Below are 144,179 nucleotides of genomic sequence, written 5' to 3' on the forward strand. Positions count from 1 at the left end.
TCTTTAGAAAGGGGAAGAATTGAGCTGGTCAATGGTAGTTAAGAGGACAACAGTAACAAAGTCTTCTCCAAGAGGAGACAGCTGGTCTCCGTTAGTTATAGAAAGCCTCCCTGCGTGTGCATTAAGCTTGTGAATGAAGAGAAGGTTGAGGGCTCACATCAGAGAACACGCTGAAGCAGAGCAAGTCTCTCAGTCAGAGAGCCCCTCCCTGCAGGTCCCCCTGGGCTTCTGCAAGTAGAACTTATGGAGTGGACTAGCCGCGGGCTGAGAAAGGCCAGCTAAGCCCCTCACCATTTGCAATTTTCAAGTATGTGTGGGGGTGAGGGTGGGGGTGGGGTATGCTGCCGCCGCGGTGGGTGCTGTGTTTCCTCTAATTGCATAATACTACACCATTCCCTGTGTGTAGTGGCTGTTCTATATATATACACAGGGAGGCAACATATGGCTCACCCTACCCCCACCTGTCAAAACTGTGACTATATCACTTCTGACGACCAGAAGCAAGCTGCTAGGCCGAGCCAGTATTCTAAAGGCTGAGGAGGTAATTCAGAGCCATGAAAGGCGGCACCATATGCTTTGGGGTTGCCAGCTGCTTATGTGCATGGGGAAGGGTTTCGTGCCTGTCTGCGAAAGCCAGGATGCACTCACTCTCTTCGCTGCAGTATGCACTGGCGCGGAGCGGGGAATTTGGGGTGCCACTTTTTCTCCTTCTGGAGGGGAAATTTGTTGGGGGCCACGATTCTCCAAGAGGGGACTCAAAAAAAAAAATCAGTCTCATCTAAAACTTGCCCTTGATAACGTCAGGCCTGGCCCAATAGTATTTCTTTAGAAAACATGTTTGTTTTGGTGGTTGTTTTTTTGGTTTCGTTTTTATTGGATAAAGATTAAGAAAGCGCCATCTCGGAGAGAAGTGAAGCAAACCCGCCCGGCGGCGCGCAGCCCCGGCCCGGTCCGCGACGCTGGGGGCGGGCGGCCGCTCTACCTGGAGGCGCTGGTCTCTGCCAGCCGGTTGTTCATGATGCCCAGCGCGCCCACGCCGCCCGAGAAGCCGTTCTGTCGCGTGTTGACGCACACGCTGCGCGGGTAGCCGTTGGCCGTCTCGGACAGCTGCTTCTGCAGCAGCGCCAGCGACACCTTGTTGGACGCCGTGAGGTCGCGCATAGAGATGAGCTCGCCCGACAGGCGGCGGCCCTCGGCATCGCTGTCGCGAGTCGCGGGGTCGGCACCCAGCGCGGCCAGGCGACGGCGCAGCCGGGAGCCCGGGGTGATGGCGTTGCGCCGGGCTAGGGGCGCGCCGGGAGCCGGGCAGCAGCGCGTGCAGCAGCGGCAGCTCAGCTTGCGCAGCATCCAGTTGAGCACCTGCTTGATGAGGATGGAGATGACGTTGAAGAGCGAGTAGATGCAGCACACGCCGAGCAGGATGAAGAGGAAGTTGCCCAGGCGGTAGAGCCCCTGGTTCCGGTAGGCGGCGTGTTGGCTGCTCACCAGGTCCCCGAAGCCGATGGTGCTGAAGGTGACGAAGCAGAAGTAGAGCGAGTCCACGTAGTCCCAGCCTTCCACGCTGGTGTACATGGCCGAGGCGCAACAGGCCAGCAGCACGGCGAACAGGCCCAGGATGAGCAGCACGTGGTACACCGAGGGCTTCCAGCCCGCCAGGCTGTCGGCCTCCGACAGCGCCGAGCCGCGGCGGAAGGTGGCGGGCAGCAGGCCACTGCGGCGCAGCTGGCGCTCCCGGCAGGCGCGCATGATGAAGGCCAGCAGCGAGATGATGCGCTCTAGAAAGAGGTTGAAGAACAAGATGGTCCCCGCGCAGCCGAACAGTCCGTAGGCGATGAGGAAGGCCTTCCCGCCCACTGTGGCTGGTGTTGTCATGCCGAAACCTGCGGAGATAACAGCCAGGGTTAGAGAGGGCTGGTGGTCGCATGTGGTGTGGCAGGCGAATGCAGATGCGGAATTAACTCATTTGCTGACCGACTTAAGTCAGGTGGGGGCGGGACAGTACTTAGACGGTTCCCTCTTTTGGTGGCTCTTGATCATGATGAATTCCAACAAGATGGAGTTCTGCCCTATGCCTTAGGGGTATTTAAACTACTCAGGTAGAGCGGATATGCACTGGACGAGACCAATAGGATGCACTGAGCAGCACCAGGTGCGCAGATGCAAACCTCTGAGCTGCCCACAAACCAGTGAATGACACCTGTTCCCCTAACTGAATTTCCTCTGGACTCTGTCGGCAGACAGGCTTGTTGGGCTGGGCTTCCAACATCTTGTAATTAGGATTGTTTACTCTGAGCCCAGTGAGAGAGAATTGCCTGTTAGCTCTGGTTCACTTACGAAGCCCACACAAGGATCATTTGGGGACCAGTTCCCCTCCTGCCTTTAGAGTGCAAACCTGGACATCTGTCACTGGACTTCAGGTCCCCCTCCAGGACCACCATGTTTGGTCTAGCTGGGCCCTGTGGTGCCAGTATGTGGTTAGAGTTTTGTCCTGGAAGGTCTCTCCCATGCTCGGAAAGCTGCTTAGTGCTTTGAATCCTTTAATAAGGAGGTAACCTGTCCACTTGTTGAAAGCCAGGCCCTGAAGGGTTTGTTAATGGACTCCCACAGAAAGCAGGCTGCCACGGGGTGCGGGTGGGGAGAAAGCTATCGTGACTTTCTTAGTGCTTAGAGTCTGAGCTGTCTGAGCATCATTAGACATCTCCGCATCCACGGGAGCAGACCTTCAGAGGCACACCACTCCCTTCACACCCAACAGAAAAGGACAACCCGTGCACGCTGCTGTGCAGCAGGCCCAGCTCTAGGAAGAAGTCAAGGATACTTTGTCCCATTTGGCTTATTATCTCCTTAACTATTCCAGAGAGCATACACCTACCACTTGAAGAGCACATTCCTTAGGCTTAGATGCTAATCACGTTCTTGATTCCCTGGAGGAAGTGCCCAAGTTGCCTGTTCATCTTATGCTTACTGACTGGAGTTCAGGGAAAATCGTATGATATTGCTCATTGAGAAAGATGGTTTATTCTTTGCGTTCCACATTTGGCCACAAAAGAATTTTAAAAGAAGCAAGTAACAGTGACATAACAAAGAAAATGTTAGTGGTTTGCCCAGAAATTTGTAAGAAGGACTTTACAATACTCTAAAGCCAAACTCAAGTCCCTGGGCTCAGGAAGAAATCGACACTGTTTGTGGATTGGAGTATGTGGGGGGGGGGGGGGGTTAGAGAGCAGGCATGATGATGAACGCTTGTAATCCCAGCATTTAGGAGGTAGAGGCAGGAGGACTAGAAGTTCAAAATCATCTTTGGCTACATAGTAAGATGGAAGCCAGCCTAGGATATAGGAGACCCTGTCTCACAAAGCAAACAAATTTAGAAAGTCCTAGACTGGAGGCTGGAGAAGCACATACTGCTTTTGCAGCAATTCCTATCTGAGTACCTGTAGTCCCTAAATGGGGGAGCAGCCCCTCCTTCTAAGCTGCAGCCTATGGCTGCTGTAAGATGCCCCCATCGGAGCTTCTACCATGGTGGCACCTGTTAAAATGGAGGCTCCTGTAAAATGGCAGCACCATGACACCTCCTTAGTCTGCAGACATCACAGGAGCTGTCCATGCTCCTTTCATGACTCAGCCTAGGACCTTCGTGAAATACCACGGCAGGAGCTGCCCCACAGAAGCTGTCCACAGTGGCAGCACCTCCTCTCCAGCCTCCCTAGCAGCTCCACAGAGATGGTGCCTCAGCTAAAGCAGGCTGCATCCGGGAAGGACTTCCCACTCTCATCCATGGGCCCAATGCAGGGAAAAAGAAGGTGTGGGGGGGTGGGGGGCCATCAATCCCTGAGCAGAGAACCCACCAATCCCTGAGCAAGAGAGCTCACCAATCCCTGAGCAGGAGAACCCATCAATCCCTGAGCAAGAGAACCTATCAATCGCTGAGCAGGAGAACCCACCAATCCCCAGCAGGAAAACCCACCAATCCCCGAGCAGGAGAACCCACCAATCCCCGAGCAGGAGAACCCATCAATCCCTGAGCAGGAGAACCCACCAATCCCCAGCAGGAGAACCCACCAATCCCTGAGCAGGAGAACCCATCTGTTGGGAGCCGCCCCCACATTCGCCGTCACAAGATGGCGCTGACATCCTGTGTTCTAAGTGGTAAACAAATAATCTGCGCATGAGCCAAGGGTATTTTATGACTACTTGTACTCTACCTTTCCCGTGAACGTCAGCTCGGCCATGGGCTGCAGCCAATCAGGGAGTGATGCGTCCTAGGAAATATAACTCTCCTAAAGAGGGAAGGGGTTTCGGTTTTCATTATTGAAGGGGCTTTCGTTTTTGGGGCTGGGCGCTGGGCGCTTGCCCTCCTGGCTCCCAAAGATGTAAGCAATAAAGTTTTGCCGCAGAAGATTTTGGTTTGTTGCGTCTTTCCTGGCCGGGCGTGAGAACGCGTCTAATAACAATTGGTGCCGAATTCCGGGACGAGAAAAAACTCGGGACGAGAGTTTACCATCACTGGCGCAAGGAAGATCCCTCATTCCAGAACCAGAACTGCGGGTCGCGGTAATAAAGGTTCCCGTAAAGCAGACTGTTAAGAAGGATTCAACTGTATGAATTCAGAACTTTTCAGCTGGGGAACGAGAGTACCAGTGAGTACAGCTTTACGAGGTAAGTCTGATCTTGAACTTTCTAAGGAAATTCAAGACAGTCTATCAGAAGTAAAGTGGAAAATGTTTGGCCTTGAATTTTTTCTAATGTTAGGAGCCCTTTTGTTCCTTTTCACATGTTATCAGGTGATTAAGATAGGGCTGAAAATTCTGGATGAAATTCAGGGCAATCTATCAGAAGTAAAGCGGGGAGAGAGAGTAGGAGCAAAGAGAAAATATGGTACACAAAATAAGTATACAGGCCTTTCCAAGGGTCTTGAACCCGAGGAAAAGTTTAGGTCAGGTAAGAATACCTGGGGAGAGATTAGAAGGAAGGAAAAGAAAAAAGAAAAGAAAAAAGATCGATTAGCGGAGGTCTCTAGGAGATACTCGTCACTAGATGAGCTCAGGAAGCCAGCTCTTAGTAGTTCTGAAGCAGATGAAGAATTCTCCTCTGAGGAAACAGACTGGGAGGAAGAAGCAGCCCATTACCAGCCAGCTAATTGGTCAAGAAAAAAGCCAAAAGCGGCTGGCGAAAGCCAGCGTACTGTTCAACCTCCCGGCAGTCGGTTTCAAGGTCCGCCCTATGCGGAGCCCCCGCCCTGCGTAGTGCGTCAGCAATGCGCAGAGAGATGCGCAGAGAGGCAATGCGCAGAGAGATGCGCAGAGAGGCAGTGCGCAGAGAGATGCGCAGAGAGGCAGTGCGCAGAGAGATGCGCAGAGAGGCAGTGCGCAGAGAGGCAGTGCGCAGACTCATTCATTCCCAGAGAGGAACAAAGGAAAATACAACAGGCATTTCCAGTCTTTGAAGGAGCCGAGGGTGGGCGTGTCCACGCTCCGGTAGAATACTTACAAATTAAAGAAATTGCCGAGTCGGTCCGTAAATACGGAACCAATGCTAATTTTACCTTGGTGCAGTTAGACAGGCTTGCCGGCATGGCACTAACTCCTGCCGACTGGCAAACGGTTGTAAAAGCCGCTCTCCCTAGTATGGGCAAATATATGGAATGGAGAGCGCTTTGGCACGAAGCTGCACAAGCGCAGGCCCGAGCAAACGCAGCTGCTTTGACTCCAGAGCAGAGAGATTGGACTTTTGACTTGTTAACGGGTCAGGGAGCTTATTCTGCTGATCAGACAAACTACCATTGGGGAGCTTATGCCCAGATTTCTTCCACGGCTATTAGGGCCTGGAAGGCGCTCTCCCGAGCAGGTGAAACCACTGGTCAGTTAACAAAGATAATCCAGGGACCTCAGGAATCCTTCTCAGATTTTGTGGCCAGAATGACAGAGGCAGCAGAGCGTATTTTTGGAGAGTCAGAGCAAGCTGCGCCTCTGATAGAACAGCTAATCTATGAGCAAGCCACAAAGGAGTGCCGAGCGGCCATAGCCCCAAGAAAGAACAAAGGCTTACAAGACTGGCTCAGGGTCTGTCGAGAGCTTGGGGGACCTCTCAGCAATGCAGGTTTAGCGGCTGCCATCCTTCAATCCCAAAACCGCTCCATGGGCAGAAATGATCAGAGGACATGTTTTAACTGCGGAAAGCCTGGGCATTTTAAGAAAGATTGCAGAGCTCCAGATAAACAGGGAGGGACTCTCACTCTTTGCTCTAAGTGTGGCAAGGGTTATCATAGAGCTGACCAGTGTCGCTCTGTGAGGGATATAAAGGGCAGAGTCCTTCCCCCACCTGATAGTCAATCAGCTTATGTGCCAAAAAACGGGTCATCGGGCCCTCGGTCCCAGGGCCCTCAAAGATATGGGAACCGGTTTGTCAGGACCCAGGAAGCAGTCAGAGAGGCGACCCAGGAAGACCCACAAGGGTGGACCTGCGTGCCGCCTCCGACTTCCTATTAATGCCTCAAATGAGTATTCAGCCGGTGCCAGTGGAGCCTATACCATCCTTGCCCCTGGGAACCATGGGCCTTATTCTCGGCCGGGGTTCACTCACCTTGCAGGGCTTAGTAGTCCACCCTGGAGTTATGGATTGTCAACATTCCCCTGAAATACAGGTCCTGTGCTCAAGCCCTAAAGGCGTTTTTTCTATTAGTAAAGGAGATAGGATAGCTCAGCTGCTGCTCCTCCCTGATAATACCAGGGAAAAATCTGCAGGACCTGAGATAAAGAAAATGGGCTCCTCAGGAAATGATTCTGCCTATTTGGTTGTACAAGAAAAGAAGCCCGTGACATTGTTACTCAATGTCAAAGCTGCTGTGAGTTCTTGCCAGTTCCTCATGTGGGAATTAACCCACGCGGTATTCGACCTCTACAGGTCTGGCAAATGGATGTTACACATGTTTCTTCCTTTGGAAAACTTCAATATCTCCATGTGTCCATTGACACATGTTCTGGCATCATGTTTGCTTCTCCGTTAACCGGAGAAAAAGCCTCACATGTGATTCAACATTGCCTTGAGGCATGGAGTGCTTGGGGGAAACCCAGACTCCTTAAGACTGATAATGGACCAGCTTATACGTCTCAAAAATTCCAACAGTTCTGCCGTCAGATGGACGTGACCCACCTGACTGGACTTCCATACAACCCTCAAGGACAGGGTATTGTTGAGCGTGCGCATCGCACCCTCAAAACCTATCTTATAAAACAGAAGAGGGGAACTTTTGAGGAGACTGTACCCCGAGCACCAAGAGTGTCTGTGTCTTTGGCACTCTTTACACTCAATTTTTTAAATATTGATGCTCATGGCCATACTGCGGCTGAACGTCATTGTACAGAGCCAGATAGGCCCAATGAGATGGTTAAATGGAAAAATGTCCTTGATAATAAATGGTATGGCCCGGATCCTATTTTGATAAGATCCAGGGGAGCTATCTGTGTTTTCCCACAGAATGAAGACAACCCATTTTGGATACCAGAAAGACTCACCCGAAAAATCCAGACTGACCAAGGGAATACTAATGTCCCTCGTCTTGGTGATGTCCAGGGCGTCAATAATAAAGAGAGAGCAGCGTTGGGGGATAATGTCGACATTTCCACTCCCAATGACGGTGATGTATAATGCTCAAGTATTCTCCTGCTTTTTTACCACTAACTGGGAACTGGGTTTGGCCTTGATTCAGACAGCCTTGGCTCTGTCTGGACAGGTCCAGACGACTGACACCATTAACACTTTGTCAGCCTCAGTGACTACAGTCATAGATGAACAGGCCTCAGCTAATGTCAAGATACAGAGAGGTCTCATGCTGGTTAATCAACTCATAGATCTTGTCCAGATACAACTAGATGTATTATGACAAATAACTCAGCTGGGATGTGAACAAAAGTTTCCGGGATTGTGTGTTATTTCCATTCAGTATGTTAAATTTACTAGGGCAGCTAATTTGTCAAAAAGTCTTTTTCAGTATATGTTACAGAATTGGACGGCTGAATTTGAACAGATCCCTTCGGGAATTGAGACTTCAGGTCAACTCCACGCGCTTGGACCTGTCCCTGACCAAAGGATTACCCAATTGGATCTCCTCAGCATTTTCTTTCTTTAAAAAATGGGTGGGATTAATATTATTTGGAGATACACTTTGCTGTGGATTAGTGTTGCTTCTTTGATTGGTCTGTAAGCTTAAGGCCTAAACTAGGAGAGACAAGGTGGTTATTGCCCAGGCGCTTGCAGCTCTAGAACATGGTGCTCCCCCTGATATATGGTTATCTATGCTTAGGCAATAGGTCGCTGGCCACTCAGCTCTTATATCCCATGAGGCTAGTCTCATTGCACGGGATAGAGTGAGTGTGCTTCAGCAGCCCGAGAGAGTTGCACGGCTAAGCACTGCAATGGAAAGGCTCTGCGGCATATATGAGCCTATTCTAGGGAGATACGTCATCTTTCATGAAGGTTCAGTGTCCTAGTTCCCTTCCCCCAGGAAAAACGACACGGGAGCAGGTCAGGGTTGCTCTGGGTAAAAGCCTGTGAGCCTAAGAGCTAATCCTGTACATGGCTCCTTTACCTACACACTGGGGATTTGACCTCTATCTCCACTCTCATTAGTTGGGTGGCCTATTTGCTCTTATTAAAAGGAAAGGGGGAGATGTTGGGAGCCGCCCCCACATTCGCCGTCACAAGATGGCGCTGACATCCTGTGTTCTAAGTGGTAAACAAATAATCTGCGCATGAGCCAAGGGTATTTTATGACTACTTGTACTCTACCTTTCCCGTGAACGTCAGCTCGGCCATGGGCTGCAGCCAATCAGGGAGTGATGCGTCCTAGGAAATATAACTCTCCTAAAGAGGGAAGGGGTTTCGGTTTTCATTATTGAAGGGGCTTTCGTTTTTGGGGCTGGGCGCTGGGCGCTTGCCCTCCTGGCTCCCAAAGATGTAAGCAATAAAGTTTTGCCGCAGAAGATTTTGGTTTGTTGCGTCTTTCCTGGCCGGGCGTGAGAACGCGTCTAATAACACCCATCAATCCCCGAGCAGGAGAACCCACCAATCCCCCAGCAGGAGAACCCACCAACCCCTGAGCAGGAGAACCCACCAATCCCTGAGCAGGAGAACCCACCAATCCCCGAGCAGGAGAACCCACCAATCCCTGAGCAGGAGAACCCACCAATCCCTGAGCAGGAAAACCCACCAATCCCTGAGCAGGAGAACCCACCAATCCCTGAGCAGGAGAACCCACCAATCCCTGAGCAGGAGAACCCACCAATCCGCAGCAGGAAAACCCACCAATCCCCGAGCAGGAGAACCCACCAATCCCTGAGCAGGAGAACCCACCAATCCCTGAGCAGGAGAACCCACCAATCCCTGAGCAGGAGAACCCACCAATCCCTGAGCAGGAGAACCCACCAATCCCCGAGCAGGAGAACCCACCAATCCCCGAGCAGGAGAACCCACCAATCCCCGAGCAGGAGAACCCACCAATCCCTGAGCAGGAGAACCCACCAATCCCTGAGCAGGAGAACCCACCAATCCCTGAGCAGGAGAACCCACCAATCCCCGAGCAGGAGAACCCACCAATCCCCGAGCAGGAGAACCCACCAATCCCTGAGCAGGAGAACCCACCAATCCCTGAGCAGGAGAACCCACCAATCCCTGAGCAGGAGAACCCACCAATCCCCGAGCAGGAGAACCCACCAATCCCTGAGCAGGAGAACCCACCAATCCCTGAGCAGGAGAACCCACTAACCCTTGAAGCCACCAATCCCTGAGCTCCCCAAGCTCAGGACTTGAACTTTAACTAATCCTCAATCTGGAAATCTCTGCCCTAAAAAGCCCAACCCCTAAAAAATCCTATATAAGCTCTGCCCTTTGTCCACTCCAGGGGCACCCCTGGATTTGTCCCTCTACATCCTGGACCCTTCAATAAATCTCTCTTATGAGATTTGCTGCCTTGTGTGACTCGTTCATCGGAAGAAGCCAAGAAGCACTGAAGAGAAGGAAGGAATTGAAGTGGAGCTGAAGCTCCTTAGAGCCTCCTCCCTGGGGGCTGCAGGGTCTCTGCTGAGGAGGCTTCTCAGGGCTGTGTGCGTCCTGTGCTCTCCTGTCTTAGGATGCCCTTCCACTGGGACACTGTCCCACCTAAAAGCTGTTTGGATCCTGGCCTTCTGAGTCCCGGGATACTCTTCCATTGGAGCAGAAACACTTAGAGCACCCACGTCAGGGTCAGGGGGCTTACAACCACCTGTGACTCTGGCTTCAGGAGGAGTTAAAACCTCTGGCATTCAAAGTCTTGGGCGACTGTACTCAAATGCCTACCACTCATATAAGCCAGTCCAGCAACACACCTAGACCATGGTATTCTCATTACAAGGTATTCTCACACACTGAGAAAAAGAGCATGAGCCATAGATATTTACAATATTGTGAACAAAAGAGGCTGTATGCAAAAGGAAATAGCCTACTTTAGTAATATATATATATATATATATATATATATATATATATATAAAGGGATGCCTGCTTTGCCGATCAAATTATAAGAGTTGGGGTTTTCTTGGGGAGAGGGTGCAGAAGAAGATAGGGATTTACATGCAGGGGTCCTCAAAATGGCACCCAAATGCTAGCTGTGTCAGATGTGTTAAACTGTGAATAGTCTGTGCTTTCTCACACTCCTGTGTTAAAAAAATATTCTTGAGCTTTAGTGTGTTACAAGTGGAAGACTTGAACCTCCTTTTGTTTAAGTTACTATTTAACTTGAGGACTGTTTTTCTAGAGTTTAGGAGATACTTTATTTTATTTTGTCACAGCTGGAGATGACAGCCAATGGGACAAGGCTGGCCAGTGCTCTACCACTGAGCTCCATGCCCACCTAAGAGACCCTGATTCTGTCCCCTCCCTCGCCCCTTGCTGTGCTGGTGAGCGAGGATAGGCAGCGAGAGCCTGGCCTGCAGCTTGTTCGAAAATAGACTGCTACCTCCACTTGTCATAGCACACTGCTCCTGCTTAAGCGGGGAAACAAACCAGGGGGGGAAGAGGAATTCCTTTGTTAAACTGCTAAAGAAATGGAAAATCTTAAGCCAGGAAAACTGAGCTTAGTCTTGTTAAGAGAATGCTGAATTGGATTTTTCTGTTCTTTCTGTCTTTCAGCTAAAGTTTCAAAACTGAGAAATAATTCCTCATTCTTCCTCTTTGCGGGGGGTGGGGGGGGTGGGGGGGGTGGGGGTGGGAGGTGGGGGGGGATGGGTGGGGCGAGGGTGGGGGATGGGGGGGTGGGGGGGGTGGGGGATGGGTGGGGTGTGGGGCGGGGATTCTGCTGCTGCTGCTGCTGGTGGTGTTGCTGCTGTTGGTGGTGGTATGGCTCTTTGCAAGAGGGTCTCATGTAGCCTAGGATGGCTTTAGATTTACTGTGTTTACTGGCTAGTTTTGTGTCAACTTGACACAGCTGGAGTTATCACAGAGAAAGGAGCTTCAGTCGAGGAAATGCCTCCATGAGATCCAACTGTACGGCATTTTCTCAATTAGTGATCAAGGGGGAAAGGCCCCTTGTGGGTGGGACCATCTCTGGGCTGGTGGTCTTGGGTTCTATAAGAGAGCAGGCTGAGCAAGCCAGGGGAAGCAAGCCAGTAAAGAACATCCCTCCATGGCCTCTGCATCAGCTCCTGCTTTCTGACCTGCTTGAGTTCCAGTCCTGACTTCCTTTGGTGATGAACAGCAGTGTGGAAGTGTAAGCTGAATAAACCCTTTCCTCTCCAACTTGCTTCTTGGTCATGATGTTTGTGCAGGAATAGAAACCCTGACTAAGACACTGTGTAAACAACTTGGACTCTAGATCCCTTATTCTATCTCTGCTGGGATCATAGGTGTGCGACCCCAAGACAGCAAGACCGATCCATGCTGGGCTGATTAAATAGGTAAAAACAAGTTTAAGGACTAGGACGCCCTCACCCACCCCCTGCACACCTCCAGGTATCTGAGGTCTAGAGATTATCCTGGATATTGATGGGAGACAGATTTGAGGTACTCACTGTGTGCAGGTGCCTTCCGCTACCCCTAGGGGTTATGAGGAGCTGTCAAGAGAACCCTGGACTTCAGATGACAAACAGGCTGCTGTCTTCCTAGCTGGGTGTGTACTTCCTCCTGTCTGGTTGTGGGCTGGGGCTGCAGGAATTCTTATGGATGTTGGAGTGGATTGACAGTGTCCTCAGGGTTTGAGGCTGTGTTGGAATCCTGAATATCCCCTAAATTCCTGTTAGTCAAAGGCTTGATCCCTGGGCACTATTAGGAGGTTGTGGAACCTTTGGATGCGTCTTCAAACCAGGCATGTCCTTGCAAGCGCGTTATGGAACCCTTTTTCGCTCCGTTTTGTTCTTTGGCCATGAGTATTGTCTGGTTGGTTGGTTCTAGGAATTGAACCCAGGCCTCTAAGAAAGGGCATGCCTGGTCAGTGCAGCCCCACCAGCAAGAGCCAAAAGAGGATGTTAAGAGCCTAGTGACATAAGACAAGATTTCAGTGCTACCGTGGCTAAGCTTTGGCGGGAGGTGAATAAGAAGGTCAGACTCGGTACCTGAGGATGATTTCTCAGTCTCAGAACTGGTACTCAAAGGCCAACCAAAAGGGAAGGCTACAGGGAACACTGGCGTCTGTGGAAGATGCTCTCTGTGTGGGTCCATTCAACAAACCAGTTCCACTACATTTGCTCTGCCACACTGTGCCAGCCCAGTGTGTGCCAGCTCACAGTGTGTCTACAGCCTATAAAGAGGCAGGCCCCACGCCTCAGAGGAAACCCCAAGTTACAGGGAAGCAGTTGCCAGGGCCCCCCGTCCGGGGAGAGGGGAGGCATGGAGAAGAATATCAGCCCTAAGTGTCACGACTCTGTTGCTAGGAGTCTTTGTCGCTCTCCTGCATTGTGGCTACCGCCTTCACCTGGACATGCAGAGGTGCCACCGCTCTTCCTCTGTTCACAGATGACACAAACTGGTCATTTAGGTAAGACCTGACCCAGGGCTTGGGCACAGCATACGAGATGTCTGTTGCTTCTGGATAATCACAAGCAGGTTACTTATCTCTCCTTTGGGGTCTCCATAGGCCAACCTTGCTCCATATGACCAAGGCTGTCTCTCTTCCATCCTCCAGTGTGGGGCAGATACCTAACCCCCACCCCCGACCCCTATCCCATGTCCTGGCTTCCACTGAGAACAACCCCCCCCCGGGTTTAGCACTTGGATTTAGGGTATGGATCTGACTTCTGTTTTGGATAGCCAAACCTCCCAAGGGCCCCAGCGAGATGACCAAGACCAGATAAGTGGCTTTTAATACCCGCATACTTGTGCATAGCCGGTTCCTCTTGTTGCTACATATAGCAGGGCCGGAACCTACACTGGAGTCTTCTGTGGCCCTCGCTCAGTTTGTACTCAGCACAACTACTTGGGAGGGCAATGACTGTAACCCTGGAATGACACTCTCTGCTGTACATAGGTGACAGCAGGTTTGGAGGGCCACTGGCTAATCACTGGACAGTCAGTGAGCATCTCTTTTCTTGTCTTGTTCACTAGGTTCATTTCTCTCCCTTACTTTCTTATAAGCCATAGTTAGTTCAGCTCAGTAGACAGGGCCAGGAATGACCCATTCTCTTCCCCATTAACACTCAGGGCTCTGGGCACTGGGAGAGGCTGAGGAGATAGCTGAGATATTGCTTCCTCGGTAGAGTAGCAGTGCCCTCAAACCCAGGCAGCTCACGTGCATCCAGACTGAGTCTGGAGGACCTCAAAGCCCCCTGGCACAGAGTCTCTCCCCGACCTGTCATGCCCTGAAGAGGTGAGCCAGTCCCTGGGTTCACACCAGGCCCGCTGTGTTGTTGATGTCACACGATTTGCCATCCCAGTCTGCAAGAGCAGGCACCCAGGACTTCAGCATGTCACTCTGATGGAACTGCGAGGCTGCCACCCTCACAGATGCCATCCTGCTGACAGGGTCTCTGAGTTTAGTTTGAGAAGCCTGGGATTAAGACAGGGCAGGCACTGCTAATGGGCATCATGTACCCCTGGGTGACAGTCTCTGTGTGACACACCAGACACTGACACTCTCTTCCTATCCAGCCACTCTGTGAAGAGGTGAAACTACCCTCACCCCTGCCCCTGCCTGAAACACAGGCAAGGAAGTTAATGTGGAAGTACAGGTGCTCGCTGGACCCACGTGTCAGAGGCTGTACTGCCCTGGGGCCTGTGCCTTGGCACTGGGCAGGCCATGGGAAACCTGGCCCTTTACCCTCTGGGACCTTCTGCCGGTAGGTGCTGTACTGTTGACTCTAGGGTAAGGGGTCTAATTTATAGTTCAACCTGGCAGTCTCTTGAGACTAAAAATGCCGCTAGGCATTTCTCCAGGGTGATTTAACTAACCATCAGGGTATTACAAGCAGCTGCTTGTACGATTACAGTGCAGATTCCAGGACGCGGCCCATTCCAGGGGGTTGATCAGTGCATGTTAACAAGTATCTATCTCCATATGAATCTGCTATACAACAGCTGAAGTCATTATGATGCTAAATTTAAGTTAAATATGGCAGTAGGTATCTTGGAGGATTTCTTAACTGGACTCTGTCCAGCTGTAGATAGTTAATTAGAATTTCCATTGCAGGCATAATTTTATCAAAAGGCAGTTCCCTATGTGAATTAGAACTGGAATTGTAGGACTTGCATTTTTATTTGCTAGTCTCACCTGTTTGGATGACACTTCCCTAGGAAGCCTTTCTGAACAATACCAACCCATTTGACACAGTTTTGAGACAATCTTGCTCCGTGACCCAGACTTGCCTCAAACTTTCTGCAATTCCCCTGTTTCAGGGCTGGGATTACAGGCATGCATCACCATACCCTGATAAATTTGAATTGCTTAAAATCAATTTTAATTCAATAATCAAGAATTCCAGGTACTCAAGAATTCCAGGACTCATGAAGGATGGGCTCAGCTGAGTCTCTTTGTCTGGAAGCAGAAGAGAAGGAGATGTGGGCTGAGCTGTGAAGTGGGGGGCTGCACCTTGGATGGAACACAGCATGGCTCTATAAGAGAGGAGAGGAGCTGGAGGAATTGGCTCAGTGGTCAAGAACACGGGTTGCTCTTCCAGAGGACCCAGGTTATATTCCCAGTAACCACATGGCAGCTCACAATTATATAACGTGTCTAACTCTAGAGGATCTGGAGTTCGATACATTATACATGCAGATACAGAGCACCAACGTGCACAAAATAAAAATAAATAAACTCAAGGAAAAGGAGAGAGGAAAGAGGTTCTCAGCCATGCTCCATGGATGTTGAGAAAGACAGGATCAGAGACTTCCCAGGCCACAAGCCGCAGACCTGGCACTTCAGGACTGTAACTTGTCAGCCTGCTCTATGTTGCTCTCCAGGGTGGACAACCAGCTAGCTTGGTAAGCCTGAACCATTTGAGAGAGGGAGGGCTAAGGAGGGCTGAGGAAGGTTACTGACAGAAGAGCTCACAGAAGGCAAAGGACTCCAGGCATCAACTGAGCCCTCACAACCCCAGGCACTGTGCCAAGGGCTACCTGCATAGCAGTCTACTTAATCCGTGCCTTAACACCAGGGCACGCACCAGGTGTCCTTGACTTTAACTCACAGCCTTTCTCAACGGCAACATTTTAACATGTCTCAAACTGTCATGCACCCACCAGGTGTCCTTGACTTTAACCCACAGCCTTTCCCAACAGTTACATTTTAGCATGTCTCAAACTGTCATGCACCTTACAAGCAATGGCAGTTACTTAGCAGTATTTTAAATTCCTCCTGATACATACATGGTTGACAGTATCCACACTGAATAGTGCCTTTGATTGGATGGACTGTGGTGGGAATTGCTATCATACCCATGTGTGAGACTCATAAATGGGATCCACCTAGCAGATAAAGATGCTGAAGTTAGTAACTGGCTCAAGATCACGGTATAAGTGATGATGTTCGCAGATGGAAGAACTTGGGATAAGACAAGGGAAGAGAGGTCACATGAGAGAGTTTGGAAGTTAAAAAAGGCTGTGCCCAGAGTGGCAGTGCTTGGATCTAAGGACACAGCAGCATCCCCTACAGACTACCCCAGCCTCCAGGTGCATCCACAGTAGCGCCTCCTGAAGGAAGTGCCCCTGCTGGAGTGACTGGGGAAGCCCAGTGGGTGAAGGGGGTGTTTGTGCTCAGTTTTGAAGACTGGAATTTCAAGAGTGTAGTAGCCAAACTCCAGGATTGAGAACGGCATGCCATTCCCATCAGCTGTACACAGGGTCTGGGGCACACGTAGGTTCAGCCTTCTGGTGCCTGCGTGCGGCTGTTGGAGTATGCGAATCTGTGGGGAAAAGAAAAGGAGAGTGCTGGGAGAGGCTTCTATTCACCTCGTAGCTTTGCATGAACAAATGCAACCCAGCTCTGCATTCTAGGAATGAAAAAGTCTGGAAGTCTCAAAGAAAGTCAGGAAGTCACCATTCCCAAGGCTTGGACCTTTCAGGGACTGCAGAGGGCAGGAGCTGTGGTAGCTGGTGTTTTGTTCCCTCTACAAGTGAGGCCACATGGACAAAACACTTCTCTGTATCCTCTGATTTTTCCTCCAAGAAACCCAGTGCCAATCTTTCATTGTGGTTATGAGCACAGAAGGAGGACGGGGTCTCCACAGGGGCTAGGGAGTGATAGAAGGACCTTGTGAGAAACACCTTAGGCCAGACATGGCCCCTCCATCACAGCTTAAGTGCTTCAGGGCAGATATGTGAGAAAAGTGCACTTTAAAACATTACACAGGAATCTGGGCACTGGAAACAAGCCCAGCCTGGCTTCGTCAGGGACACATCTCTTCCCTTCACTGAGCCTCAGCTTCACCTCTGGGCTCTCTGATGGTAGGAGGTCCATGTAGGGGTAAGCACCAGCTTTGTCAAGTCCCAAAGATAGGTAGAGAGATGATAGGTAGATAGATGATAGATAGATGATAGATAGATAGATAGATAGATAGATAGATGATAGGTAGATGATAGATAAGTAGATGATAGGTAGATAGATGATAGATAGATGATAGGTAGATGATAGATAGATAGATAGATAGATAGATAGATAGATAGATGATAGGTAGATAGATAGATGATGGATAGATAGATGATAGGTAGATGATAGATAGATAATAGGTAGATAGATACATAGATACATAGATAGATGATAGGTAGATGATAGATAGATGATAGGTAGATAGATACATAGATACATAGATGATAGGTAGATGATAGATGATAGGTAGATACATAGATAGATAGATGATAGATAGATGATAGATAAGTAGATGATAGGTAGATAGATGATAGGTAGATGATAGATAGATAAATAGATAGATAGATAGATAGATAGATAGATAGATAGATAGATAGATAGATAGATGATAGATAGGTAGATAGATGATGGATAGATAGATGATAGGTAGATGACAGATGATGGATAGATAGATGATAGGTAGATGACAGATAATAGGTAGATAGGTAGATAGATACATAGATACATAGATACATAGATAGATGATAGATAGATAGATAGATAGATAGATAGATAGATGATAGGTCGATGATAGGTAGATGATAGATAGATAGATAGACAGACAGACAGACAGACAGACAGACAGACAGACAGGTAGATGTTGGTGGGAAAGCTGAGACTGAGACCTTGTGTTCCATGTTAGTTGCTGCTTGTGCTTGGGCCAATTTGAAAAGCAGGGATGTCTGACTTAGGCCTCGCCTGTGAGTGCAGGGGTGGGTGTCTGTCTCACTCCAGTGTCTGGTGACTGGATACAGAGGCAGGAGCCAGCCAGCCACAGGACAAAAGTACTGCCTCCCATCATCCTAGGCAGGCTTGCCTGGCCTGCCTTTTGGGACCCGGGAGATGATGTTCTTTGTTTAATGGCAGGGAGGCTGAGGGCTGGGGAGCCTCAGGGGCCAGGGAAGCTGAGAAATGGGACTGAATTCCATGGGGCAGGTCAGTGTTTTCTCTCTGACGGTGATGAAGATGTCATGCAAGACCTTGTACATGTACACACACACAGCGAGCTCCTTACCTCTGAGCCACAGTCCAGCCTCTAGCTAGGCCAGCGCTTTTCAACATGAGAAAGGTTTTGTTAAGCTGTGAGCAAAAAGCAGTTCCCTGGAGCTCTGTGTCCTGGCATAGATTTCCTGCTGGGGCTGCTCTCAACCCCCACTCTGTGCCTCGTCTCTGGGATTAAACTCTTCTCTCCTCACCAGAAATCATTCAACAAACTGAGTTATTAAAAGCCGGGTAACTACTCCTGCCTCCGAGTAGCTCCGCTCCACAACCTCTCCTGGGGAGCCGCTGTCAAATGCAGGCCCTCTGGAGCTCGCAGGGAAGATGACTCATTTACATAGAGTCAGGCTCTATCCTGCACCCACCCCAGCTCTGTCCCTGTCTCGGTGATGACTAATCCCCTTCAAAGATGAGATCAGCACCCCTCCTGCACCCCCATCCAAGGAGCAGAACCCCAGCCTCAGCCCAAGACTTTGGGCAGAGACAGAACCTAAAACCAGACAAGGCCTTGGCTGAGGCAGAAGTGTGGCCAACAAGAACACAGGGTTAGGAGCAGCTGGCTGCAGAATTGTTCTACTGCCTGTTAAGCCCCGCTCCTTGATCACCCCACTTCAGAGAACTCTTATGGTGCTCCAGGGATGACCAGGAAGAGTCTGGCTGACCCTCAGAGAGAGAAAGAGAAGGGATGGGAGAAGGCAGCCCCTAAATACCATGGTTCTAGAAGGGAAAGAAGTCTGTTTGCTGGGGAAGATTCAACTCCCTTTAGCCAGGCCCTTATATACATCTCCATGTATAGCTTCCTCCTGCCCTCCTGTGTAGCCTCAGGCTGCCTTGGGGGCCTCTGTGTCCAGGCTGAAGAGACATGGTACTTACAGAGAGAGGGGACAGAGCCCCTAAAAGCTAGCTGCCAGGTTCTGGGGATGCCTCGGTGACCTACAGAGATGCACAGTCTTGGTCTTTTTTGATTATGGTGTTCTACATCTGCCAGCAACCCCCCACCCCTCCACAGATGGTGAATTGTTGAATTGTTCATAGTAGACAAGAAGGCACAAGGAAAATAGACCCACTGCTACATCCAGAGAAGTACCCAGGAGGGTCCACAGAGAATCCCTGTCTACCCTGCTAACCTGCTGACATGCCCCATCTAGGGGCTGGCAGACAAGTCCATCAAAGCAACTACCATATCAGCTCAGAGCCTCCCTGAGAGTCCGGCAGGGGTCAGCAAGGGTGGGATTACCATGGCTAAGCTGATGACATAGGGTGGGCTGGTTCTAAGTGCAAACTCTGCTCTCAGCCGCTGTAGCAGGAAAGCCAATGACCATGTGTGGTAGAGGAAGTAAGTGGAACCTTGGAGTGAATGAAACCTTTGGAGCCCCAGGCCTAGCACCCCATTAGTGCTTTCGGAGGTGCAATCCAGAGCCATTACACAGGCTTGGGGAAGGGCCGAGTAGGAAAGAACATAGAACACAGGGCACAGTTTGTGAACCCAAAGCCTTTCCACTGTCTTCTCGAACTCCACCCTGCCCTGCCCCCCAGCCCACAAGTAAAAGGATGAAGCTGTGGTCTTGCTTCAGTACACATACCTGACCATCCCACACCGAGGTTTGCTGTGATCAGGATGCTACCCTAGCTCTGTGGAATAAGTTTGGGGATGGGGGCTGAGGTGGTTTGAATAGGAATGGTCCCCCCCGTAGGCTTATAGATTTGGATGCTTGGTCACTAGGAGATTGGTGCTATTAGGAGGCATGGCCTCGTTGGAGTGCATGTGGCCTCACAGGAGGAAGTGTGTCCCTCAGGATGGGCTTGAGGTTTCAAATCCTCAAGCCAGGCCCAGTGTGACTCTCTCTTCCTGCTTGCTGTCTGCTGAAATGTAAAACTCCAGCACCGGATCTGCCTGCACGCCTTCAGGCTTCCTTCCATGACGATAATGGACTGAACCTCTGAACACGTATGTGAGCCAGCCCCAGTTAAATGTTTTCCTTTATGGGAGTTGCTGTGGTCATGATGTCTCTTCACAACCACAGGACATTGACAAAGATGGGGTGTGGGGGGGAACTGTCAATGACCTTGGTGAAGGTCATAGAATAACGCACTGGACAAGGCCTTCCATGGCCTTGCTCCTCCTCCTCGGCTGACCAGCCTTGTCCTCTCCCAGTGACCACAGAGATGGCCTGGGAACACTGCCACATTCTGCACACCACCTCACCTCACGTAGGTTTTCTGGAAGCACAGCTTGGCGGTGTCACCCGTGCTCTGGCTGCCTGAGCGCCGACTGTTTTCCATAACTAGCCGTGATGTGTTTCCTGCACCCTTCACCTTGCAAATCGGCTCGTCACCAGATGGCACGTTTTGAAATTTTTATTACATTATTTTTTTCTATCTATTGGGGGGGGTGGGTTACACACATATCATGGCCTGAGTGTGGAGGTCAGAAGACAAATTGTATGAGTCAATGCTCTCCTGTATGAGTCGATTCGTGTGGGTCTTGGGAATTGAACTCAGATCCTAAGACTTGGCAGCAATGTCTTTATCCTCAGAGCCACCTCGCTGGCCTACTGCGCAGCTCTTTCTGCTCCTCAGGTACTTACTCCCATGATGCCTGGGACTGTTGCGTGGTCAACCATTGTCCTGAAGTCTTGTTTAGCCCTTTGGTTTTTTTTTTCCATCCTGTCTGGCCAGCGAGGATACACAATTTCCAGGCTTCTTCCCACCCTAAGGGAATAGTTTTGACATTATTCCTGGAACTGACTCTGTCAGTTACCAGCAGATACTGTTCCAGGATCGCGGCTTCTGTGTTGGATGGAGTTGCATTCCTTTAACGAGTTTCTAAAATGTTTCTTGGGCTCTGGGCTGAACTGCTTCTATGTGCAATGTGTCTTTGATATATGAAGTTAGGGAAGGAGAACAACTGTGATCAATAACACTGACAAACTGCCAAAGGCACCAGGAAAGCCCCTGTTGAACAAACTGGCTTTGCAGGCACACTGTGACAAGGGCTCACTGCACATCATGGATGTGAGAGGGCTGATTCTGTGATCTGGGCTGGACTTTGAGGATGACGGGAGGCAGCAGGCTTTACTCTGGATTGGATGCTGCCAAGGAGTCAAGCAAGCTTATGATGGGTACCCTGATCATTCTTAGCGGGCAGATGGGAGCCACAGAGCACTGCCACTCGTTCCAAATAGCCAGACAGAGAATGCTTGGTTGCCCTTGTGGTCTGGTGGATGTTCCTCCTGTGGCCTGTGTTAGGACTTGGTTACAGGGCTTTGTTCTTTGCTCTCTCTCTGTTATGGTGGTTGAGCGAGATCCTCTGATGTGGGAGTTCTGTTGAGTCTCAGGGCAGCATAGCCCTTCTGTGAGCACCAGGCTAGCGTCTGGCTTTGGGGAGCTGCACTCGTCTATCACCAACTGGTTTTGTCCTCACTGCCCCACGGCAACATCCAGTGGGCCGCCATTCACTATGTTTGTAGCAGAGCTTCTCTCAGCGTCTGCTTTAGTTGGTGTATGTGCACGTGTGTGCACATAAGCACTCTTTTCCTCGGGGGAGCATATCTCTGGGTACTGAGAATATGATTTTCATTTTAGGTTTCTTCTGTATGCTTCCATAAATATTTCACATTTCTGGTTACAGATGGGGGTCGTTCTTGCTTTTGTCCTTTTGCAGTGTTGGGGACTGAACCTACAATCTTGCATGTGCTAGGCTATATGCCCATCTCTAGTAGAGTACTACTGGAGAGACCTAAGGTCCTGCCTGGTGACAGTGAAGGTGTTGCCTATGGAAATGACCTCAAAGGAGATGCTACTGGAAGCCAGGAAGCTCTGAGAGAAGGGAGAGGGGCTTCTTGGAGGAGGTGCCCCTGGGTCTGAGTAGATGCCCAGCAAGCAGAGAAGGCACTGAGGGTTCAGGTTTGCTGTAGGTGAGGCCTCCTAGGAGCACATATGGTACAAGAACGATGGTGCCTGAGGACCTCAGCATTGAAAGGGAGGAAGCTATGAAGGAATTGTCGCCATTTACCAAACACTTCCTAAGGGCCTGCCTGGAGTTTGCCAGGCACTGTGCCAGGACCGTGAGAGTCATCGGTGAGCCAAATGGCTCACTGCTCTGTGACACTTACTGCTAAGTTTGGAAGATGGATGGCAAACCACAAGCACTACACAGGTATGCTACCAGCGTGATGGAGCTGAGTGCTATAGAACAGACAACAGGCAGAGGGAGTGGGATGCCGAGGCAAGGGAGGAGAAGGCAGTCTCAGTGCTGAGTTGGGTGGGAGCAGCATCTGGATGACAGTGTCCCGGGGCCATCAGCTGCTCGAGCAGAGGCACTGAGGCAAAAGACCTCAGAGAGAGGAAGAGGCCCGAAGAGATCACCTGAAAATCCCCAACACACGCCCAGGTGACACAGATACCTAAGAAGATGGGAAGGCCTGGCCCTCTCATTGGCTGGAGTAAGAGAGAGAGAGAGCCAGATCCACTAATGACTTTATGGAAGGAGAATGACATCCAGGAGACCCTAAGCAGTGGAGGCACTGAACACGTTAGGTGACATGTTTTTTCTTTCAGAAATTCATTCAATTTAAAAGAATAGCCATCTCTGTGTGTGTGTGTGTGTGTGTGTGTGTGTGTGTGTGCGTGTGCATGTGTTTGAGAGTGTGTGCAACTGTGCTTATGTGTGCACACACACATGTATATGGACATATGCATGTATGGGAAGAGGAGACCCAGACAGGGCAACAGTCAGGAGGCGCTGAACGAACCAACTCAGGCCACAAATGGGAGAGAACAAACTTAGACTCTAATGGAGGTAGACTGTAAATGGAGAAACAAGTTAACATGGTGTTGTCCCAGCACTTGGGAATTGGGAGTCCAAAGCCATCCTCTGCTACGTGACACAAAACCTAATCAGAACAACCCAAATAAAACTAAAAGCTAGAATAAAGCCAAGCAACAAAAAAGCAAGACGAAAGCCTCAGAACGCTCTCAGGATTGGCAGCTGGGAACCAGCCTGCTCTAGGCATGAGAGGAGAGAGAAGGGGGCTCTGAGCACCTCCTGGGGATCTGAGGGCACCCACACACCCAGGAGTACCACTTTGCCCCAGAGAAGCAGAGCAATTGACTCATATACTGGGACACGGTGGCCAAACCATAGGCCCTGGAATCAGGTGTTTGGGTCCGCTCAGTTACCATGCCTCACTGGGACCTTCAGCAAGCCGTATGCTATACCTCCATTTCCTTGTCTATCAGACACAGACAGGTTGGAAGAATCAAACAAATAGTCCATGTACTTAGCAGAATACTTAGTGGGCAGTAGACATTAATAAATATGATTTATTGGCTTGTCAGTGAGGTTGGGTTCCTGCACAGGGCAAAGTGGGGAGGGCCAGGCCACACTGGACAGGTCTCTAGCTTGTCCAAGATACAATAGGTGAGAGGGTGCCATTTTTTTTTCCTAGCTCACCAATGCACTCATCTATCCCTAGCTTTCATAATGTTATAATGTACCTACTATGTGCTGGCCATGAAGTCAGACTGCTGTCCAAGGGCTGGGATGAGAGGAAGACTAGCTTCCAACTTTGGGTCCCAGGAGAGCCCAGTGATAGACAAAAAGTCCCTCTGGTGAGAATTCCAAATGCTATCTCTTTAAAAAAAAAACATATTTACTTTTATTATTTGTAAATTATATGTTTATGTGTCTCTGTGATATATGTACAAGTGGAGGTGCCTATAGAAACCAGAAGTGGGTATCAGATCCCCTAGAGCTTAAGGAAGGTGCTGGGAATCAAACTCAGGTCCTCTGCAAGAATAGGACCCTCCTCTAACCGCTGAGCCGTCTCTCCAGCCATTGCAGACACCGTCTCTGTGTTCATAGGTGTGATGGGTTAGTTTTGACTATCAACTCAACACAAGGTAGAATTATTTGGGAAAAGAGTCTCATTAGGTTGGCCCAAGGGCACGCCTGTGTCTTGATTGTGTTAATTAATGTGCGAATGCACATCCCACTGTGGGAGGTACTATTCCCTAGATTCAGGACCCTGGACTGTTGAGAGGGGTTAAGCAAAAATAAGCATGCATCACATGAATGTGGATGTAGCTAGCTGCTTCAAGTTTTTGTCTTGACTTTCCTACAGTGAACTGTATCCTGATATTGTAAGCCAAAAATAAACCCTTTTTTTAAAAAGTTGCTATTGTTAGGGTATTTTATCACATAAAACTAATACAGGTGGATAGAAAATATACTAGAAAGGAGACTGTAGGCTACAGAAATGCCTTCCCTATGGTTTAATGCTAGCTCTTCTGCCTTTATGAAGGGATAGTAGAGGCACCCACTTCAAAGCCATTTCTATCTTCTGCAAAACCAGAGGAGGAACACTGCTGTCTGTGTCCCACATTTAAGTATCCATGAGATTCCTTGTTCAGTGCCCGAAGCATTGGTTCCCGTGATGCTGGCTTGCTTTCATCCTTTTAAGGAGTCCTGTAGCTGGTCTTTCCCATCCTTTATCTTCCTCCATCTCACCCCTATCACTAGACAGGAGAGAAAGAAGGATAGAGGGGGAGAGAGAGGTAGCGATCCCTGAGTCTAATTTCTTTCCCTTTATTTCTTCTTTGAGCACGGCTACTAACAAACCACAACCAACGCCCACCCCCACCCCACAAGGGACAACCAACCACCAAACCTGCCTCTTGGGGGCTTTAGCAATTGTTCCCAGGATTCCGAACATCACACAATTGCAGAAACTGTAGTGGCAAAACCCACACCTCTGCTAGAGCATGAGGCAAATCATAGTCAGCTGCTTCCGACTGTCAGCCTGCATCCTACACTTTGGAGTCAAACAAAAGTACATTCTTATAATATTTCTGTAGAACCCAAAATTCCAAAATTGTCACTACATTTCCACCCTCCTGCTTTAAGCCTTTAATTGTGCCATGCGTACCAGGAAATTATAAACAGGGACGTTTCCAATAAAATAAGCACTTTTTGGGGTAGTGGCCAAGGTTTTCAGGAGACCTCTCCAGCTCTTTCTGCTGGAGCAGCTTTGCCTTTGATGTAGGCAAACAGAAGCAGCTGAGCAACACTGTCACCTGCTTTAAATCGCACCTCTCTCTTTAAATAGGCCATAATTTTAATTTCTCCTTAAAAATTTTCATCTATAATTCCTGAGTACACCATGAATCCCCAGGAAGTCAATCTACTCCTTTCCAAGGTCATCCCTACTGTCCCTGAGGGCATAGGACCATAAGCTCCGGTAACTATTTTATAACCCTGAGTTTTAAGGAAGGGGCAAGATGTTTATCTGTGACCACGCCCAGAGCCTGCAGAAGTTGCATTAAATCTCCAATGCCGGATGAAGCTCCATCAGGCTGCATGTTAAGATGAAAACATATTCTTATAGTATTTCTGTGTTTTTAAAATATACCAAAATTCCAAAAATTATCACTACAGAGTCCTGGACTCCTTGTTGCCCAAGACCATCCCATCCCCACAGCAGAGCAGTGTGGAGGGATTGCTGCCGTGCTGGGTTTCAAACTTGAACCTCTCACCTTTTATTATTGTTGATTATTATTATTATTATCATTTCTGAGCTTCCTTAATCATCCTCTGCCTAATTCTTTTCCTCCAATGATGGGCAGCCAGGATGCGCTCACAGGCTTCTGAGGCCCATGTCAGGCTGGACTGGACCCACTTCTTTTGCCGGGGTCCCAGCACTTTGTATGTGGCTGTATTGGTAGATAGCTCCTCTGAGATAAAAAAGGCAGCGTGTGATTCTGTGTGAGGAAGCAGTGAGGACCTGGAGACACACAAAGGGACAACCACAGGGAGGCACAGAGAACCGCAAGAGGCTTACAGAGACACCAGATCCTTGACCTCAGTGTTGGCCAATGGCACTGTGAGAAGCTGGTGCATTCCAGGAGATCTGCCTGCCCGCGATGTCACAGAGCCAAACCAGATCCACGTGGGCTGGCAGCTTGGCTGGCTGCAGGAGCCCACATGGCCAACCCTGGCCACTGTTTCCAGCAGCAGTAGAGGCAGCAGGGAGTCCAGGATGCAAAGCTTCATTCCAGAGCCTTGGTCAGGAGGCTGTGTTTATATTTATCCCACTAACTGCAGGGGGTGTTTATACCCAGAGAAATAGCCTCCCCCTGAGAGATGGGTCATCTGCTTCTGACTCTTCTGGGTTGTCACCACTGGCTCATCTCCCTCCTGCAGGTGGATGGAGACTGCTCAGACCAAGGACAGATGCCATTGCATGCAAGTCCAGTTTTTGTGCCTTTCAGGTTCATTATAAATCTCAGGAATCAATAGTCAGGATTCTTAATAAACAGATTCTCAATAAACAGGGCAACATTTTTGCTTTGAAAAAAAAAAGAAATCATTCTAGGTGCTGGCACGATGACAGCGCAGAAAAAGCGCTTGCCGCCAAATCTGAGTCCCAGAACCTTCATGGCGGAAAGAGGGAACGGACTTCTGAGACTGTCCCCTGGTCCCATGGGCCCTCTATAGCAGGCACACACACATACAATAAATAAATAAATGTAAAAAAAGAATTAGTCTAAGGCCAATAAGGTGGCGTTGCAGGTCCAGGTGCTTGCTGACAAACCTGATGACCCAAATTCAACCCCCAGGACCCAGAAAGCGAAAGGAAAGAACCAACCTCAAGCAAGTTGTCCTTTGCCCACTGCGCATGCACTGTCTTTTAAGTCCCCCACCCCCAGACACATACACAAAATAATTTAAAAAAAAATGTAAGAAACTGATACAATAAAAATGTTTAAAAATTAGTGAGGTATGACAACACATGTCCGTAATCCCAACATCCAGGAGGCTGAGGCAGGAGGACTGCTTTGGATTTGAGGCCTGCTTGGACTACAGAATGAAACCCCATCTAAAGTAATAAAGAGGGTGAGCAAGATGGCTCAGAGGGTAAAGGTGCTTGCTGCCAAATCTGATGGCCTGAGTTCAATTCCCAGCACCCACCCAGTGGAAGAGAGGGAAGGTCCTGCAATTTGTTCTCTGGCCTCCACACACAGGCTGTGTGGGGTACATCTGGGTGTGTGCACATACACAGCCACACAGGACAACGCAATAAACACCTGCCAATCGAACTTCTTTATATCTCGATAAACTGTAAAATGCCTTCAGCATTTACCACCTTCAGTTCTTCTGTTTTGACACAGTAACCCATGTATTCCAGACAGAGTTTCTCTGTATAGCCCTGGCTGTCCTGCAACTCACTCTGTAGACCAGGCTGGCCTCGAACTCAGAAATCCGCCTGCCTCTGCCTCCCAAGTGCTGGGATTAAAGGCGTGTGCCACCACTGCCTGGCAAATTTGATTTATTTATTTTTTATGTATGTGAGTACACTGTCACTCTCTTCAGACGCACCAGAAGAGAACATCAGATCTCATTACAGATGGTTGTGAGCTACCATGTGGTTGCTGGGAATTGAACTCAGGACCTTTAGAAGAACAGTCAGTGCTCTTAACCACTGAGCCATCTCTCCAACCCCCACCTACCCACCCCTACCCCAGACTGGCCTTGAACTCTTGATGTTCCTGCCTCCATCTCCTAAGGGATGAGATGACAGTCATGGGTCATAATGTCGGCCACATCCCTACTCTTTGGTTGCTTCTCTGAGGCCAACGTCTCCTAAGAGGGTTCTAGAACCCACGTCTTTTTCTGGTGTCTTGTAGCCAGGATGAGTTTTCAGAGGCCTACAGGGTTGCACACACCAGCTCACGGTGACCATACAAGTCCAGCATGGATGGCATGAGAGAGAGAACCAGTGTCAAGAGAGGGTACCCAGGCTGCTCTGCCTTTCAGCACTGCCAGTTCCTGTCAGTCACAAGTAAGAGCAGGCTGCAAAAACATGCAGGTTTCTCCACCAGCTGACGGAAAGCTGCTTTCACTTCTGAATGAATAAAGGTATGTGGCTTAGTGGGAAGAGAGCCTGCCTTTGAGCATGCACGAAGTCCTGGGTTCAATGGCCAGAACTCCATAGACTAGGTATGGTAGCACAGGCCTATCATGCCACCGCTGGAGAGCTGGAGGAACAAGACCAGGAATTCGAGGTCTTCCTTGGCTACATAGAAAGTTCAGGGTCAGCTTGGACTGCCAAAGACTCAAGTCCCCCCACAAAAGACAACAAAATACACCCACTGAGTCCATTCATAGCTTGGCATGTGACTATAATCCTTTAAAAGGAATAAATTGAGGTAGAAGTTTAAAAAAAAACTAATTATTCTTATTTTATGTGTATGAATGTTTTGCCTGCATATTATAATCTGTACACTATTTGTGTGCAATGCCCCAAGAGGCCACAAGAGGGCATCAACCCCCCACGCCCACCCCTAGATAGAAGTTACAGGTTGTTAGACACCAAATGAATCCTGGGAACTAAACCTGGGTCTCCTACTCTTAACGGCTGAGCCATCTCTCCGATGCTTGAAGCATCTATGTAAACAGCTGCTAGGGTCCTATCCCCAGGACTACCACCTACCACCATTGACTACCACTGGCCACCACTGACCACAACTGACCACCAAAGATCACCACTGACCACCACCGACCACCAAAGACCACCACTGACCACCGACCACCACCGTCCACCACCGACCACCACCGTCCACCACCAACCACCACCGACCACCACCATCCACCACTGGCTATCACTGGCCACCACTGGCCACCACTATCCACCACTATCCACCACCTGCCACCACCGACCACCACTGACCACCACTGACCACCATCATCCACCACTTGCCACCACCGACCACCACCATCCACCATTGACCACCACCTGCCACCACCGGCTACCACTGACCACCACTGTCCACCACCAGCCACCACTGACCACTACTGACCACCACTGACCACCACTGTCCACCACCAGCCACCACTGACCACTACTGACCACCACTGACCACCACCTGCCACCACCAGCCACCACCGGCCACCACTGACCACTACCATCAGCACAAGAGCAGGTGACAGCTACACTTTTTTAAACCTGAGTCATTGGCCTGTGACACTTTCCTCACTGAAGCTTGAGTGGCCTTTGCAAATTTAGATTTTAATACATTTATTTCTCACATGTACCTAAGCAGGCCATGCTGTTGCCCTGTCTTTGGATGTACAGTCCGAAGTTCAGGTGACTGTGTGAGAGGTTGGTAGGAGTCGGGTCAGAACTCCATCAGGGACCCCAGTGGGGCTGAACCTCTCTCTAGGTCTCTGGTAATGTCACTTTGGGGATCTCAGAGCAAAAATCTGAAAGTGAGGGAGTCTCTGCGAGGCTGCTGGGACTTCTGCTCTGAGGCTGGACACTGCAGAAGGTGACAGGGTATGGGCTCCAAGCATGTGCTCTGTTGGGTCTTTGTTAAACAGAGGTTGAACTATGGATAGTCACAAGACCCCGTAGCTGCCATGGTATGATCCCTTGGGAGCTGGGCACAGAGTGGGACATCCTCCACTCCTACTGTGTCTGATTCTGAGGTCTGGAAAGGGGCATTTAATATTTGCAAAGTGAAGTGTCAGCAACCTGGCTTCAGTTCTTATAGCAATCCCTGTGATTGGCAGGAGGGTAGAGGTTCTTCCGAGGAGCCAGTTCACCAACAAGGGAGCAGGGATCTCCAGATGTGGTGCAGAAGCCCCAGGCCTGCTCTACCCCACCCAATGAAAGGCCAGGGACATTCTAGAAACGCACCCCACTCTCACCTCTCCTGTGTGTGTTTGTCTATGTGTATCTGTGTTCGTGTGTGGTTGTGTGCATGCAGGTATACATACGTGCATGTATGGTGGCCAGAGGCGTCTCAGGGCAGAGCTGCACCAAAGAAGTTCTGCCTTCAGCGTCCTCTGCATCGTCTTGGCCTGGGTCACCCTCCCTCACTGAGCTGACAACCTCCTGGCACCTCAGCCACTGAGCTCTGAACAACCTAGAGATGATGTGGGAAAGCCTTTTCTCCTCAGCGCTTCCCTCCTAGGCCCGAGGATGGCTGCACCATGCCTCCAGCATTCTTATTCAGATGCACAGGCCCTGTGTACTTTCCTCCTGTCCGGGAAGCTCAGACTGCAAAGGCTATAATTTTCCGGGACTTGTTGTAGGTGCCCTTTGTTGGCAGACGTGGGCTGGGGATGAGCACTCTGTAATTTTCCAGCCTTCTAAATGGGCCCTCTGGAGCTAACACATACCATGTACCAAACATAACCCACCCTCTCTCCCACCCCCAGACAACCCAATTACTCACTCTCCTCACTAGGGTCCTCCTGGGAGGGGCCACGAGCTAGGCCTTCTGGGAGATGCATGTACTTCGGACAAACCGGGTACATCCTCTCTAAGGAATACTATGTATCTACTAAAAAGGATGTGTAAAAAAAATACATGAAAAACAAAATACCCCAATTTTTATCAAGAGGGGAAGACTCAGAGGTCAATCTCTAGAATTGTTATAGTGGTAGAAATAGGAAATATTCCGCCCTTTCTTCTATTTCCCTCCCTCCCTCCCTCCCTCCCTCCCTCCCTCCCTCCCTCCCTCCCTCCCTCCCTCCCTCCCTTCTTTCTTTTTTGGTTTTTCGAGGCAGGGTTTCTCTGTGTAGCCCTGCCTGTCCTGGAACTCACTCTGTAGACCAGGCTGGCCTTGAACTCAGAAATCCACCTGCCTCTGCTTCCCAAGTTCTGGGATTAAAAGCGTGCACCACCACTGCCCAGCCCTTTCTTCTATTTCTTTTTGGCTTCTTTAAAGGAAGGTTATTGCCTTTTTTTTTTAATGTGTGTGTCTGTGGGCATGTGTGTGCAATGAGTGGAAACCAGAGACACTCTTGGGAGTTCTCTTCTTCCACCGTGTGGGATGGGGAGAACAACCTCAGATTTCAGGGTAGGCAGTTACCCACGCCTGCCAGCTCATTCTTTTTGTTTTAGCTTATGGTTCTTGAGACAGGGTCTAACCCTGTAACCCTGTCTGGTCTGAAACCCACTCTGTAGACCAGGCTGGCCTCAGACTCACCTCCGCCTCTGCCTCCCAAGTGCTAGGATTAAAAGCATTCGCCAACCTAGAACTTGAACCCTGCAGTCTCAGCTCTAGCTGAACTCCAGGCCTGTGTTCACAGTGTTTCCTCTCGCCCTTGCCTATCCACACCACACCAGAGTGCCACTCTGCAGAGCTGGCCTCGATGGGTAGGCGTCCTTACCCTCCTCTTTGGTTTGACTTCTGCCTGAGACTACAGGGTTAGTGGTGGCTGTCTGAGATCTGGAATGGCTGGGGACATGCCAACCTTTCCCTGGGGTAAAGCCACTATCAGAAAAGGCAGGACACAGGTTCTCGTCTTTCCCTCCCTCAATCATTGGCAAGTAGCTTTATGCCTCTACATCTGTCATTCAGAGAGTACCAATTTTGTGGGGGTGGGGTGGGCCAGGCTTGGTATCAGTAACACCTGGGTTAGATGCTCGGCTCTGTTAGGAACTGGCTCCTCCATCCCAGAAAGTCATGTGATCTATCTTTAAACTTTTTATTTTAGATTTATTTTATTCTATGTGTGCTAATGTCTTGCCTGCACACCATGTGCGTGCCCAGTGCTTGCAGAGGCCAAAAGAGGGCATTGGATGCTAGAACTGGGGTTGTAGAGAGTTGTGAGCTGGCACACGGCTGAGGGGACCAAACCTGGGTCTTCTGCAAGGACCCAGCAAGTTCTAACGGTCGAGCCATCTCCATCCCACGTAACCTATCTCTCTCTCTTTTCTCTCTCTCTCAGTTTCCTTGTTTGCAGATAATGGTATACGTTGCACCCACTGCCACAGGATGAAGATGAGGGTGTAAAGAGTGATGTGTGCAGCTGCTTCATGCTGTGCAAACACCTTCAGAGGCTGACTGCTTGTGCAGATGGACAGGTACAGAACACGTCCAGAATCTCAAAGACGGAGGCTAAGAATGGAGCACAGAGGTCATAGGTTAGAACTGCTCGACTAAACTTCCATTGAACTCTTGTTTTCTTTGGGCAAATAGTTTGCTCAGGGCTGAGGCCAACAGGTAACATGTAGGAGCTCCCTTGGAAAGGAGACACCCAGCACTGTCACCCAGGTACAGAGACAGCTGTGTTACAACAAAAGGCCCTCTTCTGAGGAGTCTATCATGGGGTCCTGGACCCTGGTGGTTTAGCTTGGAGTACTGGGCCCTGGTGGTCTAGCATGGGGTACTGAACCCTGGTGGTTTAGCATGGGGTCCTGGGTCTTGGTGGTCTAACATGGGGTCCTGGGCTCGGGGGATCTAGCATGGGGTCCTGGGCCTTGTGGTCTAGCCTGGGGTCCTAGTAGTTTAGCCTGGGGTCCTGGGCCCTGGTGGTCTAGCATAGGGTCCTGGGCTCTGGTGGTCTAACATGGGATCCCGGGCCCTCATGGTCTAGCCTGGGGTCCTAGTAGTTTAGCCTGGGGTCCTGGGCCCTGGTGGTCTAGCCTGGGGTCCTGGGTCCTGGTGGTCTAACATGGGGTCCTAGTAGTTTAGCCTGGGGTCCTGGGCCCTGGTGGTTTAACATGGGGTCCTGGGCCCTCATGGTCTAGCCTGGGGTCCTAATGGTTTAGCCTGGGGTCCTGGACCCTGTTCGTCTAGCATGGAGTCCTGAGCCCTAGTAGTCTAGTAGGAGTCCTGGGTCTTGGTGGTCTAACATGGGGTCCTGGGCCCTGGAAGTTGTGTATTTACTCAGCACTACACTTACATTTCTTCTATTTCTCCTGTACACTTGAGCTCTTTGTTAGAAAACTGGACTTGCTCTTAAGGAAGGATGCTCTTACACATGCAGCTGAATTCATCCAGGGGACTCCTGAGGCTAGCATGTATCTTGCTATTAATTAATAGATTCTTGAAATATACATGTGGTAACTTCTACTGGTGCTGGGAACAGCCTCCTCAGGGGCTCTGTCTTCACAGGCAGATCCTCTGATCCTCTGAACACCTGCATTTATCTCTTCCCTGTCTCTAAGACCACGTGGAAATGCCCGATCTCAAGTTCGTATCCCAGGAGCCAGTGTGTGCAGCTCTGACTTCTTCCCTCTGATGTTCCCAAGTTTTCCCTGCTGAGCACTGTATTGAGATGACATTTGGAGCTGCCCTCTAGCCTTTGGCCCTAAGCCTGATCCAGCCTTCCCTATCTCTGTAAACAGCTGAGCTGTTTGCTGTCATTGCTTGTTTGTTTTTTAATCGTATATGAATGTTTCTCCTGCATGTATGTAAGTACGCCACATGCATGTAGAAGTGGGCTGGAGTTTGAACCCAGGGCTTTCACGCATGCTAAGTAAGCTTGGATAGATCTCCACAGCCACCCCTGTGGTTTTCTTCTTGTAGCACGTGTCACCATCCAACGCTCATGAGTTTGTTGGCCGATTGCCTATATTCTGTAACTAGAATGTCAAAGTGGGGATCTGTCTGTGTGTCCGTTGCTGTGCCCCGGGATTTAAGGCTGTACACGCAGTGGACACCCAACAAATGCTTGTTGAGTAAACAGATAAATGGAACCATGTTTTCTGGACACTGAGCTGGAACACAAGGTCTGATAAATGTGGAGAATGAAGACGGTGATCAGTGTGACACCCCCAGTCCTGCTTCCACATCACAAGATTTCCTGAGCTCTCTACTTCTAGGCACTTTAACCCTTAAAAGGCTTTGGTGCCAGCTTGAGTGCAGTCTATTGGTTTAAGGCACAGTTGTAGTGACAGGCTGCCCTGTGCTTAGGGCCAAAGGCTGGAGGGCAGCTCTGAATGTCATCTCAGTACAGTGCCTAGCAGGGAAAACATGGAAACACGGCAGGAAGCAGAGTTGGAGATGCAGCAGGCCCTGTGTTCCCTCCCCTCCCCCCTCTTAGCCCTGGATAGAATTCATCAGAGTAACCATCTTGGAGTAAGCATCTGGGGTGCCCTTCAGCCATAAACAGCCATAAAAGAGCAGTAAGGTTTTATGGAAAAACATTAAAAAGAAAGAAAGGCAGCAGGGCTTTAGCCGTGGGTAAAGGAGAGGGTAAGGACAAAGACTCCGTGAATTAAGGTCATCACTATATGCTGCTTCTGCTACAACACAGCCCAAGTGCCTTTCTCTCTGAAGGACACAGGAGGCTGCTCTGCTGAGCCCACTTTGGAGGAGAGCTCCCTCCTCTAAAGGCTTCTCTTGGTACACTGTGGAGAGTTTCAGGCCCTTAATCCCTTGTCCTCAGTCTTCATACATGGTCTTTTTTGACCCCCAAGATGTATTTTATTCTCCTGTCTGTCTGTCTGACTGCCTGTCTCTCTATCCTCTGCTCTCCCCCTCCCCCTCTCCCCCTCTCCCCCTCTCCCCCTCTCTCCCTCTTCTCTTCTCTTCTCTTCTCTTCTCTTCTCTTCTCTTCTCTCTCCCCCTCCCCCTCCCCCTCCCCTCCCCCTCCCCCTCCCCCTCCTCCCTCTCCCTCTCCCTCTCCCTCTCCCTCTCCCTCTCCCTCTCCCTCTCCCTCTCCCTCTTCTCTTCTCTTCTCTTCTCTTCTCTTCTCTTCTCTTCTCTTCTCTTCTCTTCTCTTCTCTTCTCTCTCCCCCTCCCCCTCTCCCCCTCTCCCCCTCCCCCCTTTCCTTCTCCCCCTCCCCCTCCCCCTCCCCTCCCCTCCCCTCCCCTCCCCTCCCCTCCCCTCCTCTCCTCTCCTCTCCTCTCCTCTCCTCTCCTCTCCTCTCCTCTCCTCTCCTCTCCTCTCCTCTCCTCTCCTCTTCTCTCTCTCTCTCTCTCTCTCTCTCTCTCTCTCTCTCTCCTGTGTATCTGATGGTGGGTATGTACACATGAGTACAGGTACCTCTGGTGACCGAAAGAGCCATCACTTGGAGCTGAAGTTGCAAGTTGCAGGTAGCTGTAACCTGCTCAATGTGGGTGCTGGGAATTGAAATCCTCTATGGCCACTTTCCAGAGGTCCACCAACCTCTAGCTCCTATTCCTGGATCTTTTTACCTAGTTTCCTCCTAGGCTGCTACATCGCATCCCCTCAGTCTATTTTTTGAAGGCTCTCTCTCTCTCTCTCTCTCTCTCTCTCTCTCTCTCAACTCTGGGTTAGGGCCTCCCCACAAGGTCATTGGGAAAAGGCTGTGTGTAGCTTCTACATTCCATCTGCCAAATCCCACTAAGTGTCCATTCAAACTGTAGGTACAAAACAGAACACCATGAGCCACTCAGAACTTAAAAACAATTCACAATGGCAACAGTGTTGGAGGAGTGTGGGATCACACAGTGGGCCAGAGCTAAATATACAGACCGAGTACATGCCACTCAAAGTAGGTGCTACTGTTAGAGACACAGAGCTTTTGATCAGGGGAGAGGACAGCTGGCAGTGGGTGACTGAAATGTTGGTAAACAGCTAAGACAAGTGATTTCACAATTACTTGGCTGTTTCTAGGCAGTCTAGATGCTGCTGGTTTAAGCTAACTAGATTGCCTGACTGTGTGGCAATGATACTCTTCCACAGCACTTGGGAATTTATAACGGCTCCTGCTCCAAGTCTACACATTCTGTCTGGCCCTCAGGGTCTGCCATTAAGAGAATGGCAGGTCATTATTTAACATGCTCGGGGCAGCTAGGTCCTGCCCTTGTCCTCGCTGTTTTCCAGCCTACCCACCCTGTCAGACATAGTGGAAAAAACAAAGGATCTGGGGTTGGCTTCTTGGCCACGATGTGACCTCAGCCTGATCACGTATTCAGACGAGCATAGCCCATCTTAGAGGAATTGTTAACACAAAGCCAAGGCATCAATGTTCACTGTCTTGTACTCTCTCCCACACACCATGAGAAACCAGGTCTGTGGGCACTCTCAGTTTATAGATTTGATAAAACGGGAACTGAATGTAGTAGCATAGGCTGTGATTCCAGCACTTAGGAGGAGAAGGTGGGAGGGTCAGACATTAAAGGTTCCCTTTGGTTATCTCAGTGAGTTCAAGGCTGGTCTGGGATACATGAGACCCTCTCTCAAAAGAAAAGAGACATGCAAGGAGAAGGGGGTTCACTTGTAAAGTTGAGGGGTTCAGAGAGAAGGTGAGGAGGGATAAGAGAATAAAGAGTAAGAAGGGACGATTAAAGCCCATTGCATACATACATGAAATAAACAGTGCCCACCCCCAAAAGTCCTTTTGCTGTTTACTTATTTGTCCTGCAAACTCCAGGCAGTGGAAATATGAGAGATGAGGTCCCTGCTCTCATACACAGAGATGGGCAGGGAAATGACTAGGATTTCTGAAAAGAACTCATGTGCTTAGGGCAGCCAGGAACCAAGTGCGAGGGGTCTCAGGGGCCAGGAAGGTTCCATGAGGGTGACATTTTTAGCTCCAGACAACAGAAGTTCTGCACCTGTGACTCACAGGGCAGTGTGTGCCCTGTGAGTAAGAAATAGATGTGAGTAAGATTAAGAAAGTAACTGCTAATGTCCTGAGGTCTAAGATGTTCAACATGGTTTCAGTATAGGAGCAGAAGAGGAAGCAATACCAGGCTCCTGCAGGTTATAAGGAAGAAGATAATTTTCGGGCAGTGTAAATTTATTGGAGGGTTTCAGGCGATAGCATGCATTGACCTGATCTACGGTTTTAAAGATCTTTGGTAAATTGGCTCACGGTGGCTGAGATGTAATCTCAGCACTTGGCAGGTGGATGTAGGGGAATTAGGAGTTCAAAGGTAACATTGACTACATGTGGAGTTATAGGCCAGCCTGGGCTACCCGAGCCTCCTCTCCTCTCCCTTTTAAAGATAATCGTCGGTTTTGGAAAACGGAGTGTCAAGAAGCAGAGGGGAAGCAAGAAGGTAAGATGGGTTGGGACTCTGGCAGCATTCCCGGGGAGACAGTGCAGAGGGTTGGGGGACTAAGAACTACGGTGAGGGAGACGAGAAGTGACGGTCACGGTGAGCCTTACAGGTCAAGCCGGCAAGGTTAGATAATGCATTAGACATGGAAGGTTATGAAGAAAGACTTGGGAGAGCTCTGTGGTGCTGGTGACATTTATGGAGGCGAGGACTAAGGAAGGATGAGCCGAGGCAAGAATCAATTCTGTCCTTTGGCATAGCTTTGCTTGCTGTTTTATTGTTGTTCTTGTTTGTTTTGTTTTATTATTATTTGTTGAGACAGGGTTTCTCCGTGTAGCTCTGGCTGTCTTGGAGCTTCCTCTGTGGACCAGGCTGGCCTAGAATTCACAGAGATCCACCAGCCTCTGCCTCCCCAGAGCTGAGATTAAAGGCATGTGCCGCCATGCACTGAAGTGGAAACGTAAGGGATCTTTGGAAAGTCAGTTGTGTTAGATGTTTTGCTGGAGCAAACATGGCATACAGCTGAAGGAACATTTCATTGAAGTGGACACAGGAGAGAGGATGTTCTGCTAAAGCAAACACGTGAAAGGACACGTGATGAAGGATTCTTTGTTAACAACATGCAAGTATTGGTCTGCCTTACATTTCATAGTTGAGCTGCATTTGTCAGGACTCCATAGAGAGAAACTCACTAAGAATCTTCTGGTGGTGTGCTGCAGTTTCTTACCATGTCCACGGACTCCAGTTGATTGACAGAGTGATGTCAACTGAGACAGAGTCCATAGAGTTTTGCTAAATCAGACTCGTGGTGAGGCAAAACCCGTGGCGGACACGTGATGTTTGGAGGGAATAAATAGGACTCAGTGGACAGTGAAGGAGGCTGAGCTAGGCTTGCTTACAGAACTCGCTATGCAAAGCTTTGGGCCTCTCCTCTTGCTGATCTTTGCTTCTCTGAGAGAGGCAATGCTGAGAGTCTTCTGATGATTCTCCTGCTGACTCAAGCCAAGACTGAGGCCTGGCTGTCTCTTCTAGGCAGTGCCATCTCTGCTGATTCGGGTTTGCTATCCTGACTCTACCAACCTAGACTGCTGGTGGATCAGTGAAGAGTTTTTGAGTGGATTGAGCTGCCACTGCTAACCTGTGAACTGAACTGCCAATTTCCACACAACACAGATGGGAGATGCTTTCTAAACAGGCTCACTTCCCCTGTATCCTTTCTTTCCCACTACCTCTGGAGCATGGTGGGCTAGAAGGGGGGTTAAAGCATTTAAGAACCATCATTAAAAATAAGGTTAAAAAATTAAAGTTATAGTACACGACTATTGTTTTTTAAATTAAATCTTACCATGCAGCACTGGCTAGCCTGGAACTTGCTATGTTGACCAAACTGGTTTTGAACTTCTAATCCTCCTGCCTCTCTCCCCCAAGTGCTGAGATTACAGGTGTGCACCTACCAAACCTCACTTTTTTTTTCACTTTATTGGTCATTGTAAGGGAGTGGCTAGAACCTGTTGGAATGGGATAGAGTAAAGCGCCTGCTTTAGGGGAGATAGCAAGGCGCCCAGGTCATGACGGCATCATCCAGGGTCCTCAGCACTCCCACCAGCACATGGATGCAAGGCAAACCCTTTTCTGATGCAGTTCCTCATCTTTAAACTGCAGACACGACACTGCCGTTCGTTCACACAGCACTCATCTAGGAGTTTTGTGAGGCCCTCTCTACCTGTCAGGCCCGCAGCCCAGTCTGCTGGGCAGCTCCACAGGCCGAGCCTGCTGCAACTGTCCAACCTGTCATCCACGTGTCTCAATGGCCCAGCACATCTTATATAATAGTTGCTGCCTGTGAATTTGACCATAGGGACCGAGGAGGCTGCTCCAGGCATCAGTGGACTCTCTGCAGCTGTTAGCTTCAAATTCTGCTCATTTTTAACGTGCTAGGGCACCTGGCCCGAAAGAACCATGGATCGCTTAAATACTGGAGTTTTCTTATCGCGGTCATCTTCTGCATCTTCCTTCCCTCTTTCTCTTTTAAAGGTTGGTTTGTTTTTGCTTGACAAAGGCTCTTACGTGGCTCAGGTAAAGCTCAGCCCACTGTGCAGCATAGGAAGGCTCTGAACTGATTCTCCTCTCCAGCTAGTCCTTGGGTTTGTAAGTGGGGGGTTCACATTTCACTTTTCTTTAACAAGCATGCAGGTAGCCTGGGAAATCTTAGCCATTCGTTCAACTTTACATCCATTTCAGGAATGTGTCTAGAGCCACGTGCCATGCTTGATGCGGTGGGCAGAAGAGAAGGGCCAGGGACATAGTCTTTACCCCCCGGGAACCCACCCATCATCTGTCTGAAAAGGAGACAGATGCTAACCACTACTCACTCGTGTACCCAGCAGGAAGAATGGGGATGCTGGCAAGCACATTAGATGGGTTGGGCCTGAGGTCCTACCTCTACACTGACGTGGGGAGGGGAGGGGCTGCTACATCCCCTCCAGGATTGGCTGACAGGTCACCTCTGCTTTCTGAGGAAGAAGACACCATGTGATCTAAATTCTCCAGGCCTCCAAAGTGCCGATGTGTTTTCTTCCCCCTCCTGTAGGAACTGTCTCTGCAGCGTTTCTAGCAGGGTCCGGGGTGAGCAGCCAATCAGGCTTGCAGAAGGTGCTCTGAATTCAGAGCACTTGGCAGCAAGGAAGGAGATCTCGGCCATTTGGAAGGGAGAAGGGAGAGGGCTGTGAATCAGGGTTTGCGTTGATGTCAACTGTAACTTTCCAGAAAGCTGGGACACCCAATTCCAATAAAAGCTTCCCGAGTATTTCTGGAGGCACCGTGGGGGTGCGGGACTGTGTGGGTAGGTGTGGCTTTTCTGGGTTTGTGGAATTATATATTCTTACGGATAAAAACTTCCATCAAATTTGCGAGCCAGTGTCTGTCCACGTGGGGTGTCCTGAGCTGGCGAAGGCATGGGCAGTGCCAGGGCTAGGGACACTCATGACTTCAGGACTGACAGACACAGCTGAGTCCAGGGCAAAGCTGAACTCTGAAGCACTTAGAGAAACCAGACCACAAGCAGGTATTCTCGTTCAGGACTGAACTTTTCCCACCATGCCCATTGGGGGAGAGGACAGTAGTGTGTGTGTGTGTGTGTGTGTGTGTGTGTGTGTGTGTGTGTTAGAGCTAAGGTCTTATTTTACCTGGTTTATTTTCACTCCAGCAATTTGGCATGGCCAGGCATCTTTATGTCCAAAAGCCCTTAATCAGGATCAAGACAGGACCCATCTGACTCAAAAGTCACAAAGACTGTTCTGCCAGCCAGGGGAGTCCCAGGTGACTCTGCCAGAGTACAGAGCACACTGCCAACTTTGGCGAGATTAAGTCAGGGGCCAGACAGAGGGACCAGGAACATGTTCAGTTTTACCAGCCACAGGGGTGGGATTAGGGAAGGAAGATATGGGAGTGTGAGAGTAAGGGACACAGCTTGCGGTTTCCCAGTGGCCCAAGGTTTTCATTCATTCATTCACTCATTCATTCATTCACCCATCCATCTCAGCCGTTCAACATATGTTGGCTAAGCGAGTACTTTGTGCCAAGCAACGTGTTCCAAAATGGATAAAAGATACCTTTCTTCTTTCATTATCTCTAGATAAAGAACACACTTCATGGTGGCCACTGAACACATGGATGCTGGCCTGGTCATGGTCACTTCACTAGTGTAGTGGAGACCAGCACAAGGAAGAGAAAGCTGCTGCCCTGGAGCAAAAAAGGACGGATAACAAAAGCTGTGCTAGGTTACGTGCCAGCTTCGGACGTCCCTAGTCTGCCCAGTGCAAGTTTACACTAGTGCTGGGGAGGCTGGCACAGACACGAGTGATCAGCATATGTCTGAGGCCTAGAGCAGGGGTTTCATACCAAGCACCTTGAAGAGCAAGTTCAATGGGTAGGAAATGGGTAGAAAGAGAAGAAAGAGAGGGGCCTTCTCTTGTTGGAGGGAACGGCGCGATCGATGGTCCCGTAGCTCGCTGAAGTGCCTGAGCAAGCGTGGGGGTGTGTGGGTGGATGGAAGCGTTGGAGGTGCCATGAGGAACGGTAGCCAGAAGTTAAGGCTGGAGGATAGGTAACAGTGGGGCCGGGTCTACCTTTAGGCTGTGATCTTGAGCAGACTCTCCTTGTACTAGCACCACGCTTGCCTGCTTGATGGAGGACCCAAAGAGGTGTGGGCTGTGAAGGATGGAGAGCAGGCGACCCTTGCTTCAGCGTAGCCGTGGAGGCTAACACAGCAGAGCCAGATCAGAGTTCCTAAACCGTGCTTCAGTTCGGCCTGAGACTTCTTTCCCCATCTCTCTCCTATCAGTGCACAGGCCTGAGGCTGGGCTATGGGTCTTCCAGTGTGCTAGTCTATAAGTCAGGAACACTGGACAAGACCCTGGGGAGTCAGGACCCCAAATCCCCATTCTGCCAGGACCTCCTTACATGATGATAGCCACCTTAAACCTCTCCAAGCCTGCCTCTGAAGCTACAAAATCAGGGTTATTTTTGTTTGTTTGTTTGTTTGTTTTCTGTCCAAAGGATTAGGGGAGGTGAAGGTGATACACTGGCTAGATGACACACAGCAGGAGGGGGCAGCCAAGGAGATGATGAGGCGTTGGTCACCTCAGTCCCAGAACAGGCCTTGACTGCTAGCATGGTGTCTGGAGAGAGGAGCGGCTGGAGTCATTCTCTAGCGGTCCCAACCTAGCGGCCTTGATACCGGATCTACCGAGAGGAACAGGGTAGGACCCACCTGGGCCAGATTTCTCTGTGACTCTCAGACTCACATCTTCCTCCTACGACTGAGTACTGCCAAGAGACAGACAGAGGGCAGGGCGGGGCTGCTGACAGCTCTGTGGAGGCTGGGGGCAGAGAAACACTGGGCTCAGTCACTTAGTCCTTTGCCAGATCATATACAGAATGTTAAGACACTAGATGGGGCCTGGAGATGTAACTTGGTTGGCATCGTGCATACCTAAAATCATAGAGCCCCAGAGTCGATCTCTAGCACCCTATCAAACAGGTCATAGTTGGCATATGCCTGCAGTCCCAATGCTTGGGAGATGAACTCAGGAGGATCATGAATTCAAGTCACCCTTGGCTACATAGCAAGTCCAAGGCTAGTCTAGACTGCTTAAGACCCTGTCTCCAAGAACACATGAGTGAATAAGTAAATAAATAGCACACTAGTTAGGTGGGCTTACAGGAAAAAAACATTTTAAAGGGAACCTTCTGGGCCAGGCATGATGATAGAGGCCTGTAATCACAGTACTTAGAAGGTCGAGGCAGAAGAATCAGGTCGTCCTATGTGTGGCTGGAAAGGGGCTAGAAAGCCATGCATCCACGGGAGCCAGTGCAGGGCAAGACTGAGGTTGAGACATGTCCAAACCCCCAAAATCTCTTGAAGCCAGCAGGAGTAGGACCGGTCCCTCCCTGTCCTGGGCCTATATGGTTCTGGTGCTCATAGCCTTATGACCCCCTCATGACCCCCTCCTCTGCCACCCTTGAGGTGGTCACATAGCCTGGTGTCCAGGTAACAGGTTATAAGATCATGTCCTGCACATACCTAGAATTCCTCTTCATGTAAATAAGGCGTACCCCAATGTCGCACACTCACCCTGAAAGCATCTACCCACTCCTCCAAGCTTTAAACAGCCTTTGTTCTCCCAATTCAAAGAGTTGCTCAGTGAAGCCTGTCTCCCAAGAGTCTGTTCTTATTGTGCCCACAGTGGCCTGGGACCTTTGTCACCCCCAGAGGTCCTGCATTTCCCCCTCAGGCCACCACTCTGATCAGAGAGAAGAACAATCCTCAACTGCGTAGCAAGTTCAAGGCCAGCCTAGTTACGTGGAATTCTGCCTCAAAAAACAAACCAAACCAAATCGCCACAGTAGTTATATAACAGCACAGGAGACATGCCCTGGAGACATAGGCCATTTCAGAGTGGTGGATGCCACTCTGTAGATGTGGCAGAGACCCAGAGGGACACCCCCCCCCCCTCACACACACACAAGGTGGTGAGGCAGCCCAAGGCTCTCCAACAAGGCAAAGCCAGCTCTGGCAAGCTGCTGCTGCTGCTGCTCCGGACTTACCACACACACACAAGATGTACCTCACTCTGGCAGCTGAGGCCTTGTACTGAGAGGCCACTGGGAAAGGAGAAGGTGCAGGCTAAGTGGCAGTCGAAAGCCCAGGACTGGGTGCTGGTGAGATAGCTCAGTGGGTAAGAGCACCCAACTGCTCTTCCGAAGGTCCAGAGTTCAAATCCCAGCAACCACATGGTGGCTCACAACCATCCGTAATGAGATCTGACTCCCTCTTCTGGAGTGTCTGAAGACAGCTACAATGTACTTCCATATAATAAATAAATAAATCTTTAAAAAAAAAAAAAAAAAAGAAAGCCCCGGACTGAAGGGATCATGCAGAGAAATCGAGGCTTGGCATCATGAAGAGAGCCTATGAAAGGCTGTTGGTGAAAGGGCAGTCCAGTTGCAGCAAAAGACCCCAGTGTTTTGGAGATGCCAGTGCCGTGGATGACCACCAAAACCAACAGCAGCTGTGGAGTGGAGCCAGCTGGAGCCTAGAAGACAAGCTGTGTGCTACAGAAGGCAAAGCCAGAGGCTTGACCCGCGCCCTTTGGAGGAGCTTAAAAGATGGGAGAGGATCCCAGACATTGGACATTGAGTTATTTAAACTAGGAGTTTGGTTTCACTTTGCTTTGATCACGACTGAGCCTGGTTCTTCCCTCTTGAAGTAAGGAAGTATTTAGCTTATTTTTTCATTTTTTTTTTATAGGAGCCTGCCGTTGAGAGAGGCATTAGATTTTAAAAGGCTGGATTTTTAAAAGCAGTATCTTAACGAGACCTAATTTTTAATTGTTTGAATTTGTAAAGGCTGTGAGACTTTGTAAGTTTGAAAATGCTTTAATATTGTGACGTCTTTACTAATGTGTACTGTTGGGGATGAATAAGAAAGAAGAGTCCTGTCTTCACAGTGATGAGTCTGCGTGTCAGGCTGAGAAAGGGTCAGCGATGCTACCTGGTTCTGTATCAACTTGCCGCGAGCTAGAGTCACAGGAGAGGAAAAAGCTTCCCTGAGAGCAGGCTGCAGGCAAACCCGTAGGGATTTTCCTTAACTAGCAATTGATACAGGAGAGGGCCCGGTCCACGCTGAGTCACCACCCAACTCAGTGCTGGTGGTCCTGAGTTCTATAAGAAAGGAGGGGGCTGGTGAGATGGCTCAGTGGGTAAGAGCACCCGACTGCTCTCCCGAAGGTCCGAAGTTCAAATCCCAGCAACCACATGGTGGCTCACAACCATCCATAATGAGATCTGACTCCCTCTTCTGGAGGGTCTGAAGACAGCTACAGTGTACTTACATGTAATAAATAAATAAATAAATCTTAAAAAAAAAGAAAGGAGGCCAAGCAAGCCATGGGAGCAAACCAGTAAGCAACACTTGCCGACCTTGCCTTGGTCAGGATGTTTTATCATAGCAATAGCAACAGTACATACACATGGAGGCCCGAGGCCATCAACATATATTTCAAAAAAAAAAAAAAAAGAAAGAAAGAAAAAGAAAAAGAAAAAAAAAGAAAGAAAAGAAAAGAGAGAAAAAAAGAAAAGATGTGTTTGTTTACTTTTATTGTTGTGGATGTGAGTGTTTTGTCTGTACATATATCTGTGTACTGCTTATGTGCCATACCTGAAGAAGCTAGAGGGCATCAAATCCTCTGGAACCGAAGTTACAGATGGTTGTAAGCTGTCGTGTGGGTGCTGGGAACCAAACCCATGTCTTCTGCAAGAGCAACAAGTGCTCCTGACTTCTATCATCTCTATAGCCCCAATCTCTTTTTCCCTCTCCTTAAGATAATCTTTGGCAGACCTGGAACTTGACAAGAAGGCTAGACTTGACTATCTGGCCAGCAAGCCCCCAGAGTCCACCCCAGAGTCTCCAGTTCCCCAGTGCTGGGATGGTTCCTGCCCAAAGCTGCACAGCCACCGCCCCCCAACTGTGCTCCTTCCCTGATCCTTGGCTCCAAAGTGTAGCCCAGAAGTCTAGACATAGCAAAGAGGTTGTGTGAAATGCAGGCCCTGAGATCCCACTTAGACTACAAGTAGAGGCTGCAGGGTAAGAAGTCACTAGCCGATTCCTTCAGACTGTACAGTGTGAGAGACATGGGGACCTTGTCTTTCTAGTCTACCACAGCCATCCTGAAGACAAGAGAGTGTAAAACTTGAAACATTAAGGCATTAAGTTTTCCACCCCAGTCACCTCAGAATGGGTCCTCTGAGATGCAGGGGAACCAAATAGAGCCCTCCTTCAGGAAGCCCAGACTCATGTCATTAGCGACCTGTTGATGGATGAGCCAGGAGTGTGTGTAGCTTATCCAAGCCCAAGGAAGTGACAGCCAAGACAGGGTCCAACGCCTCTTTCAGTACATCCACTTGCCATGAGAGGAGGTCTAGTTGCTTCTAAGGACTGGAATTGGTAATTGGCTATGAAATGGCAGCAGTTAGGAACTTCCTAGGGCCAGAACCCTAAGCAGCCATGTGCCAGCCTGGGTGAGGACCAAGAACCTTTAGTCTCCTTTTTGCCTCTCCCCGCACCTCTCTGCACTGCCATCAGCTTCTCTCAGTCCTGTAGAGTGTGAGATGCTGTAGCTTCAGGGCCTTCTACCTCAGCTCCAGTGGGATTGGCTACTGTGAAGGTCTGATGCTTAAGCCTCCCAGGGTGCACTCCTGGGCCTCCAGACACATTTTGGTTGTGTTGGTTGATAGCCCTCCTACTGATTCCAGAACCTGGGGTCAGTGGTACTGGACAGAGGTATGGGGAAGGCCTAGGCACTCAGAGAAGACTTAGGGCTGGGACAACCCCAGGAACAGACCAATAGCCTTCGGCTGTCTCCTAGCTTCTCCTAATATGATAAGCCTACAAAGCAAGGATAGGCCTACTGTAGCCAGGAATGTGGGGGATTTGACGCCAAGCACACACTAAAGTCTGCGGCCACTGCCTGCAGATCAGGAAGTTTCACAATCTCTTTCCCTTCTTCCTCCTCACGTAGCGTTAATACTCATTCCTCTAGAAGCCTAGGTACCAGCTTGGAAGAAGCTTAGCCTACTTCAATCTTTGACTTCATGCTTTGAGCAGTGTGTACAAGAGTGGTAAGAACACTGCCCCCCCCCATAAGTCCCCCACTGCATCCCCATCCTTTCCCTTTATGAGTGGGAAATGAATCTACCTTCAGCAATGTGATGAGTCTTTTCAAAGCTTGAGTTTCCAGTGCTCTTTTGGGCTTGCTATGGAACGTTCGTCAACGTATGGACCCTGCCGGGCCTTTCGTGAGATGAGGAATACATTTAATTTAGTCCTTTCTTGACCAGTCTTGGCAGGGCTCTAGGGCTCCTCAAAGACATCAAGGGCCAAGTGTGGTATTTTATGCCTGAAATTCTCACACTTGGGAAATGAGTTCTAAGCCAGCTGAGGCCACATTACATTGCAGGACTGTGTCTTAAGGGAAGGAGTGGGGGCGGATAGCTGATGGCGTCTGAGGGGTGGTCTAATGGTTGGGGATCTCCAGTCAGCACAGCTCTGCCACAGTTTGTTCTTCTATAATGGGTTGCTGACTGGTTTGTCTTAACAGAATGTTCTTCTAAATGCTGAGGGAACATTCTAGACTATCTTCATGGTACTTCCAGCTATAGAACTTCAAGGGTGCACCTTTGCTCCATCTGATGCAACTCTGAGCCACACAAGACTAGGGCCCCTCGGAAGAGTCCTCAGCTCCAGGCAGAAGAGTTCTCCCCAGCAGCTGACAGTCCCTTCCCTAAGAGACAGGGAAGATGAGGACCAGATGTTCCTCTTGTCTCAGTCTTTGACAACCTGCAACAGCTGTCTCCATCTGCTTCTCCTTCTCTCATCCCGTGCTTCCCACAGGAAGCAGCAATGGAGGCTGAAGATGCCTAGTTCAGCAGGATTCTGGAGAAACCCAGTATATAGGTGGCCAGCATCCATGGGGGCAATTAGCGGATGGCCGAAAGGCTTTGTAGAAGCAGGAGCTCACCTTGGGAAAGAGCCAACAATTCCTCCCTCTGAGGTGGCTGGCCAGAAGCTGTGACAACAGCAGCACCGCTGACTCAGCGATTTCACTGTTGGAGACTCTCCCTGAGGAGAGGCTCTATACAGAAGGAGCTGGCCATATGCATAACGATGCTCATTGTGGCATTACTCAAAATAGCCCAGACTGGGAACCACCCAGCTAGCCTGCAGTAAGAAAACATCAACCATAGAAAACAGTATGCACCTATTCAAAGCCACGTGTGAGGCCATGAGGAGACATGGACTTGACATTGATGCTACAATCCGACATGGGAAGAGCCAGTGTTGGGGCAGTGTTATCTGGTCTCTGGCTCACTTGTCTCACTTAAATAATCACTGTTTATTGTGGCCTGGGTCATCAATGGGGTGTGAAATGGGGACGTGGGGGGGTGGCAGAGAATAGGACTGCACTTCCTTGTGCTAGCAACAGCTTCAAATCCAGTGTGTGCTTTCTCCAACATCCTTCAATTCTGTCACAGCACCACTTTCCAACAAAAACCAGCTAATGAAAGAAAGAAGTGAGAGAAGGCACTCTCCCCCACACACCCCCTCTGCGACATATATGTCACTCCTGGTGTCAAAGCCACCTCCAGCTACTTTACATACATGTTAGAAGAAATTATGAATTACCCAAATGAATTATGGTAGTGACATTTTGGTCTTCTAATGTCTTAGTTTCCTCTGCAGCAAAAAAAAAAAAAAAAAATTTTTTTAAAAACTCATGTTTTTTGCTTAAGTAGGGGGAGGAGGGTTGTGGAGTTAGGACTTGCTACTAATCTCATGGCCCAATAATTAAGTGTGCCCAATTCTGAAAGCAGCAAGCTAAATTATGCAGTGCCAAACTCGACATCTCCCATACCCACACCATATCGTCTCTGCCGGCATGATGTTAGCTTTACAGCTGAAAAGCTCTGCCAGGAAGCCCAAGAGAAGGAAGCAAAAATATTTCTGTTTCGATCAAGCTGCCATTTGAGAAAGACTTTTAAATATGTTCTTCTGTATGTGTAAATCTGACAGCAGATGCATAATTAAAGCCCTAAGGGAGAGCTTCCTTTTAATCTTTTCAAAGAAACCCAATAAAGCATCCTTTAAGACGTGAAGTGATGGATTAATATCCTTTGGACCGCTCCGAGTTTCTCCAAGCCAGAGTGCTGCTGTTAAGAACACAGTCAGCAACTCAGCAACTCGCGGAGCAAGCGCTGCTGTCCTCATTGCCAGCACATCTGATCCCAGAAGACACAGATAACAGTGCGCCAAAGGCCATGCTTGCATCTGCCATGAGTTCTGTTGCTTTGGGTATTTGTTAAATGGTGGAATGCAGATACAAACATGTTCACATTAAAATACGCTCAATTCCAACCCCCTAGGGAGCATGTCACAGAGGGTAAATGCGAGAAGTAGTAATTACCCATGACTTCAGATCTGTGTGAGCAATCAAGATGGATAATTTAGAGTATAAGGTGGACTTTTTAAACATCTTGCTTGAGCTACTCAGAGTTTTTGTACAGCCTCAGCTACTGCTGAGCAATTGTAGGCACGTTTCCCCACAAGATCTGTGCAGCACGCACACGTGTGTGTGTTTACACAGTTGCAAAGCACCCAGCTCAGGAGATGGGGCCCCTTTCAAGGGCAAACATTCCCTCTCACTACGGTGTTCCATCTGACCTTGAGTACACATGGCCAGACTGAAGGCCAGATTGAACCTTCCTTTATGCTGCCTACTGTTGAAAGGCAACTCTGTCCTTCTTGTTACCTCCCCTGAATTCCTGCTCTTGACAGCATGAGCTTTCGGACTTCACCAGGATTTTCCTTCTCGGTATCACTTGTCTCCTGTCTCTGACTTTCTGAGTTTGTGTTGGCTTTTGCCTTTCCAGCCATTTAAGGCCTGTAGCTGCTTCTGCCTCGTCTGCCTGTAACATCTGTGCAATCCTTCAAGTTTTTTCTGTACTTTCTCAGTTACTGGCCTGACCAGCAAACGAGTCCCTGCCTTAGTGTCAGATTTATACAGACGCACACACACACACACACACACACACACAAACACCACACACAAAGGGAGAGAGGAGGGAAGACAGGACAGAGACAGAAACACACAGGTAGATAGATGTACATGATTAATAATTCAGTTTCACATAAGAATATTCCCCACTGCTATGTGTATAAAATTAGTGTTCTATGAACCAACCGTACGACCTTGTATAACTCTCCTAACAGTACACCGCACAGACTTGACCAATGGTCTCTGTGTTCTGGTCATCTTTAGTGACGATGGCTAAATATGTTGCGTCTCAGCTGCCTGTATCAGAATATGCTTAAACCCCCTGGCAAGTAGAACAAAGATGGATTTTTTTTTCTCAAAATATAGCACTGGGCGGGCCTGATATACACAATACTTGGTAGTTATGGAATGAAGGGTTGTCTACACTAAAACTAGAATCCAGATAAACAACAACAAGAGAAATACTCTGTTTCACTCGGCAGGATACAAAAGTAGATCCCTGAACTCTACCTTGCTGCATGACCCACACAGACTCTGTGATGGTCACGGATCAAGGAAAGCCCAGAACATAATAGCTTTTCTCCTCAGAGGCTGAGGTGGCAGAAGAAAGATCCCTGGCTGGGCTGTGCTTCCCTGCATGTTTGCATTCATCAATGCATCAGTAATGATAACAGCTGGGCATTTAAAGGGAAATGAAAATATAGGGAGTAAAGAAATGGACACTGTAGGTCTTCACCGAAACCTTTTTGTTGTTGTTGGTGGTGGTGGTTTTGTTGTTGTTGTTTTTTTCAAGACAGGGTTTCTCTTGTCTTGTCCTGGAACTCACTCTAGAACAGGCTGGCCTCGAACTCAGAAATCCGCCTGCCTCTGCCTCCCAAGTGCTGGGATTAAAGGTGTGGGCCACTACTGCCCTTCACTGAAATCTTATCCAAATACTCTTTCCACAGAGAAGGTGGCAAGGACAGCCATGTGGTTGGCAACTCAGCAGAACTCACTTGACTGACCTAAGAGGATCAGTTTAAACCTCTACCCCCCAGTGTTGCACCAGGCAGGCAGCTGGCAGAGACTACTCATATGGCCGGTTTGGTATCCCGCAGAGGGCCAGCTCAGTATCCACAGGCTGATACTAATGTTGCCCTGCAGAGTTTGGAAGCAACATGCTAGGTCATTCGTACCACAGCCACGAGCTTTGGTATAGCCTGTTCACACTGCCTCCTACACCTAAAACCACAAATCAAGAGAGAACACGATTCCTTTCCACTTGACTAGAGAACAGCCAGTCCTGACAATAAAGACTGAGGCATGGAGCAATCTTCAAACAAGCTGACTTGATTTTGTCCGTGAAGACAAGAGTGAAGCCTGGGTTCGGAATCACAGCTTCTGAAGGGACAGCAAAGCCCATGAGAACCACAACATGAGTACAGGCCACAAGAGTAGGGTCTTGGGGTGGGGTTGGGGCTTCACACTGGCAACAGCTTCTGCTTATCTTGCCGTTCCATTGGGAAGCAAGAGATTGTCACTGGGAGAAAGATACTGTGATGTAGCCTGTTCACAGGTATCCCTGTAGGTAGAAGGGTAGCAGGGAGTGTTTACCAGAAGAGTGCATGCTAACAATGAACTATAAACACATGATGTCATCCTCTAAGATTAAGCATCCTTAGTACTTTTAAAGCACTTTAAAAAGCCACCTCTAGTTGCTATAGCAACTCGATGCAGCTCTCAAAAGGGGATTTTTTGAGAAGGGGTCATTTTATATCTTCAATCACCATAACAACATGATATATTTTTAAAGGGTATTTTTTTTTTAAAAAAAATCTAGTTTGTATAGACTTCGGACTCAGTCCATATTTGCCTTTTCTATTTAAAATAATCAGATCAAGCATGACACGGAAGAAAAATGGTGGTCAACAAGGAAGCACTTTCACAGATGAGAGAGAGAGAGAGAGAGAGAGAGAGAGAGAGAGAGAGAGAGCTCCCTCTGTGCATATCCTGAACAAAGCTGCTACCTCTGTCCAGCTACCAGGCAGCAGCAGGCAGGTGGTGGGTAGTCCGTGCCTCATGCTCTGAACTGGCACAAGGAAATGTGTTCACAAAGTTTCTCAGCTCACAGCCCAGAAAGTACAGCCCCCTTTCTCCTAAATTGCATCAGTAGAAGAGGATCTCTTGGGACGACTTGTGTGACCAGCAGGCGCTTCTCCAACCCTGAGACTCCGAAAAGGAGTAGGTGAGGCACAAGCAAGTCTTATCAAAATCTGTTTCCTCTGCATTCTGTACACCTAAATAGATGGGGGAAGTGGCTGTTTTACATGATGCCAAACTCGGGGGAAAGGAAGTGGGCGGACAGAGTGGTGGCTGGAGGAGACTTCAATCTAGCTGAAAAAAAAAAAAGCAGAGGTAGGTGTGTGTGTGTGTGTGTGTGTGTGTGTGTGTGTGTGTGTGTGAAGAGTCTGCACATTTTCCCCGGAGGTTACGAAAATGTAAGCTGTTTATATCAAAGTATAATGTAAAGGCGACTATCCCCTGGCTGTTGTTTGGCACCACTACTGGTTGGAAAAGGGGAAACAAAGACAAGAGGTCAAGAATTTGGAGAAGTTAGGGGTGTGTGAAGGGGGAAACCAAGGGGGAATGGTGTAAAACAGTTAAGCGGAAGGACTGGCTTTTGAATAACGGATTTTACTTTGAGGGGGTGGGGGAGTGTCAACAGAAGAGGAGGAAATTAAAACGCTGAGAATGGATGCAGAAATGGCTTTTATAATCATTCCTGAGGATAGTAAGGGCTGGGTTGGGTAGGAAATAGCAGCCCTTGACATACATTCTCACATACGCTCTTACAGAGGACAATACTAAGGCGCAGAGGCTGAACAAGGAGCCTTCAAAGTGTTTGGCTCTTGATTGACACACAGTCAATGAGTGTTAGCCGATTGGAAAGAGCTAGAGATGGTCCATTCGGGCAAACCCCTCGCTCCGAATGCAGGAAAGAAAAGTAGGAGGACGAGAGAGGACAGAGAGTGAGACAAAAGTAGGAAAATCAATACGGAAAGGAGGATCCCGCGGACGCCAGCCCGGTCCCCGATCCGTGGAAAGGGCAGCGAGTGACAGGCGCGCAGAGGAAAGACGCGCGGGGTGCGCCGCTCACCTATGGTCGACACCACGGTGCCCACGAAGTAGAAGGCTCCAGGGAAGTCCCAGCGCGGGCGCAGCGCGTCGGCGCGGACCCCGGCGGCCAGCGCGGCCTCGTAGTGCCGGAGGAAGGCGCGCAGCTCGGGCTCCGCCACGCCGTGCGCAGCGCTGAAGTTGCGCAGCGTGGCGCCCCAGCGCGCCCGCGCCTCCGCCTCGCCCGGGCTTTCGAGCGCAGAGAACACGGTGGCACCCGCCACCAGGTAGAGGCCGATGAGCGCCGCCAGCAGCACGAAGCGGCCGGTGTCCTCGTTGAGGTGCGAGCGGCGGCAACAGCAGCAGCAGCAGGAGGGGCGCGGCAGGCGGCGGCGGCAGCGGCGGGGCGGGGGCCGGGGGCTGCGGGAGGACATGGTCCGCAGCTCAGCCCCGGGGCTGGGGCGGCGCTCGGAGCCGAGGCCGTGACATCCCCGCCGTAGGAGCAGGAGCGTGAGGATGGTGGCCAGAGGTCAGGGGCCGCAGCGGAGCCCCCCTGCAGTCTTCCCGGAACCGGGACGGCAGGGCGATCCGCCTCCTGCCGGGCGTTCAGGCCGCGCACCGGTCGTCCGGCCCAGCGGACACCGGGGCTGGAGCGCTACTCTCCGCGCCCCGACGCCTTACAGCCTCTCGCGGCTCCTCACTTGCTGCCCTCGGGCTCCTGCCTCCGAAGCTAGGCCAGCGCCCCCGGTGGCTAGAGTCCATGGGGCTCCGGGCCGCATACTCCACTCTGGACAGGCCGCGGGCTGCGAGCAGGGTGAACCGTAGAGTCCGGACGCCTAGGATCGGAGCACGGTGGCAGGGCACAGAGGGAGTCCTCTGGAGCGTTCCATGAGGCTGCTGGGGATCGGTTTCGCCTAGGCGCAGGCTGTGCGAGCAGTCCTGTTCCTCCCCTATAATTGAGCTGGCGGCGTCGGCTTCCGAGCCTCAGAGCCCAGCCTTGTCCTCCGGGGAAGCGCTCCCTTCCTTTCCCTGCTACCGCTGAAGAGCTACCCGACACGGAGAGGCGGAGTCATCCGAGCCCGGGGCGGAGTGTTGGGGAGGGATGAGTGAGGAAGGGAGGAATGGGTGGAGAGTTGGGCTGCTGCGAAGCCTCCAGGTCGTTCTGGCCGCAACAGTGCGTCCCACCAGAGCAGGTGTCCCACTGCCGTTCTGGATGCCAGCTCGCTAAAAAACCTCGTCCTTCTTTCCCCGCGCTTGGGCTCCGAAATGTCTTCCTTTCTCAAGCCACTGGGAAACTTTGTTCAACTTGGTGCTTTGAGGTCTCAGGGACTGGGGGCCCTCGGGAGCCGAACCCGACTTTCGATTCTCGGGCTCTAGCCTGAAATTTAAGTTCCCTTTGCTCACGCTTTTGTTCCTGGGTCCAACCGCAGCTCCAGGACTCCGGCGGAGTCATCTGGGTGAAAAGATACGGTTTGGGAACCGAGGACAGGCAGCCTCTATGAGCTCCGGGCGCGGCGGGAACCAGGGCGTCTGCTCCCCCTCCCGACCGAGCGACCGGCCGGCGTCAGCACCGCGGACAGCGCATCGGTGCCGCAGCCTGCGGGTGGGAGGCTCCAGACAGTGCACCCCCCCCCCCTCCACCGTAGGCGAGGTTGCTCACCCGGCACCGGGGTGTTCCCAAGACCCTCCTTGCATTTCCTTCTATCCCCAGAGTGTCCCCTACCCTACCCCGACGCAGGTGCGGTCGCCAAAACAGCGTGTCGCCAGGGTGCGGACGCTGCGGAATAGAGACAGGAGGAGGAGTCACGCGCAGGTGGGGAACTCTGGGCCACCAGAGCAGGAGGATCACAGGCCGGGTGCTGCTGTGGCTTCTATGCTATCCCAGCTCACCAGTCCTAGGGACGAGAGCCTGGATACACCCCGGGTGCGGTGGAGGGCCAGGAGGGTAGAAGCTCGCTAGGAGGAACAGTGGTGTGCTTTGGAACACCCTAGGAAAGTGTCCTCCACCCTACCTCGGAGAGGAAAGATAGCGGATGATGCCCGCAGCCGCTGGTCCTTCTCTGCCTGGCAGAAACCAGTTTGGCTGGGGTCATAAAGTTGTGTAGTAAGGAACACCCTAGGTATAAACAGATAATCCCACCATATCCCGCTAGCTCTCCCCTCCTTTTTTATTTTTTTGGTCCCCTTCCCTTTTTCATTGGCCTCAGGGAAGATCCTGCTAGTGATATAGATAACGGGGTGGGGTGGAGTGGGGGCGGAGAGTGGTTTCTTAGACAATCCAGGTGACTGAGACCACGCTGGAAAAATCCAGAGCTGCCTCACCTGGGTCCCCTCCCCAGGCCAAGGCCAAGCTGGCTAGCTTCTACTGCAGGAAAATGCCAAGCTAAGATTTATTCAGAGAGGTGCTTGTAGTGTGGTGGACTCACTATGGACCACTCACAGAACACTTCACAGCTGTGAACCTGCGATTCTCCCACCCATGTATGGAGGCACAGGCTGGCACTGGAAGCTGTAGCATGCATGCTGAGCAGCACCCGACTCGGGATGCAGATAATGAATGACTAGGCAGGAATAACCGATGTTTGCATCTTAGAGACACTGCTCCGGAATATGGGTGGAGGGGACTGTGCTCCTCTTGGTATGCGCAGATGGAAAGAAACCCGTTCCACCATGGCCTCCAGGCTTGGATGGCAAGTGGTTTACTTGTGGTTTAAGGAAGAAAACAGCTTGTCCACTGAGAGAGCCCTGAGTGCTCTGATGCACTGTGTAGCACACGGTGGGAGCTTTATCCAATTGCCAACTATCATCATTGCAACGCGCTGTTATGGTCAACTGTTCCTGTCCCCAGCCTTTGACTCCCCTCAGCTACCTGCAGACAATGAGGATGGTCTAGCCATGGACCTCTGGGACTAGGCTCCACTTGGGTGGTCAGCTCTGAAGGAAGCCTTGAGAGTATGGTTTCAGGAGATGGCCCTGAAAGGCACTGCCAGGCCTCTCGGGGTTTTGCCCAGACTCCCAGAGTAGGGATGGGGCGCTTGACTGCCATGTCCTGTGCCTCTGGGTCCAGCTCTCAGCCAGCTGGCAGAGGGCCCACCCTCTCCTCTGACTTGTGATTGTGGCTTGATTAGCAGCAAACCCTTGGCTTCACTTTCAGCACCAAATGACAAATCTATGTATGTAATAGAAGTGATGAACCCCTGCTCCTAGATGTGGGTCCTTTAGAGAACCAGCCCCAGGATGGATGTGGTTTTTGCCCACTTAACCACTGACTGTGCCAGCTGGCGATCATCAGTGCCTTTACCTCAGCCCAGAATTGCAGCAACAGCCTCCTAAGGAGAGGACTTGCCTTGGCAAAATTTCTTCACATAGGTCCATTCCAACGGCCAGCCATTGCTGCCATTCTGCCCACAGTCTTGTCATGTGACCTCTAACCCTCACTTTCCAAAGGCTTCCCAACGCTATACAAAATTGGTGTTTAAGTCTTTGAGTTTGGGGTTCAACACCTTTAATTATTCAATTCTCAGAGTTGGGGTGTCTGTGGATGTCATCCAGCTCTGCCTGCCACCTCTAACTCTTTAAACACCCTGCTCCCACCCAGTCACAGGCTCTGCTTATGCTGTAGGCCCCTCTTCTTCAGATCTTCAAATATAGAGTCAATCTAGGTTTTCTTTTAAAATTTTGATTTGATTGTGTGTGTGTGCACACCCATGTGTGAGTGCACCCTAGTGTGTGTGTGTGTGTGTGTGTGTGTGTGTGAGAGAGAGAGAGAGAGAGAGAGAGAGAGAGAGAGAGAGAGAGAGAGAGAGAGATATGTCAGAAGACAACTATGGGAGTTGGTTTTCTCCTTCTACCATGTGGGCTATGAGGAGTGAACTCAGGTCTTCAGGTTTGGTCCTGAGTACCCTTCCTTACCCACTGAGCCACCCTGCCAACCCAAGTTTTCCTTTTCCCGCAAAGCCTTTTCTTTGTAGGAAATGTTGAAGCAATTACTTTGATGCCAGCATTTTAACCCCAATTTTCTTATGTCTGCAGCATGTACTCAGGAACTTCAGACCAGACAAATGAGCAGACAGCCTCTCTCCCATCCTCTCTCCTTCCTTCCTTCCTTCCTTCCTTCCTTCCTTCCTTCCTTCCTTCCTCCCTCCCTCCCTCCCTCCCTCCCTCCCTCCCTCCCTCCCTCTCTCTCTCTCTCTCTCTCTCTCTCTCTCTCTCTCTCTCTCTCTTGGTTTTTCGAGACAGGGTTTCTCTGTATAGCCCTGGCTGTCCTGGAACTCACTCTGTAGACCAGGCTGGGCTCGAACTCAGAAATCCGCCTGCCTCTGCCTCCTGAGCGCTGGGATTAAAGATGTGCGCGCCACCACCGCCTGGCCCTTTCTCTCTTTATAAAGGGAAAACACAATGTTATAGTGCTAGCCAGGAAATTTAGGTAAACTCAGATTCAACCTTACCTGGGATCTCGACCAACATACAGGAAGACAGCTAGTCCACACAGAATTGCCTGTCTGTTACATACAGAAACACTGACCGTCACGGCAGTAACAAGTCAGCTGACATGTGAGAAAATAAAGCATAATATGCCTGTGCAATGAAATGCTCAGCTGTAAGTGAAGCAGAGTCCTGACTTGGGCAATAGCATATAATAATCTTAAAAGAACTCTATTTGTAAGGAAAAAATACCACAAAAGAGCACACGGTGTGAATTACAGCTTTATGAAATGTCCATAAGGAGTAAATCCACCAAGAGGGAGGCAGCCCAGCCCCAAGAGGGGTCAAGGCTGAGTGGGAATGCATGACAACGGATGAATGTGAGTTTCCTATGAGGGCAGCCTCTCAGGAGGCTGACAGGCGCTGTCCAGTTGTGTATTGTAAGTCCTGGAATTGTATGCTATGACCTGTAGCTCAACAAAGCTGCTTAAGAAGCACAAGCATAATTGATTTTACCTAAAAAATAGAAATAGAACCAGGCATGGCGCCCTAGGCCTGGTGTAATCACAGCGCCGAGGAAGGGGAAGCAGGAGGATTGTGTGTTTAAGACACGCCCGAATTATTCGACAAGTTTCAGACCAGGTTGGCCACATACGCATAGTGAGAATATGTCATAAACAAATACCTGCCCAGAGGAAAACAATTTCTCTCCTTCCTTCCTTCCTTCCTTCCTTCCTTCCTTCCTTCCTTCCTTCCTTCCTTCCTTCCTTCCATTCTCTCGTTCTTAAATGACTTGGGACTCACAAAGACCTACCTGTCTCTGCCTCCTGAGTGCTGGAACTAAAGATGTGCAACCCATGACCGAGGAAAGATAGTTTATTAAAAAATAAAGTAAGTGCTGGGGGGGGGGGCTGCTGTGGCTCAGTTGGTCCATGCATGCCTAGCGAGTACATCCTGGGCTCAATCCCCAGCACCTTGAAAGCCTGGTAGATCATGTCTGTAATCCCAGAACTAGGGAGGAGAGGGAGGAGGACCAGATGTTCAATATACACAGTTTGTGGTCAGTTTGGGCTACAAGGCACTCTCTCACAAAACAACAAAAAGGTGGAAAATTTGAGACAGTTTAATTGTGGTGAGGAGAAGAGTTGATTATAAAATTCAGTTTGAAGAAAGAAAATTGTTCTAGAAAATACTTTCTTTTAAAAATTAATCTGTCTTGGTAAAGTTTTGTTCGACTTCCGAATTCCAAGGGCCTCCCTCCACCCCCCATTGATCTTCTTAGAACTGCTCAGACACTATTTTCTACCTTATTTATGAGTTATTAACTGTATCCATCTCAGTGCCGTCATCCATCTCAGACTTTGAGCTCAGAATTGTGCTTCTATTTTCTGAGCACTGTCCTTACAGGTGTGGACCACTGTGGCTAGTATAAAAGTCACTTTTTATTTTTGAGACAGGCTCTCACTGTGTAGCTGTGGCTAGCCTGGTAGCACTATGTAAAGCAGGCTGGCCTTGAACTCACAAATATCCACCGGCCTCTGCCTCTTGAGTGCTGGGATGAAAGAGGTGCAGCACCATGCCCAGCCGTGGGTCCCTCCATGTGTACTCTTTGGTTAGTGGGAGCTCTGGGGGTGGGTACTGGTTGGTTCATATTGTTCCTCCTATGGGGCTGCAAACCCCTTCAGCTCCTTGGGTACTTCCTCTAGCTCCTCCATGGGGGACCCTGTGCTCAGTCCAATGGTTGGCTGAGAGTATCCACCTCTGTATTTGTCAGGCACTGGCAGAGACACTCAGGAGACAGCTATATCAGGCTCTTGTCGGCAAGCACTTGTTGGCATCCACAATAGTGTCTGAGTTTGGTAACTGTATATGGGATGGATCCCCAAGTGGGGCAGTCTCTGGAAGGCCTTTCCTTCAGTCTCTGCTCTGAACTTTGTCTTAGTATCTCTTCCCATGGAAATTTTGTTCCCCTTTCTAAGAAGGATTGCAGTATCCACACTTTGCTCTTCATTTTCTTGAGTTTCATGTGTTTTGCAAATTGTATCTTGGGTATAAGGACCTTACTTATCAGTGAGTAGATATCATGTGGGTTCTTTTGTGATTGGGTTACCTCACTCAGGATGATGCCCTCCAGATCCATCCATTTGTCTAAGAATTTCATGAATTCATTGTTTTTAATAGCTGTGTAGTACTCCATTGTGTAAATGTACCACATTTTCTGTATCCATTCCTCTGTTGAGGGACATCTAGGTTCTTACTAGCTTCTGGCTATTATAAATAAGGCTTCTATGGATATAGTGGAGCATGTGTCCTTATTACATGTTGGAGCATCTTCTGGGTATATGCCCAGGAGTGGTATTGCTTATGTCCAATTTTCTAAGGAACACCAAACTGATTTCCAGAGTGGTTGTACCAGCTTGCAATTCCACCAGCAATGGAGGAGTGTTCATCTTTCTCCACATCCTTGCCAGCATCTGCTGTCACCTGAGTTTTTGATCATAGCCATTCTGACTGGTGTGAGGTGGAATCTCAGGGTTGTTTTGATTTGCATTTCCCTGATGACTAAGGATGATGAACATTTCTTTAGGTGCTTCTCGGCCATTTGGAATTCCTCAGTTGAGAATTCTTTGTTTAGCTCTGTACCCCATTTTTAATAGAGTTATTTGGTTCTCTGGAGTCTAACTTCTTGAGTTCTTTGTATATATTGGATATTAGCCCTCTATTGGATTTAGGGTTGGTAAAGATGTTTTCCCAACTGTTGGTTGCCATTTTGTCCTATTGACAGTGTCCTTTGCCTTACAGAAGCTTTGCAATTTTATGAGGTACCATTTGTCAATTCTTGATCTTAGAGCATAAGCTATTGCTGTTCTGTTCAGGAAATTTTCCCTGTGCCCATGTCCTCAAGGCTCTTCCCTCACTTTCTTTTCTACTAATTTCAGTGTATCTGGTTTTATGTGGAGGTCCTTGATCCACTTGGACTTGCACTTTGTACAGGGAGATAAAAATGGATCGATTTGCATTCTTCTACATGCTAACCATCAGTTAAACCAGCACCATTTGTTGAAAATGCTGTCTTTTTTCCACTGGATGGTTTTAACTCCTTTGTCAAGGATCAAGTGACCACAGGGTTCTTTTCTGGATCTTCAATTCTATTCCATTGATCTACCTGCCTGTCACTGTACCAATACCATGCAGTTTTGTTGTTTTGTTTTGTTTTGTTGTTGGGTTTTTTTTTTTTTTTGATTTTGGGTTTTGGTTTTGTTTTTGTTTTTTTAACCACTATTGCTCTGTAGTACAGCTTGAGGTCAGGGATGGTGATTTCACCAGAAGTTCTTTTATTGTTGAGAAGAGTTTTCGCTATCCTGGCTTTTTTATTATTCCACATGAATTAGCAAATTGCTCTTTCTAACTCTATGAAGAATTGAGTTGGAATTTTGGTAGGAATTGCATTAAATCTGTAGATTGCTTTTGGCAAGATGGCCATTTTTTACTATATTAATCCTTCCAATCCATGAGCCTGGGAGATCTTTCCATCTTCTGAGATCGTCTTCCATTTCTTTCTTCAGAGACTTGAAGTTCTCATCATTAAGATCTTTCACTTACTTGGTTAGAGTCACACCAAGGTATTTTATGTTATTTGTGACTATTGTGAAAGGGGTTGTTTCCTGAATTTCTTTCGTTTGAGTTGAAACTGATTAGTTTGAGTTAATTTTATATCCAGCCACTTTGCTGAAATTGTTTATAAAGTTTAGGAGTTCTCTGGTAGAATTTTTGGGGTCACTTAAATACACTATCATATCATCTGCAAATAGTGATATTTTGACTTCTTCCTTTCTAATTTGTGTCCTTTTGACCTCCTTTTGTTGTCTAATTTCTCTGGCTAGGACTTCAAGGACTATATTGAATAGGTAGGGAGAGAGTGGGCATCCTTGTCTAGTCCCTGATTTTAGTGCGATTGTTTCAAGTTTCTCTCCATTTAGTTTGATGTTGGCTACTAGTTTGCTGTATATTGCTTTTACTATGTTTAGGTATGGGCCTTGAATTCCTGATCTTTTTAAGACTTTTATATTGAAAGGGTGTTGGATTTTGTCAAATGATTTCTCAGCATCTAATGAAATGATCATGTGTTTTTTAAATTTGAGTTTGTTTATATGGTGGATTATGTTGATGGATTTCTGTATATTGAACCATCCCTGCATCCCTGGGATAAAGCCTACTTGACCATGATGGATGATCATTTTGATGTCTTCTGGGATTTGGTTTATGATAATTTTATTGAGTATTTTTGCATGAGTATACATAAGGGAGACTGATCTGAAGTTCTCTTTCTTTGTTGGGTTTTTGTGTGGTTTAAGTATCAGAGCAATTGTGGCTGCATAGAACGAATTGAATAGTGTTTCTTCTGTTTCTATTTTGTGGAATAGTTTGAACAGTATTGGTATTAAGTCTTTTTTGAAGGTCTGATAGAATTCTACACTAAGCCCATCCGGACTTGAGCTTTTTTTGATTGGGAGCCTTTTAATGACTGCTTCTATTTCTTTGGGGGTTATGGGACAGTTTAGCTGGTTTATCTGATCTTCATTTAACTTTGGTACCTGATATCTGTCTAAGAAATTGTCCATTTTATCCAGATTTTCCAGTTTTGCTGAGTATAGGCTTTTGTAGTAGGATCTGATGATTTTTTTCCCCTCAGTTTCTGTTGTTATGTCTCCCTTTTCATTTCTGATCTTGTTGATTTGGGTACTGTCTCTGTGCCCTCTGGTTAGTCTGGGTAAGGGTTTATCTATCTTGTTGATTTAACTCAAAGAACCAGCTCCTACTTTGGGTTGATTCTTTGTATAGTTTTTTGTTTGTTTGTTTGTTTGTTTCTACTTGGTTGATTTCAGCCACTCCTCTTGGGTGTATTTGCTTCTTTTTGTTCTAGAGCTTTCAGATGTGATGTCAAGCTGCTAGTGTGTGCTCTCTCCAGTTTCTTTTTGGAGGCATTCAGAGCGATGAGTTTTCCTCTCAGCACTGCTTTTATTGTGTCCCAGAAGTTTGGGTATGTTGTGTTTTCATTTTCATTAAATTCTAAAACGTCTTTAATTTTTTCTTCATTTCTTCCTAGACCAAGTTATCATTGAGTAGAGTGTTGTTCAGCTTCCACATGTGTGTGGGCTTTCTATTGTTTTTGTTGTTATTTACGACAAGCCTTAGACCCTGATGATCTGATAAGATGCACAGGATTATCTCAATCTTCTTTTCTCTGTTGAGGCCTGTTTTGTAACCAATTATCTGGTGAATTTTGGAGAAGGTACTGTGAGGTGCTGAAAAGAAGGTATAATCTTTCATTTTAGGATAAAATATTCTATAGATATCTGTTAAATCCATTTGGTTGATAACTTCTGTTAGTTTCACCGTGTCTCTGTTTAGTTTCTGTTTCCATGATCTGTCTATTGATGAGAGTGGGGTGATGAAGTCTCCCACTATTATCGTGTATGTTGCTTTGTGTGCTTTGAGCTTTAGTAAAGTTTCTTTAGTGAATGTGGATACCCTTGCTTTAGGAGCATTGATGTTCAGAATTGAGAGTTCATCTTCATAAATTTTACCTTTGGTGAGTATGAAATGTCCCTCCTTATCTTTTTTGATAACTTTAGGTGGGAAGTCGATCTTATTCAATATTAGAATGGCTAGTCCAGCTTGTTTCTTGGGACCGTTTTCTTGGAAAATTATTTTCCAGCCTTTTACTCTGAGGTAGTGTCTGTCTATGTCACTGAGGTGGGTTTCCTGTATGCAGCAAAATGTTGGGTCCTATTTACATATCCAGTCTGTTAGTCTATGTCTTTTATTGAGCAATTGAGTCCATTGATATTAAGAGATATTAAGGAATAGTGATTGTTGTTTCTTTTTTGTTGTTGTTGTTAGAGTTGGGATTCTGTTCATGTGGCTATCTTCTTTTTAGTTTGTTAAAAGAAGATTATTTTCTTGCTTTTTCTAGGGTGTAGTTTCCCTCCTTGTGTTGGAGTTTTTCCCTTTATCATCTTTTGAAGGACTGGATTAATGGAAAGATATTGTGTAAATTTGGTTTTGTCATGGAATACTTTGGTTTCTCCATCTGTGGTAATTGAGAGTTTTGCTAGGTATAGTAGCCTGGGCTGGCATTTGTGCTCTCTTAGGGTCTGTATGACATCTACCCAGGATCTTCTGGCTTTCATAGTCTCTGACAAGAAGTCTGGTGTAATTCTAATAGGCCTGCCTTTATATGTTACTTAACCTTTTTCCCTTACTGCTTTTAATATTCTTTCTTTGCTTTATGCATTTGTTGTTCTGATTATTGTGTGATGGGAGGAATTTCTTTTCTGGCCCAATCTATTTAGAGTTCTGTAGGCTTCTTGTATGTTCATGGGCATCTCTTTCTTTAGGTTGGGAAAGTTTTCTTCTATAATTTTGTTGAAGATATTTATTGGCCCTTTAAGTTGGGAATCTTCACTCTCTTCTATAGCCATTCTCCTTAGATTTGGTCTTCTCATTGTGTCCTGGATTTCCTGGATGTTTTGGGTTAGGACCTCATTGCATTTTGCAGTTTCTTTCACTGTTGTGTCAATGTTTTCTGTGGTGTCTTCTTCACCTGAGATTCTCTCTTCTATCTCTTGTATTCTGATGGTGATGCTTGCATCTATGACTTCTGATTTCTTTCCTAGGTTTTCTATCTCCAGAGTTGTCTCTCTTTGTGATTTCTTTATTGTTTCTACTTCCATTTTTAGATCCTGGATGGTTTTGTTCAATTCCTTCACCTGTTTGGTTGTGTTTTCCTGTAATTCTTTAAGGGATTTTTGTGTTTCCTCTTTAAGGGCTTTTACCAGTTTAGCTGTGTTCTCCTGTATTTCTTTAAGGGAGTTATTTATGTCCTTCTTAAAGTCTTCAATCAGCATCATGAGATGTGGTTTTAAATCCAAATCTGCTTTTCTGGTGTGTTGAGGTATCCAGGACTTGCTGTCGTGGGAGAACTGGGTTCTGATGATCACGTAGCCTTGATTTCTATTGGTAAGGTTCTTGCCCTTGCCTTTCACCATCTGGTTATCTCTGGTGTTGGTTGGTCTTGCTGTCTCTGGTTGGAGTTTGTCTGTCCTGTGGGCCTGTAAGCCTGTGTCAGTACTCCTGGGAGACCAGCTATCTTCTGGCAGGACCAGTGCATAGCAGGCTGTGAAACAGCCTTTGCTCCAGGGTGCAGATGGTGACCAGAAGGATCTTGTCCCAGCTGATCCACTGTTCCTGTGCCCTGTGCGTTCCTGGCCAGCCCTGCATTGCATAGTTATTGGAGAGAAAGTGGCTCTCTCACCTCAGGGCCCAAGAGTGAGAATACTCCTGGGAAACCAGCTCTCTCCTGGTGGGACCTGTGCACAGAAGTCTGTGGAACAGCCTTAGCTCCTGGGTGCAGATTGCGACCGGAAGGCACATGTGTATGTTTTCATTATCCATTCATGTCTTGATGGACAAGGTTGATCCAATTCTCCACTATATTGAATAAAGCAGCAATAAACATGAATATACAAATACCTCTCCCGGGGATGGAGTTCTATGAGTATATGGCCAGGAATGAAATAGGTGGGTCATATGATAATTTAATTTCTCAATTTTTTGAGAACCCTACGAAGAAGTGGCTATATTGACTTGTTCTACAAGCACCACTGAGTAAGATTCCTTTGTCTCCAGATCCTCTCCGACATTGTTATCATATTTGCTGACACCAGCCTTCCGACTGGAGCTAGGCAGGCTCTCAAAGCAATTTGAATTTGAATTTCCCTGGTGGCTGGAGATATCAAACACTTTTAGAATAGTTATGGAATGGTCAGTTGTGTTCCTGTCTGTAGCAGCGCCCAATTAAATACTTAAATTGATCTTGGTGGCAGCAGCACATTCCTCACGACCAGTCCCAACGTTCTGGGTTCCTGAATGAAGGACACTCACATTACTCAGTCTTTATGTTTTTATATGCCTTAAATAGCTCAATGGTTGGGCCACTTCCTAACCTGCACGTGGCCAATCCACCTCCCTGTGGCTAATCCACCTCCCTCTGATATTCCCAAGTTATTACTTACTAAAATCTATATTCTGCCTTTGCTGCTCTGGACCCAGTTGGGCATCACTTTTGGGGCCCAACCTTCCTCAGCTCCTACATGGTGGGGATGTTTTCTGTCCTCCACCTTCTCCTGGCAAGATGGATCTCCTTCTTCCTCCTTCCTCTCTGTAGCCTGGGAATCCCAAAAGTCCTGCCTTTGTCTGCCCTGCCTAACCATTGGCTGCCTACAACTCTATTTACCTATCAAAACCAACTGGGGGCAGAGTCCCTCAGTGTCTTGAATGTGGACGCGTGGATTCTTGTGCAAATTTGGGGACCCAAATTAACATAATGCAAGCAGCCTTAGACCAAACCCACTAGCTCTGTCTATTCAAGTCATTTTTCCTTGTTTTTGACTGGCAGCTTCATTCCCCTCATATTTAGTCTTTGCAGTTCTTTGTGAGTTCTGGACACCAGCCCCTTGTTTTCTGAAGTGTAATTAGTAAGGGCTTCTCCTGTTCTGTGGGTTGCTTTTAAAACCACCGACTGCATTCTTTGCTGTATAGACTCTCTTTGCTTTCATGTATCCGTCTGTTGAAACTGGGGTTCAACTGTAAAGGTCTTGACTACCTCAATATCTTAAAAGACATTCTCTAAGTCAGGCAGTGGTGGGGCACGCCTTTAATCCCAGCATTTAGGAGGCAGTGGCTGGCTGAACTGAGTTCAGGTCCAGCCTGATCTACAGAGTGAGTTCTAGGACAGCCAGGGCTACACAGAGAAACCCTGTCTCAAAAACAAAACAAAACATAACAAAACAAAGCCCCTAAATAAATAAATAAATAAATAAATAAATAAATAAATAAATAAATAAAATAACGTATTCCCTGTATTCTAAAAGTTTTGTTTCAGATTTTAAATTAAGGTTTTGCTCCATTTTGATTTGATTTTTGTGAAAGGTGAAAGATAATCTAATTTTATCATTCTGCAGAAGAACTGTAGCTTTGCCAGCACAGTTTGTTGAACAAAGAAAAATGTACCATTTTCCAAAGTATGCTTTTGCTTCTTCTGTCAAACATTAACCAGACATAGCCTGTCATTGAACTTCTGAGTTTCTGTAAGGTTAGTCTTCCTATGTTTATGCTGGTCCTAGGGCCTCTGTGCTGCTGTAGCGCCACTGTATGATACAAGCTCTGTACTGTAATCCCTGCCTCGCTCTCCCTCCTTAGGATCACTCTGAATATTTGTAGCCATTTGTGGTTCTGTTTAAATACTCCCCTCCCCTTCAAACCTGTAAAATATGACATGGGAATTTGGTGAGTATTTCATTAATTCTGTATATTAATTTTGGCAGTATAGACATTTTCACAATACTGATTCTACATATACAGGAACAGGGAATATTTGTCATCTTTTAATATCCTCTGTGGTTTTCTTTTTTAACATCTTTCATTGTGAAGTCCTTCCACTTCTTTGGCTAGATATATTCCCAAGTACTCAATTTTGGGGAGTTATTTAAAATGGAATATTGTTTCTAATCTCTTTATCAGAGAGTAAGCTATTAATATAAATGAAGGCTACTGTTTTTTTTCCCTTTAATATTGATTTTTTTTCTTCCACAACTACCTGTGTTTATTAGGTTCAAGAGTTTTCTAGAAGACTTAACAGGGTCTTTTAAATAAGGAATCCTGGTGTCTGGAAACAGGGTGAGTTTGACTTCATCCCTTCCTGTCCTCCCTTCATGTCTTTCTCTTGCCTAATTGCTGTAGCTAAGATTTTGAGCATTATATTGAATAAGAAAGGGAAGGGTGGACACTTCTCAGTCCCAATTTTAGAGGAAAAGCTCTTCATTTGCCTCTATTTAATATATTGTTGGGTGTTGTTTTGTTGCATAAAGACTATTATTTTGAGTTTATTATTTAAAGTCGTGGTGAACTTTGTCAGAACCTTTTTTCAATGTCAATTGAAATAATTACACTTTGTCCTTGAGTTTGTTTATATGGTGTGTTATATTTATTGATTTATATTGAATCAACCTTGACTTCCTGGGATGAAGCCCATGGGGTCATAATGTATACTTTCCTTAATGTGTTTTGGAGTTTTGTCTGTAAGTATTTTGTTAAAAATTTTTCTATCTATGTTCACCAAATAAATTACTTTGTGGTTGTTTTGGTTTGGTTTTTGTCGTTACTTGGTTTTGGCACCAAGATGATACTGGCTGCATAGAATCGATTTCTTCATTTTCTATTTTGTGGAACAAGTTTAGAAGAATTGGTGTGGCAGGAATGGCACACATTAGGAAAGGATATAAGGCTAGTTGTTTGCCTAGATCTAATTCTGTCATGGATTTTTTTTTTTTTTTTGATATGTGCACCAGATATACCGAAAGTGTAAAACCTAATGAGGGGCTTCATTCGTTCTCTTGCTGATGCCAATGGTAACTACGTTTGCATCCATTAAGTTCTGCAGACTTTGGGTATGGTTGATTTGGGTGTGTGATGTTTGATTTGAAAGGGATTTTTTTTTTTAAATAATAAAGCTTATTTTTAAAAGCTGAAGGAAGTTGGTTGTTTCTATCCTATGAAAGGTTGCTTGAGCTTCTTTCTTGGTTGTTTACAGGCAGCCGCTGTCTTCCCTACATCGTCTTGAAACTAGGGGTTTGTTTCCTTCAGTGACTTGGCAAATGTTTCTTCAGGTCGATGTCACAGCATATAAAGGAGGAAACCAATGAGCAGAAGACAGATGTGCTCGAGGGACAGCATCACTTTTATAATGAGTCCCAGTAACAGCCTCGCTGGCCGATCTCATGATGACGTCAGTTCACGTAGCGACTCACTGAGATCCAGAGAGGTTCTCTTTCTCTTCTAGAGTGAGAATCAACAACCTCCTATTGGTGGACTTGGGCTTGATGAAGCTAATTTAGGTCAGATTTTCAGTGTCTCTGCATGCATTACCACAGAGTGAGGTTTCAGCTACACCTGCAGAGAGCAAGCCAGATGAATGAGAACACAGCATGGAGTCAGGGGCTCTGGTCCTAAAACTGTGCTGACAGCTTTGGTTTCCCAATATGTCTGTGTGATGAATGCATGTCACCATGATATCTGTGGATAAATGGAGCCACCAACCACTCCCTGCTGACGAGAATCCTAGGGTGAAAAGAGCCTTAAAGGCCACTGAGGACCAGTTTATCTCAATCTTCAATCCAGAAAGCTGATGGGTCTCCATCTAAACAAGTCCAGAGGAGTAACAGTATCCATTGAGAAATGATTTTTAAATGCTTGCTTCAACATGTTGTTATTTAAAACCTCATCAACAGTTTTTGTTTTGTAGGTAAGGACACAAGGCTATATTGATTTTGTCTCGAATGGATTTGACATTACTTTTAAAGACTATGCAAGCTAGACATATAGCTTAGTTGTTGACACTCGCCTGACTTGTGCAAGGCCCTGGGTTTAATCCCCGGGGTTGAAAACAGGAGGAGGGGGAGGGGGAAGAAAGGGAGGAGGAAGAGGAAGAGGAAGAGAAGAAGAAGAAGAAGAAGAAGAAGAAGAAGAAGAAGAAGAAGAAGAAGAAGAAGAAGGAGAAGAAGGAGAAGAAGGAGAAGAAGGAGAAGAAGGAGAAGAAGGAGAAGAAGGAGAAGAAGGAGAAGAAGGAGAAGAAGGAGAAGAAGGAGAAGAAGGAGAAGAAGGAGAAGAAGGAGAAGAAGGAGAAGAAGGAGAAGAAGGAGAAGAAGGAGAAGAAGGAGAAGAAGGAGAAGAAGGAGAAGAAGGAGAAGAAGGAGAAGAAGGAGAAGAAGGAGAAGAAGGAGAAGAAGGAGAAGGAGAAGGAGAAGGAGAAGGAGAAGGAGAAGAAGAAGAAGAAGAAGAAGAAGAAGAAGAAGAAGAAGAAGAAGAAGAAGAAGAAGCAGAAGCAGAAGCAGAAGCAGAAGCAGAAGCAGAAGCAGAAGCAGCTAATATAGTCACATTTTAACAGTCACTCAAACCTCTAATCACAGAACTTGGGAGGCTGAAGCAGGAAGAGTTTGAGGGAGGTTTAAGCTCCATAGTAAATTTCAGGCCATCAAGAACCACAGAGTGAAACCCTATTTTTTATATAAAAAAATTATATTAATACCTTTAAAAATTGCTAACTTTAAGTAATTGAAAAGCTCAGAAAAGCAAAAATAGGAAAATACAGATTCCTTCAGATTCTATGTCATTGTTCAGAGAGAATGACTGCTCTCCATCATTTTAATTATTCTTTTGTCTCTTCTGGCTCGCTCTGTCATCTCTCTACCATCTGTCGTTCATCATTGTTATTCTTGAATATGAGATGTCCCCATAGGATTACTCACGCGTCAAACACTTGGTTCCTAGCTGCTAGTACTCTTTTTAAGAAGTTCTAGAAACTTTAGAGGGCTAGCTGGAGGAAGCAAGTCACTGGGTGGGTTTTTGAAGGCTATGGCTGATCTTGGTTCCTCCCTCCCTATCTTAGATAGGTGTCTTAGTTAGGGTTTTACTGCTGTGAACAGACACCGTGACCAAGGCAAATCTTATAAAAACAACATTTAATTGGGGCTGGCTTACAGGTTCAGAGGTTCAGTCCATTATCATCAAGGTGGGAGCATGGCAGTATCCAGGCAGGCATGGCGCAGGCAGAGCTGAGAGTTCTATGTCTTCATCCAAAGGCTGCTAGTGGAAGACTGACTTCCAGGCAACTGGGGTGAGAGTCTTAAGCCCACACCCACAGTGACACCCCTATTCTAACCAGGCCACACCTCCAGATGGTGCCACTCCCTGGTCCAAGAATATACAAACCATCACACTATCTTTCTGCTTACTGTCCACCATGGAAGAGACCCCATGAATGTAGCCACCACTCAAGTCTGTCCACATACATATGGATTTCATTTGAGAAAATCCATAGATATTTTATATATTCTAAACATAGCTTTTGTCTAATATAGGCCGTTAAACATACTTCGGTGCATTTGTTGGGTATCTACTGTTCACTGAGCATGGTTTTCTGTACCTGGAGCTGGTCGGTGAGCATGGGCTTATGTAGTGGGCTTATTTCTCTCACATTCCTGCTGTTTATTTAATGTATGCATCACTTCTGTGCCCAGTATCCTCCAGTGCTGTTTTAGCTGAGTTTCACTGCAGATCCCTGAGAGTCTTCGCTCTCCCGTCCCTCTGTCCTTTTACTTCTTTTCTTATCCATTAAAATAGCAGCAAATATTTGGGTTTGGTTTCTTAAAAAAAAAAATGAGTATTGCGGTTGTATGTGTGTGCACTGCACGCACAGTCATGCCTCATGTGGAAGCCGAATAACTGTTCGGAGTTTTTTCCTGCACTGTGGGATTGACTCAGGGTGTCAGGTTCCTGTCTGGCTGAACGCCCCTGCCCAGCCCTTCTTAATTAGATGCTAATTGCCATTCAGACTCAGCAAGAGGATGATCATTTAATCTGAGTGGGCCCAGATAAAATGCCCTATTTGGAGCCAGTGAGGTGGCTCAGCACATAAAAACCGGTGCTACACACACCTGGTAACTTTAATTGATCCCCAAATCCCACAATGTATAGAACTAACTCCCAAAAGATGACCTCTATAGTCATATACCCACATCTCTCTCTCTCACACACACACACACACACACACACACACACACACACACACACCTAACTAAAAATTCATATTTTTGCTGAGCATAGAGGTGCAGCTTGAATCCCAGCACTCAGGAGGCAGAGACAGGCAGATCTCCATGAGGTCCAGGCTAGCCTGGTCTACATAAAGAGCTCCAGGTCATCCAGGGCTACACAGACAGACCCTGTTTCACACCATAAAAAATCCTGTTTCTCAGCCTTCCTCAGACTGAGCTGTGAGTGTTTTGTCTTATTGTTATAGCTTGAGTGCAGGGCCGTGAGTGTGGCAAACCCATGCTCTAACACTGAGCTGCACCCTCAGCCCCTAGATGAGAGCGTAAATTCAAACTCTAGCAACATATTTTGGGCAATTCCAGAAATCATAAAATCTCACTGGCTGATGAAGATTTTGCTTTCTCATTATTTCTTTTTCTCAGTTGTGCTTCCTAGAATGTGGGCATAATGGCCAGGCCTGCAGCTGCCACACTGACTAAGGTAGTGACTTGGTTCATCAAAACCATAGCATATAGGAACAAAATTATCAAAACCTGTCTGCTTCTTTTATGGCAGAGAAGCTAGTCTTTATGCCCACAGTTGCACAACCTCTTTTACTAACTGTACATTCAAGTGTTCAAAATTCCTATTTGAATGATTCTAAGGTGGAGATGTAGACCCAGTGCGTAGCTTCCTCATGCACTTCAGGCTTTCTCTCGCTCAGCTTTCCTCTTCTCTCTCACCCAATGATGCTCTCCTCACGGTAGACTGGCCTGTGCTCTGCCCCAACCCCAACAACACTTACTCCTCCATGTTCCTGTCAGTGGGAGAGATGAGATGCTGGTAGCCCAGAACAAAAGGAGAGAGAGAGAGAGAGAGAGAGAGAGAGAGAGGGAGGGAGGGAGGGAGAGAGAGAGAAAGGCTCTGAACCACACACTGACACTGAAGTCTGGATGAGTCGCAAGTCTGAGAATATCGGATCGACCTTTCTAGGGAGATTGGGTGATCATTTTAGCTAGGAAGCTTCTATTTTATTTTTTATTTACTTGTTTATTTTTAGATAGTGTCTGACTATGTAGTGCTGGCTGGCCTAGAACTTGCTATGGAGAGCAGAGAGCAGGTGGGCTTTGAAGTCATAGAGATTGGCCTGCCTCCATCTTCTGAGTGCTGGGATTAAAGGTGTGTGCTGGGAAGCTTTTTAACAAGGGCGAGAGACCTGGAGGAGGAGGGGAGGAGGAGGGGGGAGGGGGAGGAGGAGGAGGAAGGGGGGGGAGGAGGAGGGGTGGGGGGAGGAGGAGGAGGGACGGGGGGAGGAGGAGGAGGAGTATTACAGGAGCATGTGCAAGGATAACAGAGGTTCTCTCTCTCTCTCATACGCGCACACAGACACACACACACACACACAGACACACACACACACACAGACACAAACACACACAAGCATGAATGCACACAAACACCCTCCAGCTCTTCTTCAACAGCATTTCAGTGCCTGTGCTGTGTGCCCAGGCACTGCAATTTTGAGGATTCTAACAAATTACAATTGTGTTGATTTTCCTGTTTGGATAGGAAGGAGAATGGGAAGGTCACAGAGGTAGCTGCCATCCCAGACAAGGGTGCTAGGGACAGAGAGGAGTCAACATAGGCTCCAGTGGACAAAACTGTATCTCTGTGTGGTCCTCCCTCCCACGTCTGAACCCCATAGGCTCCTCCTGAGCATGCAGTGTGCTCGCTCCCTTACAGCATTGTCAGCTAGAAAGATAAGAGGGCATGATTTGGGAGGGTGGAGGGGTTTGCTCCAGATAGGTTGGCTGGATGTCAGTCCTTAGGTATGAGACGTGTCCCCTAAAGGCTCTTGTGTTAAAGGCCTGGTCCTCAGCTTCTGGATCAAGTTACTGAGAGCTAATTGGATCCTGGGGCCTCTGGAGTAATCAGTGGATTAATCCTGTGATGGATTCTTAATTTAAAGGCTTATTGGGAGATGGTGCAAGTAGGAGGTGGGGCCTTGTTGAAGGAAGCAGGTTCCTACGAGAATGTTCTGGAAGAGTGCACTCTGCCCCTGCCTCTCTCTTTCTTGTCTTGATGCTTCTTGGCCACCACAAAATGATCAGCTCTGCTCCATCTCAGCTTCCTGCTGTGAAATTCTGCCCGGAGACAACAAAGCCAGCCACCCATGGATGGAGACCTCCAAGTCCTGAATGGGTCCTTCCCCCTTCAGGTTGCTTTTCTCAAGCATTTGTCACAGCGACACTGGGGATGTGGACACACACCTGCAAGGGCTTCTCCTTGGCAGAAGTGCTATTTGAATTTACTCTTGACACAGTTACAGTCTGGGAGAAACATGTTGGCTGCCCCATGCACTCATTCCTCTACAGCAAAAAGCACAGGGTGCTGTGCCCTGAGGGTTTCACACCAGTCACCCTCACACCAGTCGCACACATCACAGCACTCCAGTGTGATGCACTCTGGGAGCCATGGCTGTCCTTGGCTCCCCTGGTAAGCAGGTTTCTATCTAGAAGGTGCAGGCTGTGCTGGAGGAGGCTCAGTGAAAATTTCAGAGACTGTGTTCTCTTTGTGCACTGCCCCCCACAGGTCTCCAGGGGCCCTCCGTTTGTCAGGAACATTGTGGCTTCATTGGCTCACGTCTTTTTCACCAAGCAGAACTGGACAGTAACTGCTTACCAGATGCTGCTAGGTTCTGTATACAAGAACTGAGCCTGACTGCTCTCCTGTCTTCCTAAAGTCTCAGGATTAATATATATCCACGCTGATGAAAAGTGACCATAGTACCTTAGCAATGAAGGTGCATGCCACGTTCTAGAGATGCATATGGAGAGATTTGACTAAGCCAGGCCTAAGGGACAGGCAGAAGCAAAGGAGAAGGTGTGTGTGGCCAGAGGGGAGATGTGTGAATTACCAGCCTGCACAAGTCCATTAGCTGGAGGCAGAGACAAGGAAGAGCTCTGTGGGGCAGGTGAAGACTTGTCTCCCACAGGGCTTCGGAAACCTGTTGGGGTTTGGTCTGGCGCCGCTACATATTCAAATGCTAGTAAATACTGGCCCCCAAGATCTGGTTGCCCCCACAAGCAGATCCTCACATACACCAAGTGCTGCTATGTAAACCTTGCTCCCAGTGTAAAACTATTGGTTAAATAAAGTGGCTATAGCCAGTTACTGGGGAGAATAGAAATAGGCAGAGTTTCAATTACCAGGCTGGGGTCCCAGGTAGGGACCACAAGGAGGAGAATAAAAGAGGAGGAAGACAGAGAGAACAGGAGGTCTCCATTAGACATGATGAAGATGGACCAAAAGTGTGTGCCTAAGTGAAATAACCCCTGTCTTAGTTAGGGTTTCCATTGCAATGAAGAGATACCGTGACCAAAGCAACTCTCCTAAAGGCAAATATTTAATTGGGGCTGGCTTACGGTTTCAGAGGTTCAGTCCAGTTTCATCATGGAGGGAAGCATGAAGGCATGCAGGCAGACCTGGTGCTGGTCTTGATTGGAAGGCAGCCAGAAGGGGATGCTCTTCTACACTGGACAGAGCTTAATCATAGTAGCCTCAAAGCCCACACCCACAGTGATGCACTTCCTCCAACTAGGCCACATCTCCTAAAAGTGCCACTTCCCATGGGCCAAGCATACTCGATATCCTGTCCACCCCCCATCCCCGACTGCTGGAGACATAAGCAGCAAGTCCCTGGGCAATGAAGCTGGGAAGTAGACAGCCTAGTGTTGAGCATTGGGCTATACACAGACAGTTTGGTCTCCAGTTGAGCTGAGGTCTGAACCCCGGGACACAGTGGTGATAATTCACCTACATGGGATGGAAGGAGTTCTCTCATGTGTCCTGGACTCAAGGCTCCTGTTGAAGTTACCGCCTCACTCAGACCCCACAAAAGAAGCATGGTTAGTAGTCACTTAGGCAATGTCCCAAGCTTCTGACTTTCAGGCTACACTCCTCCCCAGTTACCTAGCAACAGTAAAGATAACAGCATACCTTAAGAGGGGCTGCTTGGCCCCATCTCACTCTCTTACTCCCCTTATACTCTTCTTACTTTCTCCTCTCCTCTCCTCTCCTCTCCCCTCCCCTCCCCTTTCCTCTCTCTCCTCTCCTCTCTCTCCCTCTTACTCTCTAGCCTTTCTTCTTTCTCTCTCCTTTCCCCCTTCTCTCTTCTTGGCCATGACTGATCTCTCTCTTTCTACTTTCTCTCTTTCCCCCTGCCTTTCTACAATAAAGCTCTAAAACCATAGACTGTCTCTGTTCATCAAGGCCAGCTGTGCTTACTCTCGCCTGCATGGGAACCTTTCTTCCTCAGCCCTCTCTCCCATAACCCCTAGCTACAGGGTGTTGCCCTGGGGCCCCGGTCTAGGGCTGCCTCTTGTCTGCCCCCCCCCCCCCGCAAGTGGGGTCAGTGGCTTAGATGCCCACCCAGGGCTGAGTGGAAAGCGTCTGGCAGCCCTCCCCTGTCTGCCTGCCCAGAGCATTGGAGGAACCCTGGCCGGTTGTGGGCTATCCTCCCTTCCCCCCTTCTTTTCCTTATACCCCCTTTTAGTTCCCACAGCCTAGTAAATAGAAAAATAGATGAGGCTAATCCCCAGTAGCTGCATACAGCTAAGTAAACAAATCCAAAGTCTCACTCATCTGAAAGCTAGATGGGAATAGAAACAATTCTAATTAACTTAAAGAAACCCTATAGGAATTCCAGAGGGAAGGGAAACCATGATGGTTGCTTTCAGCCTGTTACTTTCAAGTCTCTTCACTCCACAGTTTACCCTCTGTGGCTGGCTTGCCTCCTTCTTCTTTCTGAGCTTTGCTTGACATATGTCCCTTGGTTGGCTCTCCTGAGGCTAGAGAGTCCAGCCTCCTCCCAGGGAACCAACTTGCTGTATGGTTTTTTGTTTTGTTTTGTTTTTGTTTGTTTTTTTTTCCCTTCCAGTGCTTTTTGGTATTTGTTAAATTGGCAAATAACCAAACACTTCTCTGATCAGGCAAGAAGTTTTATTTGCTGGCTAAATAGGGAGAACTCATGTTTTAAAGTGCCTTCCTTCTGAACATTCCTGGACGTGGATTCAGAGACTGCATTTATGCAGTAGTTAGAGACTTTTAATGGAAAGGTGTGGTGTGACAACCTTCCTGGTGAGATGAGAATTGTCTCTTCATCCTAGATGTGGGAACCAACAACAGACCCAAGTAATAATACCATCCAAATCAAACTTAGTAGATCAGTGAATTTATTAGGGTTATTTGGAGGAACATGGTAACTCAAAGGCAGCTGCCTCATTGGCTACCCACCCCAGCATGGGTAATGGCTCACAAAAGCTGAAACCCCGAGCTCTCTACACAATGTGCAGGCATCTTTGCAGATTGGCAGCCCCTCACTGCTTATATACCCTTGATGATGGTGGAGCCTTGAGTATCTTATAAACTTTAGGGACTTCTGAGCCTTGCAAGTTGTTTACTTCCACTCAAATCTTAAAGAGCCTCTCTTGAGGATGGAATGTTTTTACTCAGAGGAAATTACTATACAATAAAGCAGGGGGAGGCTTCCAGGAGTCAGGATGCCAGGATTTTCCCAGTTTTAGCATGGTCATATGTTGTGTAGTGCTGATGGACATGTTCTTGTCACTATAACACGATTACATAGTGTCACATGACACTTGACTCCGGAGCTTAAGAGGCAAGGTAAGAGAATCACAAATTCAAAGACATTCTGGGCTACACAGAAAGAAAAATAAAGGAACAGGCAAATAAGAGGGAGTTGTGGGGGAGTGTTGGGGTCCGAGAATTACCTCGGAAACCACACAAAACCTGACCTCAGTCAGACAGGGATAGGCATGTGGTCTAGGACCGATCAACCAGGACCATGGTTCAGATTCAGGAATTGAACCATGACATTAAGGGTTTTTTTTTTGTTTTTAGCCCGAAGTCCACAAACATATATGCCAAGTTATTCCACCAATCAAGATTTAGGGATAGGGGATTTCCTTAGGAATATATCTTTGTTGTATGCTTATCCCATTTCCATTGGTTGGGGTAGGGACAGGGGATTTGCTTTGTCTAACGTTCATGTCCTAACTTGTCTACCAAGATGGGACTTGTCTAACACTCAAGTCTTAACTTGCCAACCAGGATGTCAGCTACCCATGTAAATGTCTCTTTCTGCCACGTCAGATGTCAGTTCCCAGGGAGGTTTTGAGAACTTAAACTTTACTCGACACTACTCAAAATGGAAGTCTTATTCCAAAGAGTTTCTTATTTGGTGCTGGTGTCTCTGTTATGTTGGGGTTCATCCCAGCGGCAGCTTAGAAAGGCAAAGACCATAAAAGCTCAAGCACAGGTTTAGGAAGCACTGTTGGGTGGTTGGTTCAGGGCCAAGTTTATTGTGGGTAACTATGACAAAACAGTCCTACTGACTTCTAGCATGATTGATTTCCAACGACATAGAACGTAACAGAATATGCAATCAATCTTGGCATTAGAAACTTTCCTAGTAACAGCAAAAACATAGAGAAAGTTTCCTTATCATGGCAGGCTAGCCAGGTAACAGTGGCCTCAGCCTCAACATTCCATCTAGACTATAATATTTTATGTCGGCCCTAACGGGGAAGCCCTGGGGGATGGCGCAGCTGTTGAGCACAGCCTGCTTTTGTGGAGGACTTGGTTTGTGTTCCCAGTACGTATGTTAGGTGGTTCGCAAAATGACTGTAAGTTCAGCTCCAAGGATTTTGACTGACTCTTCTTGAAATGAGAGAAAGTCACTAGCTCTAACGAGCACGAGGAGGAAGAGTTTGTGCTTTTTCCTTGAGGAAAGAAGCAGCCTGATGTTAGGTCAGGATGAAAAGAACTTTCTTACCATCTCTGAAACAAAGTAGCGTTGGACGTATTCACAAAGTAGAAGGCACGTGAGTCTATTAACGTGCACACATCCACAGCAGCCATATAAAATAAGGCATATAAAGAATGGTCAAGTTGGTTAAGACTGTGGTCTGTCTTCAGCCACGTCTGGTGGCACAGGTCCATAACCCCAGGCACTTGGGACACCGAGGCAGGAGGATTGAAAGTCCAAAATCTGCCTAGGCTTCAGAGTAAGTTCAAGGTTAGACTTAGTGAAATTCTGTATCAAAAAAATAAAATGTAAAAAGAGGATTGGGGCGTAGCTTGCTAATTGGATACCCGCTTGCCTGCTTGCCTAGCGTGCTTGAGGTTCTAGGTTCAGTTTCTAGACCTGCAATCAATTAATCAAAAATCAGTCAACATCCTCTTCATTGGGAAGAAGATACTGACAATTGCAGTGGAAGAAAAATATTTTTAGTGGGGATGACAATGCTGAAAGGGTAGCCCATGTGTGAAAGGCTTTGGTGAGCTGGCTTTGTTCTAGGCTAAGCACCATCCTAACTGATTTCGCCCCTGGCTGCGTTCTTTTCAGCTCTCAGACCTAGTTCTGTGTCTGGCACTGTGGGATGTATAGCTTAGATGATAGCCAACAATCTAAACAGCTTCTGTCTTCAGAGTTTCTACGTAAGTTGGGGAAAGGCAACAGCCAAAAACCAAACCGAAACAAAACAAAACAAAACAAAAACAAAAAACAATTGTTGATCCAAAACAGTACTGAGATAGGGTCTCACATATCCCAGCAGGCCTTGAACCTCCAAGTGCTGCGAGCACGGGCACGGGCCTGCTTCAGTAAGCCTCAAACTGCGTTAGCAAGCCATGAACAGTGACAACCTTTCTAGAAAGGTTAGAAAAGTTGCTCTACTGTACTGAGCAGAGTTTGACAACATAGGTAAAATCCAGCTGAAGCAAGAACAAAAACCGGATGCCCCCTAGGTATGACATTCCAGCACACTGGGCAGTTGGAAAGGGAACTGGGGGACTGGAAAAACAGCCCAGTTAGTAAAGCGCTATCTGCACAAACATGAAGACCTGAGTTCAGTCCCCAGCACTGCTACTGAAGTCTCCTCATCCTAGGGCTGGGGCAGGGGTCAGGGAGAGACAGGTGCATCCTTGAGGCAGTGGCCAGCCAACCAGCCTCACCAGTCCCAGTGAGAGCTCTTGTCTCCAAAAGAAGGATAGCCAGGCTCCTGAGAAGTCACACTCAAGGTCGACTTCTGCCCTCCACTTGTACACACAGGAATGCTCTAGGGGCTGGGGTGTGGGTGTGGCTGTGGGTGGGAGCTGGGATGGGCACGGGATGGGGATGCAAGCATGGTGGTGGGGATTGGGTGGGGAATAGTTGAAAACTCTCAGAAGCTACCGAAGAATCCAGAATTAAGGTCTGTGTGATCTTCTCCAGTTTCTCCCCAATTTCACAGAAGTCTCTCAGCCCAAATGAAGGAAGGTCTTCCAAAAGAGATGCAACTATCTGAGTCTCGACACCTCTGAAAATTTTACTAACCAGGAAAATTAATGGGAAAGGGTCTTTAAAACAGATATAATTGATGGATGCCTGTAACCCTAGCACTTGGGACATGGATACAGGAGAATCAGGAGTTTAAGGCTACCCTAGGTTACATAAGACCCTGTCTCAAAATTAGAAAGAAAGAGAAAAAGAAATAAAGAAATGGGTCCTTGTGGCATTTACCCAGACAGATGCTCTCGGTTTTGCTGTTTACCTGAAGGGTGTTACTGAGTGGCACTTACCACTGGCTTTTTCTGTTTAGCATGATACTTTTATAAGTTCATCGGGTTATAACAGGATATGTCAGTACTTCTTTACTTTATATGGCTAAATAATATCCCATCGTGTGGGTATACCCATCTACCACCTACAGACATTTGGAGTGTTTCGCTGTTGTGAATTTGGTCTAATGCTTGTGTTCCGTTAATTGGGTTCCCAAAACTGCACAAGAATCCACCATATGAAAGTCGCTGAGGGGCCCTGCCTCCAGTTGATTCTGATTGGTAAATAAAGTTGCCAACAGCCAGAGAGAGAGAGAGAGAGAGAGAGACAGAGAGAGAGAGACAGAGAGAGAGAGAGACAGAGAGAGAGAGACAGAGAGAGAGAGAGAGCAAGCAGGACAACATGTAAGACAGCCAACATATAAAAGCCGAGGAAGAGTGGCCCCAGCCCCCACCCCCATGGGTCTAGGGCAGCAAAGATATAATATAGATCTTAGTAAGTAATGACTCAGGAATATCAGAGGGGAAGTGTAGGTTTGGGGTGGCCTAACCATTGAGCTGTTTAGGGCATACTAAATTATAAGGCTATGTGTGTATGTCTTTCATTCAGAAACCGAGAACGTTGGGGCTGCCGCCTGGTCGATTTGGATAGAGGTTAATTGGTAACATTTTGCCTTTGGGTATTTTCTCCGTTCCTTACTGTGTAGCCAGCCCTGGTTGGCCTAGAGCTCACTATATGAATCAGGCAGGCCTTGAACTTGTGATGATCCTCTTGTCTCCGCTCCCTAACAGCTTGGGTGACAGGTACGAACCACCATGCCTACTTGCCTTTGGGTATTATTTTGGTGGTACTGGTCGTTGAACCCAGGACCACCGAACAGGTGATTGAGTGTGGTAGGCAAACACACTCCAGCATGGAGCTATATCCCCAGTTTCTCATTGTTTGTTTGTGATGCTTAGCACTAAACCTAGGGCCTTGTGCCTAATTTCTATTCATTCATTCACTCACTTATTTATCTATTATTTATGTGTGTGTGTGTATGTGTGTGTGTGTGTGTGTGTGCGCGTGTGCGCGAGCAACCCCAGGACCTTGTGCCGGCAAGGCAAGCACTCTACTCTTGAGCTATAACCTAGTTTCTTTGAGGTATTATCAATAACACCACTACAAATATATATATATATATATATATATATATATATATATATATATATCCCTGTATATATGTATATCAGTTCTTTTTAGCATTTACCTAGGAATGACATCACTGGATCACACAGCAATCCTTTAGTCAGTGTTTTAAAGAACCACCAGGCTCTTTTCCAGAGGGCTGAATGCAAATTCCTTTTTTATTGCCCCATTTGACTGAACCATATTGCTAAGGGCCACAGTCATGCCTTCCCCCCACCCCCTTGCAGGCCTCCAGCAGAATGTCCCTCACTTGTGTGAAATTCCTTCAGCTAGTGCACACAAAGGTGCAATTTGTAATCCAGTGTGCTGCCTAGTTTTTATGTCAACCTGACACGAGCCATCTGAGAGGAGGAAACCGTAATTGAGAAAATGTCTCCTTAGATCAGCCTGTAGGCAAGCTTATCAATTATGGGGCATTTTATCAATTAGTGATCGATGGGTAGGACCATCCAGATTGATGGACCTGGGTTCTATAAGGAAGCAGACTGAGCAAGCCAGTAAGCAGCACCACTGCATGGCCTCTGCATCCGATTCTGCACTGCCTCCTGCCTCCAGGTTCCTGCCCTGTTATGAGTTATGTCCTGACTTCCTTCTATGATGAACAGTGATGTGGAAGTGTATGCCAAATAAACCCTATCTCCTTCAAATTGCTTTTGGTCACGGTGTTTTACCACAGTAATAGAAACACAAAGTAAGATACCCAGGAATGGCTGCTACCAGTGAGCCAAGTCCCAGGATGGGGGGCAGTGAGCTGTGCACAGACAACCTGATCCCCGGTCAGTGGAGCACAGGCCTTGAACCCCACGGAAGGTGTTTGGCCACGCCTTCTGAGCCCCTGGTTCCTGTCACAGCTACAGCCTCACCCCTCTCCCCTGCAGAGAGGTGTGTGGCCATCAGTCTTGTAGGCAGTGTCCCAAGCTCCTGGTATTCAGTCTGGACTCCACCCCCACAGTTACCTGGCAACAGCCAGGATGGCCCAGCCCACTATAAAAGGAGTTGCTTGCCCTCTCCTTGCTCTCTTATTCTCTTGTTTCTCTCTTGCCCTCTTCTTCCCCCTCTCCCCACTCCCTCCCCCCCCTTCTCTCCACATGGCCATGGCCGGCCTCTCCTCGCTCTTCTCTCTCTCTCTCTCTCTCTCTCTCTCTCTCTCTCTCTCTCTCTCTCTCTCTCTCTCTCTCTCTCTCTCTCTGCCTTTCTACAATAAACGCCTTAAAATTATGGACTGCCTCTTCCCATCTGATTCCGCTGTGCTTGCGCCATGGAGCAGGTCTTCCCCTAATGAGCTGCGCGTCTAACCTGCCAGGAGGCCTCTGTGCTCCATCCACGGCCACCAGCCAACCCATGCAGCCTGCCCACCGAACAAGCCGCCTGAGCTAGCCTAGGACTCTTGTCCCCGAGGGAACCCAACCAGAGCTCTCTCCTCCTACGCTTTTCCCTTCGGCCCCCAGGCCAGAGTCCGCATTCTCAGCTCTTCCGTGATACAGCGACCTCTGTGGTGCCCCAGAGTTGGAGCCAGACTCTGGCAGGTTCTTGGGAACCTGAGCCTGCGCCTTCCTCACCCCCAGAGCGGGATCCCATGGCTTCTCACAGTCCAACGCCCGCACGGTGGTCCCTGCACTCCGCGTGTTCATGTCGCCCAGTTACCGCCAGACATGAAGTTTGCTGGCTCACGGATTTGAGACAGCCTAGTCTGCAGAATAAGGAGAAGAAATTCCTGCTGTTTGTTACCCACCCAGCTCATGACACGTTGCTATTGTAACTGAGTGGACCAAGACACTGACTGCACGGGCACCTTGGACCCTTGAACTTCACCTAGCCAGTGTGACCTAAGCAAGGTCTCCATTTCTCAGTCGTAAATAAAAGGAGCTTATTCAACCGTTGTCTCCACAGACTGATGACCTGGGTCCTCACTCAGACTTGCTCTCAGCTCTGCCTCATTCTGGTTTTTCCTGAAGACCCATGGTTTACAGCTGGCTGGACACACAGAGAATGCTGACCACCTGTGCCGGCCCCTTTCCCCTGCTCTTCCAAGATGTTTTCATTAACTGACCACCTGGGGTGGGGAGGCGCCTAGAGCTCCTCCCACTAGCAGCACCAGCATCCTCCTTCAGCAGTTGCTTCTGAGTGAGGGATGGGGAGGTGTGTTCCCCTTGACTGACTCTTCGCGACGCTGGCGCTCCCTGGACTGTGTGGGAAAGGCGGCTTCCTGTCTGAATGCTCAGCCCGGAGGCATTGCTCATCCATACCAACAGCGCTGTAAGTGCCCCCGCATGCACACCCACTCAAAGGGGCCTTTGCGGGGCTAGCGGCAGTGTCTGAGTATGTTTCCTCTGTCTCTCCCTCCCTTCCTTCCTTCTTTCCTCCCTTCCTCTCCCAGAGCTGTCATAGCACCTACCCCCTGTGGCTCCCTGTCCTCTGGAGAGTGCAGCTCACTATTCTAGTTTCCAATCAGACGTTCATTCAGTTTTGCAACAGATATTTAATATGTAAAAAGCGACAACAGAGAAAGTTTCTTGTAATAATTGTTTTAATTATTACTCAACATTTATACATCCAAGAGATGCAAATGACAGGTTGGACCTGTGGTTTTAGGATGAGTTTTAATCTAATCTCTGGATCATTGAATTTCACCTGAGTTTTGTTTGCTGCCATGTGGGGCAGACACTCTACTGCTGAGCCACATATTCGGTCCTTGTATATATATACATGCATATATATATATGTTAAATTGTTTACTTTTGGAGTAGCTAGTGATTGAGCCTAGGGGTTTGTGCATGCTAGCACTCTACCACTGGGCTGTATTCCTAGCCCTACACTGGTATTCTAAGTCTGACACGACAGAGGCCAACAATGGAGTATGCTCTCTGTGGATGTAGAGCCAACACAATTGTCTTAAACTTTGTGTCCTGCCTGTGGTCCCATGTCCCATCCTTTGATGTTCTTCTAAGGAGCCAAGGTTACATGGCTGCTGACCAAAGGTGGCATCAAGTGGAACTTGATAATGAAGAGCAGTGAGCATCAGACAGACTCTGAGTGGGAAAGCCTTGGGCAGCCTAGGGTATCCCTGTTTATGTGGACTACGATATTGTTGGGGGATGCTGGTGATGGATGAGGGTGGGCAGATGCCTGAATGGCCTCTGAGCTGTTCCCAACCCATTAGGGCTTCCAAGGGAGACCTCTAAGGACGTCCGGCAGCCCACTGAGGTTTCTGAGTCCTGCTGTGTAGGCACTCCTGTGCTGTCAGCACCAAAGCCATCTGCATTGCCCCAGTCTGGGCAGAGGACACAGTGCCCTAGAAGATGTTAGTACCACATCATATCATGACCCTGTGCATAAGAAGGATGCAGTCTTCACCGATGTGTTCCGGGTATCCCATGCTTGCACTGTCTTAAGTCACAGGCATCCCGCCGCCTCCTCTCTGGCGTGTGTGTGTGTGTGTGTGTGTGTGTGTGTGTGTGGTGGGCAGGTGTGCATTTGAGTACATCTACTCATCAACTCAGTGGGACCAGGGCATGGTCATCTTGGGCCTGTGACTATAGTCTGTTCCTCCCGGCAGGGTTACAGATAGGCCCAGGTTAGCCCAACCTCTACTGAAGGGCTGAAGCTGGCAAAGCCCAGTTGCCCCTTCCTTTTCATTTCCCCAGTGAGTCAGTGCCCTGGTAATGCCCACTTGGAACCTGTGTGCCCTGGTGCAAGGGCAGAGTACCAACTGTCTGTGGTACATGGTCAGAACTAGACAAGAAAAGAATTGTAGTTGGAGCCGCATGGCAGAGCACTTGCCTAGCACAGGTGAGACAATGGGTTCAATTCTAGCACACACACACACACACACACACACTCAAATACATACACACATACTCATACACACACACTCACACACATACACACATACTCACACACATACACATATACACACATGCACACACCACACTCATACACAACACACATACACTTTTACACATACACTCATACACACACTTATACATGCATACTATCATATACATGCACACTCACATACACACACCACACTCACACACTGCACATACACAACACACACTCACACACACACTCACACACACTCTCACACAAACTCATACATATACTTACACACATACTCATATACACACAAACACACACACTTATAATCACACACTCACACACACATACATATACCACACTCTTACCCACAACACACATACATACTAACATATACACTCACACACATACACACACTTTTACACATACTCATACATACACACTAACATACACACGTACACACACATCACACACACACACATGCACACACACACACACACACACACACACACACATTCACACACATGCACACTTCAAAGCTGTCCTCAATGTGAGTCTCTATTGTGCCCAGTAATTATCATGAGCAGGCCTTACCTCTCTGGTTTAATGATCTGAAATGCATAAGCTTATGGAAAAGGGATGGTGGCACAGTTAAAGACCCTTATGTATGTTGTATTTCTCTCAGGACAGAAGGTAGCACGGTCACCCTCTTGACTTCTGGAGCAGGCATGGGGCAGGTGTGTAGGAGCCCGGCCTTCTTGACTTCTCTGCCTGACTGTATTATAGCAGTGCAAGGGAGTCGGGCAGGCAGGAGAAGTGGGTAGGCTGTGTGTGGCTGCTGTGGATTTTAATTCAATTCAGTCTGTATGGCTTACTGAATCAATGTTGGGAAAACACAGCTCTCTCCTGGGAGGAGAGGTGTTTGGTATAAATAGAAGGTATTATCACTGTGAGGCAATTGGGGGATGTCTGTCACTCCAACATACAGCTCAACACAGCAACCTACGTTCACTGGGGCTTGCCCCAGATAAGAGAGGAGGGGGGTTGGGAGAGAGAGAGAGAGAGAGAGAGAGAGAGAGAGAGAGAGAGAGAGAGATTACTCAGCACTCCTCTCTGGACACTTAGTTGCTTTGCTTGGAAAATGGAACTATTTTCATTTGGCTCTCTGTCCCAGTCATCCTGAGGTGCCATTGATGGAGTACTTCCATGCAGGTGAGGTGCCATGAATGGGGATACCGCTTAACCCCTCAGCACCAGGTCTGACCCAGAGCCGCATCTGCCCTGGTTAAACACTTTGAGGAGCTTTAAGGGGATCCACTGTCCAATTCACCCATTTAACAGAAGTCCCAGCCACTCAGAAGATGAAGGCAAGATCAGAAGTTCAAGGCTACGGCTATGAAGTTTACTAAGACTGTCTCAAAAGAAAGCATAAGAAGTGATTAGAGATGTTGGTCAGTGGAAGGATACTTACCTAGAGATCTGGATTTCTTTGTATTAACGTCACACAAGCTTATTTGAAAGGAGAGAACCTCAACTGAGAAAATGCCTCTGTAAGATCTTGCTGTAAGGCATTTTCTTAATCAGTGATTGATGGGGAAGGTGCAGCCCATTGTGGGTGGGGCCATCTCTGGGCTTGGGTTCTGGGTTCTATAAAAACAGGCTGAGCAAGCCAGGGGAGCAAGCCAGTAAGTCACATCCCTCCATGGCCTCTGCATCAGCTCCTGCCTACAGGTTCCTGCCCTGTTTGAGTGTGGGGTGTAAAACCATCCCAGAAAGCTTGGTGAGGTAGAGCAGGTTGAGACCTGGAGACTCGGTGGGCACACACCTGAGACTTAGGCAACTTCCTGTTCCCTGCCAGACTCCTGGCCTGGAACAGATGCCACACTCCCTACCTAAGGGAACATGACCTGTAGTCACGTAGGCCCAGAACAGAGTTCTCCATGCTGACAAGGTACCTAGAGGCCCTGAGGGTTTAGCCATTAAGCCTCCCTTCCCAGCCACTCCTCCCTGCAAAAGGCATTTAATCTCGGGGTCACCCTGAGAAGTGGGTACTGTATGGTATTCATCCATTTTTCACAATGAACAGCCAATAAACGATACAGATAAACATGGACGGTCTCTTTCATCCATCACTGCCATGGGGAACGTTTAGAAGGTCTTCCCCTACAGAACCTAAATTTCCTGTGGAAGGCCTCTCTGTGCTTCTTAACCTGCTGCCACCAAGCTAAGGACAATCAACACTGAGATAAGCTGGAGCTCTCCTGCTCTCCCCGCCTTCCATCCTGGGCTAGACGCTGTCCCCAGCCCACAGGCCCTCCACTCCTTTCTTGGCTCTTCTGTGACTCCCAGCAGCACTTGGATGTCCAAGAGTCAGAGAGTCCCACGGCCAGGTCCGGGGATCCCTGAACCAGCCCCGACTTTCCCACATCTCAGGCTATGCTTTTCTACCTCTGGAGCAGTTTCTCGATGCTGCCCCATGGTAGCGTGTTTGTCTCCCCAACAGGCAGTGGAGTTCCTCCCCAACTTGCTTTTTTGATTATGGCATTTATCACAGCACTAGAAACTTTACCTTGTGTGTGCAAGGTCTGCAATTCCATCTCAAGAGTGCACATGCACACACACACACACACACACACACGCACACACACACACACACACACACATACACACATGCACACACACATGCACACACACATACACACACACACACACACACACACACACACACACACACACACACGCACAGAAGTAACAGGACAGTTGGGTGGGAGTCCGCTTTTTCCTTCTATCCTGAGTCCTGGGTTTTGCATTCCTGTTCTCAGGCCTCATAGCAAGAACCTTTATCAACCGAGCCACCCTGCCAGCCTTATTTAGTTCTTTTCATGCAAGTATGCAAGTATGGGTCCTGGATGGGCATGGATTTGGGGTTTTGTCTGGAAATGAATATGGGGGACTTGGAGGATTGTGGCCCTTCTGTAAGTTTATAGATGGGAACATGTTGCCAGTGCACACACTTTTTGCATATGTTGAAACCACAGGTTCATCCATGTATGAGTCTATTCCTGGCCCTATTCTATTCCATTTATCTGTGTGCTTGACGCCAATGCGGCCCTGTCTTGTGTAACTATGTAACAATAAACCTGATCAGGCAGTGTTTCTCAAACTTGGTTCTTTTAGGAGGTCATCTGTGTCTATCCATATCCCCAGTACACCAGTGGCTGAAACCAGCGAACTCTTATTTCAAATCATCTCTCTCACAAATACCAACCAGCCAAGTACAGCCACTAACAATAAAACTGAACATACAGGACTGGTAGCTCATATCTGCCCTCACAGCAATCAAGAGGCAGAAGCAGGAAGCCTGCCACAAGTTCTACACTAGCCTGGGCTATATGGTGAGAGCAGGCCTGCCAGGACTTTATAATGAATGGCAGTTTATCTCTAAGAACAAAGCAAGCAAAACAATATGGGGCTAGGGGGCAGGAAGCAACCACTAAACAAACGAAAATGTCACCTCTGCTCACAGCTTAGAAGTTTCTATGTTCTTATGATGATAGCTCTCTCTGATTATTTAATATCTATCTATCTATCTATCTATCTATCTATCTATCTACCTATCTACCTACCTACCTATCTGTGCATTTAGTATGTGTATGTGTCCCTCAAGGCACATGCAGAGGACAGATGACAACTTGCAGAAGCCCATTCTCTCGTCTACCATGTAGGCTCTAGAGAGTCAATTCACGTTGTCAAGCTTGGTGCTAAGTGCCTTTACCCACAGAGCCATCTCCTTGGTCCCCTTCCCCAAATTACTCTGTAGAATTGCTATACTCCCTACCAAATCCCAGGTCACTCTTATAGAAATCAACAAATGGATTCTAAAATTTACATGGAAAGGTCAAAACAACTTTCCTGAATCATGTTCTGGGTCACCATGGTAACTTCTCCAGGAAAATGGCCATGGATGAGAACTAGCTAGGTTGCCAACTGTAAAAGCCAGGAAACAGGGTGAGCCTGGAGCCTGGAGGAACTTCTGAGCTCTCTTCACAGGCCTAAGATGTCTCTCTTTTCACCCATGTCCAATCTGCACATGCTGGGGCAGCCAAAGAAGCCAGGGTGGTATCCCTGCCACCAGTCTTCTTTCCAAGTCATTTCTGTACAGAACGGGCTACATTTATTATCTTATGCTCCATGCCATCACATTGCTCCGCTGCTCAAGAACCCTCCACGACACTCTCATTACCTCAGGATAAGGTCCGAACTCTTTCACCTGGTATTCAGGAGGGCCTCAAGCCAAATGATGGTTGTGATCATAAAAAGAGAAAGAGCTATAAGAATATGTTCTGGTGGGGTGTGGGGGAAGTGGATTCCTCAGCAGGCCCATGCCAAGGCATTCCTTCTCCCTGAGAGACCAGCCATTCTATAGTATGGAATAGAGTTCATTCAGGACATGGGGATGGGAGTTAAGAGAGTAGCAGAGACAGAGAAAGGTAGAGAGGAAAGAGGAGAGACGTAGAGGCTGGCCATGACTACGTTGGGGTGGGGTGGGGTGGGGGGAGGGAATGGGGAGAGAGGGGGCAAGCAGGAAACAAAAGTAAGGGAGACAAGAGAGTAAGAGAGAGAGGAGGGGCCAAGCAGCCCTTTTTATAGTGGGCCAAGCCTACCTGGCTGTTGCCAGGTAACTAACTGTGGGGAGGAGCATACCTGGCTGCTGCCAGGAACTGGGGTTGGGGTTTGGGGGGGGGAGTTAAGACAGAATACCAACAGTGATGGTGCATGCCTTTAATCTCAGAACTCAGGAGAGATAGGCAGGCGAATCTCCAAGTTTGAGGTCAGTCTGGTCTACAAAGTAAGTTCCAGGATAGTCAGAGCTACATAGTGAAACCATGTCACTGGAGAAAAAAGAAAAACAAAACAGGAAGAAGAAGAAGAAGAAGAAGAAGAAGAAGAAGAAGAAGAAGAAGAAGAAGAAGAAGAAGAAGAAGAAGAAGAAGAAAGAGGAGGAGGAGGAGAAGGAGGAGGAGGAGGAGAGGGAGAGGGAGAGGGAGAGGGAGGAAGGAATGAAGGAACAAGGGATTGTAGTAAGGAGGCTGGAGGAATGGCTCTGTGGTTAAGAGCACAACTGTCTGCTCTTCCAAAGGTCCCTAGTTCAATTCCCAACAACCATCTATAGTGTGATCTGATGCCCTCTTCTGGCATGAGGTGTACATGCAAATAGAGCACATAAAATTTAAAAAAAAAACAATTTTTTTTTTTTTTTTAGAAAGGAAAAAGAAAGCCCCAGACCCGGTCTTTTGTTCTACACCACAAATGCCGAGCTCCAGCCAGGCCACTGCATCCTCTAAACAGGTGCTCAGGTGTGCATAGCCTGCCCTCCCGTCCCCCATGAGGCCCTCTGGGCTCTTACAGGTCAGTTCACATCCTGTGTTTCTGACTCACTATGCTGTTTCTGACTCCTTGGGATTCGCCAGAGGCACTGTGTTACATCATCAGGGCAAAGAGTTCTTCAGTAGTTATTGGTATAATTAGTTCTCTTTTAATGAGTCAGTCTATGCCAGACACCATGTACATTTGGGCACCCATATATATTTACATAGTACTCTTGTGGGTTCGCTTCCTTATAAAGGTTGACTATTAGTCAAATAGGTCAAGGCTCCCAATATCGCACTTTGTATGCGTGAAAGGACACAAATCAGACCAAGTTCTCAAGCACAAAAGAGATTTATTTATCCCAGAGGGACAAAGAGCAGGGAATGAGAGATAAAGGCAGGAGAGGGGATGAGGGAGAGGGGAAGGGAACAAGAGGGGGTGGGGGAAGGCGATGTGCCCCAGAGGGACAAAGGACTGCCAAAGGCACTGGAGTGGCCCATATGCAAATTGCATGTTATAAAGGTAGTGGGGACTAAGGTGTTGATTTTGATTGGGTATGCTAATTAGATGAGCCAAAGAAGGCTTTGATTGCCGAACTTCAATACTTCAGGTAGCAGGACCTTGGTGTCAGCCTCAGGAGGAGGAAGTGGCCAAATTAGGGAATAAACCCTTGGGATTTGCTTTAGAACTGTAAATAGTTCCCAAGGCAGAGAGAATGTGGGAAGGGCAAGGCCCCCAGAGCTTGGGCCCCGTTTGTCACGCTATGGCCTACTACAGTCCTTCAAACATGCTAACTGGATTTCAAGAAACTGTTTTCTCTCCCAGAAATTAGGATGCATCAACTCTCTCCCTGGGCAGAGCTGATAAAGTGTCCTGTGGTCCGACGCCCGCTCATGCTCACCCGTGCACGCCCCTCACCTCCAGCTGTAGGCCTTCCTGCTCCTTACTGCCTAGGCTTAGGACCAAAGCTGGGATGTACAGACAATGAGACCTTCAGCTTAGCAACTGTAAAACAGCAGCAGGGGGTTACTCAGCAGCCTTCAGGAAGTTCAGGCCACCCGGGGAGAAATCAGAGTTTTCCTCAGAGATCCCTGGAACAACAGTGTTTGCCCAGTAGCAGGTGGGCTTTTCACCACATTTCCCCTACGGTCCTCACTTCTACTGCAAGGCTGGAGGGGGTGGGGGTGGGGAGGAAGAGGGTGAGGCATAACTGAAAACAAACAAGCACCTGGGTTTGCCTGGTTTCATCACTCCCCTTCCCACCTCCCCCGGCCCCCACCCTGTATAACAGCTCTTTCCTGACTGGTCATTACATTTCATTCATGTACACATACCAAGTCCAACGGGGCCAACCAGGCTTCCTATAACAAGGCACAGCACAGCACAGCATTTCCCTGAGTCCTGCTCCTTACAGGAGTTAGGCCTAGTGTGTTGCTTTCTGCGTATGACCCAGCTGAGTCCCCCCACCCCCCTTCTTGCCTGGCTCCTCTGTTTATAACCCTTAGGCTGCGGTAAGATGTTTCGAGAACCATCTTTGGGCTATCATGGAAGACTACACAGTCAGCCAGGAGGATGCTCAGAGTCTAGTTAGACTTAATATATTCAAGAGGTGTGGACAGCCGGGATTGGAGGAACATGGAAAGAATTCAGAACAGAGTTAGTGTTAGTACACAGGTAATTCCACTGGCCTGCCCTCAGAGACCTAGCAACTGCATACGTCATGACCTGACACAACCTTCACTATGCAAGGGTCCATGATTGGCCAAAAAATGATACCCCAGACTCAAATAGTATGCAAACACAAAGAGTGTTTTACTCTGTAGAAGTCCAGCATGTTGTGGTCTCCCATTACCAAGATAGAGAGACGACCAAGTGAGCTTGCAGGCTTGATTTAAAGCACATTGGAATTTGGGGTAGGTGAGCTTTATCTTACTCCATCTCTAGGCATTCTGGAAACATGATCAGGTCAAGAAGACTGGAGCCTGGGGTTTTCTTCTATTAGTAACTGACTTGCCTGGACTTCCCCAGTTCTTAGGCCTAGTCTCCTTAACTGCCAATCTGAAGTTTACCATGGAATCAGTCTAGCCTTCTCAATTGCCAGGTGCACCGGGTGTGTGTGGCAATGAAAGGACCCATCATCACTCCAGAGAGCTCTCTTTCTTTCTTTCTTTCTTTCTTTCTTTCTTTCTTTCTTTCTTTCTTTCTTTCTCTCTTTCTCTCTTTCTCTCTTTCTCTCTTTCTCTCTTTCTCTCTTTCTCTCTTTCTCTCTTTCTCTCTTTCTCTCTTTCTCTCTTTCTCTCTTTCTCTCTTTCTCTCTTTCTCTCTTTCTCTCTTTCTCTCTTTCTCTCTTTCTCTCTTTCTCTCTTTCTCTCTTTCTCTCTTTCTCTCTTTCTCTCTTTCTCTCTTTCTCTCTTTCTCTCTTTCTCTCTTTCTCTCTCTCTCTTCTCTCTCTCTCTCTCTCTCTCTCTCTCTCTCTCTCTTTCTCTCTTTCTCTCTTTCTCTCTTTCTCTCTTTCTCTCTTTCTCTCTCTCTCTCTCTCTCTCTCTCTCTCTCTCTCTCTCTCTCTTTGGATACCCCCTTACTGTAATATATTTCATTGCAGGGAGTGAACAGAGACACTCCAATGTAGTGAGGAGGGCTCTGCGGACAGGAGTGGAGGTGGGGAGAGGCCTTGTCAGCTCACAGTTGATAGTTAGGGAAGCCTATGGGAAGCTAAGCCAGGCTTGAGGCCACGAGACCACCATGTGGTCCCAAGTGGGGGACTTGTAATGGGAATCATAGCATCAAAACCAAGGTAGGTTCAAGCTTAAACACAACATGGGCTCATTTTACTCATTATTGTCATGAGGAAATAAGTCTGTCACTTAAGGTTGAGTGGCCAACCTCACCCTAGCAAGAAGGGTCCCCATCTTCCCAGGAATGGTTACTCCCCCTCTTAGAGAGGTAAGAGTGCTTTCTTAGTGAGCTTTCCTATCTCAGGGACAGTTTAGAATTAAATGTGGTCATGGAAAAAGTAAGTGCCATGCTATTAATTCTTGTGATTTGTTTGTTTAAGTTTACTCAGAGACTAACGTGCATTTAACAGATATATCTGTGTGCTTGTGGGTGAACATGTGTGTGTGTGTGAGTGTCTGTGTGGGCGTATGTGTAGGTGTGTAAGTGTGCGTGTACACTCCATGTTGTGTTCCTGTGGAGGTCAGATGACAACTTGCAGGACTCAGTTCTCTCCTTCCACCAAGCGTGTTTCAGAGATCTAACAAAGGCTGCGTCTTTACCTGTGGAGTTATCTCACGTTTTTGTTTTAGTAAGTGCTTGTTTAGAGTGATTGATAGATATAGTCTTGTGAGCCTTTTTCTCCATACTCTCCCACACAGAACTTAAAAATATAATGGTATTAATTTTTTCTTTTCATTTCAATCCAATTTCAAAAAGCGGAGAGGGGAGAACAAAGCCTGCTTTTCCACAGACAGGAGAGGATTCTGGGAGATAGTGCAGGACTGGAAATATTACCCTGGCCCTTCTAGGCCCTCGGTGTCCACTACTCTCTTTATTTATTTTATTTTCCATGTATGAGTGTTTTGTCTGAATGGGCACAACATGTGTGCCTGGTGCCCCTAGAGGTCAGAAAAGTCACAGATCTCCTGGAGCTGAAGCTACAAATGGTTTCGAGGTCAGTGCTGGAACTGAACCTGGGTCCTCTGTAAGAGCAACATGCTCTCTTAACCACTGAGCCATCTCTTCAGCCTCTTCATGACTGTCTTTTGTTTGTTCATCTTAGATTTTTTTTTTTTTACTTTATTTTATGTGTATGTGTGCTTTGCCAGCCATGAATATATGTGTACCACATACATGCCTGGTACCTGTGGAGGTTGGAGAGAGCGTCAGATTCCCGGATCTGTAGCCACCATGGATAGTTGTGAACTACCATTGTGGATGTTAACAACCAAGCGTGTGTCCTCTGCAGGAGCAACCAGAGCTCTTGACTGCTAACCCAGCTAAGGCCATTTAAAGGATTTCCATCAAACTCTCCTAAGCTTCCATGTCCCTGACCCCATCTAAAGCTCTAGCTTTTACATTTTATTATGATATCATCCTGCTTTGTGCATTTGAGTCTACGTTGGGAGTCTACATGGCTACAGATATAAAGGCTGGAAACCATGATGGTGTGAATTTTCTCATGAGTCTTCAGTTTAGGAAAGACAAAGTGGTTGAGATCATCTCTGCTCTATCCCATGCCAGCTGGAGCAGCCTGAAGCCCAGGCTGGAATCTGCCGGGGGTAGGTTGCTCACAGATGTGTAATCCTCAGACCTCTCAGGCGTATGATATCTCAGAACAGTGCTCTCAGGGGCGGGCTGTCCGTGGGGACAGTGACAGGAATGCATTGCTTCTTTAACTGGTCAGTGACCCCAAATGCAGGGAGCTGGCTCGTGCAATTAGGGCAGACCTCAGAGAAAAACAAAATTGAGATGCAAAACTAGTGTTGTGCTAGGTAATGAGATGTGACCAGAGAAATTAAATTAAGCTCACCGCTGTTTCCACCAGGGTGGCCACCCCTTCAGCTGTCCAGATCTACCACCTACCAGAACCAACTCTTAGGGAAGTTCTTCAGCTGTGGTAGGAGTGGAATTCTGTCTGTCTTTGGCTGTCAGACCAGATGGAGAAAAGCAGCAGCCCTGGTCTCAGGTTAAGCGGCGATTGTTCTTCACTCTTTGGATTCTTCCTCTCTCTGTCTGAAGTTCCAGAGCATCGGAGAGAAACAGAGATGGTGCCGGTGGGGAGGGGTGGGAACCTAGAAACAGATGACCACAAGCACACACTGAGCATCTGTGTGCAGCACCCTGGCCTCCAGGACAGGCTGCTCCAAATCACCCTTAGTTAGAGGTCCTCCCTCACTCACAGGATGAGAGCTTGACTGCTCCAAGGTATGCTTGAGGGGAAGGTTTGTTTAAGAACTACAGGATTTATTTTTTATTTATTATTTTCTCAATGTATTGCTTTTAATTCTATTTTATGTGCATTGGTGTTTTGCCTGCATGTCATCCCATGTAAGGTTGTCAGATCCCTGGAAACTGGAGTTAGGAGCAGGTGTGAGCTGCCATGTGGGTGCTGGGAATTGAAACTAAGTCCTCTGGAAGAGTATCCAGTGCTCTTAACCACTAAGCCCATCTCTCCAGTCCCCAAAGGTTTTTATTGAAGATATGAGGGAAGAGAACAGCTAGAGGCATTTGGAAGAGTTTAGAGCAGAGAGAGAGAAAGTGGTGGACTGAACATAGCCAACAAGCTGGACCAGGGAGGGCATGGGAGGAGATAGACTGGAAGAGTGAGAAAGGAAGTGGGAGGGAGGGAGGGAGGGAGGGAGGGAGGGAGGGAGGGAGGGCGGGCGGGCAGCCTGCTTCATCTTGGCTTGACCTCTATCTAATGGTCAAGACAAACTAGGTTCATTTGTATTTATGACTTAATCTTTTTCTCAAGGATTGGGCTATGCCCTCGAAAGGTAGCTTGGTTCCTGGTTGAGCTGAGGCTCGAAACCCTAGAGACCTTGAAGGAATGGTAGGCGTTTGGCCTGTTCCTGGGCACCATGTCACTAGCTACAGCCCTCCATAGATTTGTAGCCATCAGTCACGTAAGGGCAACACCCTAATCCCCTCCACAGGTAGAAGACATGACCTGTGGTCATGTAGGTTCAAGACAGATCTTCCATTTTAATGAGATACCTAAAGGCCTGGAGGGCTTAACCAATAAGTTTTCCTTCCCAGACAATCCTCCCTGCAAAAGGTATTTAACCCCAGGCCTACCCTGAGAACTAGGGTATGGTTTTACATATCCACTTTCCACCATGACAATAAATGTCTTAAAACCATGGACTGCCTCTTTTTTATCGGGATCTGCTGTGGGGAGCCATGGAGAAGGCCTTTGCCTATAAAGCTGCAGTCTAGTCTCCCATTGTGCAAGGCCTCTCTGTGCCCCCAACTGCCAAGCCAAGGACTCTTTCTCCAGGGACCAGCCAGAGCTCCCCCCCTCCCAACACACCCCCACTGGCCCTGGGCTAGATCCAACCTGCGGCCTCCACTCCATTCTCAGCTCTTCCACGGCATCCAGCAATGCCTGGGTGTCCAAGAGCCTGAGAACCAGACGGCCCTGACCTGCTTGCATGCCCTGGATGCCTCAGACTGTGCTTCTCTCACTCGCCCTGCCCCCAGCAGTGTCCTGGGGCTCTCCTACAGCCCAGCACACACCCGCTTGCCCAGTGACAGCATGGGGTAAAAGCAGTCAACTCTGCTTCCTGCCTCCCCCCCCCCCCCGCCCCCAGCAACCACGCCCTGTGATGGAGAGAATTCAAGACCTATAACCCTACATGTTGTTACAACCACTTTGTCATAACTACCTTGTTATGCAACTCTTCAACCATGTCTTTGGTTCAGGAGGTTGTTATAACCAGCTTGTTATCTTTGTGCTCTTATAAACCTGCCTATTTGCCTGCCAAATCCTTTATTTGGAAACACCCTGTTCTTGAACTATAATATGAACCCTTATCTCCTTATCTTACCCATGTTCAGTGTTGATCTCTTAAACCCCATCTTTAGGGAAGACAACCTGTACACATACACACACACACACACACACACACACACACACACAAAACAAAAAAACCCTTACTGTCATTAATTAGTTGTTTTAATTAATTTGGCCATGATCTGGGTCAGTGGTCTTTCTCCTCGAATCTGTGGGATTAACAAGAGTGTTGCCAAAATAACACAAGAATGAGAAGCTGAGGGCAAGGGAAGAGTTGAGAAGAGCTAGGTACTTGTGAGGGAGCCTGGAAGCCAGCATGAGCTATGGTGTGCTAATAGGCACCACGGGTTGATAGTCATTTGTCCCTTCTGACAGTGACACGAAAATAATTCCTTTGGTTGAGGGGAGCAGGCACCAGAATTTGGGGGAGTGGAGTTTCCTGATACATGGCATTCCATGATAGCTCCTGCAGGGCACCTCCAGACCACCTTGCAAAGCTGCCATTCTCCAACCATAGGAGGGGTTGATTGTTGACAGCTCTGGAGCACTCGGCATGACAGCCAGAAGCTCTGACGGGAGAGGGAGGGAAAACCTAGTGGATCTGCAGGATGAACGTTGGTTATCAGAGCTTGGTGAAGCTGTGCTCAGTCCTATCCCCTAAATCCTGGCTCCGTAGGTCTTGGGGGAGGGGTGACATTTGCAATGAGAACAGTTTCCCAGGCGATGGTAATGCTGTTGCACTTGGACCACACTTTGTGAAATCACTGAGTTTGTACACATCTAGGGGGATTCTGTAAGCATAGGACATGCCCCTATGTGCTGACTAGTTATTATGTCATGCTGACACAAGCTAGGGGCATGTAGGAAGAAGAGATCTTAAACAAAAGATGGCTCCTGTAGGCAAGTCTTTAGGATGTTTTTTCGATTGATGGTTGATTGGGGGGGCGGGGCAGGTGGTCCAGTTGACAGTGGGTCGTGGCATTCCTGGGCTGGTGGTCCTGGGTGGTCTAAGGAAGCAGGCTGAGCAAGCCACAAGGAGCAAGCCAGTAAGCAGCACTCCTCTGTGGTCTCTGTACCAACCTCCACCTCCAGGTTCCTGCCCTGCTTGAGTTCCTGCTCTGACTCCCCTCAGCAATAGAGTGGGACCTGAGAGCTCTGAGCTGACATCACCCCTTTCCTCCTGGGGTTATTCAAAGTCACGGTGTTTATCTCAGAAATGGAAACCCTAACTAGGACACCACGTGCAGAACATAATCAGATGGCGGACACCACGTGCAGAACATAATCAGATGGCGGTGGACTAGGCTGCTGTGACAGACAGGCCCAGCTCGAAGAAAAGCATTACAGAGCATAGACGTTTCTCTGTGGGAATGAGTCGTAACAGATCCTGTGGGGTACCAGCAGACCCTCAGTAGGATGTAGGTGGCCATGCTCCAGCCTCAGAGAGTGTTGATGGTTTAGAGCTGGGGTTGTCATCCTGCCCCAGTCTCCTCCATGTGGTGTGAGGAAGCTTTGTGCTTGCCCATCCAACAGGCTTCCCACTTGGTGCTTCCCTTGCGGGAGCAGCCTGCGTCTGAGAACACAAAGGTCCCATCCCCTGACTCAGGCTAAGGACACCCTCATGAAAGAACGCCTTTGCTCCAGAGTACAGTGAGCCTGCAGATGACTCCCATTGGGCTTCACTGCCGGGTGGTTTCTTCTGCCCATTGTACATACAAATGATCCCTGGGGGCACAGAATCTGTTCTCAGCTGAGTGACTTAAGGCACAAAGGAAGTGTTCTTGTTCGGGTCAGTAGCTTGGCCCTTTGTCACTGAGAGACCCAGTTCTCCCTCCTGCTGTGCATCTACAGCAAGCTGGGTGGCCCTGGGTGGAAGGCAAGTGTAGTGGTTTGAATGGGAATAGCCTCTAAACTCATATATAACAGGAACAGGCAGAGAAGGTGCAGGGAACCTTAGGGCATGGTTTAGGAGTAGCTGCTCACCATAGGGAGGCCAGATAACTTCTGCCAGCTGCATAGCCACAGAACTTTGGGAGAAGAGGTATATAATCATGTGTATGGCCCCAGCTCTGTGTGTCACAGATCTCTGCAGCAAGAATAGCAGGTGTGAAGACTCTTGAAACATTTCAGTCTGTAAGGGTCCATGATTCGCTGAAGAACGATACCCAAACTCAAATAGTATCCAAAAGCAAAGAGTGCTTTATTCTACAGAAGTCCAGCATGCTGGGGTCTACCATTTACCAAGATGGAGATGCCCAAGTGAGCTCGCAGGCCCAATTGAAAGTACATTAGCGGAATTCCAGGGAGGGGTAGGTGCCATTTATCTTAATTGATTGGCTCTATATCTAGGGACATTCCCGAGCCACTGCTGGGGGTTGTGGGGACTGGAAACTGTTGCTGGGGAAGCCTGGAAACTGTTGCTGACCCATTGTCCTTGTCTCAGGACAGGTGGTGGGGCAGCTTCTGATTGGCTGCCCAAGGCCTGGGGTTTTTCCAGTATCTCAGTTGCCTGGACTTGCCCAGTTCTTGGAAATGGAGATTTAGACCTAGTCTCCTGACCTGCCAGTGTGAATCCTGTCGTGGAGTCAGCCTGTCTCGGCCCTCTCAAGCTCTGTGGTGAAGTGCTGCTCACCTGGTAAGCATGCAAGCCACAGTACTGATTTTGCTCACTAGGCCAAATGCCCTACCACTGATAGGATGACCATCATCCTCTCATTTCCTTCTCACTCAAGGAAGCTTAGGCAGACAGGAGTGAGATCAGGTGGCAGATGTAGCCTTTAGCACACCCAGAAAAGACAAATTAATTCCCAAGTTTTATTTTATTTTTTATTAGCTCTAAATTACTTGTTAAAAAAAATCTTGAGACTGTCATGGCATATGTGCCTGACTTCCACCCATGGTCTCCACCTGAGAGGGGACTTGCCAATGCCAGGTGAAGACACCTTACTGCACTTGCGTAGGGCAGCCTGTCCTTGGCAGCCCTGAGGCCTGAGGCATGGGTCACACTCTCCTGACTGTCCCCACAGACCAGATTAGAGTCCATGGCCCATATTTGTTCTAACTTGGGTGCAATGCTCTGAACTTCCTTGCTTCTCACTCACCACTGTCCCCTGTACTCTGTGGCCAGTGCTGGAAATCTTCTACCAGGTGAACCATGTGGCCTTGCTTTGGTTTGCAAACTTCATCTCCAGGCATCACTTGTTCCCACTAGGCAATGTTCCCAAGGCAGTGCCTACCTGCCTCTCCTCAGGACGCCGCTTCTCCTCCTTCCTCAAACCACATGCTCCCTGTGCCATCTTCTGCACAGGGGCCTTATCCCTGGAGGATGGAAACTACTAAAGGGAACTTCAGTGACCCACCACCAGTGTGACCTATGTCCACCTGAACTCACCGTCACCGGGAGGAGTGGTCCCTTTTCCTATTTATACAGGCCCCCTCTCTTGGTCTCTAAGTCCTGTCATTAAGACCCTTATTCCAGAATCATGGCTGCCTCTCCCAAGCCATGTCCCCATTCCAGGAGCTGCCTGGCTTCCATGACTGGGCGACCAGAGCAGAAAGACATGCCGAGGTGGGGACATCAGTGAACAAAGAGCCAAGTGAGGTCCTGTCCAGCAGCAGGCTCCTATAAGACACCTCCAAAGTCACTGCAGAGTAGCCATGGATGGGAGGCTTTCCAGAGACTCCATCAGCTCTACTTCACCAGGCCACCCAGGCAAGCCCCTGAGATGTCAAGGCCCAAACCTGAGCTTTCTCACTGTTGGAAAACTGCCCAAGGTCTAGGATAAGTAAACAACAGGGAGGGTTTGAACTGAGGAGAGGGGCACTCTCAGAAGAGCTGCTCCTGCCTACCTGCCTGTATGCCTGCTTGCCTGCCTGTGTGCCTGTGTGTCTGCTTGTCTGCCTGTGTGCCTGCCTATCTGCCTGTGTGCCTACCTGTCTACCTGTGTGCCTGCCTGCCTATGTGCCTGACTGTGTGTCTGTGTGCTTGCCTGCCTGTGTACGTGTGTGTCTGCCTGCCTACCTGTGTGCCTGCCTGCCTGCCTGTGTGCCTGCCTGCCTGTCTGCCTGTGTGTCTGCCTGCCTGTGTGCCTGTGTATCTGCTTGCCTGCCTGTGTGCCTGTCTGCCTGCCTGTTTGCCTGTGTGCCTGCCTGCCCGTGTGCCTGTGTGTCTGCTTGCCTGCCTATCTGCCTGTGTGCCTGCCTGCCTGTCTGACTGTGTGCCTGCCTGCCTGCCTGTGTGCCTGCCTATGTGCCTCTGTGTCTGCTTGCCTGCCTGTGTGCCTGCCTGCCTGGCTGTGTGCCTGCTTGCCTGTGTGCTGCACTAGGTTCAGCAGAGGCATGACCTGTCTTCTGGCGCTATGGACAGCAGGACCGTTTCAAACTTTCATCTTTTTTTCCTGCCTCCTTTCTCTGTCCTCTCATCCCCTTTCCACTTTCCCAAGCAAACATAAAGACTAGCTAAGAAGATGGAAATGCTAATTTCCTGACATCTCAGGGTGGCTCTAGCTCTATGCATGTGAAATTACACACTGCACCTTGTAAATAGGTGTAATTTGAATGTGTTACTCATTTGTTTTCGAAAAATTACCTTTCTTTTATAAATAGAAAAAAGGAATGGGGAGGGAGGAGCTGGAACCCCTGAAGAGGGTTGAGCTGACCACTCACCTGTCACACACTCATCCTAGTCCTCCCTCTCCTTCACTGTCCTCCCTTCTCCTTACTGTCATCCCTCCCAGTCACTGTCCTCCCTCCCAGTCACTGTCCTCCCTCCCAGTCACTGTCCTCCCTCCCACTCACTGTCCTCCCTCCCACTCACTGTCCTCCTTCCCACTCACTGTCCTCCCTCCCACTCACTGTCCTCCCTCCCACTCACTGTCCTCCTTCCCACTCACTGTCCTCCCTCCCACTCACTGTCCTCCTTCCCACTCACTGTCCTCCCTCCCACTCACTGTCCTCCCTCCCACTCACTGTCCTCCTTCCTACTCACTGTCCTCCCTCCCACTCACCATCCTCCCTCCCACTTACCGTCCTCTCTCCCACTCATTGTCCTCCCTCCCTGTATTAGTTAGGGTTCTCTAGAGTCACAGAACTTATGGATAGTCTCTATATAGTAAAGGAATTTATTGATGACTAATCTGCAGTCCAATTCCCAACAATGGTTCAGTAGTAGCTGTGAATGGAAGTCCAAGGATCTAGCAGTTACTCAGTCTCACATGGCAAGCAGGCAAGGGAGCAAGAGTGAGACTCCCTTCTTCCAAAGTCCTTATATTGTCTCCAGCAGAAGGCATAGCCCAGATTAAAGGTGTGATCCACCACACCTTTAATCCCAGATGAAAAGTGTAGCCCAGATTAAAGGTGTGTTCCACCACATCCTTAATCCCAGATGACCTTGAACTCAGAGATTTAGTCTTCTGGAAGCCATAGCCACTGTGCCTCAAGATCTCCATACCAAGATCCAGATCAGAAACTTCTTCCTCCAAGCCTCCAGATAAGGGTCACTGGTGAGCCTTCCAATTCTGGATTGTAGTTCATTCCAGATATAGTCAAGTTGACAACCAGGAATAGCCACTACACTCCCACTCACTGCCCTCCCTCCCACTCACCGTCTTCCCTCCCCCTCATTGTCCTCCCTCCTACTCATCATCTTCCCTCCCCCTCATTGTCCTCCCTCCTACTCACTGTCCTCCCTCCTCTTCATTGTCTTCCCTCCCACTCACTGTCCTCCCTCCCACTCACCATTCTCCCTCCCACTCACTGTCCTTCCTCCCCCTCATTGTCCTCCCTCCTACTCAAAGTCACTGTCCTCCCTCCCCTTCATTGTCTTCCCTCCCACTCACTGTCCTCCCTCCCACTCACCATCCTCTCTCCCACTCACCGTCCTCCCTCCCACTTACTGTCCTCCCTCCCACTCACCATCCTCCCTCCCACTCACTGTCCTTCCTCCCACTCACTGTCCTCCCTCCCCTTCATTGTCTTCCCTCCCACTCACTGTCCTCCCTCCTACTCACTGTCCTCCCTCCCCTTCATTGTCTTCCCTCCCACTCACTGTCCTCCCTCCCACTCACCATTCTCCCTCCCACTCACTGTCCTCCCTCCCACTCACCGTCCTCCCTCCCATTCACCATCCTCCCTCCCACTAACTGTCCTCCCTCCCATACCACTACTATCCCGCCATCCTGCTTCCCACATCTGGTAGCCAGCATATCCAGACCTTGAGGTTTGTTCACTTTAAAACTTTGCAATGTGTTAAAAGTATATGCATGCCTGATCTCCATCCCCTATCTCTGAGGGGCCTTGCAAGGGCTGCAAACATGGCTCTAGTTAGAGCTTTCTCTGGAGCACTGCCCTTGCTGTGGAGATATTTGGTGCTCTTGTTCCCACGCACTGAGGACAGCCATCTCTGAAGGACCTCTGGGCTCTCGAGGGTTCAGTTGTTGGAGTCGTACGTAGCCTCTGAACATGACCTTGTTTGGAAATAGGATTGTCATAGACTCAATTATCTCAAATGAGGTCATCCTGGAGAAGGAAGGTTCCTAACTCAGCGTGACAGTGTCCTTACAAGAAGGGGATGGAGTCACCAAGGCCATGTGACAATGAAGGCTCCAAACATAAGTGATGCAGATAATGGGTAAAGGATGCAGATGATGCTCAGGGCTCCTCAGATCCTCAGCACTGGGGATGGCAGAAGGACTTTCCTGCAGATGTGAAGCGATACAGCTGCTTCTCTGGTGCCTTCGCTCCAGACCTCCAGCCTCCAGGGTTGTCCGAGAGCAGGTTGTGGTCTCTAGCGTCTTAGCCGATGGTGCTTTGAGTCTGCACTCTGGTAGAGGAGGGAGATGAGCAGCCTCGCCCCCTGCACCCACTTAGACCGCACTCACAGGTTTGAGCCTGACTGGTCTGTGGCCAGTGTGCTAGTTTGAATGAGCTGTCCCCTGTAAGTCCCAGCTGATGTGAGGGAGGCTTAGGAGGCATGGCCTTGCTTGAGGAAGTATGTCACTGAAATAGGCTTTGAGGTTTCAGGAGCTCTTTTGTGGCTCTACTTAGCTCCTTTCAATCTTCAGTGGCTCAGGCAGGCTCTGAAACTGTCGGCCTCAGCAGGCATTGCCTGGTGCAGCTGGCGCTTTACCGCCAGGAACTCCTGTAGCGTGGGAGATGAGGGCTTCCCCCATTAGTTCTAACCTGTCAGGTCTCTTTTTTTTTTTTTAAGCCCCCACACCACCTCCCACCTCCCCACAAGAAGGATTCCCCTCTGCTGGGTGGTGGTGGCTCACGCCTTTAACCCTAGCACTCGGGAGGCGGAGGCAGGTGGATTTCTGAGTTCAAGGCCAGCTTGGTCTACAGAGTGAGTTCCAGGACAGCCAGGGCTACACAGAGAAACCCTGTCTCGGAAAAAATAAAAAAAACAAAAAACAAAAAAAAAAAAGGAGGAGGAGGAGGAGGACCCCCTCTTGAGCTAGAACTGTGGAAAATACCCTAAGGAAACTGTTTGGGCCAGTGGCTGGACTTACAGGGGCAGGTCATGGGATTCCATAAATTATGGAAAACCCACCTCAGGTAAAAAAGCACAGCTATTAAAATGCTGACTTACTTCTCAACATGAAAAGATATTTATACAGTAAATCTCTGTGTAGCATAACCCACCTCACAATATCAAATATAGCCATGGAGCTGGGGCGATGGCTCGGCCTGTAAAGCACTTGTTATATGAACGTGAGGACCTGAGTTCAAATCCCCAGCATCCACATAAAGCTGGGTGTGGTACAAGTGTCTGTAATCCCAGCTGGAGACGGGAGGTGGAGGCAGGAGAATCCTCAAGAGCTTACTCAGTGTGGGTGGTGGGGTTTGGGGGTTAGTGGTAAATATACCAGAAAAACAACAAAGACCCTCTCTGTTCAGGTGTTGTCTTGTCACCTCTGACAAGGTGACAGGTGAGGACTGACACCAGAGGTTGTCCTCTGACCTCTGAATGTGCTCCCCCCGCCCTCCCCGCAAGTGGAGTGAGTTTACATTTAAACACAAACGCAGTGGAGGGTGGCGCTAAGACAGAAACCTCTGCCTCTGAATATCAGTGGACACTGGGCTTGGTCAGAGATGTCAGAGATGTCAGACGTTCAATGCAATCCTGCTGGATTCTTGCTTCTGAAAATATTTTCTATTTCTAATACCTTCTAATGCACAGGGCTTCAAGCATGGTATGAAAAATACCCAAAACCTTTCATATGAAAGATACACAATATTTGTCCCGTGTTTGTTTTCGTCCTTTCTGGGGATGCATTTCTTGATAGTCTGCTATCTACACACAGTGTTGGTGAGCAGATAGAAGACCAGAGGTCAGAGGTCCATTCTCCAGGTGAGAGGTTGTCAGAGAGAGTGAATGAGTACAGGCTAACAAGAGGAAAGCATCGGGCCGTGTAACTCAGTGGTCCAGCACTTGCCTAGCACTAGAAAAAGAAGAAGAAAAGAAAAGTATTGAGGCCTGACCTGGGTGGGTATAGTGGCTCACACAGTAACCTCAGCATTTAGGAAGCTGAGGGAGGAGGTTTGTGAGTCACAGGCCAGCCTGGGCTGCACGTGAGTCACTACCTCCAAAACCAAAGGCTGGGATGTGGCTTAGCCCTGGAGTGCCTGCCTATGGCCATGTTTTGATCCTCAGCACTGAAAAGAAAAAGAAAATTGTTGTCCATCCAACAACTTTATATTTATTTATTTATTTATTCATTTATTATATTTATTTATTTATTCACATGAGTTCCATGCCTTGTAAATGCTAAGCAAGTACTCTACCACAACCCACCTAGCAGACATTAGACAGCCTCTGTGTTGCACAGTAGGGCTACTGTCCCATTTGCTCTTCTTTTCTGTATGTCCCTGATCCCTGGTGTGTAGCGTCTCTGCGGATGGCCTTCCCAGCCTGTTAGATCAACTAGACCCGTGTGCCCCAGTCTCAGCACCGCCCATGTTCCCTGCTGCATCCTTTGATAATTATTCATCTGGTGTCTGTCTCATTTCCTCCCTCTTTTAAACAGACAAGGGTTTTGTGGTTTTTATCTTCATTTTATGTTTTATTTTATGTGTATGGGCATTTTGCCTAGTGCATCACAAAAGTGTCTGGTACCCACAGAGGACAGAGGCTGTTGGATCCCCGAGACTAGTGTTATATAGATGGTTGCGAGACACCATGTGTAGTGCTTGGGATTTGAACCTGGGTCTAGGGGAAGAGCAGCTGGTGCCATCTCTCAGCCCCCAGGAGAAGGGGCATGGGTTCAGGTGGAGTGGGGGTGCAGAAGTTGCTGGAAAGATTATGGTAAAGCACGGGAGGAGGGGGCAGATGCTGTGGCGTGCTGGAGGCAGTGTCAATGAGGGAGAGAGAGAGTAGAGGCAGTCATGAACCCCCATGCTTCTCCACTCACGATCAGTCGTCTGCACTGTCCTAAAATCCCAGGTTTGGCTGCTTGCCTGGCTTGTAAATTCTATGGGGAGTTGATCGCTCCTTACCCTGAGTTGCCAGCAGCTGCCACAGCCTGAGTCGCCTCCTCTGCTGCCCTCCTGAACAAGGACTTCTGAAGCAGAGTCCCTGGGACACTGCTTCTTCTGTACCAGTGGAGAGATTCCTGTGCCTTCGGGGCAGACAGATGACAGAGGCCCACAGGCTAGTGTCTACCCTCTCAGGTAGCCACACCTGGCAGTGTCATCTGTCCCCAGTCCTCTGCATTCTTACAGATGGAACCTGTGAAAAAAATCAGGTTCCAAATTAGCTCTCTGTTTTTTTTTTTGTTTGTTTGTTTTTGTTTTTTTCAAAGCCACGATTTTGGCCAAGCATACTGGCCAAGCATACTGGCCCTTCAGGTTGAGGCAGGAGGTTGCCAGTTTAAGGCCAGCCTGATCTACAGAATGAGACTCTTGTTTCAAAACTAATAAACAAAGCATCTGTCCCAGTGTCTCCTAGCCCTCTAGGTGATGCTGTTCTTATTTTCTACCTTGTGGTCCTGACACACTGTGGGTCAGCCTGGGAATGTTCCCAGACTTCAGCACTTGCTTGTCTGGTTGTTCTGTCTGCTGTGAACATTTACACAGAATAATACACGGTGAAGTTCCAGAAGCTAACATCCAGGCAGAGTGTGTCACCTGGCATCCTCACAGTTACCCATGCCCTCCCTGTACACAGGACCCCAGGAGTCCAAGGACGCTTCTCACGGAGGTTCTCCTTCAGGTCAGAGCCACAGCCTGCTGAATGCCAAGAGAGTGTCCAAGAGCCAGGGTTGCTGCTCACAGGCAGGAAGGCTGTGTGGGGCCCCAGAACCACAGCATATTAGAAGCTGAGTCCAGGTCTGGGACTAAGCAGCTTCTAAAGAAAGGAGATGTGTGACTGACGAAGGCATTTGAGACTGGAGGGATCTGAATGATGTGACGAAAAGGTAACTCTAACACACGGTCATGGAAACACTGCTCACGTAGCAGGTCCTGCTGTGAGCAGGGAAGGACAGGATGTGGGGAGGCTCTGTCTGGCCCTGCCACTGCTCAGGCTTCACTGGGTGGAGGGGTGGATCTGAGCAGAGGGTTTTAGTCAGGAGAACCGAGTGCTCTTTAGCAATGCTCCCCTCTGGAGCTGTCCTGCAGGGCACCATCTCTGAGGCATGGCCCATATACGCTTGCACTGTAAGAGACAACAGTATTTCCAGTCTCCCTGGATGAATTCACCTCTACTGCCATCCTGTTGGCTCTAAAATGGCCATGTTTGTGATGCCGAGAAGCTGGTAGCAGAGCTAGTTTTCTGGAATCATGATTAGTCCAGAGCTGGCCTCATGTTCAAAGGGAACCAGGGGCCAAGGATTCATCTCATGAGCCACTGTACAGATCACTGTATAGAGCAGATATCTAGGACACCAGGTTTATGTGGGGGATTTCAGAACCAAGATTATGCTGGGGCTGGAGGTGGAGACACTGACTTGGTTGTGAATGATCCAGATAATTGCACAACTGGTGATGCCCTCCCATCATCCCCTGGGGTGATAAAAGCCCATTAGTCATAGGCTGGGGTGAGGAGAGGAACAGGGAATAAATAACTAAGGGAGCAGAGCAGTCATGTCTCAAACAGGAGAGGAGGGGTGGCTGCCAGTGCCCCAGGCAGGGGGGTGGCTGCCAGTGCCCCAGGCAGGGAGGCTGAGACATGACTCACGCCCAGAGACACTGACCCAGCAGCCTCTCTAGAAGGAGATTGGTGCTAGGTGCTCTGAATGCCAGACTTTAGCTTCTTGCTATGTCGGTGTGTGTGGGCACTTTGTTCTCTCTTGTCTGCAACCTCTGCAATGGTGCGTGTGTGCACAGTGGGGAGACTTCTGTCCAACGTTCTGCTGTCCTTAACCATCAGGAGCATCACTGCAGACAAAAGCAGTGCCACTCGTTCTGTATGATTGCAGTCAAGTGACTGCTCTCTGGAGTTCCCATACACTGCCCGGTGTGAGACGGGGGCCAGTGTGGCAGTGGGCGGCAGAACGGATTCTGTTTCTACTCACAGTGGCCTGCTCCTCCCAAGCTGCATTTTGGTCTCACCCCATTCTCAAGATGGCCCCCAGCCCGTGTAGGAGGCCACTTCTCTAGTGTTGTAAAAGAATCTAGACCCCCATTCCTGGATAACTAAGGCAGAGACACCGAAAAGCCAGATGTGGCTGGCCAGTGAGGAGGACACTACCAGGTCACCAAGTTCCCAGAGGGACAGTTTTAGCCCAACTAAAACGGCAGTGCTGTCCTCTGAGACCCATTTTCTGTTCTTTCATTGTTTATCTTCTAAGCCCCTTGAGGGACAGGAGTGGCCAGGCCCCTCCCCTGAGGACCTCCAACTGCCAGGTCCCACCTAACGAACACTCAAACTGCCGGAACAACTGGATCCAGCCCTGGACTTGAAAACCCACCAAGCCTAGGCTTTCCCTAAGCTTGGGACATGAAATCGCACCAATCCTTACCCTAGCTCTATCCTGGAATGCTCTGTCTCTAAGAAACAACTGTATACACCCTGTCTTCTGCTCGGTTTTTTGCTGCATCTCACCCAAGCAAAGGCAGCTTGGGTTTTGGGTTTTGTTCTCTCCCAGTAGATCTCCTGTGTGACGTTTGCTGTGTGGTGTGTCTTGTGGGATTCCCTAGCTCCTTACTACCATGTGTAACACTCTGGAAAACCCAGAGCAGAGCTGTAATTCTTTGGGGAAACCTTTCTTCTCAGAGCTATAGCTCACATCTTTCTCTCTCTCCCCTCCCATCCTTTCTTCTCTCCCCCCACCCCCACTTTCCTTTTTTTTTGCTTTTTTTTTTTTTTTTTTGCTTTTTGAGGCTTGAACTTACTCTCCTTCAGCCTTTTTTTTTTTTTTTTTTTTGAGACAGGGTTTCTCTGTGTAGCCCTGGCTGTCCTGGAACTCACTCTGTAGACCAGGCTGGCCTCAAACTCAGAAATCCGCCTGCCTCTGCCTCCCCAGTGCTGGGATTAAAGGCGTATGCCACCACGCCCAGCTTCCTTCAGCCTTTTGAGTGTTGGAACAAACAACAGGGGTACACCAGAGTAGCCAGCTTTTGGAAACCAAGGTCTCCTCTCTTTTTTTCATGGAGAGGGATGAGTAATTCTAAAGTCTTTTGAAAAACCATATGAAAACCTAGCCATCATATGAGACCATAAAATCCCCAAGACCAGATGGTTTGCATCTGTTTGAGTCATTGACCAGGGGGTCCCACATACTACCTCCCCCTTCCCCCAATTATAGATTGTTGACAGTGCTGTAGGTAACCCTCCACAACTTGACAGCAAGACCTTGTTGCTGAGGAAACCACATCTTCATGACATAGAACATGGAAAAATCTAACATCCAAGGCACTGTACATGCTACCAGAGAAGTAACCATCTATCTCACCGAGCTATAGATCCTGCATTACGCTGTCATCGTGACCCGCCTGAAAGATATGCCCTCTGGTGCAGAAGTGGCATGAATGTTCTGTAAGGGAGAAACCAGTCACTTCTGTCTGTCTGTTTGTTTGTTTGGTTGGTTGGTTTGGTTTGTTTTGGATTTGAGGTCCACTCCATGAGACGGGACTCATCCCTGATGTTAATGAGGTCAAGAAGCTGATACTAGAAAACGCCTAGAGGAAAGCCTATTCCTCTTATTCTGCTAAATGATCATAACTGTAAAATGATGACACAGTGCTATACCTGCGGTGGTTTGGATAAACTTGGCCCAGGGAGTGGCACGATTTGGAGGTATGGCCTTCTTGGACTGTGTGTGGCCTTGTTGGAGTAGGTGTGGCCTTAGAGGAAGTGTGTCACTGTGGGCATGGGCTTTAAGACACTCATTCTAAGCCAGGTGTGGTGGCGTACACCTTTAATCCCAGCACTTGGGAGACAGAGGCAGGCAGATTTCTGAGTTCCAGGCCAGCCTGGTCTACAGAGTGAGTTCCAGGACAGCCAAGGCTATACAGAGAAACCCTGTCTCGAAAAACAAAAAACAAAAAAACAAAAACAAACAAAACAAAACAAAAGACCCTCATCCTAGCTGCCTGGAAGCCAGTCTTCTCCTAGCAGCCTTCAGATGAAGATGTAGAACTCTCAGCTCCTCCTGCACCATGCCTACCTGGATGCTGCCATGTTCCTGCCTTGGTGATAATGGACTGAACCTCTGAACCTGTAAGCCAGCCCCAATTAAATGTTGTCCTTGGTCATGGTGTCTCTTCACAGCAATGTAACCCTAAGATAATACCCATAGAGCAAAGTGTCCCTTGACCCTCTTGCAGTTGTTGGCAGTTAGTGCAGAGACTCAAAAGTGGACACTGTACAGAGAGTGAGAGACTTTGGAGTGCTCATGCCCGAATCGAATGTCTTTATCTTCCCTCTCCCCTCAGCTCAGGAGTCTGTGTAGAGAAGAAGACAGAAAGATTGTAAAAGCTAGGGGTGGCAGAAGATTTAAGATAAACAGCATTTTCCAGATGCACATTTGAACTCACAGAAGCTGCGGCGGCACACACAAGGCCAGGGTAAGCTCAAGCTAGACAAAACCCTAGCACCAAGGAGGGCACGTGGCTCAGAGCGCCGCCCCTAGCCAAGAAGCCACTGGCAAATTATATCCCATACAATAGGGAAAATCAATTTTCTTTAATAGACCAACCAATGGGTATGTAAATCATACTTCAGAGCAGGCCTCAGGCTCAAGAGCAGTTGGCTAACACAAATCAGACTCGTGTTTCTAGTGGAGTTTTCCTTTCCTTTCCTTTCCTTTCCTTTCCTTTCCTTTCCTTTCCTTTCCTTTCCTTTCCTTTCCTTTCCTTTCTTTTCCTTTCTTTTCCTTTCCCTTTCTGTAGTCTCCCCTCTCCTAGCCTGAAACCTGCTTGCTCAGGGGTGGAGCTTCCTGCTCATTCGTTCTGCCACGCCCACTGCTGGAACCTGCGGAGCCACACACGTGCACCTTTCTACTGGACCAGAGATTATTCGGCGGGAATCGGATCCCCTCTCCCTTTCTTCATAACTAGTGTCGCAACAATAAAATTTGAGCCTTGATCAGAGTAACTGTCATGGCTACATTCTTTTCTCTCGCCACCTAGGCCCTCTTCTCTTCCAGGTTTCCAAAATGCCTTTCCAGGCTAGAACCCAGGTTGTGGTCTGCTGGCCGGACACAACAATTGGCGCCCAACGTGGGGCTGAGAAACGGCAAAGGATTTTTGGAAGAGACTGCTGCTGGTTCGGAGCTCCATAAAATAAAGGATAAGGGAAATGCATACCGGAGAAGGTATGGGCTAAGCTGAGACAGCGTTAAACCCGAGCGCTGGTTCACTTAGGTTCAGCAGTGAGGAGCTGGGTATCAGGCGGTAGGCCGTAGCTCTCCGAAGCTACATGAGGTGTGAGAAAAGAAAGGGTTTATTAAAAGGAATAGGCGGATTGCCCCAGTTAATAAAAAATGCATCATAAGGGAGGAAAATGTCCCAAAAAGCAGAGAGAAATATCTCTCTGGGCCTTATAGCAGGAGTACTCTGTTCCCTTTTGTGTCTTGTCTAATGTCCGGTGCACCAATCTGTTCTCGTGTTCAATTCATGTATGTTCGTGTCCAGTCTGTATGAATGAATGTTCTATGTTTTGTGTTGGATAATAAAGATGGTATAAAAAAGCTTTATCTGCAAAGCCGAGAGCTGCCACGTGTTTCAGCCAAAAATCAGACACGTGGCGGGAGGGCCCCTGCTGGAAAAACTGTTCGTTTTAGGAAATAAGGGCGAGTGCACAGCCTCTAAGTTTCAGAGTAAAAAAGCTAATAAATGGTTCATGATTAATGTGTTTGACAATGGTAAAGTGTTTTTTATTTTTATGGTTGTAGCTACAAAAATTATTATTCTCTGATTGGTCTAAATGTAACTGCTTCATTTGGTTCTTTTTTATTGGTAATGTGCTCTGAGTGTTTTCACAATCAGCTCATAAGTTGTTGGTTAAGATTAATAATTGTTACATTGCTACAGATGGTTAGTGTTAAATTTGATAACTCAAGTTTAGAGTCCTTCTGACACATGGCATAAGGCAGCCCAAGAGGCTGGGTCTCTAAAGATATTTCTAGTTTAGGTAATAATTAATGTGGTTCGTATCCTAAATAGTAAAATTTAAAATAAGATTTAAAGCAATGTCTTTTATTAAAGCATTAAAGCTTGCTTTAATAGGTATTCATAGGTATTAATTGACATCCAAACTTCGTAATATGATAGTAATGCTTCTAATATTGATTTTAAAGATAATAAATTGTTTTAAACTTGGGTTTTGCTTTCCCAAGGTTACAGGTATTATCCTAACCTTGCACAAAAAACTTAAAAATTATGGTTAAAACTGCTATTGTTCCATTGACTGCAGCTTGCAGTTTGATTTCAAATTTAAGATCTTTAATTCACCTGTATACTGTAATTAAGATAATTACAAGAGTAATCATCTTATGAGAGCGCTCATACAGCTCACTTCATACAAAACTGTGACAGAGTTATCTAGTTATGTTTGTCTTTGTAAATAGATTAGACAAACAGTTTGGTTATAGTTGCTGCCTGGCAGAAAACTGTAGTACAGGCAATTTTTTCACAACACTAAAGTTGTGAAAAACGTTGTAACTGTAAGTCATCTTAAGAAAGAGTATCAAGGGCTGGTGAGATGGCTCAGTGTGTAAGAGCACCAGACTGCTCTTCCGAAGGTCAGGAGTTCAAATCCCAGCAACCACATGGTGGCTCACAACCATCTGTAACAAGATCTGACTCCCTCTTCTGGAGTGTCTGAAGACAGCTACAGTGTACTTACATATAATAAATAAATAAGTCTTTAAAAAAAAAAAAGAAAAAGAAAGAGTATCAAAATTTAGAGGCGTAGACAGTTATATTGTTTCTCTAAAATCGGTCCTTATTACAGAAGGGCCAGGATGCTCAGATTAAAAAGTATTTTATGTTTGAGTCAATACATGGCTCTGGGCAGCCCCAGAGCGGCTTGTGGCTTTTCTTTTGTTTTGCAAACAGTGCCTGAGAAAGATTTTTCCCTGTGTTCAAGAGAAATTCTTTTTAACAGTGTTACAGATCTATTCAGATGTTTAAAATAATGCTTTAATTCAAAGAGTTTTGCTTCTAGTGAACTGTAATCACTAGAAAATTTTGCCTCTAGGTATGGCTAATGTAACTTTACATTATGTAAGAAAAATTTTATTGTTTCTGCTTCTATACAAGAAGCCAAGAGTTTTAATCTTTCAGTGTATATTGTTTCTTAAGTGAAAAGTATTTTATTAACTAATGCTTCTTAAAGTTTACCTTAAATCCTTGCTCTCACCCAAAAGATTCAGAGACAATATCCTTTTATTACTTAGGGTTTTAGTTTACTACAAAAGTTTCTACAAAAAATAAAGCTTTTATAATTGTTATTAATTGGTAATTAAAAATTGGTTGTGCCCAAAACAATTCTTTTGGCCAGAAAAAAGATTATTGTAAAGTCATTTTTCTCATCCTCCCAGCCAATCGTTGGCCCACGTGGGCCCAACTAGCTTCTGTGGGGCGGAGTCTTAAGACACAGTTTTCCCTGTTCCAGCACAGATGATCTAGTTGTGTGCTGTAGATGGTGTTTTAAAATGCTGAACAATCAAACCTTAATTTGTATGTTAATAGTCAATGCCATATCTCTGAGCTCGCAATTGCTTAAATTGTTCATCCCTCAGATACTATTAATTCTCAAATTTACAATTGCTTATACATATTTCTAGTTAATAAATAAATTATGCTCATGTGACTCTTAATAACTTTGCAAGCCTTCTAGTTACAACTGCTCCTTAAGAAAATTGATTGAAAGTGCAATTAGTCACTGCCCTTTACAGCCAAGTATTTAAAATGTTTTGTCAACTAGTTATTAATTCAAAAGTTTAGGTATTATAAAATTTTAAAACTTTAACTTCTTAAAAGACAAAAAAGAGAGAAATTGTATCCCCGTACATACTATTTAGTGCATTCCCATGCACACTATTAAAGTCTTACCTTTATTTTCAAAATCTAATATTTTAATGTCAAAGAGTTTAATAAATGCTTTATAGTATCTTAAAGGGATCTACTTATTGGCTTATAGATTAATCCTAAAACAACTACCTTATTAGAAAAGGGAAAAACAGGTTTTCTCCACAGAACGCTGCAGAAGCATATTAGTAAATTCGTGTGACGAGCTGGTAGGTAAGTTGACTCATGTCCTAATTAAATTGACTAAAAAACTAAATTAAATTCATGTTTTAAATCCATCCTTACTTGTCATTTTTCCAGTTTAGACTAGCTTCTAGCCTTTTAACTTTATGGCAATAGTACATCAGAGACTGTATATTCAGACTTAGTAAAATTAGTCATTTAATAAAGTCATAATGATTTTTCTCCTTTCTTCAGTGTGACCAGCCATTCTAACTCAATCTCAGACTGGTCTAATATTCAGTCCAATGTTAGAGATTCCTATATTCTAAATTACCTAGCAAGTTAATTCAGAGCACATCCCCCACTTCCCCTAGATCCCTAACCTCAGAAGGATTGCTGGCCTTACAGCTAGTAGAAAAAGCTATTAAAGAGCAATTGGTCACTTAATATATTGGTAAAATAGAAAGACCCCCTGACTAACAAATGGAAGGGTCCAGATCCAGTTCTAATTTGGGGTAAAGACTCAGTTTGTGTTTTTTCACGAGATAAAGATAGAGCGCAGTGGCTGCCAGATAAATTAATTTGTTAGATGAACACAGATTCTAAATCTTCTAAAGTATCACCTTGAGGACTAAAATTCCTCTTTTGCTTAAAAGTCGGCTTGAGGACTCAGGCTCCGAAAAAAGCTACTCTCTGAGCCAGCTCCCCGACAGGAGGCCGGAGACTAGCCTCAGCTTTACAATTTGCATTTAAATAAAGTACCTAGAGTTCCCCAAAAGAAGTTCTGCTTTCCTACTTTCTCACTGTCCGAGATTTTGTCTTTCAAGCAGGTAAATCAACATTCTCGAGGCAGACCAGCGGATGTGCATCCCCGCGCCCCTAGAGCACACAGGTGGCTGCTGTTATCTCCTTTCCAAGGACATTTCCAGCATGTGGCTTTCAGTCTGAGTTAAAAATTAGGTTTACCAAGAGGGCTAAAAAAGTAGATATTTCTATATTAATAAAGATTGGTTTTTATTTTGATAGACAGGCTTAGCTCCTTAGCTGACCTCTGGCTTTTCACCCTTGCTGTTACTGCAAGGTGTCCTTAGCTCAATAGGCTGTAGAAAAAACAGAGATGAGGAGGAACGACTTCCAGCTCCTATTTTAGCCACAAATCGTGGTGTTACTAACGACATAATTCTTGCTTAGGCTTTGCTAATTCTGAGGTTGATAATTCTCCTTTAGGAGCTGCACAGCACTCAAAACTGTGCATACTGGTTTGTGATTGTACAAATTCAGTATGGGCATCGCTTGGTGCAGAGGTACTGCAAGGGAAGGTCCGGCTTGACCATTTCTGAGTTTCCTGTGAGATAAACCTGGTTTAAAAGAGGTTGGTATCATATTTTGGTTAAAAATAAAAAATATTTTCCGGCTCTACCTCGCCTCCCCAAAAGATACCCAGAGCCACATGTGTGGGTTTTATCAATACCCACGGGAGGAATCGGGTCCATGTCCACCCAAGTCAAGGTTAAAAGCCCACTCATCTACGGATGAGAAAATCATTTGATCACCTCAGTTAAGCGTTGCCTTATTTAACTTAATCAATAAGGGGGAGAGAGATTGGAGACGTACTATTGAAAGGGCAAGCCCTTCACTGCCTCCCACCCAAATAAAAAAGCCAATTGGCCTTGTACTACAAGAGCCGGTCGAACTCCTTCTCCCTGTTTCCCACCTATCATCCAAAAAAGCGGAGAAATATCAACTTAGTGTTATTATAGTGTATTTCACATTTGTTCAGTCAAACTTAGCCAGAGTTCCAACGCCCTACTTAAAATTCAACTAGAAAGTTACCTACCAAGTACTAATTAGCATTATAAAGTCAGAGCCTACAGCTCCAGGCTTTTCAGTTAGTTGTTCACTAAGATAAGAAAGGACAGTCTTAGCCTTATACAGTTTACCATAAGAAAAGTTAAGGAATCCCATGAAAGCAAGTTTTTTCTTTAGCCCTAGATTCCAGGCAGAACTATTGAGCATAGATAATTTTCCCCCCCTCAGGCCAGCTTTTTCTTTTTTTAATTTTTGTTAATATAAGAGAGGAGATGTAGTCTCCCCTCCCCTAGCCTGAAACCTGCTTGCTCAGGGGTGGAGCTTCCTGCTCATTCGTTCTGCCACGCCCACTGCTGGAACCTGCGGAGCCACACACGTGCACCTTTCTACTGGACCAGAGATTATTCGGCGGGAATCGGGTCCCCTCTCCCTTTCTTCATAACTAGTGTTGCAACAATAAAATTTGAGCCTTGATCAGAGTAACTGTCATGGCTACATTCTTTTCTCTCGCCACCTAGCCCCTCTTCTCTTCCAGGTTTCCAAAATGCCTTTCCAGGCTAGAACCCAGGTTGTGGTCTGCTGGCCGGACACAACACCTTTCCTTTCCCTTTCCTTTCCTTTCCTTTCCTTTCCTTTCCTTTCCTTTCCTTTCCTTTCCTTTCCTTTCCTTTCCTTTCCTTTCCTTTCCTTTCCTTTCCTTTCCTTCCCTTCCCTTCCCTCCCCTCCCCTCCCCTCCCCTCCCCTCCCCTCCCCTCCCCTCTCCTCCCCTTCCGGTCCCTTCCGTTCCCTTTTCTGAGAGAGAGAGAGAGAGAGAGAGAGAGAGAGAGAGAGAGAGAGAGAGAAAACATAACATTGAGTAGGTAGCAAGGTGTGGAGGATCTGGGAGGAGGTGTGGGATGAAAAAGAATATGATAAAAAATATACTGTATGAAATTCTCAAAAATAATAAAGAATAAATTAATATTTAAACTAGTATACAGAACCATGGGCTTCACTATGACTCTTTATGCACATATATGTAAAATGATGTTGTGCTCATTTTTGCTCCTACAGCTATACCCTCCTCTGGCCTCTCCAACAGTGATGCCTTTTCCCTCCCCAAACCTGGGAGCCACTTTCAAGGGCGTTCAAACCCAGCAGCTCATTTGCTCTTCTAGAACTTTCTGCTATGGCTGCTGAAATTCATGCTGCCCTTTCCCTTTTCTCTGCGATTTCTGGCCTTCTAGACACAGCGTCACACCTGCCTAGTGTAAGCCCCACCCTGGGGCAGCTCTCAAGTCCTGCTTCGGGGTCCCTAGCAGGCTTTCTCAGAAAATTGTGAAACTTGTCTACGGTGCCTAAACGCTATTTGCTCCCTGTATGGGGAGTTTGGCTTGACCTTGTTCGGCTACTTAAGGGTTCGTTTCTTTCTTCCACAACAGAATATTTGCAGTATCTTGGCTTTTAAAATGCAGCCAGGGCCAGAAAAGGTGTCAGGAGGCTGTTGGGTCAAAGCTGCATAGTGCAATCCCGGTGTCCCCCTCGGGAAGCCTCTAACCTCCGATGTAGCTTTGGGTTTTGGTTTTGTGTGTGCACTTGATTCTCCTTCTGTAGCTGCCTAATGGCAAGTGGGGAGAGCAACACATGGTGTTTGAGGTTTGTTTCTCTATACTTCAAGAGACACAAGACTTCTCACCTCCATGTGCTTCTACCACATTCCTCGAGAACTGCAGAGCTAAGCTTGCATTCCAGTCACGGACGGGCCCTTGACCTTGAGCCAGGCAAGGCTGACAGCTGTGGTGATAGATGTCAAAACTCAGGCTCATCCCTGAGCAGAGGCTGCCATCCTGCCTATCGAGAGGGAACAGTGGAAGCAGGAAGCTTTATCTCTGCCTCCTGCTAACAAAGCCCTCTGCTTTCTCTGGGGAGAGGAGAGCAACCTTCCACCTAAGGACCCCTCCACGAGCCAAAGGTCTCATGAGAAGTTGCTGCTGCCTGGCAGCCATGTTTCATTTTCTTTGTGGGTTGTTTGTCCTCCCTCCCTCCCTCCCTCCCTCTTTCTTTCCTTTCTTTCTTTCTTTCTTTCTTTCTTTCTTTCTTTCTTTCTTTCTTTCTTTCTTTCTTTCTTTCTGTCTTTCCTTCCTTCCTTCCTTCCTTCCTTCCTTCCTTCCTCCCTCCCTCCCTCCCTCCCTCTGTCTTCCTTCCTTCCTTCCTTCCTTCCTTCCTTCCTTCCTCCCTCCCTCCCTCCCTCCCTCCCTCCCTCCGTCTTTCTGTCTTCCTTCCTTCCTTCCTTCCTTCCTTCCTTCCTTCCTTCCTTCCTTCCTTTCATCATCCTGAAGTTTAACGATAATCTAAAGGAGAGAACAATTTTGAAAAGAATAGGTCAAGGCAAGAGAAAACAGTGTCCAGTTACTAACTGGTCCCTTCATCTGTCCCTTTGGGAGTCTTGACATGGCTGTCTTCCAGCACAGCAGGATGGCCCTATGAGGATGTTTGAACCAAAGTTTAACAAAGTGTACAAACCAATCCTTCCACTGCACAAAGTTGTTGCAGTACACAAATAACTCTACTCGGACTGTCCTGGTGACCATGCCCCTTGATGTGCCCCTCCTCGCCACCTGAATGAACACACACACACACACACACACACACACACATACACACAGAGAGAGAGAGAGAGAGAGAGAGAGAGAGAGAGAGAGAGAGAGAGAGAGAGAGACTCAGAGAGAGAGACTTATGTTTACAACAGCTCAATGGCTGGGCACTTCCAAACCTCCATGTGGCTAATCCTCTTCCCTCTGAGATTCCTGAATTATTACTTACTAAAACCATTATTCCATTGTGGCTGCCCCAGACTCAGACCTCTCTGGCTGAGTTCCCCATCTGGCTGAGTTCCCCATCATCTACATCACGGCTATGTTCTCTGTCTGGCATCTTTCAGGCATGACATCTACTCGTTCCCTGGCATGGTGGCTTTCTCCCTTCCTGCTGCTTTCTCAGTCCCTTGTCTGGGAATCCTAAAGTCCTGCCTGTGTTTCCCTACCCAGCCGTTGGCCACCGACAACTCTATTTACCAATAAAATCCAACTAGGGGCGGGAGCCCTCAACATCTTAAGTGTGGATGTGTGGATTCTGATGCAATTCTGGTGACCAAGTCCACCACATGAAGTAAGTAGCATGTGTGCTAAGGAGCCAGTGGTAGCTGTCCCTCCTCTCACAGGCTTTCCTGGTCCTTCTGCTCACTGACTCTTCTACAGGATGGATGCCTCCTACGTACTTTCTCGCTTTCCCAGGGTATCTAGTGGCTTCTATTGCCCTGAGGATGCTCCTAGGTTTCTTTTCAGCCCACAGAAAATACTGCCATGGCCTTCTTCCTGTAAATGACAGGTAGGAAGCCTCTGGTGACCAGGCTGTACAGGCATCGCCAGAATCAGCCAACAGCCTGATGCTTACTGGCTGAACAAACACCTCCTATGTCCAGTGGTGACACTTCTCAGCCATGGTATCCCACCTCCTGCTCTTGAGAAGCCAGAGGGCACTGGTGGGGAAACTCAGGGATCTGGCAGCACTCCAAGGTAGTATTAATGCTGGCTTCCCTTTTGTTCTCTCAAATGTTCTTGTTATAAAAGCCCCTCCCTCCTGTAGCTTTCCAAATTAAAAACAAACAAACAAACCAAAAAAGTTCTTAGCTAAGCCGGGCATGGAAATCCCAGCACTCAGAAGGCAGAGGCAGGCGGATTTCTGAGTTCGAGGCCAGCCTGGTCTACAAAGTGAGTTCCAGGACAGCCAGGGCTATACAGAGAAACCCTGTCTCGAGGAAAAAAAAAAAAGCAGCTAGCATGTATTGCAGGGAGAACACTGCTGATGGTACGGGTAGATCCTCTTCTAGAATGTCCCTTCTCCCAGCTCCACAGTGCTGTGTTTCCTTCCTACAGAAGGGGAGGCGACTGGGTATTGGTCTGCTTGGTGGGAGAGGCTGGGAGAGGGTCATTTAGATACACATCCCTTGGCCCAATCCATATAGCCAGGATCTCAGGTAGGGAGCAGGGAGGCCCCTGGTTAGAAAGTCGGATCATGGCAGCCTCTGGTGAAGATGTAACAAGATGTCTTTCATCCTTTCTTGTTCTCTCTGTCCCTCCCTCCCACAGCGCAACACACACATATGTGAATATGCACATGGCTACATATACCAACATTTACCATGCATATACACTCACAATGCTAGGTGGGTGACTACCAGAAGTCAGCTGAAGGACAGCTTGCTCCAAGCCTGACTTGTGGAATAGATGAGTTCCTGGCATCTCTAAAAGACCTTTGAAAGGGGAAAGACTTCTCCTCACGGCCCCTGGGAAGAGGCTGAAGTGTATCTAGAAAGACAGTTACCAAGTGCAAACACATGAATTCCTTCTCTGTTTAGTTACACTTGACCTGAGAGCCTCCAGACGGGCAGAGCCAGCACACAGACCCCCGTGTTTTCAGACCTAACCTTGATGAGGGGGCAGTGGGCAGAAGCCTGGGAGGAGAAAGGGGTGTGATGTGATGGTAAACTCTGTGCCTCGTGTCTGTGGAGACGGATACAGAGTCATCTTCTCCCAGGAAAGACTGAAATATAAACCCCTGCCACCTGAGTGCCCAAGGCCACTTCAGAAAGACTCAGGCAGTGTCTCACAAGCTCTTAAAACCGTGGCTCTTCTCCAAAGAAAACCTCTACCTGTGGGATTTTAATATTAGATCATTTCCCCTTAGGTTGTCTTTGCAACTATTGTTTTCTCCTCAACTCCTCCCCAACACATACACACACACACACACACACACAAATGATACTTGAGAAAGGATGTAGGTAACGCTTTTATAGGGGCTGGAGAGGTGGGTCAGCAGTTATAGAGCACTAGCTGCAATTCCAGAGAACCAGGGTTCAATTCTCAGCACCCACAGGGCAGCTCACAGGCATTTGTAACTCCAGTTCCAGGGGACCCAATGCCCTCTTCTGGCCTCTGTAGGCAGCAGGCATATAAGTGGTACATAGACATACATGCAGGCAAAACACCCGCCCCCCCACACACACACACACATAAAATATGTAAATACAATTTAGATTTTAGAGTTTGTTATAGAATGAAACCGTCCTGGTGAAGCCGCTCAGCTAGTGAGAGCCTGCTTCAGACCTGGCCGTGGGACTGGCTCACATGGGACTCAGAGCCTCTAGTCTCTGGCTGAGGATGACGATAGGGGGCATGAGACTGTGCACTTGTGACAAATTCTGGGTGATGCTGATGCTGCTGGCTGGGAAAATCAACTTGGAGCACCCAGTTCTATGATGACATCATTTATACCCTCCCTTCTTAGAGCCGATGACTTCACACACACACACTCCCTTCTTAGAGCCGATGACATCACACACACTCCCTTCTTAGAGCCGATGACATCACACACACACTCCCTTCTTAGAGCCGATGACATCACACACACACTCCCTTCTTAGAGCCGAGCAAAGCCCAGGCCCAGGTGGAGACAGGAATGCTCCCGGATCACAGGGCCTTCCTCCTCTCCAATGCTTCCCTCTTTGAAGAGAAGCATCGGCCCCACAAACCAGCTTTGGTCTCCATAATGCTGAGGACCCCTTGAGGTGAACCTGTGCGTTGTGGTGTAGATCATGACAGGGCAAGACTTCATAAAGCCTCCAGCCTGGCTCTGAGAGGAAACCACAAGGTCTTTTGCAAAAGCAATATCAGATACTTGAGTCAGGAGGATTTTATTGTCACGCAGTAATCGGAATTTCTAGTTGCTGTTTTTGTTTGTGTTGTGGTACTGAGTATGGAACTCAGGACCTTGGCCATGTTAACTGGGTATCAACTAAGCTCTTGGCAGGTTTTCAAACTGGATCTCCAGGGGACTCTGTGTGTGTGTGTGTGTGTGCGTGCGCGCGCGCGCGTGTGTGTGTGTGTGTGTTTACTGAGTTTTCTGGGCACGATGTGTAGACACCACAATCGAAACCTTATTCTGTGAGTCCAAACAGCACTGAGGGAGGACTCAGGCCACCCATTCCAGTCTAAGCTCTGCAGGGAACTGTGGTGTGCTCGGCATCTGTGCAGTGCAAAAGTTTGTGGTATAAATGGACCAAAAAAAAAAAAAAAAATGGAGACCGTTCAGCTCCGTATTCACAGGTTTCAGCTTTCCCCAGCGATCCATCTCTAGCCCTCACAACAAAGCTGCCCTCTGACGCCATGACTTGCCGGAAGTCTTACGCTATCTGTTTCACTCAGGGAAACCATATCACTCTCAGAGACCACCAGGCTGTCAGGCAGAGAGAGCCCGAGTGCCTGAGCTGACGTGAAAGATTACAGGCTTTCCCGGGAGCCTTCAGTCCTTCCCTACAGACTGGAAACAGAATTGAAAATCTCTTAGCAACACCCTAGTGAGGCTTAGCTATCCTCAGCTGTCCTGAGCTGCCGTTTGTTTAGTACCTGTCTCTCATATGGGTGGGCCAATCACTCCTGAAGTGTCACAGTAGAGAAAGGGCCTTTGAGAGGAGAATGGCCTGTGTGGAAGAATTCTACACTATGGGACAAGGAGAAGAAGGGGACCAGGAAGGTGTAGTCAGAGAGAAATACTTGGGAGGACATTAATCTCTATCTAAATAAGCAAAGGGAAGTTAGCGAGAAGTGCATTGAACTTGCTTCCTGAGGCTCCACTGGAGAGATCCCAGGTTGTGGGTCAAGCTATATGTCAGGTCTATTCCTGCGCTGATATTTAGCGTTGGTGTTTTTGAAGTCTTTTTGCCTCTCTCCCTAGGCAGCCTCATCTCTTCCCATGGCTTTAAATATCATCTTCAGGCAGATGACTTCCAAATGAGTGTCCCCAGCCCAGATCATTTCACTGAAATGTGAACTTGTACATTCAGCTGCCTCCTCTCCTTCACGCCGCAGCTTGCTACCGCTCTGACAGCTCCAGTCGGGCACATGCAGAAATGAACTCTTGCTCCACATCCCCTAACCCAAACCTCATCCTCCCACACGCTCCCCATCTCAGTAAATGGCACCAGCCTCCGCCCGGTTGTCAAGTCGGGGCTCTGGGAGTCATTTTTGGCACTTCTTTCTCACAGCTCTCGTCACCCGGTTTTGTGTGTCCTACCTCCTGACGTGCAGGCGGTTGCGTTCCTCTGCTGGTCTCCACCTTCTCTGTCAGCCTTCATCCTCCAAGCCACCATCAGCTCTCTCCAGGAGACCATTACAGTGGATCTGAAGTGTTCTTCTTGCCTTCCCATGGTCTGCCTGGAATCTCTTCTTACATACAAGAGCCAAGAAATGCACAACATATCACACACACACACACACACACACACACACACACACAGAGAGAGAGAGAGAGAGAGAGAGAGAGAGAGAGGCTTACTTCTTCCCTCTGCTTAAAACCTTTCAAGGTTGTCTGTTACTGTCCTGATAAAGTCCAGGTCCCTCACGACCTACAGTCCTGCATGGTCTTCCCTGGCTACCGTCTCTCTTCCACCGGTACCTGAGCCTGTCAGCCTTTCTCAGCTCCTCAGGAACATAAGACTCTCTGACGATACCTCTGTCTTCCTCAGTGTCTCTCGCTCTTGCCCTTCACCTTATTAGATGCTACCTTTTCAAATAATTCATCTCTTTCCACTGTCTGCCACTTCAGAGCAAGGCAGTCAGAAGATGGCGGCTTCAGACACCCGCTGCCCTCTCTTCCTCATGATTGGAGATTCCTGAGGCTTAGCTGGGTGCCCTTCTGCCCACCTCACAGGGTTGGGGTAAGCCACAGTGGGTGCTACAATCACTGACACTTCCCTCATATGTCTGGTAGGAATATCTCAGCAGGGCCTCTCTGTGCCTTCCACACGGTCTCTCCAGCAGGACAGTCAGGCGGATATGGGCTCGGACTGATCCCCATCACAATCCTTGTTAAGGATTGGGGATTTAAAAAAAAAAGTGGTAAATCTGGATTGAGAGATCGCTCGACGGTTAAGAGGACTGACTGTTCTTCTAGAGGTCCTGAGTTCAAACCCCAGCACCCACATGGTGGCTCACAACCATTTGTAATGGGATCTGACTGCCTCTTCTGGGGTGTCTGAAGAAAGCGACAGTGTACTCACATACATTAAATAAACAAACAAATAAAGAAGTAAATATTTTTAAAATAGTGTTAGAGTGTTTGCCTAGCATGAAATAGGTCCAAGGGTTAATTCTCAGCACGGTCTTCAGTTCAAATCCCACCTCTGTCATAGGACATTCCTTAAAACAGTTTTGACGACATCATCATCATCATGATCACCACCACCATCATCACCATCATCATCATCACCACCATCAGCAGCAGCATCGTGTGTGCAATAGCTTGTGTGAGGAGGAGGGGGCACACGCCACAGCACGTGAGTGAAAGTGGAAGGACATCTTCCTAGGGCTGCTTCTCTTCTTTCCCTTCTACATGGGGCTCAGGGAGCAAACTCAAGGCTTGAGCAGCGGCCACATTTGCCCTCTGACCCTAACATGGAAGATTCTCTTTTTTAGAAATTATTATTGTATTCATATGTGCGTTTTGCCTGTATGTACGCGCATGAGTATAGTAGTAAATATTTAAATCTCCAGCCTGGGGCTACTACCCTGTCTTGATCATTGAGTTCCCAGATGAAAGAAAGGCGCAGCCTTTGTAGTTACGGTCTGCCTTAAGCAGCACAGTAGCTGGGCAGCTGCCTACCCTCCATGCAGTTGGGAATCTACCTTCCTATTGATAGCCCTGAGATATTGCTTACTATTTTCTATGTTCCATCTTGGATGCTCTTAACTCCAATTAGACAGCCTTCAGGGCACATTTTTCTGGCTCAGCTAATCCACCCACGGAGGCTTCTCCTTTCTCCTCCCCTGTACTTGCTTCTTCCTCATGGTCCCAAGCCCAGGAAACAGAAACCCCCTATATCTCTTCTGCCCAACTATTGGTTGTTGGCATCTTTATTTACCAATCACAGTTAACTGGAGGCAGGGTCTTTTACCTAGCATCTCCTTGTACACTCTCTAGTCTCTGGGGCAACCAGTTGGGGCTAAATTAACATAATATAAGCAGTGTCAGGCCAACCCACTACACTATGTACCGCCTTTGTGCCTGATGCCCTCTGAAGGTGTTTGCACCCTGGAGCTAGTGTTACAGATGGATATAAAATACCAAGTGGGTGCTGGGAATTGAACTCAAGTCCTCTGGAAGAGCAGCTGATACTCTGTACTGCTGAGCCAGCTCTACAGCCCCAGACATATCTACATTCTTGACTACAGCCCCAGAACATTCTTTTTTATTTTTATTTTTCTTTGGTTTTTCGAGACAGGGTTTCTCTGTATAGTCCTGGCTGTCCTGGAACTCACTCTTGTAGACCAGGCTGGCCTCGAACTCAGAAATCCGCCTGCCTCTGCTTCCCAAGTGCTGGGATTAAAGGCGTGCGCTGGTTGACTAAGTCTGGTTAAAGTCTATGTCTCTGAAACATTAGAAACTGCACCCCCCACCCCCCCACCCCCACACAACTTCTACCTCAAATCAGGTATTGTACTGGCTAGTTTTGTGTCTCTTGTTATCACAGAGAAAGGAGCTTCAGTTGAGGAAATGCCTCCATGAGATCCAACTGTAAGGCATTTTCTCAATTAGTGATCAAGGGGGAAAGGCCCCTTGTGGGTGGGACCATCTCTGGGCTGGTAGTCTTGGTTCTATTAGAAAGCAGGCTGAGCAAGCCAGGGGAAGCAAGCCAGTAAAGAACATCCCTCCATGGCTTGTGCATCAGCTCCTGCTTCCTGACCTGCTTGAGTTCCAGTCCTGACTTCTTTCAGTGATGAACAGCAATGTGGAAGTGTAAGCCGAATAAACCCTTTCCTCCCCAACTGCTTCTTGGTCATGATGTTTGTGCAGGAACAGAAACCCTGACTAAGACAGGTATATACTAGATGCTCTGCAGTGGATGAATGGATGAGTGAGTCTGTTGTATTTTCATTGTTGTAACTTTGTAATATTTATTTTCCACTTAATCCAAATGTCATTGACTGAAATACTAATATTTCCTGTGTCACTAAGCAAGAAACAGCTGTTACTGAAGAAGCCATGATATGATATACTTAATATCAATCACTCAATTATACTTCTTGTGACTTAATATTGTATTTTGTGGAGACTGAAAATTAATTTTTGATATATATAGTCTTAGAAGTTTATCATACAATGCACTTAGACAAGCACAAGAAAATATAAGCAAAATTAATTGGATAACGTAGCCACAGATTTTCTATATTTAGTCTTTGTCATCTAAATCATACCTTGATTCTGATCATTAGATTTTCCAAAAGAGTGCAAGTTTGATACACAACACTAATTTTCTCCTTTGGAGGTGAAGTGGGAGTGGGGTTCTGTGAACTCAAGGCTGTGTCACGCCCAGCTCTGGTCACGCAGCGCTTCTCAGAAGAGTAGCCTGATACTTTCTGTCAGCATCTTCCTACATGTTCCAAGTACTGATCAGTGATGATGACTGTGGATTGAGTGATAACAGCGACAGCCTCATTACCACCTGGCTCACCTGCAGACATAGCAGAAAACCAATAGACTCTGGTACTATCAGGGAGGCTAATCCTCCTCACTCTTCTTGTCCATCTTTCCCAGCCATCCTGTTTCCCCTTTATGATTAGTTAAGTCAGGAAATCTTAGTTTTACAATAGATGACAGTACATAATAAATATGTGAATGTTAGCAGTACACGTGAAACCATTTCTTACCAAATTATCCAATCTGTGGTTGTCCCTCCCTTCCCATGTTTGTCCCCTAGCAGACATTACTAATCCATCAGGATTCCGTCTTTCACTGATTCCCTGAGGAGATCTTGGAAACTTTCTTCGTACAGCATTCCAAATAGTCATTATCAACTGATTAGAGTTGGTGCTTAAGATTAAGCTACTCAAGGGCATGAGATGGAGGGCAGAGAAACCTAAATGTTACCAAGTCTGTGATAAGGCACAGGCACACTTTCAACACCACTTCATTTGGAACAAATCGTGACCATGTATCAACCTCCATTCATATACAAATAGGATGCCTAATTCAGAGCACTGGATCATCCCCTAAAACTCCTTTTCCACGAGGCTGAAAGTCAGCTAGCACTCGTGTCACAGTGTTCTCTCTTCTGTAGCCCCCATTCCTGAAGAGCCAAAGACCTCTCTCTAGTTCGGCCATTCTTCCCTTACAAGGCCAAACACTTCTCAGAGGTGCCGAGAAACAACTCACAGGTCCTGTTATAATTATAATTATAATATATTATGTATAATTATAACATATATAATATAATATAATTATAATGCTGCTGTGTAGGCCTGGGGCAGGCTCAGTGATGCAGGTTTAGACTTCAGATGCAAGGCGCTAAGTCAGCTCTTGGTACTCTAAAGAATACCAGATACTTGGAACTATGTGCATGAGTGCATGCGTGTGTGGGCGGGGGAACCCCCCCCAACAAAAGCCCGTGGAACATCATGTATGCTACATCATGTATGCTCCTATATTGCTTCCTGCCCTGTATTAAGAGTCAGGGTCCCTCACGACACCTGGAGGGTGACAGTTTTTGGGTAGGCTGGTGACTAGCACGTCCCAGTGACTTTCCTCTGTGTCCCACCTGTCCGGGAGTTGGGATTGCAGGCATCACACTAGCACTAGGCTTTTCACATGGCTGCTGAGGATTTGAACTCAGTTCCATGCTTGTGCCGCAAGCACCCTTACCCACTGAGGCAGCTTCCCAACTCCCACTTGATGACTTAACAGACAGTGATTTCTCACAGCTCTGGGGGGTGGAAGTTCAATACTAAAATGCTTGTGAGTCTGGCTTTATTCTGAAGCTGCTTCTTCCGGCTTACAAACCGCCACGCTCTTTCTGCCACCGTCACGTGATGAAGCCAGTTTGCTTATCTCGTCATCTAAGGACAAGTCCTATGGGTCTGGGCTGCACCCTTATGACCTCAACTTCTTTAACCATAACTACTTCCTTAAAGGGCCACCATCAAAATACATGGACATTAGCTGGAGTCAGGACATTAGCATTCCTGTGTCACTTCATGTGTCACTGGATGAATACAAACATTTAGTTTATTACCTGAAGGAACAGAACCCTGAGAGAACTTCCCTGTGTGATGGGGTCCCTGAGAAAAGTGAATAGTCTTAGGCAGCTGCGCCTGGCCTAGTGTCAACATGCAAGCAACAAAGGATTTATCTTGTTTTGCTATCATTGTTTTGCTGCTGACAGGAGAAAGCCATTGTCTAATTATGCGCCTCAGCACCCTAGGATTGTGGGGAGAAGTCCATTTTCAATTCTTCTTAACAGCCTCCCTCTGTGGCAATTCTAGCCAATTAAGCCAGCTCCGAGGTTGCATGCAGAGAGGGCTCAGTGCCTGTGCTATATTTAGTACCAGGTGGCAGGTGGACATCAGCTGCAGAGCCCAGCACCACCACTCCTCACCACAGCGTGTCAGGATGACCCCCAAGGGCTTGTGTGGCATTCTGGAGGTGCCACACGCCAACTCTGACACCTCCCTTACTGCCCCAGATGGCTTTGGAAAAGCTACTTCAGTTGGCATGGTGCCTCTTTATGGGCAGTATGCCTTGGGCCTGCAGAAAATATTTGAAATCAGAGTTAAAAAACGCATTGGCTCTCAGAGACAAAAATGTCTAACTTGAAATTAGCAAATATTAAATGCCTATAAAATTTTAATGGTGACCTATGTATATAGCATTCTACTCACATGAATAAGTAGTTTGCTATGATATGTATGTGATTATATGAGCAATGTGGGTAATTTATTTTCAAAAAGCTAAAAATAGAAAAGCTTTCAGAAGCCAGTAAGATGGCTCAGAGGGAAAAGGTGCTTACAACCAAGTGTTCCTCTGTCTGCTCTTTTCCCGGATCCCATCCAAAGATAGAAGTTGAGAGCCAACTTCACAAAGTTGTCCTCTGGTATTCAGCTGTCATATAGCATCATATACCATATACAACAACATCAATAATTAAAGGTTTTGTTAAAAGCAAGACTAGAATCCATCTACCAAGCATGAGTCACAGAACTATGCCAGTGACACCCAGTTTACTCCGGTTACTCCTAAGGTCTATGGGCTTGTCATGTGCACATGCCCACAGTGCTCTTCCTTGGTCCCTTTCCTGTCAGCTGGAGATTGCTACTCATTGAAGGCTTCTCTAAAATAAAATAAAATAAAATAAAAATAAAATAAAAATAAAATAAAAACTTCCAGGAAGAAGCCTGCTTTGACCAGCCTTCAGCCCGATATAGATGTGACTCCTCTTCTCTTTATATGTGTGTGCTCGCACACGCATGCACACACGTGTGCGTGCATGTATGTGCGATGTGTGTGTGTCCATGTGCATGTGTAAGAATGCATGAATGCTTGTGTACATGTATGCATGCTTGTGCAAGTGTGTATGCAGATATGTGCATGCATGCATGCACATGTGTACATATGTGTGTGCATATGTGTGTGCATGTGTGTTAGAACAATGAAATAGGCCTTCCCCTAAAGAGCCTTGTCTAACCTCCCAATGGGAGACCTTCCTGCACTCTAGCCACGGCCCCAAACCCAAGCTGCCCACCGAGCTAGCAGCCTGAGCTAGCCAGACTCTCACCCGAGTGGGAACTACCCAGCGCCTTCTCCCCCTGCCCCTTTTCCCTCTGGCTCGGGGCAGACGTGCAGCAGTCCCCTGCATCCACCCGCCCAGAGACCTAGAGCTCTGGTGGGACATGGGTTATCTCTCCTACCCCCTTTATTTCCCAGTGTCCAGCACCCCACATGCCACAGGGGATTTATAAGTCAGTTATTGACATTTGGTTTTGGCAAGTTGTTTAGGAACCACCACAAGCATAGCAATGATCCCGACAGTGAATTAGAAAGCAGAATCAGGGGCTGGCATGAGGGACACTCTGAATGAGAGACACAGAAGGCAGAGACAGGGGCAGAATTAGAAACTGGCTGGCATTGGGAAAGGAGAGACAAGGGAGAGTTGACACTGCTCCCAAAGGCTGGACGTGAAGGTGAAGAAGTCTCACTGTCTCTGTGATGGTTTGTGTGCCCTCGACCCAGGGGTGGCACTATTAGGAGGTGTGGCCCTACTCCCTGTTGGAGTAGGTGTGTCACTGTGGGTATGGGCTTTAATACTCTCATCTTAGCTGTCTGGAAGACAGCCTTTAGCTAGCTGCCTTTGGAACAAGAGGTGGAACTCTCAGCTCCTCCAGCCCCACGTCTGCCTGGATGCCACCATGTTCCTGCCTTGATGATAATGGAATGAACCTCTGAACCTGTAAGCCAGCCCCAATTAAATGCTGTCCTTTATAAGAGTTGCTGTGGTCATGGTGTCTGTTCATAGCAGTAGAACCCTAACTAAGACAGTCTCCATGCACACGTGGCCCAGGAGCACCTGTTCCATCTCCTCTCAGAATGGAGCCAAGCATCAAGGGATACTCTGGCTCTGAAACCGCTTAGGAAGAAATGGAGCTGTAGACATGCATGGTAATTCTGTTACAGGAACCAAGGGAGCTGTGGCCAGGAAGGCTTCATCTGTGGACATTGCCCAGGTCCTCACCCTCCAGGCTCCTCATCGGGTGTGGTTAAAGCCCAATGCATCACTTTGTCTCCCGTCCTGTGCCTTCCCAGCCCCACATTTATCCATCTTCACTCTAGGTATGTGGCTCCAGGAACCTTAATGACTGCTAATGGTTTCCTTGTTCTTCATAGTATTAAAAGCACACAATAGTCTGGAGAGGAGGCAGGAGCAGTATTGCCCTGGCCAGCTAAGGCTATGGACTGAGCAACCCGGCAGGCAGGCCAGAGGGAGCCTGCAGCTATATCCAATAACCTGTTCAAGGAAGACACCAACACCCACCCGATTCTGAGTTTTAGTATCTTAACCCGACATCTGTTTAATCTTTCCCGGATCTACTTAGTTCTTTGCCTCGAGCTAATTTGCAAGGAAAACAAAACTGTCTGCTCCTCGCTGAGCTGCAGAGATCTGTTATGTCATGCAACAGAGTAAAAGCAGCGTTATGTCCCCAGTAATTATTTGTTTGTTGTTGCTGTTTGTTGTAATTTTGGTTTTTGAAACAGGGTCTCATTAGCCATCTATCCCTGGCAGACCTGGAACTCTCTGTGCAGACTACACTGGCCTCAAACGTGGTCTTCCTCCTCCCTCTGACTTTCCAATGCCAGGAACCTCCACACAAATTCTCATGTTGAAACCTAGTCCCCAGTGTGAGATGTTAGAAGGTGCACCTTTGGGAGGCTGTCCCCTCTTGGATAGGATTGGCAACATTACAAAGGGCTCCTTCACCTACTTCCACCAGCTCTCCAGCAAAAACCTGGTTGGTGCCCTCACCAAACATCAGGGTTGTTAATGGTTGATGTTGAACTACCCAGTGTAAACGGATGGCATGACCCTTCCATGGTATGGTTAAGGGGATGGTTTTTATTGTAGACATAAGGGAGGGAGCATCCAGCGGCATCTGGAAGAATGCAGAGAAGAAGTAGTAGACTGAACATGGCCAGCAGGATGGACCTGGCCAGGAGAGAAGCATGCACACAGAGAGGGAGGAACAGAGAGAGAGGGAGAGTGGGGAAGTGGGGAGGAGGGAGGCAGAGAGAGCCTAGCCAGGTCATAAGGAGGGTGAGGAGCTAGGGAGAGAAGCCCGTGAGCTGGAGGAGTTTAGGGAAGAGGAGGCGGAGAGCTGGGGCGCTAGCATGGCCTGTGATCACAAGCTCTGAACTATGATAACGGTTGATCTGATACGTGGTGGCTAAAGGAAAGTGGGTGGGTAGTGCACACAGTGTGGGCACACCAGGCCAGGTACACACAGCGTGGCCTCACCAGGCCAAGGGATGATCAGAAGAACAGAGAGGGCAAGTATAATACAATGAGCTATTTTGAGAGACCATGAAGAGAGATTACATTCACCTAGCACCCTGTTTACAGTATATTTATCGTGGGCGCGCTCTGTCAGACACATGAGTGCTATTTATCTTTCTATTTGTTGTCAGAAGATCCAGTAGCTTCATTGGCAGCAATCTGTCAGGTAGTCACACTGTCCTTGCCCTTGTGGTCCGACACACATTCTTTTATTCTTCTCTTATCACTAACAGTAACCCTTAGATCATACATCACATACAGTGGAGGGCGGGGGTGGCTGGGTGTAGGAGAGGGAACATATTTCCAGAGACAGCCAGACATATGTTTATGGAATTCCTGTAAGAAGTCGGAGTGAAGAGTTTTGAGAAACCAAAACTGGGAAGCTGAAATCAATGGAGAGGCAAGGTGCAAGGTGAGTAGATAGAGCTGGTCACCTGGGGTAGAGCAGGACCCTGGGGACAGAGCAGGTCACCAGGGCTGGAGGGTGCTACTGTAGGGCTGGCTGCTGCTGACTCACGGTTAGAGGCGGAGCTTCGGAGCTGAGTCTGGCTGCAGAGGAGACAGGCAACAGTGGGGACTGAGCTGAACTGGAAGTCCCTGGTACAGTGGAGAGTTCTCTACTATTTTGTCCCCTGATACACAGAGGATGGTCACCTAACAGACTGTGAGTTGGGGGGAGGGGTATTGTAAGACAGAATTCCTCTTCAGATAAAGGAGCTCTGCCTCAGGACATCCCTGAGCCCGGTGTGTCCAGAGTGCGATTTTAACACACTCACATGCTCCTACAATCCCAGTTCACCTTGACAAGTGTACAGGGTGACACCCTTTCCACACTCAGGGATAAAACCTCCATCAGTCTGTCCTTCAACACTGGTGATGCCACATGCCCGCCAAGGTAGAGCCAACCTTCTCCAAAATGAACTCTCTCAGGGCGAGGCACAGCCCGAAGACCATGGGAGAATCATGCGGGGCAGGTGCGGTCTGCACTCAACAGTATTGTTACAGTGACCCTAGTTCCTGATCAATCTGTGTTGAATTCATTATTGTTTATATATTTAGTGTTTGATTCTTGAGAGAGGGTCTTGCTATGTAGCCCAGGCTCACTACCTAGGACTCACTATGTAGTCCAGGATGTCCTGGAACTCAGGGTAACCCTCTTTGCTTTGCGTTCAGGGTGCTGACATTACACCTTCCTGTGCCTAACTTAAACATTAAACTTTATCATAGGTATGTATTTTTTTTAAAAAACCACAACATATGTACTATCTGTGACATATGTAGTGTCTGAATCCCCGAGGATGAGGGGACTTGTTCCTGTCCATCTCATCTGTGGAATGGTGGGAGGAGCGCCTCCCAGATGATGGAGAGAACTCAAAGCTCAGGAGCTGGATGGCAGTCCTGGTGTAAAACAAGGGCGTCCACCCTCGACGCGACTGCCGGTTGCCTGGGGGAAATACTTGAAAAGAAAAAGTCTGCTTTTTTGGGGCCTGCCTGGGCTTTTGTTAATAAATTTCCAGTAGGGCGCTTCCGCCACTTGCCTTTTTTTAGAGACGTGAAGAAAGGAGAATTGAAAACATTTCCTATGTTGAAATGAAAGGCACTATTTAATCTTGTCACCATCTGCCTTCGCTCCAGGCTGAGAGCCTGCAGGCCTGGCTGCCTGTTTCCTAGCGACAGGACAGACACACCTTCCCCATTAGAGACACAGCAACTGTAGACAATGCCCTTGCTCCCCCGGGACCTGGAGTGTGGCCTGGCTGGCCCTGGACACTTTCCTTCAAGCAAAGAAACCACTCTAGCTTCCTTCTCGCGGGTCACACAGCAGCAGGCCTAGCCTTTAATTAACTCGAGAAGTTCCTGTGTAGTCTTCAGAACCCAGGTTCTCTCTTCCGCTGACGCTTCACTTCTGGGAGATCCACAATGGTGTGTTCTCGGGGCGCATTCTTTCTAGAAGCTCTGAGGGAGGCTCTGAGCTGTGCGGCCTGGGTCTTAACTCCCACTGGCTCCGGCGCTCTCTGACGCCCCCTGGCTTGCAGACAGGGGGCGCCAACTCTCCATCCTCAGGCAGCTTTTCCTTCCTGTGACTGTGTCTTTCCTGTCCCTTCTGGGGACATTCGCGTAGATTTAGGGCACAACCTAATCTGTGTTGTGTGTTCATCACAACAGTCTTATTTAATTACATCGACAGAGTCCTTGATTCTAAATAAGATCACATCCTGAGGTTCCTGGTGCCATAGCCTTTGGGAAGCCAGAAACTAACCCATGGCAGAGGCCTGTCATGTCACCTGCAGCTCTTTTTTTTTTGTGGGAGAAAGGGTCTGATAAGTAAATGAGAAAGGGCATGACCATTCTAGGTATTGTTGTAGAGAGGTTCTTATGGTAGATATGAGGAAGAAGGACCAAGAGAAGACCCAAGAGAGCAAAGATGGCCAAGAGCGGAAGAACCAAGAAAGCACGGCCTAAATGGCAGGTTTATGTAGAAAGGAGAAGCTAGAGGAAGGGTAGTTTAGGGAAGGGGAGGGGAGGGGAGGGGAGGGGAGGGGAGGGGAGGGGAGGGGAGAGTTTAGGGCAGAGAGTAGGGGTAGGGAATGGAGGATGGGGTTGGGGTGGTGAGAAATGCAGAGATACCAGGACTCTAACAGGAGCTTGGTGAGAACAGAGAGCGCCTGGAAGCCTGGGTTGTTAAATAGACACCGCTGTTAGCCATTTGTCCTGAGTTTTGGGGGGAGGAGCTGACAATAAGCTGCTTATTAGGTGGCTTTACCTCTTGACCCATAACTAATGTGTGCATATATTTAAAGCCAAGCTTGGGAGGGCAGGACACTGCCTGTAAATGTAGCCCTAACCCTCACGGCAGGAATCCAGACTGGTCATTGCCTCGAGCAGTGGTTCTCAGCCTTCCTAATGCTGCAACCCTTTAACACAGTTCCTCACGTTGCAGTGCCTCCAACCATAAAGTTATTTTCATTACTACTTCATAACTGTAATTTTGCCACTACTGTGATCATGATCTGACATGCAGGGTATCTGATGTGTGACCCTGTGAAAGGGTCATCTTCTGACGATCTGCCAGCTGAGGGTCAGCCACCCCGTCTAGCTCTGCTATGCCATGGGGGATAAGAACCTGCATAGCTCGAACAGCAGGGCTCCCCTTGGACCCTTCTGCCTTTGTAGCAGCATGGTGATCAGCTGCGTGCCTCACGGGTGATTCAGGCCCACCTGGGAATAGAGACCATGAAAGCTCCTGACCCCTGGCAGGGACCCTCCCTCTGTATAGTGTCCATGTGTTTGTTTTTTAGGATGGTGGGAATTGAACCCACAGTCTCCTGCTTATAAAGCAAATGCTGTCCAGCTGAGCTGTACCCCAGCCCCTCTCCCTCTTGGTCTTCTTGTCTGGATACAAAGCAACCACCTACAGCAGCTGAAACAGACTGAAAGCCTCCAGTCCCCAACTGTCCTCACCAGTGGCTGAAACCTGACCTTCTAAAATCTACTCCTTTTGGCTCAGTACATCAACAGGCTGGGTAGGGTGCAGGCTCTGTATGCTTGACAGCTTATATTTTGTTCCCAGTACCTAAGGTAAATCAAATGCAAAAACAAAAAGAAACCTTCAGGACTATTGTAGGCATTTTTTGACTAGGGATTACAGCCTCATTCAGAAGGAACAAAGGATGTTTTATGGAAATTTCTCCTCCCACGTGGTCTCCCAAGTACTCAGACCTCCCTTGAAGCCACTGCTGTGATGGTATCTCAGCCGTCTGCAGCCTTCGTGTTCTCAGAGACACACATGCACTCATGCACACACACATAATTGGAAGGCAGCCTGCCGGGGTTTGTAGTCTGTGTTTGGGGGGTCCTTCTGCTTCAGTGGTAGAGGGCCTGCTCCAGCAGAGGCTCCATTGACCTGTGAGCATTGCCCAATTCCAAGACACACAGGCTGTTTTGGATTACTGCCAATGAGGCAGCCGAGGGTAACTTTGAATGCACACCTGCCACACTGGCATGGAAATATGTCTACAGGGTGCACTAGAAATAGCATTGTTAGGCTCATCTCCAGATGCCACGGACCTCCAAGGCCCTCTGGCCCTGGACTGAATGGCATCCCACAAAGGCCGTTTTAAGACGTGGGTGCCGTGCAGGTGGGGATGTGACTTTCATTCACCTTGGCAGGAGCACTCATATGGTTGTTATGCTTCTATTAAAGGTGTGTCCATGAAAGGGCTGCCTCCATGTCTGGCCTGCACAAAGGCTGCTCAGGGTGGCCCAAAACCAAAGGCTGCAGGCCTCTGCTCTTTCTCCAGTTCACTCTGCCCTGCCCTGAGAGACCTTGGCCAACCATTCAACCTCTGTCAGACAGTGGCACATTAATCCTCATTGTTGCCTCTCCTAGATTTGAGAAGAGATAGAAAAATGTGTTCTGGGGCTTTCTGGGAGTCTACAAAGCTACCACATTTTATTTATCAGTAATAGCAATGGCCAGGAAGTGGAGTGACCCCACAACACCCTTCCTACTGCTGTTCCTTCCAAGCTGTCTATCTTCTGCTGGGGTGTGGAGCAGAGGGTGTGTGTGTGTGTGTGTGTGTGTGTGTGTATGTGTGTGTGTGGTGTCACCACTGAGGAAACACCTTCCATTCTAAGATTACTTGTGGGCTGCACACACCCAAAAGTCCAAGGACCATCACTGTCTGCCACGGTTGGATGGGGTGGGGTATGTCTCTGAGACTTTTCAACCTGGAATCTCAGGTGCCAGCAGCTAACAGTTTCTTGACACGTGTTACATGCTTCATCCTGTGTTTCTTGATCACAGTCTTGCTTACAGCAGGTTTAAGCAGGAAAAGAATCTGGTGGTATTTGTGGGGTAGCTCACAGAATCACTTCAGTTAAATATACAGCTTGCAGCTCAGAAATTAGGAGCGCAGCTCAGGGTGAGGCAGCAAAGTCCTAACAGGCAGAGACACTGATGCGACTACCCTAGACATGGACACCAGACACTAAGAGGACTGGCTACCACAGACTGTCTTCCAATGCCTTACTTCTTGAAGTTTATTTACTTATCTTATGTACAAGTGTCTGTGTGTGTACACACACACACACACATACACACACACACACACACACATATATATATACACATATATACATATATAGACACATACATATATAGACATATACATACATATGCATATATACATACATACATACATACATATATATACATAGCTCACAGAATTTGAGCTATTGCTTGTATATGTTTTGGCTTATTGCTTGTATTATGTTAATTGGGTTCTTAAAATTACGTGGGGATTCACACGTCTGCCTGTAAGATGCAGAAGGTCCCCGCCCCCAGTTGGCTTTGATTGGTAAATAAAGTTACCAGCAGCCAACAGCCTGGCAGAGAGACAGAGGAGAGACTTTTAGGAGAGATGCAGGAGAGAGAAAGAAAGGCAGAACCATCATGCTGGGAAGCAGAAAGATCAAGTGTGAGAAGCAGAAGAGAGACAGCCAACATGTAAGAGTTGGAGATCGTGGCTCAGTGGGGCTGCAGGCCTGGGTCTGGGGTGGCCAAGATGGAATATAAGTTTAATTTCAGTAAGTGATAATTCAGGAATATCGGAGGGGAGAGTGTGTTAGCTTCAGGGAAGTTTGGAAGTGCCCAGCCATTGAGTTGTTTAAGGCATAGTAAACATAAGGCTGTGTGTGAATGTGTACGTGTGTGTGTGTGTGTGTGTGTGTGTGTGTGTCTTTCATTTGAGAATCCACAACATTGGGGCAGTAGCAAGGAAGTTGCACCTCCACCACTGGACAAGTAGAGCTGATTAATCAACTACCACTACACACACACAAAAGCATGTGTGCACACATGTGTACATGCACTCATACACACACACACATGTGCATGTGAGTGTGTGTGTGTGCAGTGCCAGTGGAGGCAAAGGATGTCAGATTCCCTGGAACTGAAATTAGAGACTGTTGACTGTTGTGAGCTGCCATGTGGGTGCTGGGAAATTAAGTTGCTCCTAACCACTGAGCCATCTCTCCAGCCCCATGTGCCCTATCTTTTAACCCTTCACAAGTGTGCCCCTGAAAACTTATGGAGGGGATTCCCAGTCCTCGGGAAGGGGGAGCAGAGAGGTAACTGTTTATAGTCAGCGTGCATAAGGACTCTGAGGCCTGCCTCCCTAGAGCATCCCCTGACTGTGAAGGGATACAGGCCTTTGCATGAAGCAGGGCCACATGCAGGGCCACCGAGATCTTTATTCTGCTACCTCTACAGATGCATCCTGACAGTGCGGCTCCCAAAGCCTTGGGATTTTTTTTAAACTCAGCTTGATAACCAAGAGCTTTCTGAATCTACTGAATTATACCCCAAAGCCAATACTGATAGATCCCTAGAAGCAAGCCTTTGGGAGAGAAAAATGGGAGGCAAAAACTGCTTGGCCTGTGGCAATGCTAACATACCTGTCCTTAAGGACTACAGAGCAGGTGAGCCTAGGGTCTCACTTTGAAACCCTGACAGAAGAGGACACTAGATGAAGAATTTGACATACCAGAGGCAGTACTCTGTGCCTTGACCGCCTTCTTTGGAAGAAGACCCTTATTACTAGCCCACCCACCTATACGCCAGTTCTAGGGTGGGTTAAGGGCCTGGAGCTGCTTTCTTTGTCCTCATGGGTGGTTTCAGCTGGATCTCTGTTCAAGCTGAACTCTCTGGGGGCCAAGAAGGGCCTGACGAGCCATGAAGATAGGGCAGAGAATACCATTTCCCCATTCCATCCTTATCAGCACTGTGAACTCTGTTCATGCCAGACAGACAGGCAGATACTGTGAGAGCTGGCAACTCAACCCCACTAGGGGGCACCAGAAACTGCAGGGCTAGTCACTGCCCAGAAGGGCAGTGGTAGTGCATGCCTTTAATCCCAGCAGGGGCATGCTGATCTCAGTGAGGCCATCCTGGTCTACAGAGTGAGTTCTAGGACAGCCAGGGCTACACAGAGAAACCCTGTCTTAGAAAACCAAATGAAAAAAGATTTACTTTATTCCTGCTTTGAGACTATGGAATTGGGGTCTGTGAGACTTTGGTGGGGTCCTCTGTATCTGTGAGGCTTTGGAGGGGCCCTCTGTATCTGTGAGACTTTTGGGGGGGGGGTCCTCCATGTCTACCAACAACCTAGGGCTTAGTTACAGCAATGCATTAAGTATGTTAAAAATATATCTCTTATCTTCTAAAAGAGTGGGATTTTTTTTTGCTAGAGCTCACAGCTGAGTTAATAATAGTTATTAACTATTATTTGAAGTTATTTGAGACTTACTTAAGACTGTTGTCCTACAGAATACTAAGCCTGTCTGTTTAACCCACCTTTAAGAGAACAACGCAATGATCAACCTTATTTGTCTTGGATTTCTTTTTTTTTATCTTTCTTTATTAGATATTTTCTTTATTTACATTTCAAATGTTACCACTTTCCTAGTTTCCCCTCCGAAAATCCCCTATCCCTTCCCCCCTCCCCTCTCTTGCTCACCAATCCACCCACTCTCTCTTCCTGGCCCTGGCATTCCCCTATACTGGGGCATAGAACCTTCACAGAACCAAGGGCCTCTCCCCCCATTGATGACCAACTAGGCCATCCTTTGCTGCATATGCAACTAGAGCCACAAGTCCCACTATGTGTTTTCTTTGGAAGGTGGATTGGTCCCTTGGAGCTCTGGAGATACTGGTTAGTTCATATTGTTGTTCCTCCTATGGGGCTGCAGACCCCTTCAGCTCCTTGGATACTTTCTCTACCTCCTTCATTAGGGACCCTGTGCTCCTTCCAATGGATGGCTGTGAGCATCCACTTCTGTATTTGCCAGGCACTGGCAGAACCTCTCAGGAGACAGCTATATCAGGTTCCTGTCAGCAAGCACTTGTTGATATCCATAATAGTGTCTGGGTTTGGTGGTTGTTTATGGGATGGATCCCCAGGTGGAGCAGTCTCTGGATGATCATTCCTTCAGTCTCCGCTTCACACTTTGTCTCTGTAACTCCTTCCATGTATATTTTGTTCTCCCTCCTAAGAAGGAGCGAGGTATCCACACTTAGGTCTTCTTTTTGAGTTTCATGTGTTTTGCGAATTGTATCTTGAGAATTCCGAGCTTCTGGGCTAATATCTACTTATCAGTGAGTGCATATCATGTGTGTTCTTTTGTGATTAGGTTACCTCACTCAGGATGATATCCTCCAGATCCATCCATTTATCTAAGAATTTCATGAATTCATTGTTTTTAATAGCTGTGTAGTACTCCATTGTGTAAATGTACCACATTTTCTGTATCCATTCCATGTTGGAGGACATCTGGGTTCTTTCCAGCTTCTGGCTATTATAAATAAGGCTGCTATGAGCATAGTGGAGCATGTGTCCTTATTACATGTTGGAACATCTTCTGGATATATGCCCAGGAGTGGTATTGCTTATGTCCAATTTTCTGAGGAACCGCCAAACTGATTTCCAGAGTGGTTGTACCAGCTTGCAATTCCACCAGCAATGAAGAGTGTTCATCTTTCTCCACATCCTTGCCAGCATCTGCTGTCACCTGAGTTTTTGATCTTAGCCATTCTGACTGGTGTGAGGTGGAATCTCAGGGTTGTTTTGATGTGCATTTCCCTGATGACTAAGGATGATGAACATTTCTTTAGGTGCTTCTCAGCCATTTGGTATTCCTCAGTTGAGAATTCTTTGTTTAGCTCTGTGCTTCAGGTTTTAATAGGGCTATTTGGTTCTCTGGAGTCTCACTTCTGGAGTTCTTTTTATATATATTGGATATTAGCCCTCTATTGGATTTAGGATTGGTAAAGATCTTTTCCCAATCTGTTGGTTGCCTTTTTTTTTTTTTTTTTTTTTTTTTTGCCTTTTTGTCTTATTGACAGTGTCCTTTGCCTTACAGAAGCTTTGCAATTTTATAAGGTCCCATTTGTTAATTCTTGATCTTACAGTACAGGCCATTGGTGTTCTGTTCAGGAATTTTCCCACTGTGCCCATATGTTCGAGGCTCTCTTCCCCACTTTCTCCTCTATAAGTTTCAGTGTCCCTGGTTTTATGTGGAGTTCCTTGATCCACTTAGACTTGACCTTAGTACAAGGAGATAAGAATGGATCAATTCGTATTCTTCTACATGCTAACTGTCAGTTGAACTAGCACCATTTGTTGGAAATGCTGTCTTTTTTCCACTGAGCTCCTTCGTCAAAGATCAAGTGACTACAGGTGTGTGGGTTCATTTCTGGGTCTTCAATTCTATTCCATTGATCTACCTGTCTATCTCTGTACCAGTACCATACAGTTGTTTGTTTGTGTGTTTGTATTTTATCACTGTTGCTCTGTAGTAAAGCTTGAGGTCAGGGATGGTGATTCCACCAGAGGTTCTTTTATTGTTGAGAAAAGTTTTTGCTATTCTAGGGTTTTTTGTTATTTCAGATGAATTTGCAAATTGCCCTTTCTAACTCTGTGAAGAATTGAGTTGGAATTTTAATGGGGATTGCTTTGAATCTGTAGATTGCTTTCATCAATATGGCCATTTTTACTATAATTAATCCTACCAATCCATGAGCATGGGAGATCTTTCCATCTTTTTTTGTTTGGTTGGTTTTTTTGAGACAGGGTTTCTCTGTATAGCCCTGGTTGTCCTGGAACTCACTTTGTAGACCAGGCTGGCCTCGAACCCAGAAATCTGCCTACCTCTGCCTCCCAAATGCTGGGATTAAAGGCGTGTGCCACCACGGCCCAGCTCTTTCCATCTTTTGAGATCTTCAATTTCTTTCTTCAGAGACTTGAAGTTCTTATCATACAGGTCTTTGACTTCCTTAGTTAGAGTTACACCAAGTTATTTTATATTATTTGTGACTATTGTAAGGGTGTTGTTTCCCTAATTTTTTTCTCAGCCTGTTTATCCTTTGTGTAGAGAAAAGCCACTGATTTGTTTGAGTTAATTTTATACCCAGCTAATTCACTGAAGTTGTTTATCAGCTTTAGGAGTTCTCTGGTGGAATATTTGGGGTCACTTATATATACTATCATATCATCCGCAAATAGTGATATTTTACTTCTTCCTTTCCATTTTGTATCCCTTTAATCTCCTTTTGTTGTCTAATTGCTCTGGCTAGGACTTCAAGTACTATATTGAATAGGTAGGGAGAAAATGGGCAGCCTTATCTAATCCCTGATTTTAGTGGGATTGCTTCAAGTTTCTCTTCATTTAGTTTGATATTGGCTACTGGTTTGCTGTATGTTGCTTTTATTATGTTTAGGTATGGGCCTTGAATCCCTGATCTTTCCAAGACTTTTATCATGGATTTTGTCAAATGCTTTCTCAGCATCTAATGAGAAGAAGATCGTATGATTTTTTGTTTGTTTGTTTGTTTGTTTGTTTATATAGTGGATTACATTGATGGATTTCTGTATATTGAACCATCCCTGCATCCCTGGGATGAAGCCTACTTGTTCATGATGGATGATTGTTTTGATGTGTTCTTGAATTTAGTTTGTAAGAATTTTACTAAATATTTTTGCATCGATATTCATAAGGGAACTTGGTCTGAAGTTCTCTTTCTTTGTTGGGTCTTTGTGTTGTTTAGGTATCAGAGTGATTGTGGCTTCATAGAATTAATTGGGTAGAGTGCCTTCTCTTTCTATTTTGTGGAATAGTTTGAGGAATATTGGTATTAGGTCATCATTGAAGGTCTGATAGAACTCTGAACTAAACCTGTCTGGTCCTGGGTTTTTTTTTTTTTTTTTTTTTTTTTGGTTGGGAGACTGTTTATGACTCTTTCCATTTCTTTAGGGGTTATGGGACTGTTTAGATCGTTAATCTGATCCTGATTTAACTTTGGTACCTGATATCTGTCTAGAAAATTGTCCACTTCAACTAGATTTTCCATAGCCTTTTGTAGTAGGTCTGATGATTTTTTTGGATTTCCTCAGATTTTGTTGTTATGTCTCCCTTTTCATTCCTGATTTTGTTAATTAGGATACTGTCCCTGTGCCCTCTAGTTAGTCTGGCTAAGGGTTTATCTATCTTGTTGATTTTCTCAAAGAACCAGCTCCTGATTTTGTTGATTCTTTATATAGTTCTTTTTGTTTCCACTTGGTTGTTTTCAGCCCTGAGTTTGGTTATTTCCTGCTGTCTACTCCTCTTGGGTGAATTTGCTTCATTTTGTTCTATAGCTTTTAGGTGTGCTGTCAAGCTGCTAGTGTATGTTCTCTCCAGTTTCTTTTTGGAGGCACTCAGAGCTATTTTTCCTCCTAGGAATACTTTCATTGTGTCCCAAAAGTTTGGGTATGTTCTGGCTTCATTTTCTTTTCTTATTTATTTATTTATTGATTGATTGGTTTTTTTGAGACAGGGTTTCTCTGTATAGTCCTGGCTGTCCTGGAACTCACTCTGTAGACCAGGCTGGCCTCGAACTCAGAAATCTGCCTGCCTCTACCTCCCAAGTGCTGGGATTAAAGGCATGCGCCACCACTGCCCGGCCTGGCTTCATTTTTCATTAAACACTAAAAAGTCTTTAATTTCTTTATTTCTTCCTTGACCAAGATATCATTGAGTAGAATGTTGTTCAGCTTCTACGTGTATGTGGGCTTTCTATTATTTATGTTGTTATTGAAGATCAGCCGTAGTACATCGTGATCTGATAGGGTGCATGGGATTATTTCAATATTTTTGTATCTGTTGAAGCCTGTTCTTTGACCGATTATATGGTCAATTTTGGAGAAAGTACCATGAAGTGCAGAGAAGAAGGTATATCCTTTTGTTTTAGGATTAAATGTTCTATAGATATCTGTTAAATATATTTGTTTCATAACTTCCTTAGTTTTACTGTGTCTCTGTTCAGTTTCTCTTTCCATGATCTGTCCATTGATGAGAGTGGGATGTTGAAGTCTCCTACTATTCTTGTGTGTGGTGCAATGTGTACTTTGAGCTTTAGCAAAGTTTCCTTAATGAATGTGGATGCCCTTGCATTTGGAGCATAGATATTCAGAATTGATAATTCATCTAGGTAGATATTACCTTTGATGAGTATGAAGTGTACCTCCTTGTCTTTTTTGATAACTTTAGATTGAAAGTCAATTTTATTTGATATTAGAATGGGTACTCCAGATTTTTTTCTTGGGACCATTTTCTTGGAAAATTGTTTTCCAGCCTTGTACTCTGAGGTAGTGTCTGTCTTTGTCACTGAGGTGGGTTTCCTGTATGCAGCAAAATGTCCGATCCTGTTTACGTAGCCAGTCTGTTAGTATATGTCTTTTCATTGGGGAATTGAGTCCACTGATATTAAAAGATATTAAGGAAAAAAGAAGGTTGCTTCCTGTTATTTTTGTTGTAAGAGTTGGGATTCTGTTCATGTGACTATATGCTATCTTCTTTTAGATTTGTTGAAAGATTACTTTCTTGCTTTTTCTAGGGCGTAATTTCCCTCCTTGTGTTGGAGTTTTCCCTTTATCATCCTTTGAAGGGCTAGATTAATGGAAAGATATTGTGTAAATTTGATTTTGTCATGGAATACTTTGGTTTCTCCATCTATGGTAATTGAGAGTTTTGCTGGGTATAGTAGCCTGGGCTGGCATTTGTGTTCTCTCAGGGTCTGTATGACATCTGCCCAGGATCTTCTGGCTTTCATAGTCTCTGGTGAGAAGTCGAGTGTAATTCTGATAGGTCTGCCTTTATATGTTACTTGATCTTTTTCCCTTACTGCTTTTAATATTCTTTCTTTGTTTTGTGCATTTGTTGTTTTGATTATTATGTGATGGAAGTAATTTCTTTTTTGGTCCAAACTATTTGGAGTTCTGTAGGCTTCTTGTATGTTCATGGGCATCTCTTTCTTTAGGTTAGGGAAGTTTTCTTCTATAATTTTGTTGAAGATATTTACTTGTTACCTCCTTCCAGCCTAGCAAGGCTGGCTGTGACCATCCACAGCTTAAGCGGAGCCACCTGCTGTGCTGCTCCTTTGATGTGCCACTACCTGCCTGAGGCCCAACCTGCCTGAGGCTGAACCGGTTCTCTTCCAAGAATTTTCTGGAGTTAACACCGAACTGTGATCTTCGGAGTTCCCACTAGAGGGGAGACCTATCTACTTCAAAGGAACTTTGCATGGCCAGGGATGGGCCTCCCCTCTTCTTTGTAAAGCGTGTTTGCTGACATTAAAA

The 144,179-nt window shown here is 47.5% G+C and overlaps 1 protein-coding gene and 1 long non-coding RNA gene across 2 annotated transcripts; one reads left to right on the forward strand and one right to left on the reverse strand.

Moving 5' to 3' along the window:
* Nucleotides 1–859: 859 nt before the first annotated feature.
* Kcnk12 (potassium channel, subfamily K, member 12) lies at nt 860–53,033 on the reverse strand. Its single transcript, NM_199251.1, has 2 exons — nt 52,103–53,033; nt 860–1,880 (listed from the first exon to the last, which is right to left on the reverse strand). The coding sequence occupies exons 1-2, from the start codon at nt 52,491–52,493 to the stop codon at nt 979–981; spliced, it is 1,293 nt and encodes a 430-aa protein (NP_954859.1). The 5' UTR covers nt 52,494–53,033; the 3' UTR covers nt 860–978.
* Nucleotides 53,034–56,425: 3,392 nt separating this feature from the next.
* Gm41649 lies at nt 56,426–66,689 on the forward strand. The gene is made up of 2 exons (XR_877096.1): nt 56,426–57,375; nt 66,159–66,689. It is a non-coding gene; the product is annotated as a predicted gene, 41649 (long non-coding RNA).
* Nucleotides 66,690–144,179: the final 77,490 nt, after the last annotated feature.

The sequence above is a fragment of the Mus musculus genome, chromosome 17 (assembly GCF_000001635.26).
Source record: "Mus musculus strain C57BL/6J chromosome 17, GRCm38.p6 C57BL/6J".
NCBI lineage: Eukaryota > Metazoa > Chordata > Mammalia > Rodentia > Muridae > Mus > Mus musculus.

Excerpts from the sequence above, each read along its gene's own strand:
- Kcnk12 (NM_199251.1), bottom strand. The coding sequence starts at position 52,493 with ATGTCCTCCCGCAGCCCCCGGCCCCCGCCCCGCCGCTGCCGCCGCCGC. Across the intron at positions 1,881-52,102 it reads CACCGTGGTGTCGACCATAG|GTTTCGGCATGACAACACCA; the intron begins GTGAGCGGCGCA and ends TTATCTCCGCAG.